This window comes from the organism of the source record quoted next, unplaced genomic scaffold, assembly GCF_019419815.1.
Source record: "Pyrus x bretschneideri cultivar Hongxiangsu unplaced genomic scaffold, Pyrus_bretschneideri_v1 Contig27, whole genome shotgun sequence".
Lineage (NCBI taxonomy): Eukaryota > Viridiplantae > Streptophyta > Magnoliopsida > Rosales > Rosaceae > Pyrus > Pyrus x bretschneideri.
The window spans coordinates 103,807-212,999 of record NW_025999579.1 but is presented as its reverse complement, the minus strand read 5'-3'; the positions used below and the strand labels follow the sequence as shown (position 1 = coordinate 212,999).

Sequence of the window (109,193 nt, the reverse complement as noted above, 5' to 3'; positions counted from 1 at the left end):
CCCCATTCCTTCCTATTTATCTTTGAAACGTACGGACACACCCACACACTCCTCGAACCTCCACAGATCGAAGAATCCAACCACATTTTCAGACTCGTGAGGCTTGTAGGAGTCCAACCATACCCATTTCAAGTAAGAATACCTTCGTTTTCACGTCGAACTCAAGATGCCCGATTTTGGTACTGTTCATGCACACGTAATTTCTCACGTTTTAGGGAATTTCAAGCTTGTAGGAAGCTTGGTGAGGTCCCTAGGAGGCTCGGGGTGGTTCGTTTGAAGGTTTTGGACGTTGGGATCACGAGTTTCGAAGTTGGCCGGAGTTGGGGTGATTTTCCAGGTGAGATTTAGTGGTTTTTAGCACTTGAAAGTGGTATGATTGTGTTCCTCTCGTTGTAAGCTTCATTTTGGTACCAATTTCGTGAAATTTGGTTGAAAAACGAAGGAGATATCGAAGTTTGAAATTTTCCCAGTTTTCCGGCGCCGGCGACGGCGCCGGAATATTCCGTCAAATCTGACGGAATATTCCTGACGCCGTTGACGGTTACCGTTAGGAATAACGAAATATTCCTAACGGCGTCAGTTGATGCTGTCAGCGTGCCAGGCACGTGCCTGTGCGTGGTCGGCGCGTGCGACGGTGAAAAATTATTTTAAAAATATGAGGATGTTCCTGAGGTTGAGTAGATCACGTTGGTGTATTCATACACCCCATTTGAGCAATGTATGAGAAGTTATTTCTAAAGGTTGGTTATGTGCTTTAAAATTAACGTTTTTATAGTTGTTTCGCATATAGGTGAGACGTATCCCGAGGACGAGCGTGGTCACTCGAGGCAGGGGGGCTACGACCCTTCCACTTATCAGTGAGTGGGCTTTTGGTTTTCCGTATATACCTATATGCTTATACGTTTCCCAGAAAATGAAATTAAAATGTTTCTGCATTATATTGCTATGTTTATTGTTGCCGTTCGTTCATGCATTATTAGTTATATATATATATATATATATATATATATATATATATATATATGCATGTGAATTGATGCTGCGGACGCACAGGTAAGTGCCAGGTGAGTATGACTTTATATTTACATTCAGTAGTGACTTTAGAGACTTAGAGAGCTCGTAACATGCACCCCCGGTGTCAGTGCTCCCGCCCAGAGTTGGGCACAGTCCTTCACGTGATGTTCACCTCCCGCACCACACGCTCAGCTTAGATCCAAGTTAGGTGCACAGTCCTGTCGTACAGACCACTTTAGGTGGTTCTGACTCGTAGGTGACCCGCGATTATTCGCCCAGCCTTCACGTGATCGTAGCACTAGAGCGTATTTATATTACACCCAGGCCTGTCGTACAGACCACTTTAGGTGGTTCCGACTCATGTGCAGGTATAGATAGTGAGATTGAGATTTGAGCTCTAGATTCAGCCGTACAGGTCACGTTAGGTGACTCCGGCTGACAGTTTATATGATTTGGATGTGATATTACCTGAGCACTTACATTTTATTTGAGGTCTTGGTATGGCATATCCTTGAGCATTTACATAATAATTCGAGGCATATTCATGGCACGTTTTTCGAGCATAGTATATTTATATATTCTATTTTCTGGGAGGTATACAGGTTTTACGGCGAGGGGTTAGAACTTATTTATTAAATTGGTTTTCGAAAAGCTTTGTTTTTGCCCACTCACGCTTTTGTTTTGCGCCCCTCCAGGTTCTAGTTGGCTAGCACGTTTGGTGGTTTCCCCAAGGGCTTTTCCGGCATATCTGACAGACGATCACCAGCGTAGGACCACCTTCGGGTGTACTATTATTGTGTCGTTTTCTTTTGGACTGCTTAGGCTTATTGCTCTGAACTCGTGTCTCACTTACGCTAGCACTTGTTCTATTACCTTATGTATGCTAGTTTTTATTTATTCGTACTATTTACATTACTATTTTATAAGTTTCCGCACTGTGCACATGGTTACGTCACTTCCACGTGACGGCCAGCATGCCCTGATCTCGATCGGGGTGTGTCATTACGCTTAGATTAAAATAACGTTTATAAGAATTAGCATATTAACAAAATTTATGGAATTATGCTACGTTCGATGGGATGCACATGTATGCGTATTATTATTGATGCCTTAATTGGATTTACGGTCATGAATAGTATTGCACTGACTAGAATTATTGAATTATCGATTTACCATTATATGAATATAATTACATTATTTGCTCATCGTGTGCTACACTGGTGTTTGTACCTGTCCCGGATAGGGCCAGGCTTCACGTGTATGTTCACATTGCATCGTACCTCACTTTGAATCCATTGTAGGTGCCAATCATGTCCTAGACTGCTATGGGCAATTAGGACTCATATGTGACGCGCATAGCACCAGTCTTCACATAATTGTAGTACTAAAGTGTAAATCATTATTACACACAGTCTTATTCATGTTAGAATACCTCTGCATGAACTCGTGTGTCAGCATATGTCGACGAGCACCCTATATTATATGTTTGTTCATTCAAGTTATGGTGATTACCTGTGACATCCCACATCGCCTAGGGGAGTGATCCTTAAATGTATATTCTCATCCCTACCTAGCACGAGGCCTTTTGGGAGCTCACTGGCTTCGGGTTTCGTAGGAACTTCAAAGTTAAGTGAGAAGAAAGCTAGAGCAATCCCATGATGGGTGACCCACTAGGAAGTTGCTCGTGAGTTCCCAAAAACAAAACCGTGAGGGAATGGTAAGCCCAAAGTGGACAATATCGTGCTACGGTGGTGGAGCGGGCCGGGGAAGTGATCTGCCCCAGGCCGGGATGTGACAATTTGGTATCAGAGCCTAACCCTGGCCGCGTGTGTGCCGACGAGGACGTCGGGCCCTTAAGGGGGGTGGATTGTGACATCCCACATCGCCTAGGGGAGTGATCCTTAAATGTATATTCTCATCCCTACCTAGCACGAGGCCTTTTGGGAGCTCACTGGCTTCGGGTTTCGTAGGAACTTCGAAGTTAAGCGAGAAGAAGGCTAGAGCAATCCCATAATGGGTGACCCACTGGGAAGTTGCTTGTGAGTTCCCAAAAACAAAACTATGAGGAAATGGTAAGCCCAAAGCGGACAATATCGTGCTACAGTGGTGGAGCGGGCCGGGGAAGTGATCCGCCCCAGGCCGGGATGTGACATTACCGATGGTCATGTGTTTTATATGCTGAATATCGTGAATTGTTGCATTATGGTGATATTATTGTTTATGATAAACGTTTTCATAGTATATGTAATATATATATATATATATATTTGGAAACTATATTTGTTTTACGGCAACGGGTTATTACATTTTCGAAAATGTTTTACAAGCTTTATTTTTAGGCCTCTCCAGGTTTTAGTGGCTGAGCTTTCGTGTTGATGAGGATTCTTGACAAATCTTGGTTTAGGAGTTTACCTTTGATGGTAGAATTTTGATTCTACTTTACTATACTTTACTTATACTCCGACATCACGTGTGAAATAGGTTCATTCCTGCTCACATGCGCACGCTTGAATTCAGGCACTTTTAGGTTTAAATTTATTTATATTTTCCACCTCACAACACTATATGGCTTCGTCACCTTTCTGGTGTCGGGCAGCACAGCTCGATTCAGAGTCCAAGTGGACATTCTGGGTTGGGGTTTGTCACCCAAAACATTGCTAAATTGGGTTCCACCCTCAAGAATATCAATGGAATGTCTAACCTTAATTTTCAAAACTTCACGATGAGGCGAAGGTGAAAATAAATAGATTGGACGACGATTTTTGGACAAATTTGCAAAATGGACTAAAAATGTGAGTGTGAACCCACGTTTTCTGTCAAAAATGAAATTTTTTTATTTTCACGAAACATTTTCCATGAGCATAATGGAAAAGTTTGTAAGGCATGTGGAAGTGGATTTACGATGTATTGAGCAACAAATGTTTATTTAGTAGAATATTTAAGATGAAAACTAAAAAAATAAGTGAAAAATATAGTAGTGAGACCCAAAAATAGGGTTCTACCCTCAAGAATCTTAATGGAAAGTCTTACCTTAATTTTCACAACTTCACGGTGAGGCAAAGGTGAAAATAAATAGATTGAATGATGATTTAAATACGATTAGGCGAGGATTGGTAGCGTGGTACTGATCTTTCCCAATTCCATTTTTTTATTTATTTTCTGCTTTTTTGTTTATTCGTTTGAGTTTTTTCTTCGTACATTACTTTATCTGAGTAACCACTATTAAATTCAAATATCTTTAAATTTAGGTTTTAAATCGTTGATTACAAGTGTTTAAATATGTACGATAATAGATTTTGCATGAAAAAAATATATTTTGAAGAATATGAGTTTGATAGTTTGTTGGTATGGTAAGAGAACTAAAACAAACATAAACTAAAAACTAAAACTAAAAAACTAAAAAGAAAAAATTGAAAAGATGGGTTTGGTACAAAGATAGTGATTTTTACAAGCAACTGTTGCTAACTCACTAGCGATTAAGACAATCGGTACCAAAGTACTGATCGTATCATTTTCTATTTCATTTGTTTATTTGGAAGCAAGTTTATGATTGGCTAAATAGCCAAAATGGTCCCAAAGATTTGCATAACACATCACTTTGGTCCCTGAGATTTCAAATCAATAGAAGTGGTCCCTAAGATTGTCTACCATCCATCATTTTGGTCCTTCCTTTAAAAACTCATTTAAGTGTCTCAGAGCTCTTGGCCTGAAGTTTAGGCAATTTTCAAAGCTGCATAACTCAATCGTTTCTTAACCAAATTCGACCCATAATACATCAAAATGAAGATAGAAAAGTGTAGAATAAGATTATACCTATTTGGAAGCCCAACGGTTGTTGGATATGGTCGGAAAATAGCCTCAAAGTTGACTAGTCCGAGGGAAAACTAGAAAACTAGCCAGAAACTGGGTAAACTTTAAACATTCATAACTTCCTTAATACTCAATGAAATCAAGTGATTCAAAAACAAAAATCATACTTCTAGACGGGAAAAAGAGAATGGTACCTTTTTTTATGGCCAACTCACCGTGGTTTGGCCGAAAAAATGCTAAAAAGTGGCTAACTCGAGATCATGACATCTACTTTCGAGCAGTTTTCCGGCCAAACCAGGCAATTTAGTCGTCGAAAAAAGTACCATTCTCTTTTTCTCGTCGAGAAGTAGGATTTTCATTTTTGAATCACTTGATTTCGCTGAGTATTGAAGAAGTTATGAACGTTTAATGTTTACCAGTTTCCAGCGAATTTTCCAGTTTTCCCTCGGACCAGTCAATTTTGAGGGTATTTTTCGGCCATCTCTGTCAACAATTGGGCTTCCAAATAGGTATAATCTTATTCTACACTTTCCTATCTTCATTTTGATATATTATGGGTCGAATTTGGTTAAGAAATGATTGAGTTACGAAGCTTTGAAAATTGCCCAAACTTCTGGCCAAGAGCTCCGGGACACTTAACGGAATTTTTAACGGAATGACCAAAATGATGGATGGTGAACAATCTCAAGGACCACTTCTATTGATTTGAAATCTCAGGGACCACGCATTCACGGTTCTGTTTCTGGGAACTCACACGAGAACTTCCCAGTGGGACACCCATCCTGGGAATGCTCTCGCGTGAACTCGCTTAACTTCGGAGTCCTGATGGAATCCAAAGCCATTGAGCTCCCAAAAGGCCTCGTGCTAGGTAGATATGGGAATATACATATAAGGTTTACATGATTCATTCCCCTGAGCGATGTGGGATGTTACAAGTAGGGAGGCCCAAAACATTGTTAAAATGGGGTTCCACCCTCAAGAATATAACAAAAAGTATTACTATAATTTTCAAACTTCACGGTGAGGCGAAGGTGAATAGTTTGAACGACGATATATGTACAATTTGTAAAAACCAACAACAAACCGTGAGTGTTAACCCTTTTTTTATGCCAATATTATATTTTTGTGAAACATTTTCCATGAGCATTAAGGAAAATTTATAAGGGAGTTGGAAGTAGACTTAGGATTTTTTGAGCAACAAATGTATATTTAGTAGACTATTTAAGTCGAAAGCCCAAAATATTGTTAAAATTGGGTTGCACCCCCAAGAATATAACGGAAAGTATTACTATAATTTTCAAACATCACGGTGAGGCAAAGTTGGAAAGAAATAGTTTGAACGACGATTTATGTACGAATTTGTACAAACTAACTAAAAACTGTGAGCGTTAACCCACGTTTTTTTGTTCAAAAATAAATTTTTTTATTTTTGTGAAATATTTTCCACAAGTTTCAAGGAAAACTATATAAGGTGTTTGGAAGCGGGTTTATGATTTATTGAGCAACAAATGTATACTTAGTGGAATATTTAAGCCATAAACTGAAAGAAGTAAGTGAAAAATACTATAGTAAGGACCAAAACATTGTCAAATGGGGTTCCACCCTCAAGAATCTCAATGGAAAGTTTCACCTTAATTTTCAAAACCTCACATTCAGGTGAAGGTGAAAATAAATTGATTGAAAGGTGATTTATGTACGAATTTGCAAAACCAACTAAAAGCCATGGGTGTTAACTCTTGTTTTTTTGGTCAAAAATGAAAATTTTTATTTTTGCGAAATATTTTTTGCGAGCATTAAGGAAAACTTTATAAAGTGTTTGGAAGCGATTTTATGATTTATTGAGCAACAAATGTATACTTAGTAAATATTTGAGCCGAAAACTAAAAACAATAAGTGAAAAATAGAATTATGAGGACCAAAACATTGTCAAACGGGTTTCCACCCTCAAGAATCTCAATGGAAAATCTTACCTTAATTTTCAAAATTTCACAATGAGGCGAAGGTGAAAACAAATAGATTGAATGAATGACTTATGTACGAATTTGTAAAACTGACTAAAAATCGTGAGTGTTAACCCATGTTTTTTGGGTCAAAAATGCAAATTTTTATGTTTGCAAAATATTTTCCGCAAGCATTAAGGAAAACTTTATAAGGTGTTTGGAAGCAGTTGTATGATTTATTGAGCAACAAATGTATACTTAGTAGAATATTTAAGCCGAAAAATGAAGAAAAAAAATATGTGAAAAATACAAAAATGTGGACCAAAACATTGTCAAATGGGGTTCCACCCTCAACAATCTCGATGGAAAGTCTCACCTTAATTTTCAAAACTCCACATTGAGGTGAAGCTAAAAATAAATGGATTGAACGGAGATTTATGTACGAATTTGCAAAACCGACTAAAAGCAGTGAATGCTAACCCATGTTTTTTTGGTCAAAAATGAAAATTTTTATTTTTGCAAAATATTTTCTGCAAGCATTATGGAAAACTTTATAAGGTATTTGGATGTGGTTTTATGATTTATTGAGCAACAAATGTATACTTAGTAGAATATTTAAGTCGAAAACTGAAAAAATAAGTGAAATTTACAATAGTGAGGACCAAAACATTATCAAATTGGGTTCCACCCTCAAGATTCTCAACGGAAAGTCTTATCTTAATTTTCAAAATTTCACGGTTAGGCAAATATGAAAACAAATAGATTGAACGATGATTTATGTATGAATTTGTAAAATGACTAAAAATCGTGAGTGTTAACCCACGTTTTTTTGGTCAAAAATGCAAATTTTTATTTTTGAGTAATATTTTTTGCAAGCATTAAGGAAAACTTTGTAAGGTGTTTGGAAGTGGTTTGATGATTTATTGAGCAACAAATGTATACTTAGTAAAATATGTAAACCAAAAATTGGAAAAAAATAAGTGAAAAATACAATAGTGAAGACAAAAACATTGTCAAATGGGGTTCCACCGTCAAGAATCTCAATGAAAAGTCTTATCTTAATTTTCAAAATTTCACAGTGTGGCAAAGATGAAAACATATAGATTGAACAAAGATTTATGTACGAATTTGTAAAACGACTAAAAACCCATGCTTTTTTGATCAAAAATGCAAATTCTTTTTTTTTTTTTTGTGAAATATTTTCCGCGAGCATTATGGAAAACTTTGTAAGGTGTTTGGAATTGGTTTGATGATTTATTGAGCTACAAATGTATACTTAGTAGAATATTTAAACTGAAAACTGAAAAAATAAGTGAAAAATACAATAGTAAGGACCAAAACATTGTCAAATGGGGTTCCACCCTCCAGAATCTCAATGGAAAGTCTCACCTTAATTTTCAAAACTTCACATTGAGGTGAAGTTGAAAATAAATAGATTGAACGGTGATTTATGTACAAATTTGCAAAACCGACTAAAAGCCGTAAGTGTTAACCTACGTTTTTCAGTCAAAAATGAATTTTTTTTTATTTTTGCAAAATATATTCGTCGGGCATTAAGGAAAAATTTATATCGTATTTGGAAACGGTTTTATGATTTATTGAGCAACATGTATACTTAGTAGAATATTTAAGCAGAAAACTGAAAAAATAATTGAAAAATATAATAGTGAGGACCAAAACTGTGACATCCCTCATCGCCCAGGGGAGTGATCCTTATATGTATATTCCCATCCCTACCTAGCACGAGGCCTTTTGGGAGTTCACTGGCTTCGGGTTCCATGGGAACTCCGAAGTTAAGCGAGTAGCGCGCGAGAGCATTCCTATGATGGGTGACCCACTAGGAAGTTCTCATGTGAGTTCCCAGAAACAAAACCATGAGGGCATGGTCGGGGCCTAAAACGGACAATATCATGCTACGGTGGTGGAGCGGGCCCGGGAAATGATCTGCCTCGGGCAGGGATGTGACAATTTGGTATCAGAGCCTAACCCTGGCCGCGTATGTGCCGACGAAGACGTCGGGCCCCTAAGGGAGGTGGATTGTGACATCCCACGTCGCCCAGGGGAGTGATCCTTATATGTATATTCTCATCCCTACCTAGCACGAGGCCTTTTGGGAGCTTACTGGCTTCGGATTCCATGGGAACTCCGAAGTTAAGCGAGTAGCGCGCGAGAGCATTCCCATGATGGGTGACCTACCGGGAAGTTCTCGTGTGAGTTCCCAGAAAAAAAAAAAAAAAAAAAAAAAAACCGTGAGGGTGTGGTCGAGGCCCAAAGCGGATAATATCGTGCTACGGTGGTGGAGCGGGTCCGGGAAATGATCTGCCCTAGGCCGAGATATGAAAAAAACATTGTCAAATGGTTCCTAACGGAAAGTCTTATCTTAATTTTCAAAATTTCACGATGAGGTAAAGGTGAAAACAAATAGGTTGAACAATGATTTATGTACGAATTTGTAAAACCGACTAAAAATCGTGACACCCACGTTTTTTTGTTCAAAAATGAAAATTTTAATTTTTGTAAATATTTTCCGCGAGCATTAAGGAAAAGTTTTTAAGGTGTTTGGAAGTGGTTTTATGATTTATTGAGCGACAAATGTATTCTTAGTAGAATATTTAAGCCAAAAACTGAAAAAAATAAGTGAAATATAAAATAGTGAAGACCAAAACATTGTCAAGTGGGGTTCCACCCTCAAGAATCTCTATGGAAAGTCTCTCCTTAATTTTTAAAACTTCACATTGAGGCAAAGGTGAAAATAAATAGATTGAACGATAATTTTTGTACGAATTTGCAAATCAGACTAAAAACCTTGAGTGTTAACCCACGTTTTTTGGTCAAAAATAAAAAATTTTATTTTTGCAAAATATTTTCCGTGCGCATTAAGGAAAAATTTATAAGGTGTTTGGAAGCTGTTTTATGATTTATTAAGCAACAAATTTATATTTAGTAGAATATTTAAGCCGAAATTTGAAAAAAATAAGTGAAAAATACGATAGTGAGGACCAAAACATTGTCAAATGGGGTTCCACCCTCAAGAATCTCAACGGAAAGTCTTATCTTAATTTTCAAAATTTTGGCGAAGCTGAAAACATATAGATTGAACGAAGATTTATGTACGAATTTGTAAAATGACTAAAAATCGTGAATGTTAACCCATGTTTTTTTGGTCAAAAATGCAAATTTTTATTTTTACAAAATATTTTCCGCGAGCATTATGGAAAACTTTGTAAGGTGTTTGGAATTGGTTTGATGATTTATTGAGCTACAAATGTATACTTAGTAGAATATTTAAACCAAAAAATGAAAAAATAAGTGAAAAATACAATAGTGAGGACCAAAACATTGTCAAATGGGGTTCCACCCTCAAGAATCTCAACAGAAAGTCTTACCTTAATTTTCAAAATTACATGGTGATGCGATTTTGAAAACAGATAGATTGAATGATGATTTATGTATGAATTTATAAAACCGACAAAAAATCGTGAGTGTTAACCAACGTTTTTTTGGTCAAAAATGAAAAAATTTATTTTTGCAAAATACTTTCCGCGGCCATTAAGGAAAATTTTATAAGGTGTTTGAAAGCGGTTTTATGATTTTATTGAGCAATGAATGTATACTTAGTAGAATATTTCAGCGAAAACTGGAAATTTTTTTTTTTTTAATACAATAGTGAGGACCAAAACATTGTCAAATGGGGTTCCACCCTCAGGAATATTAATGGAAAGTCTTGCCTTCATTTTCAAAACTTCATATTGAGGTGAACATGAAAATAAATGGATTGAACGGTGATTTATTTACTAATTTGCAAAACCAACTAAAAATTGTGAGTGTTAACCTACATTTTTTGGTCAAAAATGAAAATTTTTATTTTTGCAAAATATTTTCCACGAGCATTAAGCAAAAATTTATAAGGTATTTGGAAGCGGTTTTATGATTTATTGAGCAACAAATTATACTTAGTAGAATATTTAAGCCGTAAATTGAAAAAATAAGTGAAGAATACAATAGTGAGGACCAAAACATTGTCAAATGGGGTTCTACCTTCAAGAATCTCAATGAAATGTCTCACTTTAATTTTTAAAACTTCACATTGAGGTGAACGTGAAAATAAATAGATTGAACGGTGATTTATGTACGAATTTGCAAAACCGACAAAATGTCGTGAGTGTTAACCCATGTTTTTTTGGTCCAAAATGAAATTTTTTTATTTTTGCGAAATATTTTTTGTGAGCTTTAAGGAAAACTTTATAAGGTGCTCGGAAGCAGTTTTACAATTTATTAAGGAACAATTGTTTACTTAATGGAATATTTAAGCCAAAAACTTAAAAAAATATGTGAAAGATACGATAGTGAGGACCAAAACGTTGTCAAATGGGGTTCCTGTAACATCCCACATCGCCTAGGGTAGTGGATCCTGTAAGCCTTATATGTATATTCCCATCGTTACCTAGCACGAGACCTTTTGGGAGCTCACTGGCTTCGGAGTTCATAAAGTTAAGCGAGTTCGTGCGAGAGCAATCCCAAGATGGGTGACCCACTGGGAAGTTCTCGTTTGAGTTCCCAGAAACAAAATTATGAGGGCGTGGTCGGGGCCTAAAGTGGACAATATCGTGCTACAGTGGAGTCGAGCCCGAGATATGGTGGGGGCCCGGGCTGGGATGTGACAATTTGGTATAAGTGCCAATCCCTGGCCAGAACTGTGCCGATGAGGACATCGAGCCCCTAAGAGAGGTGGATTGTAACATCCCACATCACCCAAGAGAGTGGATCATGTAAGCCTTATATGTATATTCCCATATCTAGCTAGCACGAGGCCTTTGGGGAGCTTATTGACTTCGGAGTTTATCGAAACACCGAAGTTAAATGAGTTCGCGAGAGAGCAATCACAAGATGGGTGACCCACTGGGAAGTTCTCGTGTGAGTTCCTAGAAACAAAACCGTGAGGGCGTGGTCAGGGCCAAAAGCGGACAATATCGTGCTACGGTGGAGTTGAGCCCAGGATGTGGTGGGGGCCCGGGCCGGGATATGACAGTTCCACTCTCAAGAATCTCAATGGAAAGTCTCACCTTAATTTTCAAAACTTCACATTGAAGCGAAGTTGGAAATAAATGAATTGAATAGTGATTTATGTACTAATTTGCAAAACCGACTAAAAGTTGTGAGTGTTAACTCACACTTTTTGTGAAAAAATACAGATTTTGAATTTTTACAAATTTTTTTGTTTACGCATTAAATAAAGTTTTATAAGTTCTTTAGAAGCAATTGGACAATTTATCGATACACACATGTATTCTTTATGCATTTTTTATGTGTCAAGTAAAAATATAAATAAACATTGTCGGATGGTGAGGGGATAGTCGAGTTTGAAAAATCACTAAAAGCCCCACACAAATTATTAAGAAGCTTATCGATCAACGAAAATGACACGAAAGTAGGCTTAAGTTCGTTACTTAGAAATTAGCTAAATCAATCTCAAATAGTGACTTATAAGTCACAGTTTTTGTGAAAATTTCAAATTTTGAACATTTGCAAATTTTTTGGTTTATGCATTAAAGAAAGTTTTGTAAGTTCTTTAGAAGTTGTTGGACAATTGTTGATACACATAAGTATTTTTTATGGGTGAAAAGAAATATAAAAAAATATAGTGGTGGAGACTAAAAGTGATAGTCGAGTTTGAAAAATCACTAAAAGCCATGCACAAATTATTGAGAAACTTATCGATCGAAGAAAATGAAACGAAGGTAGGTTTAAGTTCGTTACTTTAGAAATTAGCAAAATCGATCTTAGATCGTGACTTGTAGCTCACAGTTTTTGTTAAAAATTCAAATTTGAACATTTGCAAATTTTTTGGTTTGTGCATTAAATAAAATTTTGTAAGTTCTTTAGAAGTAGTTGGACAAGTTATTGATACACATAAGTATTTTTTATGTGTCAAGTAGAAATATAAATAAACATTGGCGGTGAGTGAAAGTGATAACCAAGTTTGAAACATCACTAAATACCATACACAATTATTGAGAAGCTTATCAATCGACGAAAATGACACAAAAATAGGTTTAAGTTTGTTACTTTAGAAATTTGCAAAATCAATCTCAAATTGTGACTTATAGTTCATGGTTTTTGTGAAAGTTACAAATTTTGAACATTTACAAATTTTTTGGTTTGGGCAATAAAGAAAGTTTTGTAAGTTCTTTAGAAAGAGTTGGACAAATTATTATACACATAAGTATTTTTTATGTGTCAAGTAGAAATATAAATAAACATTGGTGGAGAGTGAAAATCATAGCCAATTTTTAAAGACCACTAAATGCTCTTCACAAATTATTGAGAAGCTTACAGTCGACGGATATGACATGAAACTAGGCTTAAGTTCGTTACTTTAGAAATTAGCAAAATTGATATCATATCTTAATTTGTAGCTCACAGTTTTTTGAAAAATGCAAATTTTGAACATTTGCAAATTTTTGGGTTTATGCATTAAAGAAAGTTTATGAGCTCTTTAGAAGCAATTAGAATATTTATTAACACACCTAAGTAATTTTCATGAATTTTTAATGTGTAAAATAGAAAAATAAGTAGACATTGGCAGAGAGCAAAAGTGATATCCGACTTTTGAAAAGTCACCAAATGCCCTAAACAAATTCTTGAGAACCTTATCGATCAAGGAAAATGGTACGGAAGAGGCTTAAGTTCGTTACTTAGAAATTAGCAAAATCGATCTTAAATTGTGACTTATAGCTCACAATTTTTGTGAAAAATTACAAATTTTGAACATTTGCAAATTTTTTTGGTTTGCCCAATAAAGAAAGTTCTGTATGTTTTTCAGAAGCAGTTGGACTATTATTGATTCACATAAGTAAATTTTATGTGAATTAGCATAAGTAAAAGTATGTGATAGCCGAGCTTTAAAAATCACTAAAAATTTAAGTTTTTGTGAATTAGCAAAATTGATCTCAATTGTGACTTACAGCTCAAAGTTTTTAATTTCAAAATTTTGAACATTTGCAAATATTTTGGTTTATGAATAAAGAAAGTTTTGTAAGCTCTAGAAGCAGTTGGACACTTTCTTGATATACATAAGTATTTTTTAATGTGTCAAATAGAAATGTAAATAAACATTGATGGAGAGTGAAAATGATAGCTAAGTTTGAAAAATCACTAAAAGCCCATTCATAAATTATTGAGAAGCTTATCGATCAACGAAAATGAGACGAAAGTAAACTTAAGTTTGTTACTTTAGAAATTAGGAAAATCAATCTCAAACCGTGGCTTATAGCTCACAGTTTTTTTGGATAATTCAAATTTTGAACATTTCCAAATTTTTTTGGTTTACGCATTGATGAAGGTTTTATAAGTTCCTTAGAAGAATTGGACAAGTTATTGACACACACAATTTTTAATGTGTGAAATAGAAAAATAAATAAACTTTGGCGGAGATCAAAAGTTACATCTGTGTTTTGAAAAATCATAAATTGCCCTGCATAAATGATTGAGAAGCTTGTCAGTCGACGAAAATGGCACGAAATAAGGCTTAATTTCGTTAATTTAGAAATTAGCAAAAGTGATCTCGAATCATGACTTATAGCTCATAATTTTTGTGAAGAATGCAAATTTTGAACATTTGCAAATTTTTGGGTTTACGCATTAAAGAAAGTTTTATAAGCTCTTTAGAAGCTGTTGGACAAGTTATTAATACACAAAGTATTTTTTACGAATGTGTAACATATAAAAATAAATAAACATTGGGGTGAAAGTGATATCCGATTTTAGAAAAATCATTAAATGCCCAATAAAAATTATTGAGAAGCTTATCGACGACAAAAATGACACGAAAGTAAGCTTAAGTTTGTTACTTTAAAATTTAGCAAAATCGATCTCAAATCATGGCTTATAGCTCACAATTTTTGTGAAAAATGCCAATTTTGAACATTTACACTTTTTTGGGTTTACACAATAAAAAAAGTTTTATAAGCTCTCTAGAAGCATTTGGACAATTTATTAATACGCAAAAGTAAATTTTACGAATCTTTAATGTGTAAATTAAAAATAAAGAAACATTTGAGCAAAAATGATATCCGAGTTTAGAAAAATCACTAAATGTCCTACTCAAATAAATGAGAATCTTATCAATCGACGAAAATGACACAAATGTAGACTTAAGTTTTTTACTTTAGAAATTTGCATAATCGATCTCAAATCATGACTTAATGTGCATAATCGATCACAGTTTTTGTGGAATTTTCAAATTTTGAAGCAATTGGACAATTTATTAGTACAAAGTGGCATTTTTTGCGGATTTTTAATGTGCAAAATAGAAAAATAAAAAAAAAATATTGGCAGAGAGAGAAAATGATATCGGAGTTTTGAAAGCCAATAAATGTCTTATACAAATTATTGAGAAGTTTATCGATCAAAAAAATGACATGAATGTAGGCTTAAGTTGGAGAAATGAATTCTAAATGAGCAATGTTAGGTAGGCAAAATTTGCAAACCATGTGATATGTCACCAATAGCAAATAAACATGTTAACCAACAATTAAGTAATAATTCAATCATCAACTACCACGTCATATAGTTTATAAAATTTGATTTAAATAGTTGATTTTCCAAGCATTACCCATTCGAAAATGACCATGGGCACATAAATACAAACCACGCACCATTTTTTATTTCTCACACATACCTCTCAATTTCTAATCGTCGGATCGAATGAATTAAAAAAATCAAAATGCTAAAGATTAATAAGAGTCTGTAGAAGGTAAAAATAACTATATAAATAACACTATTTTTTTTTTTTTGGTTAAAAAATCCTCACTGTCGATACCTCGAATGTTCCAATAAACAAGCGTCGCCTGGATGTATGTACTAGTACTCGCCGATCTGTCCTAGCTGCATCGTTTCTTTTGAGATTTTGAAAGCACAGGAGAAAAATCTTCTTCGCCGATAGGCGAGTATACCCTATTTTCGGTTCGAGGACCAAAACCGGGCGGGCCATCCAGTTCATCCACATTTACATCGGGTGACTGATCAGATAACAGTTGCGCTGGTTGTGCAGAAAACGGGGGAAAACATCAAATTTTGTGACACGCTTGATTTAAATAGTAGGTTTCAGCCAATTTGAGCATCAAATTCTACTGGATCACGAAACTAATATAAGGCAGCATGACCATGGAGTCAGCAGGTTCATGACAGTGTTGCCACTACAGGACGACAAACGAAATATAAACAGACTGACCACCATTAACGCAAGCTTAGTCAGTAATTAAACAGACAGACACCAATTGAGGTCAAGTAGAGCTTGAATTATGTCCGCATAGAAACAAGTCCATGTTCTTGACCTTTTCCCACCAACTCCAACCCTTCTTCCCACTTGCAGTGCCAAAATCCTTCACATTGCTATTACCTCTCTTCAGCCTCCGATTGATCTTCCCTATTTGGAAGCAAACCTCCAAATTCACTTCATTCCCGTTAAACTTGCTTTTGTTGTTTATGCTCCTACTCTCTTCTCGTACAAGTTGAGAGGACCATTGGTCTCTCTTCACAAGTTGCTCATAGTACTGCTTGTTCCTCTTCTCCAACCCATAGATCTGGCCCTGCAGGTCCTCGATTTTACGGCTAAGCATGCACGCCCTCTGATCCTCCCTCACCTTCAGCAAACACCTAGCCAGCTCTCCAGCCTTCCTCCTCATGAACATGGACTCGGACGCGATGTCTTTGTTCTCTTCCACCAATGCACCCACTTTGTACCCCAACTTAGCATTCTCATTCAGTAGTATGAGCCTTTCGGACTCCAGCACCTCCAGCAAGCTCTTCTGCAACTTTATCTTCCTTGATGACTCATTGTATCGCCTCCCCATGGTGCTGGCCTCATCAAGTAAGATATCGCATTCCACATTCTTCATCACAACCTCCGCAACAATTGCATCCAAATCCAACACCATGTTATCATCCCGGGCAGCAGCAAGAGATAATTGTGGCTGATAGGAGAGGGAACTGCCCACGTCCGAATCCATCTGGCTTAATGTATCACCATCGGCATCTTGTTGGTCATGACAGTCGTCGTAGTAGTCATTAACAATGATTGAGGTTTGGGAGGAGTGTCCACGGCGATGATTGGTTTTGGCGATTGTATGAATGTAACGGTCAGATAATGTGACGTAGGCATTGTACAAGTCTTGAAGCAGAGAGTGCAGCTGAGGGCGTCGTTTGTAGTAAGCGTCGGCTCGTTCAGTGAAGGTGTCTCCAGTGTCTTGTTGGGCTGTGTGAGATGCCAGCATCTTCATCCTCTCTTCTATATCTGACATAATAACAACCAAGGCTCCGTTAATTTTATTTGAATTAGAATGCAGCCTTACCTTCCGCTCATATTTGTTCAACATATATGAGATAGTTAGCCTAGGATGCATGGACAGCCAATTTCCAAGGCAAAAAAAATTCACATTATATGCTGAACAAACAAATTAACCATGCAAATAAAAAAAAAATGGAGTTTAAAAGGGAAATAAAAGATGGAGACTGAGCAGAGCACCTAATTCGAAATGAGATTTTGAATTTCACAACAGCCAACAGGAGGTAAAGTAAAGACAGCAGCAGGACCACCAAATGACTAAAGGACCAATTTCCACCCGGGAGAACATATATGTCAGTCACTCCCCATCCATCAAGATATAAGATTCCCTCCCTCATTATTTCAAATTTGATTTTACTCTTGATACAAACTAAACACTCATGTGTAGCCCCCTTCTGCATAGAATCAAAGTTATCGTGGGGGCTTTATAATTAAATTCAATATCGTATGAGCTTAAAATAAAATAAAATGTTAGCACCAATTCATGCAGAATTATTGTTAAAAAAAAAACAAACAAAGAATATTGAAACAAACAGATGGAAGGAGATTCTCTCTTTTCTTGAATCCTATTTCTAATCCTAGCACGAGTTTGTATCATAGAGTATGAAAAATACGAAGGAAAAGGGGAAAAAGAAAGGTCACAGACTTCCTGCCTCGAGCAAATATCAAACAAAATCAATTACATACCACTGCAAGCCAATGCCCTTATAGCCTACTAGACTACTCACTACGACTCTATCAGATCGAGTTTTGAAATTCAAACACAAAGGAAGATGGATGGACAGATAGACAGACAAAGATGGAAAACTCCAGGCTACGTACGTTACCTAGTCACATGACGTCATCACATGTGCACTTGCACGAAAAACCTCCTAAAGCATTTCCATTCAATCATGCGTACGTTGTTCAATTCAATTACGCGTGCACCAAAACAAAGATAAAAGATTTATAGAAAATGACTGAAATAAAATGAGTCTGTAAGTGTTTCAATTCAATAATACAACATCATCATCTGAATATTTGTTCATGCGACATTGTATTATTAAACAGAAACACCAACTGACGATCTTTTCATGCAAGTTGCCCGCCGGTCCACGAGTAAAAGTTGAAGGGAGAAGCGAAATGATTCAAGTGAAAATGTTCCTACCGTCACGGACGGATAAGAGCCATGTGGGTTTCCGATTCATGGTGGACTTGTTGCTGCCGATAAAACTACTTGGACTTGGAGGAGCCGACGACACGACTGAAGAAGGAGGAGGATTTGATGAAGCTGCTGATGTTGTTGTTTGTTTCTTCACCGCTGTCGATCCCATCGGTATGTCTCAACTCTCCTATTAGGCTGCAATATCTTTATAAAAGTGATTAAATTATATAAAATTAATAAAAGAAAAGCAAAACATAAGCATAGCTTTGCTATTCATGAACAGTAAAGCATTATGCAAACAGAAAGAGCAGGAGTAGGGTTCCGTCTCTGAAACGCATTTAAGACGGAGACAGTACGTACACTTGCATCTAATCCCTCGGACTCGTGTTTCTGAGAGAAGAGAGCAGAAGCAGCTGCACCACACAAACTTAATTCTTTGACTTGTAGTACAAGACATTACAGCGCAGATCTCGAGGAGGGGGAGGACGAGCAATGAATTCGAAAAATAAAAATAATCTTCTTCTTTTTGGTTTCAAAAACGAGTATCAAACTGTTCATTTCGCATATGTATGTATGTATGTATGGTCATTGGTCACAATAACTCACAAGTATATCTGACATTCTAGACATGGCGCGTGGTTTTGGAACAGTGATCATTACTCAATTCCCCATGCACAATTTTCATGGAGAAAAGTCATATTTATTTATATAACCACTTCTATGAGAGTCATCCTAATTTCTATTCTTTCGTTCCTTCTCACACACACTCAAAAACAGACAGAATAACAACTAATAAATGAAAAGTTAACTAATTGAACAAATGCTGTTGTTTCATTGTTTGTTTGTTTGTTGGAATCTCAATCACGGGTTCCCTTCCAAATTCTAAATGTTTATCGAATTTATGAATTAAGAGGATCAAAGATAAAAATTAACAGAAAATTTATGAAAGATATAAAGAAGTGGAGCACCATCCTAAATTAATTGTTAAGGAGTCAAAAGTCAAACCTTAATCAAAACACTCTTGAGATATTAAACTATGGAGACTCGGACTGTGTACGGCATTCAAAATTTCAAATCATGATGGCTTTCATACTATGCAGTGGTGCATTCATAAATAAATTAAACACACGCATGGACAGAAAGAAGCCCAAGATTAAAAGAAAACAATGAACTGATATGCGTTGTGTATGTATACCAACAGGATGCTTTCCGGATTTTTTGATAAGTTTTTTTGTTAGATTCTGTTTGTATTTAATATTGAATAAAAATATTTAAAATGATTTCTGATCGCACGATGTATAATGAAAAAAATATGATTCACGGATCCTCGGTTATGATTCGTATGTATTTGTACATGTATATATAATAAATAAAGGAAATTAGAAAAGATTTGGACTAATGGTGTGTCGCGGATGATGGTATAAGAATGGCAAGTTGCAAGAAGAAAAGAAAGCATGAGAGAGATAGTTACCTGCAGGCAGAGGCAGAGGCAGAGGCAGAGGCAGATGCAGATGCAGATGCAGATGCAGATGCAGGCCCAAAGAGAGAAGAGTAACGTATGTGAGAATGTGGTGAGTGACTCTCAGTCTGAGTTCTTGACAAGCAAAGCAAAGCAATGCCTAAGCAAGGCTCCTAATAATACTTATTACTTACCTTCATTCTTGATTAATATCATAATATGGACGGAGACCAGAGAGAATTCAAGGAGAGTCGGTGCGCTTGACTGTATAACAAAGATTTCTCCCCCAAAAATCCGCAGCTACTCTCTCTTTTTGTCTTTCTTTAGCTTCACTTTGACCACTCCCATTCCGACACGTGTACTCTCCCATGTACTTCCTCTCCTTTCAAATTTGTATTTTCAAATCCTCTTTTCCTTGCTTCTTACAAGTTTAAACTCTACGAAGAGAAAGAGACTTCCATGGACACCTGTCGCTGTAGCGTTTTCAAACCACTAGTACAAAGTTATTTATCACACTTTCCGCGTGGCCTTGCATCAATGGTTAAAAACATTACGATGACGGTGACCTTTTTTCACCCAAGTCTTTCTCCCAATGTAACACACGTTTTACTCGGTGAAAAAATTCAGGCATGCTATTGTATCTTGCATTGTTCCATAACATCCATCCCATCTCATTTAAATCTAAATTCGTGGGTGTGGGTATGTCCACATATATTCTTAAGTCATTACTCATCTTTAAGACTACAATTGTGTCTCTAAATAATTCTCTACATTCTCTACGAAATTGAAAACATTAGTTTACAGCAAGAAAACAATTAAACCAGTGGGAAGGGCGGGGGTGAACCAAATACCAACATCAGACCTTCCTAATCGTTCTGTTTCCGCACCCGTCAATAGTCAAAAACAAGTCTAAACAATTAAAGTGGTGTACAACGCAGCACCATCTCTTCAAATTTCTTCGAGATGATTGTGGCGCTCCAGTCTTTCTTCTGTATTCTATCCTTCCACACATTATCTAGGCTGAGCATTTGACACGCACTTCTAGCATATCATGTAACAAGGCTACTCCCCATGAGCCCCGTATCTGCTTGCAACTTCTTCCCCTTCTAATAGCCTCTCCACTGCATCAGAAGGAAGGCCAATCATCTCAAATGTCTTCTCCCACACCTCGTGAGAAGTTTCAACATTATGCGATTCTTCTGAAGGATTCGTTGGGCGGCAATCTTGAGAAATAAAGGCACAAACAGGAAAATCATCCGTTTTCAACAATTCACAGTACTCGGGAACCTGGGGATCAGTGGCTGCAAACAGAGCACTCCTAGAACCTGCATACAATAAATCATTACAATATGATTTTCACATTCCCTCCCTTCCCTTCTTTTTGTTCAGTTTTCAAAGGAGCATTGCATTTATTGCATAGCAGTAAAACTCGGATCTGTTAAGTAGATCACCTAGGAGCAAGGTCAATAGTACCTGATAGGTTAAAAATTCATAATGTAATAAGTGATCAGGAAATAAGCTATCATAAAGACGAGGTTTCATCCAAACTTTACGAGTCTAGGATGATCCCAGGGCTGCTCAGAATAATCTTTGTTTCATTTTTTTATATTTACATTTTCAAATTTAGTAGGAAACATATATGCATCTTGCACATAAAAGAACAAGCCACATCTTCGTAGCACATATAGGTGTTTCAGTTTCTTAGACATTCCTATCGACAAAGAGCTTTTTTAGCATTATTGTTGTTCTTTAGTTTAAAAACTCGTAGGTGAGTTTAAGCGAGTTCTTAGGGTTTAACAAAGTGAATAGGAAACAGGATCATGACAAGAAGATGATGAGAAGAACCGACTTTTCTATTCTGTTCTGTCTTATCTTTTATAAACTTTATTTGGCCAACTAACAAGATCATGTGACTTTAATTATAGCCCAACTCTAGCTTTACTAATTGCAGTAAAATACAAAATGATATTAGCTACTCATCAAAGATTATATTTACAAACCTTTCTTCTGGGGTGTCTTCAGTATCTTATAAGTAAGAAGGTAAAATGGAAAATCAAATGTAATAGCAAGAATGACACACCTTCTTGAGCACTAAACATAAAATAAGGTACTAGATGATAAGCAGCCTGAACAATCTTGGATAGATCCCTTGCCTGCAATCAATTGAAACCCAAAATGATAAATAAAACTCAACATAATATATAGGTAGAGAAGCTTTGAATATAAAATCTTCAAGGCACATAAAACCAATAACATGCAAGACTGTTAATTAAACTTTCATATAGAAACCTTGAAGGCATATCCTTCTTCGAGGTAACAAAGAAGGGAGGCGGAAGGAAAGCATCAAGATACTTACAACATTAGTCTGGACAATTCCAGGTGAAACGCATACTACACTAATGCCAGATTCAGCAGGCAGACACTTATGTAGGACACTACTAAACATAATCTGCAATCCAAATACAACTAGGTTAGAGTAGTCGTCTTACAGCTCCAGAAATTATATACATACCACAGCAGTTAATTGACATTTCATTATGTGCAAGTGTCCAGCCTTGGATAATAAATGACCAGCTTTTACAAACGATTAGAGACATCAAAGCAGATGTTGAAACCATAAAAGGAAAGGAGGAATGCCAAAAAATACAAGCAGATGCTATAGTTATAGCACCCAATTATCAAGCACTTGATCAATGTACAGGACCAAGTAACTAAAAAGATCTAAATAAAGACAGAGACACTTGTATTCCACACAGAGTAGCTAACAGTTTACGGATCAAAAGGACCTAATTCCTTTCCACAGACACAGATAGGGAGGAAAGCTTGTAGCTCTTACAAGCTTGTTCCAGCTAAAATATGCAAAACAACAAACAATAAAGACTTCTAAGAGCACCTGTGCCAGCTTGCTGCTTGTGTAACCCACTAAGCTTGTAAATTTTCTTTTCCCAGAAACAACGTTCATGTCTTCTGTGTCAACAAAGCCAACATAATGCATCTATATAAAGAAAGACAGCATTCTCAGATTTATGTTATATAACAGTAAAACAAGAATATCAAACTGTGATATAAATTATAGTGCCAATATAAGAACTTAAGGATGCATCTACGGGTAGTTAGCATGTACGCCGACTAGTTTTTCTTTCCATGTGTGTGTAAATAGGTGTGTGAAAGTTATATGTATCGTATATACGTAAAAAAGCATAAGCATAGGCGTGTAAATTTTTACGCATGATGATCATAGAACTTACAACGGAATTCAAGTTAACAATTCGACTCGGAGAGCCTCTAATGAGGGAAGGCAATAGCAAGACAGATAGCAGTGCTGGAGCCAGATGGTTCACTTGCAAGTGTTCTTCGTAACCATCTTTTGAAAACTTTTGCGGCTCTGAACACACCAGAGGCAAGGTATTCCAGTAAATGAAAAATAAGATCTGAAGAGACGAAGCTTTGAAATTGTGTAAAAATGTCAATAAAAGGATCAACCTCCAATTGAAAATATCCCAGCATTGTTGATAAGAACATGAAGAGGGCCTAAACGTGCATTCCATGCTTGGGCAAATCTCACGACAGAATCCAAGGAAAGCAGATCAAGTTCCATTACCTATAAAGATTAAACAATATTATATATTTGCATACAATTAATGAAATCGAAGGTAGATAATTGGCGGTGGCCCTTGGGGTCTTCATAAGATACCTCAATATTGAGAGGAAGTCCCATTCCAGACCATTCATTCTGCCACTTCTGGATCAGCTCATTAGCTGCTTTCGTATTCCTCACCGCCATTACAACATGCGCCCCTGATTCCGCTAACTGCCTGTTCAGTTTTCATGTTCAAGCAAATCTAATTCAAACTTGAGAAATGAAATTGAGCAATGGGCACCAGGGTATCCAAAGTTCTCAGCAACCAAACAGAGGGACGGAGCCCCAAATCCCAATGCAATCTTGCAAATCGAGTTGATTCATTTATACTAAAATAAACAAGCTAACAAGAAACTGAATTCGTGAATGTTTGGAGAGTTGAAGGAAGGAGAAGTAGGAGACCTGGCGATTTCGCGGCCGATGCCGCTGGTGGATCCAGTGACAATGCAAGTGAGATCGTTGACGGGAGGCAAAGGCATGGGGTTTTGCAAGTGGCTGGCAGTGATTCTCTGGAACAGCATCTCGTAGACCACATACAACCACCCCCTCATCCACTGTATCCATCCCAATCCCTCCTTGCTATTCTTGGTCTTCACTTCCTCTTTCGGATTTGACGACGCCGCCGCAGCTGCCATCTCAGCCTCCTCTCTCTCTCTCTCTCTCTCTCTCTTTCTCTCCTGTGACGCGAGACAAAACAGTAGCTGGAGCCTCTGTGGCTGTACAGCATATAGTGGCAATGGTAGACTGGTAGTGGTTGTTGCGACTTGCGAGCGTGTGATTCTGGGAAATATTTTATTTTATCTTTTTCCCCTAATTTGTGGTGACTTTAAAAACTTGGAAAAGCTGGAATGGGGAGTAGTAAAGAATAATCTAGATGAAGACTGAAAGAGGCATAAGCCACCCCATGAGCCGCGAGGTTTAATTTGGCGTTGGGCCTGCCGTGCGAAATGGTAGAGGCTTTATTGTTGTGGATGAGCTAGCTAGAATCTCCCCTCGCCTGGATGGCTTTGCTTTAGAGTAGAGACCCTAGAGAGACTTGTAGCCCAAGGTTTTGGGTTAAAAGGGTTCATTTCTCATGCTACGCCAAATTCTGAAAAGTTGTTTTGTTGGGTGGGTTACAGCTTACAGGGCATCATCGTTCATCAATACCCAATAGAGAATAGACCACTAGTCTACTAGTGCCTGTTGGGACTCGGGACTCGGGAGGGAGGTGCTTTCAACCAGCTCATTAGTCATTGCACAAGGTCACTCAACTTGAATGAAATCCAAAAGACCTTCAACTTTTGTATTTTGTCTTTGGTGGCAGGTCTGGCAGGCAGGGGCCCATTTTTGATACTTGGAGATTCTTATTCCTCCTTGGGCCCAAAAACTCTTATTAGCCTGCCTCTTAATCTAAAATCCCACACAATCACAAATTCCACATTACTAATCAAAAATGGATTATTGATGTTCTACGCCACATTGCTAATCAAATACGAATTCTATTTCGGTACAGCCTTTTCTTTCTTTAAATCTAAAATAATCTATTCTACTCATTTCAAAATAAATAATCTCCACAAGTTTAGAAAGCAAAGACTTTTTCCTTATGTGGTAGAGAGGAGAGTCTCTAAGTACAGTATGGGAGGTGAGACAATGTCCTCAATTCTTTATAGATTTGAGCATACACTAGTTTGTTTTCAAAATTAGGCTTAATCTCGAATTAGTGCTGAGATACCAAAATTCTAAATTGGATGGATGCTGTCCTCACTCCTAAGTACCTAACCTATACATATTCCTACTCTTGCTTGATAATTACACTACCCAATTACATGCCTACATATAATCATATATCATCTATATGATGGAGTGGATACTGGATAGTCAAACAATCAATTAAACAAAATTGTAAACAAGGAGTTGAAGTATCCTTGTCTAATTAATACATAAAAGGAAGATGTATATTTTTCATCATCCAATTAATTAAATTAAACAAATCAACGTACAAAACTAAACATGAATGAGTGAGAGAATAATAAAAGATGCACGGGTTTATTATTTTTTTAAATATAATCCTCAAGAAAACACAAGCCTACCTGAAAAGATTCGACAACATATACAGATTATTAGTGTTTAAGCCAAAAGCCATAAAGGAATTTCTCAGCCGAGTCTACTCCCACAAAACTCTAATATAACAGCAATAGTAGTACTAATTAAAACAAAGTTAATCAACATATATAATAACCATACATATAAAACTAATGGTTTAGTACTCGATGAGCTTCTGCCAGCTGATAACTAATTAACAAATACATAAGAGATAAACAAGCTTAAGGTACAGACAAGAGAATCTCTCGGGGTATTCCTTGTGCATATAAAAGTATTGAACAAAAAAGAAGATAATTAAATACACACCAAAAGAAAGGAAAAAGGTTTATGATAATAGTACGAGTAGAAGCTAAATGCCAGCGCTAGCAATCTCCCTGAAACGGCGTTGATCAGATTCTAGCCTCTCGAGTCTGATGTCATTGTTGATCTTCTTGATGAAGGCCTCTGCTCGCTGGTTCAACTCTTCCTGAGTGATCGACTTTTCTCTTCTCAAAGACACCCTGTCGCTAAACGTGTCCGATTTCTTGAGCTCCCGTCGAGCCCATGTCACTGCATCGTCCTCGTCATCGTGATCATCATCCAAGTTACATTGATTCAATTGACGTTGTGGGACTTTGAATTTGGTATTTGTGATGGCCAATTGCCGGCCGGTTAGGCGAGGAGGCGTGTCCCAAGTGTCACTCTTTTTGAGGTGCTTACCGCTTGCCTTGCCTTGCCCATCCATGATGGTCTTCCATGTCGTGTCCAATGTCTTGGTGTCATCATCTGCCTCCACCTCCTCCTCCTCCTCCTCCTCCGTTGGCATTGAGTCACGGCAGCACTTTTCCGGTGAAGGCCCAGATCGCTGATGATCATCGTACTCAAAGCTAGTAGTACTAGTACTCAGAATAGTATTTGGAATTACACCTTCTTGTACTGTGTGAATGTCATGCCAACTGATCATCTCATTATTCAATGTGTACGGATGGTTGTCTAGAGATGATGAAGAGAATAGAGAAGTTGCATCATCTTCCGGATGACTTTGGATTAATCTGTCCTGCTGCTGCTGCGGCGGCTGGGTGGACAGCATCTGGGATTGGCTGCTGTTGTACTTGTTGTCGATGTTGTTGTCTGGACTGTAAATAAAATCGTGAGAGGGGTCAATGTCGTCAGTGGACTTGGCATTGTTTTTAGTAGTGTCGCCGGAGGCAACGGAAGAAGAAGAGAGAAGAAGAGGAAAGGTGGTGCTTGTGGTTGTGGTTTTGGCGTTGGAAAGCGGAGGAGGCAGCGATGGTGAGGATGATAAAGTTGAGGATGATGTAGATGTAAACAGGAGATAAGGAGCAGCAGTTTTTGAAAGAAGTCCGGATGTGAAGGACGATGGAAAGACTGAGGTTGAGCAGGTAAGGAATGATTGCTGCTTTGAAGAATACCACTGTCGACACTGTCCCTACACAAAGCAGCAACACCCTTGCCGCCCAGATTGCTGTTTCCAGTCTTCCTCTTTTGAACGCATCCGCCATCATCTTAATTTGTATCCTAATTATAATTAATTCCTAATCCAAAGAAGGATAAGTTTTGAGAGAAATTCAAATTCAAAATAAGAAGAAAGAAAGAAGCAGAGAATGTGTCAAAAACCACACGCTGTGCCTCTGCTCGACAAAAGGAGACCCAAAATAGCATATAAAACCGCCATTTTCGAAACAGTAGGGACTTGGGAAATTGGAGACTACTTTACTTAGGCTAGACACGGAGACTAGGAACTGAGAGAGAGAGAGAGAGACGAAAGGGTTCCTTAAAACAGCATAAAAATTTGCTGGAATAAATTTATACCTTAAGGCTCAAGACAAGAAGATGAATAAGTCTGCGTGGCACTTGATGAAAATATGTATATGAGCAGCCTTATAGCCTAGCTAGGATGGGATCACATGAAAATTTTGGATCACTCCATATCATATACATATATATAAACAAAGAAATTAAGAAAAAGAGAAATCAACAAGAAGAAAATGAAGAGGGAATGAAGGTGGGCTAATGGACTAGGATTAATTCATTCATATAGAGCTGCGAAGAATGGACAGAAAGTAGAGAAGAGAATGAATGCAGTTTGCATTTGCAGTTGCAGACGGATTTTGCATCTCATCGACTTCAATGGTGATGCAGAGATTAATGGGCTTTTTGTTTAGAGAGAAAGAAAGAAGGAAAGAAAGAAAGATAAGCAAGGACAAGGAGGACCAAGAGGCAGGGACAGGGAGGGGGTGCTTAAATGCACGAAAGGAAAGACCCCTTGTGCTTGTGAGAGGCGCTTAAACTTAAACTCCTCACAACTACTCCTCCTTGATCAAATCTCTGCCGTCCAATCTTCATATCCTCTTCCAAACTGTTCGACGTTTGCCACATTATTCTTTTTATTATTAAAGATTACCCTTTCTTTTCCTATTATGGTCATATATGGGCCAGCATCAGCACCAGCACCAGCACCATCACCAGATTAGAAAATTAGTTGATGCTACAAGTTCGAGCAAAGTTTTGGATTAATTAACTGAAATCTAATCTCCATTAGATCTCGGACCACTCTGCTTTGCTTTCGTCCGCGGCTCAATCCTACTTCTAAATAGAATTCATAATAAGTGCATACCACATAGTTGATTATCACTATCAAGTGTCAAATTTTAATAAGACGTGTTAATGATTTAACACACTGATATTATCTCACAACTTATCCACCTGCTAGCTCCACATGAGTTTGATGTCATCCTAAAAAGCCTTAATGGAATTAGGACTAACAGACATATGTGTGTGTGTGTTGCAATTTAATTTGTGAATTTTTCAGTCCGGAATTTTCTAACACTAAGAACTAACCCTGCAGCAAAAAGATCCCATATTTGCACATGCTATGCTAAGCTTGAGTCATGATCAATTGATCATGCACTGTAACTCTGTAACAACTTACACTGTAATTTTGTAAAGAACAGTTTCTGTACAAACTGTAAATAAATTAACCAATTAAGGAAGTAAACTTGGCTCAACAAAAGATCCCTCCCTAGCTCCTTCTCTATTCCTTAAGCCAAAATGGAATGGAAGCTGTATGTATATAGTTTTAAGTTGTTTTTGGAGGGGTTGGTTGAACTTGGTGGGTGGATGGATATTGGACAATCAGCAGCTGTTCTCCATTCCTAAATTTCCTCCACTACTTTTCAAACAAACAAATATTAACCAGCTTCTGTCTTTATATGTATATACAACTACAGGAGTAGATGATGATATTGAACATCGTGTTTCTGTTAACCCCGCTCAACTAATCAAAGTTTATAATTTCTTCTTGGATACCAAGCTAACTATTAGCTTAATTACCCTGGATAATTAATTAATTACTTAGATCTAGTAGAAGCTAGCTAGCTAGGTGCTCATCATCATTTAGTTACAAATTATTAAGGAAGGAAATATATATTACAAATATATCTCAAATCTTAATTTGTAGGAGGATGCATTGCATTTGCATGTGATGAAAGTGGCATAAGTTAACCAGGCTGATGACAAGCAGAAATGGACCCTCCCTTTCATTGGGGGCCATTGGGGGTCTCCTTCTGTCTGACCCCAGGGAACACCCACAGCCATGTACTAGCCACCACCTCCACGGAAAAGGGTTTTTTTCCGAATGCTTTCTATCAAATTCATCAAATTAAAGGATTCAGAGCCTTAAAATTTGATTAAATAGCTAAAGTTATTATATTTTTTTAGAGAACTCCGTGTGTTTGGATCCCTTTATTTGGTGGAAGGGATCTAGAGAGGATCTCTTTACCCTCACGAGAAATTTTTCATTATGACGAGAAACATGAGTGATACACCACGTGTTTTTATACAAGTGGTGGGAAATTTTATTTTTTAAGTTATTAAATTTTTAACATACATATCTCACTATTTATATAATGACACGTAATATATCACTCTCTGTATCGATCATATTAAAAAATCTTTCCGACCCCACCCCACCCACTGTGGTAGCCTGGTTCTGCTTTTCCACAATCTTTTCTCATTATACTACTTTATTTTCGAAATCTATATTATGAATATTCTGCGTTGAAACTGATAGCTCACTAGTCACTCACTAAGTACCAAAAACACTATGCCATGTCCCAACAAGTTCATTTGGAACCTACCTCTCTCCTCTAACCAACTGTAATTACAGCTTTAACCCAAATGAACTTGTGCCGTTGGTTTCGATTCGTCTTCAAATGTATCTGAGTCGTTTGTCGTGATTATCAAAAGTTGCACAGGCACTGGCAGGCTTCATGTCAGCCAAAACATTGCAACTAGCTACGTACATCATATCATTATCGGTCAGTGACGGATCCAGAATTTTAACATAGAATGGTTCTAATCAGTGTTTTAAAAATCGGCATAGGCAGCGCCTAAAGGCTAGGTGGTGAAGGCCCGTCTTGATTTTGGGCATATCGTTTCAAAAAATTGGTCTGGAGCTAGGCGGTCCTAGGCGGCTCTTTGGCGAAGGGCTAGGCAGCACCTAGGCGGTTCTAGGAGGTTTTTTGGAATATTTTTGGAATGTGAATGGAAAATCATGATCTTTAGCTCTAAAAGACTCTATCAATATACATGCTCTTTGGACCTCATTTCGAATATTTGGAGGATAATCCCTTTTATTTGTCTACCAAAATAAAAAATGAGTACAACTTCATAATGTATAATTCTTGTCGTGAATGCAAAACTATCAAAACTCTTGAGATTTACATAGATAAACACTATGTTGATCACTTGAGTGACAAGTCCTCACAACATGCACTAATAAATAAACCAGGCTCCCCAAGAAAAACTTGCATAACCCTAATTAGGGTTTTGGCATCAAAATGAAGAATGAAAGACGTTTGCAAACCTAGAGGCTAATCCCTAATGCCAAGAAAGATACAAGCCCAATAGGCAGTAGTAAGCAAGAAGGATAGCGATGAGGAGGGTGTTAAAAGTTTATTACTGGTTGGACGGAATCCCACTTAATTTAATTTTTTTCCTTTTTATTAAAGTCTCTAAATTGTTTTTTACTTTGGAATGATACAAAAGCCCGTAACGTGGAGTCTAGAGGATGTCCAATCACAATGAAATGCAGTCGACAATGCTTTTTAAATTATTTTTTTATTTACTTAGGCTCAAAACGGTGCGTTTTGGCCAAGTCATTTCAAGTCATTTTAAAACCAAAAAGTCATCTTCTTTCTCCTCCTGCAACAGAACGAGCAGTGCATCAGCAGCCATGGCTGCTGTTCTCCACCACCACAGCCCAGACTTGGGTGGTCCTTGGAGGTTTCAAGCCCCTTATGTGAGCTTCCGGGTGGTCCTGGGACCATCCAGGTCCCTTAGTAGATCCGCCCCTGTTAGCAGTGCTGATTGCCTAATTGCCACGAGGTGAGGGCTGAGGAGGAATGTTGAAGATAGCCAATGACTGATGAAGAACACAAGAATGTTGATTATGTTTGTGGTTTTATCGTAGGATAAGAATTATAGTTCCTTTTGTATTTTTATTAGGGATTAAGAATGCTTTATTATGTGTTTCATAATTAGGTCTTTATAAGCACGCATTTTAATTGTAATTCTGTATGAATTAAATCTAACAAGACGTAGCTGTTTGGTTGTGTAGTTGTCTTGACGCTTTGTTGTATTTTTATTTATTTTAATTAATCGAATAAGAATACAAGTTTATAATGCGTTTGTTCTTCTTTTTTTCGTTCTTTGATGGATATTAATTTTAACACCATCATTAGATATATGGTAGCAGAGCAAGCAAATAAAAGTAAAATAACGTCACTCGGAATGAGCTACAGTGTACATATTAGACTACTACTACGTAATTCTACTAGTGATTGATGGCATTACATTTACAATAGGGAGAGGGAAAAATCTTTCTACAGTGATGATCACAAACAGTACAGTATTGGCTTTGGCTTTGATTTTGGTTAACACATAAATCCACCCGTTGAGGGATCAACAACTGAAAGTTGAGTTGTTAATAATTATGCATCACTATCCCTCTTTGGTCAGGCCCAACATTGTTAGGTAAACAGTAATCCCCTCTTGGTGTATTTTGCGATCGATACATCGAAATCTCCATCGTGGGTTTCCTTTTCATTTGACATACGTACCTAGTTGCTTTGATGAGTCGGTGGCAAAGTTGAGCTCGATCGCTTTTTATTAGCATACAAGAATAAAACTCTTTGTACATAGTACTAGCTAGCTACCAATCAGCACATGCTTAAGTAATTATAAGTCAAAACATGATTGGGATATCTTACCAATTATGAATATAACAAAATTATAAGAATATTGCTCTCTTAATTTGAAGGATCTTTCACTTAAGGACATGCAGTTTTCAATTTTGGCAATTGAAGTCCTTCGTGGATAATCCGTTATATCAACAAACAACAACAAAAGTTGATGTATTCCTTCAAGCAATGAACACATGGAAGGCCATAATTGGTATGTTCGAGCGTAGTTAATGTTAGACTTAAATACTCTCATTCCGCAATTAAAAACAAATTTTTAAGTTTTTTTTAGCACTTTGTAGAGGATTTCATGGTAAAACGAGAGAGTTTTTAGTCCATTGTAATTATTAATTTAACGTATAAGGTGAAGGAAAGCTCTAAAAGGTCAACTTTAGATCGAGAGCATGAACACGGTATGCAAAATTATAAAAATAATAATTATGATGTTTAAAAAGAGTGAATAGAGTATTGCCTATATATATTTCAAATACGTCTTTGATTTCTTGTTCCATACTATTATATGAGTAGAGGTGTAACAATGATATTATTTGCAGTAACATTCTAGATATATAGATATGTACATCGAGGTGAAATTTGTTCCAAGATTACTTTTGTTTATAAATTGGCTTCTTGGGTGACCAAATTAATTACCACTGACCCCATATCATTATCCTCTACCATATATATAATACACAATTTACTGCATGCATATGCTTTTTAAACTGCTACTGCAGTTTAATTTTCCTTCGATTGCATCGGCAGCAACGGCAAGATTAATAAATAATTCCACTAGAATATAGTTCCATCTTCATGCGAGATATTGACGACCTATGAATTATGATACATGTAGCTATATATGTATAAGAAATTAATGAATTGAAGAAAAGTTTTTGTGATTGATGTCCATGCTCTCGACCTAGCTATCAAGTCGATTCACACGTGTGTATATATATCATCTTCTAACTTCTAAGAATTGAAACCACAATCTCCTTTCTTTATTAGTGATTAGGGATAAATGGACGCTGCTTGTAATTAGTTAAGATTAACAATTAAGCAAACAATGTAGTGAATATATAATGAATTGTATTGTTGATTGTTTCAAGTAGCTACCGCTTGATTAATGTTTATATAAAGAGATGGAGACATATGTTGGAGTCACACACACTGCTGGTAGGGGTTATACCCCTATATAAATAGCCTATGTATATTTATCTCCCCCACTAGAAACCAAACCAGAGAGGCAGAAAGGCAGAGAGAGAGAGAGGAGAAGTTTGAAGATGGGCGTTGGAAACTTTGAAGCTCTGCCGCTAGTGGTGGGTGTCCACCAAGCGGCGCCCTATCCCTTTTGTTTGAACTTTTTCCCTCGCCCTAGCTAATTGCCAAGTGGCCACTGCACAATGGAATTAGGGTTTTTATATGATATGATACATATATTTTCTTTCTTCTCTCTTTCTCTCATCAATCATCACTACTAGTACTATATTATATACCATACGACTACTACAAGGAAAGGTAAGGACGAAACTAAAGATTTGTATGAGCAGGGTATCCTCAAACAATAAAGTTATAATTAAAATCTCAAGAATTTATTGAACAAAACACTAATATATTAATCAATAAAGTTTTTCATACAATATATTATATTATTCATCGAATCGTTTTCATGTTTTAAAAACGTTACATAATAATATCATTACCAATATCATTAAATATCTCTTTATATAAAAATAATCATGTTATCATTCATCCACTGATCTCTAAATTAGAAAACTAAATTCTAAATTGAAATGTCAAAAACAAATTAATGAATTAAAGTCGTATAAAATACCTTGTGGAGTAAAATTCTTAGTGTTGAATTTTGATAATTGATTACTTGAACTCATACAGTCTATAAAATTCTTAGTGTTGAATTTTGATAATTGATTACTTGAACTCATACTGTCTATAACACTTCAAATTCAATTGACTTTTGGTTGAATAAAAGGGGAGGAAAAATCTGGAGAAGTTGAGGACTGTAATTGCTTTGCCGTACTTGATGGGATGAGTTTTGTGTGGATTAACGACCTAGGGTTAGAAAAACGGGTAGGCACAATTAAATTAATTGTTAATTAAATTGTCATCAGGTAGGGCATTTGGGATCCAAAACGGTAGACTAGTTTAGTTGCCTACCAATTTTTTTAATTGTAGTTTAATTAGGGCTGATTATTGAGAATTGGAACGCAAACATACATTTTTTTTTTAAATGAGTGGGAGCCCTCCTAGGTCTACACTAACTCCGTACTTGAGGAAAGGTCATTATATATGATTTGGAAGGGCCCTATGCAGCGATATAATATACATATATATATATATATATATATTAAGAATTTATATAACATTCAAAGAAAGAAGAATTGGAATTAGAATTGGAAGTGGAAGGATCTTTCATATCTAAATAATTTGAAATAAAGGGTGAATTAGTGGTCCCTCTCTCCTCCTAAAGAGAGCTGGAGTGGAAATGGCATACATTGACTTATCGGGCTCAGCGTGCTTTATACACATAGTTGTACTGATGGTGAGTCTTTAATTACATGATATATTGGTTGGTTGCTTGGGGTGAAAGACTAAGGACGACCAAAGCCACCAATTCCAATTTGCTGGGGTGGCACCTGCTTTGCTTCCAAGCCAAGCACCAATAAGTCACGTACTAATTATAACTGCTTTTTGCATTTTGCATATATACCAAATCAAATATTATATTGCATCTATGGCCATCATCTTTTCACGAATCATGATTCCTTTGCATGCTCCATACACATATTTATATACCATCACTTTTCACTTTCCTAGCTATAATATATATATATATATATATATATATATATATATATATAATATAACACATATCCCTAACTAATTACAAAAAAACAAAATGGTTATTAGACATGTCTTAAGTGTCTAAGTTGAGAGGCAAATTCAAATGGACATGGATTGTCTGCTCTTTTCATTTCATATTCTTCACATCCGTTCCTATATTTTGTAATCACGGTTAAGCCACGTCAACATTTTATATTAATTTTTTTATAAAAATAATAAGACAAAAAATAATAAAAATATAAAATATTGACGTGACTTAACCGTAACCACGAAAATAAGAAAAAATGGGAAGAATATAGGATAGGAAGGCAGACAATTCAGGTCCAATTCAAATAACGATACACTGACAAATTGCAATTCCTTCCAGAATGTTACTATTCTGCATGCAGAATTGAAGCTAATTAATATATAAAATTGTAAAGTAATTAGATGGTGGCAGAGAGAGTTGTTAGCTAGGGCAGGCAAGGACAAGAATCTAGGCCGGTTGTATGATTGAATCCGTACCAATTGGCTCTCCTCGATCGACAAGATAAAAAGAAAAGAAAAAACGCACAAACCTCACCTCACCTCGCCATCAGTGTTGGTTTACTTCCATGAGCACTGGCCTCTCGACTGCGGCATAAAAGCAGCTTATTCTCGGATGTTTTTCTTTTTTTCTTCTGTCTAAATGAAAAAAGATGTTTGTCCCAACTCCCAAATATTTCTAGGTAATATTTTCTTTCACATTTTAATTTCTATGTCCCTGCCTAGTAAAAAGAAAAAAATTTGGCCATTTCTATATTCTTGTCGAATGCTATATATATATGAAATTAATACTAAATAGCAATCTTTCAATTCAAGTTGCGATCACCAAACACACACACCCAATAGGAAAATGGGAGACGGCCACAGAGACACAGTGAGTTGTGTGAACTCGGACACAGAGAAATAGAAAAAGGCCCGAAATTAATTAAGATTAGGTGCTTAATTGTTCATCATGCAGTTGGTTATTTAATTAGTTTGAATGAATAAATTATGTACATATGTATATGTGAATACAAAATGTTAGAAAAACTATATTTACGGATCACATTTTGTGTCACATAACGCATATAACCAATATATCATTTACCATGTGCTATGTGTATGTTACTTTTCACATTAAATTATGCATCAATATGGTAAAAATATGATATTTCTAAAATTGTCATATGTATATATAGAGCTTAATATTAAGGCAGATCTCCATCAGGAAAAATGAAACATGAGACATAGACTCAGCCCCATCGATCCCCCTATTGCACATGATTTTGTTGGTTTGAGTTTGAAGATGACCCTTTGTAATTAATTAATTAATAATGTCATAGTCCCCTTTATAAAAGGTCCAATTAATTTTATATTTAGATGTATTATACATAGAGGTCACAGAATTAAAATTATGGACGACAAAAGCATGCATGTCTCAGTTTAATTGACAGATGGTTCGATCCATTCCTGATTAATTCATGATGAAGTGAATCCTGAGTAATTCATGATGAAGTGAATGGTTGTAATTAATATATATATTTATTGGATATTATACATGTACATTATGTATCATGCATGTATCAAATTAGATGAAGATGCTCCGATGGAGAGAGAGAGAGAGAGGGTCAACAGTTGACATGTCATTTCACTCTTATATATAAAATATATTGGAATATAATTATTGTATAGAAGAATACATATAATATTATGAAGGGAAGTTATATATCCATGATCTCTAGGAGCCAAATTGAAATTTTGGGTCAAATCCTTCCAATTAGATAACAACATATATATAACATCCAAGTTGATTATATATATATATATATATAACGTAGATGCAATGTAATTATTGATATATGTTCTTCTGACAGATTCCAATTAAATTAAAATGAACCAATTGATGCAACCAATGCATAAAAGACTTAGACACTTATTTTGAATCTTGTTGTACATGTAATTCTATAGTTAATTAGCATATAATCTGATGATCAACTGTTTGTATGTATGCATGCATAATTAAGGAGGTTAAAATGAAAGTCGAATTCGGATTTCTTTTGTATTTCATAGGATTTGCAACACAGTCCTGCAACTTAGTAACTTAGTAGCGTCGGCAAATTTGACCGTATAATTTGCATAATCTAATGAAAGCTATATGTGCCCTTATATGTCATTTACATAAAAGGCCTTCGTTTTTCTCACTGTATTATTATTTATAATATTCCTTGGATTGTGGGACTCCAATCTTCAAATCATGAATGATGAACGTCCAACTCCAACCAGATATTAATTTTAAAAGATTTTAACGAAAAGTTTTTCGTATTTTTTATTTTAATAAAAAATCATATTTTTACATTAAAATGTCAATCCTGATACTATTCATTTTACTTTTTATTTTATCATTATCATTAAAACTCAAAATTTTAAAGTTATTTTCATTATTTTTCCTTTAATTTTTTGTTCTTGTTTACTATTATGAGTTTGGGAAGAGATCCCATCCGGATCTCTCCCACCAAATCCTAGGGATCGGGAAATCCAGACCCTTGAAATTTGATTAAACGGTTACAAACAGGAAGCTCTCTAAAAGTTATAACAATTGTAACTGTTGGATCAAATTTCAAGAGTCTTAATCTCCGGATCCCTTGGATTTGGTAGGAGAAATCCGGATGGGATCTCTTCTCTATGAGTTACGTACATATCTTCCTTTTTTTTGTTTATTAATTCTTTTTCTGTCTCTGTCATTACAGAATATTAGATCGATAAAGACACGGGAGAAAAAGAAAATAAATCTTTTGATTGATTCAGATCCCATCTGATCTTCTCTTCTCTTCTGTTGCAGTGTATGAAGTGTAGAAGGATCGAACAAACAAGAAAAGAAAATAAATGTAGTCTTATTACAGAAGAAACTAGTTTTGGTTTTGAAGGTGATGGATGGACATGAGAACAAACGCAAATATATAGGTCAAACAACCTCATTCTTGCAACCAACTGGAAAACGAAATCTTGCAAGGAAAGAAACCAATTAAGTTAATGGCATATTCTGCAGACTCAGCCCGAACGTTTTCTTGCATATCATGTGATACAATTCTTTTTCCTTTGCACCATTTTTTCTTCTTCCATAATCCATAGCGTGCGACATTAGTACTCCCTAGAATAGGAATAGGAATAGGAAAGAAGAGCAAAATCTTCCATAATCCAGTTCAGTTATAAACTATGGCCTTAACTCAAAAAATCATCTTCTCCTGCAAAGCATGGATGATCACAAGTCATTTTCCATGTATTAATTATAAACATGTTTTTGCTGGGGTTTTTAAGGAGGAACTACTCAAATTCAAGTTATTTTCCGTCTCGCTTTCTTCAATTTTACTACTTCCTACCCAACTACAAAAATATAAGTAACAAAAAGAAACATGTTACTATAATTTTCTTACAATCAAAAGTTTGCCAGGGTGGGGGAGTGGCATACTTCTGCTTTGCATCATGAACATACAGCAAGCCAAATAGGTCTGTTGTACCGTTGATCTTTTTTGTGACTGTATCACATTCCATCGAAGGTGGTGGCCCCTTTGCTGGAGGTGAAGTAGTAAACTTATGATTCAAATCTAAAGAGCCCTGCAATAAACAAGGTAAATATTAACTAGTAAATGCCTTCGACTTGTCAAAAGTACCATTAAAATTACTCACAGAAGATAAGAGCATTACAAACACATTTGACAAAGCACACAAAAAGACATGAAAGAGTAGACATACAACAAATCACGGAAGCAGATAGCTCCTGATGGGTAGTGACTTTTCTCATTCGTGTCATCTTTTCGACACGTGAAATCAGTTATATAATAGGTTACTTGGTATGGACCTTATAAATTTTTCTTCCAGAAAACTTGGGCGAGGCCTAAGTACAATATGATAGGTATATATTAAAGGGTAGAGGCAAAAAGCAGCTTAATAATCTATGAAGTCAAATTATGGATCATATATGACAAATATTAGGCAAAAGTGAAAACCTTTTTTTGCTTCACCAGACCTAATTTCTCAATCTCATAAACTCCAAAGAAAGTGATATCGGCAACAAAGAATCTCGACTTTTTTGCTTTCATCTTTAAACCGCCAATTTTCTAAAAGCTCCCTTATCGGTCTAAGAATGAGCAAGACCCATAAGAACTCAATTAAGGGTCAGAAACAAAAAATTTGAGCATTTTCATCAAGATAACATAGCAAACATAACCAGATAAAAAATTCACCCCACGGGGTCTTGCCACTGTAGGAGCAGCTTCCGCCAGGTTAGTAAAAAAGCATTGCTTCCTCAAGAGAATTTCTCCTTGTTTTCTTAGGAGCTCCAGATGTGGCTCCACCCTTTACCATATTGTTGGAATGGATGCTCATATCTACTGGTTCAGGAGCTGGTTGTTTTGCATTCTTCGCAACCCACATTCTTCCGTCATACCTGTAAGTTCCCTAGAAAGTTAAGCGCAGAAGGAAATAATAACCAACATATTCTCCAAGTTCCACATGAAGCTCATAATTAGTTTAAGAAAACAACTTACTTGGCCCAAATAAATTTCTCAGTCCCACTTCTGTCAATATTTGGTGGCAATTCTTTTTCCCAATAACTGTTTGCCCTTTCATTACCCATGGCTACATGAAAGTGCATAGAGAGTTATTTAACTGGATAATGAATCAGAAGATAGTAGTCGGTTAGAAAAGATTAAAAACACACAGAGCAAAAATGTGAATACTGAACTGATGTTTAACAACTACTTTGGTTAAATGATTTCGAGGAAAAAGAGGGAAAAAATGGCACTAAGATGACAAATAATGATTCAGTATCAGCTACCATAGTCGTGTTCTTACATTCCATAAAAGCAACCTGTTCTGGCAGCCATGTATCCAAAGTTGTAGACCGTACCTATTTCCAAGATCAACCAGGCTACGCTATTATTCGAACATAGAGTTGCAATAGTATGAAAACATATGCTACTCAAACAGATGTATATAGAATATTACTTAACTTTGATAACAGTAGTCCAGTAGACCAGACCACATAAATAACTCGTAGCAGATTCAGGATATGCCAATCACCATTGTCATTCAAAACATTTTCGATTACTCAGAAGGTATACAATGGCCTCATTATTTATCTTTAACAATTTCAGAAACCAAGAATAATTCTCTAGTCATATGGCTGTTCAATTTCTTCAATGAGTACCAATCCATTTGAATTTGAGATGCCAGGAAAGGAAAGGAAAAAAAAAAAACCTTACCAGCACGAACAGCATATGAACTAGGAAATAGAGAAATGATAGGTAGAAAAATAAACCTTTGAAATATGCACCCCAAGACTCCGATGAATTCCTGAGCATTGCATGCAAATAAATATTCCCAGGCTGACACTAGCCCATCGCGGAGCTCTGAAAGAAATACATTGCAGCACGAAGATCACGTTAATATGGACATCAAATTGCCACAATCAGGACCAAACAATATGAAATATAGCCGAGAATAGCACTTGAAGACAGTAGTAAAAATATGCTACACAAAAGGAAAGAGAGGGATGTGAAATGCGTACTTGCTCCGGCAATCAGCACATTCCCTGTTTTGTGGCAGCTTAAGAAGACCTTCTAAAATCTGGGGGCACAAGTGACAACATGCAACATAACACAGTAACAATAATGGAAAATGTAAGAGCAGCACAAGAATGTGCAAGGAACAGAGGGGGGAAGAAATAGAGAAAATAAAGGATACCTTGAGGTGTTTGGCGTTGAGGTCTTTCGAAACAGAGGCTTTGTTGTTCATTGTTGATAGTGTGAGTGTGTGTGCTTGTGCTCCTACCTTCGCTAGTTTGTTGGTTTGGATGATACGGGACCTGAAACAACAACACAACAACACCTACACAGCAGCAGCAGCAGCAACAGCAACAACAGAGGCAAGTCGTTAAGGCTTGAGAGCGAAGGAAGGCAAGGCCCAAGCACGGAGAGAGAGAGAGAGAGAGAGAGAGAGAGAGAGAGAGAGAGGCTGGAATGAAGGTAGAGGCTCAACTAATTCCAAGGAAAAACGGTTGGCATTCCTCAAAGCATGCCTACAGTCATTTTCCATTTTCCATTCTTTTCTATTCTCTTCTATTCTCTTCTATTTCTGTCTGAGTTTTTTAACTTTTGACTCTCACAAGCCTCATATTTTCACCTCTCTCTCTCTCTCTCTCTCTCTCTCTCTCTCTCAATACTTGCAAAATGCAAAACATTCATTCAAGCGCAAACTGCAACTGAAAACTGCAAAATTATAATCAAAGCGCATAGCATAATTCTGGAAGAAACAAATTGGATGTATAACTAAAATATAAGCAAGCATTTCAATGTCACATTTAAAACCAACAAAAAATACATAATATATATAATAATAATAATCTGATAAATCCTGCTGCATAAATAAAACACTAGCAAGTAGCAATCAGCAATTGGATTAACCACAAGAGAGTTTTCATTAGGTGGAATTTCGAATCCTATTATTTGGGGTTGGGGGCAATCTCTTGGGGAGTCTTGGCCACGATGGACAGCGCGTGGAGGCCGGACTGGAGCTCGTCAGCCAAGGCATCGTAGACCATGCGGTGTCGTTTCACCAGGTTCTGCCCCTCGAATTTTGAGGACACGACCTTGAGGTTGAAGTGAGTTTCGCCATTGGCATTGGCCTTGTCTCTCATGGCGGCATGGCCAGCGTGCTGATGCGACACGTCTTCAATCTCCAAAACGCTCGCTTCCAACGCCGTCTGCAATTTCGTTCTCATTCTGCTCGCTCGTGTCAGCTGCGACACCACCGTCCCTGCTCCTCTCGATCCCATCTCTCTTTCTCCGCTCTCCAGCACCACCACACTCAGAATAGGTCAAATTCATATATTAATTATTTTCTTAGTTTTTCATTTTAAAAAAATAAATAGATAACGAATTGAAAAACTAAAAAGAAAAAAACTTGGTGCGGTGAAGGTGGATCGAACACCTGACCTTCAGATCTTCAGTCTGACGCTCTCCCAACTGAGCTATCCCCACAATCGTTGGCATTTCACTTAGGTATAGAATTATATTCATGCACTAGCTATTTGCTTTTCAACTTAACAGAATAAAAATTCAAATGACGTTTTTATTAATTAATTAATTAGAATTTGATAAACATTAGTTAATTGGTATGTATACATGGTTATGATGGTCCATTATTTATTGTAATATTTGACAACATATGCGCCAAATACAAAAGCCACAATCACGACAACTGCTGGCACAAGCTTCACTGCAACATCTTTTTCCATTTTCAATTTTGTAGAAACTATAATCCTTTAGCCCTTAAATTCGCAACTTGTTGGTTTATTAACATCATAATCACTACTTTGATCGTAATTAGTAATTGCAGTTGTTGCTGAATTTTTTTTGTCAATAGTATTGTTATTGTGTTTCATCTGCAGCTGCTACTACAACTTTTTCATGGTAATGATCATCATATGCAACCGGTATTATCATTGTAAGAACTCCTGCCTTGTCAAACTTAGCACGAATGTCATTTGAATTGCACTTGTCGCCATGGATTGTAACGATTCCCATACTATTCGTTTCATCCTTCAGGTGTTCATTTCTAAAGCATGATCTACATCGATTAGTACAGTAAGTACGAGAATTAGTTAACAAAATTAAGCAATATCAAATGATCATTCAAATCAACTTGTATCCAAGGGAATTAGATCCTCTCCGCATTCCCTCACTGGGAATCCTGTGGATCAATGAATATTAACCGTTTATCAAAGATTGTGCGGTCACGATTTTTTCATTTTTTATATTTTTTTATGCAAAACGAGGCTGCTTTACTTTTGAAAATATAAAAAATATTTAATTGTGACCGACGATTTTTGATGAACAGTTAATATTTAATGATCTCCCGGATCCCCAACGAGAAGATCCGGAGAGGATCTAATTCCGTATACTAAGTACGCATGAAATATAATTTACGCAAAATGAAAGGAAAAAGTAGGAGGAAGAAGCAAGCAAATGTTGGCGAGTGGTTAGAACAGTCAAAGGTGTCTAACTCTAATCTAAATAAATGAGAGAAGAAAGAAAAAAGAAAAGAAGAAAAAAAATGGGAAAGGGAGGCAAAATAAGACCTGGTACCGAGTGAACCAGCCAAACGCCTTTGCGATTGACGATTGATTTCGATTTGCGATTGAAGCATGAGCGGCGGCGGCGGCGGCAGAGGTAGAGGCAGAACAGCACCAATGACGAGCGGGAGCTTGACGACGACCATCACCCTTGAGAACGCGGGCGCATCGTCATCGCAATCGGAAGGTGTGGTGCTGAGGCTGAATCGGAAGAAGAAGCAGGTGTCGTGGAAGGAAGGGACGGTGGACAACGAGTTCATGCAGAAGAAGAGCTCCAAAAAGTGCTGCATCTTCCACAAGCAGAAGCCCTTCGACGAGGACGACAGCGACGATGACGAACACCATCACCGCCACGACCGCGATCACGGTCACGACCATCATCCCTCACCTTCTTCTTAAGGCCTTAACAGAAACGCCGTCTGATCAGTAATATTGTGGATCTGTGACGATGTTTTGTACTGCGCATTGGTGTTTGTTAGAAGGAGAAGGGGCTAATGAATTAGGTTTAGGTTTTGTGAGTGATAAAACAAAGAATTGTAATGCCCCAAAATCCCTGTGACATGTAGTAATTTGTCAATGTTGGTTTTCGTCAATTGAGAATTGACATATGATGCTGGTGAATTTCAGTAATGTTGTTTTTTAATCCAAAAACTTGTACAAATCTTGCATACAAGTGCAATCTGTTAGATTGTTTTCGCGGTTGAAAGTTCAAAAAGGGAAAGAAAAAAAAGTTCTCAACCAAATGTTTGCATCAAGTGTTTCTGATAACAATTGGTTAGCTTCCTCCTAAGCTCATTGAATTCAATTGTCTCCGCCCTCAAATGTGCAAACCACCGTCGGTCGGAGCCCGAGCATGAGGCCAGAGACAAGGGCTGGAGCCTGGAGTGGTGGGTGGAACCGTGGAGGCAAGGTCGCTTCTTACTGAGAGTGTCAATGTAAAGCCAGTGAGCACAAACCACCAATAGAAGATGCAACAGATGAAGTAGAAGAGAGCGTTGTGCTAACAAATTCAATCTACATTGCCAATAAGCAATAAACAATTCTGCTGTAATGCACAGCCTCACAAACATTATACAACGAGTAACATATCACATGACCCAATACAAGAAGCCAGATTCCTATTTTTCGATACAAATCACAAACCAACACATGACAGCAAACAAGAACAAAACAATAAATAATTTGGCCATATACCATCTACATTTCTCAAGCTGCGGCATGGCATCTACTGCTTCACACTTTATATGCTGTTATAAACATAGTTCTGCATGTCATATCTTATTCAATTTATTTTCCTTCTATCCTCTCCTTCTCAAGTATATTTCTCCCGCTCGAATTATAATACTGCACCAGCTCTAGAATATGTATGCCTTCAGTGGAATCTGTAGCTGAGAAATTTTCAGCCAACTGGATCGAGTGTAAGGAAACAAATTGATGATATCACAGTGCTAATGAATTTCTCTAATCAAGGGCAGTTTTCCAGCGGCCAGTTATTGGCTTTGGTAAGCCATCAAAGATTGGTCTGGCCATCGTTGCACTTGACAGAGCTTGAATGTCTTGTGTCAAGCTCCACCTTGAAGTTGGCCAAATTGATGCTGTGTTATTACTGTCTTGGTCTTTTAAGCTCGGTGTGCTTGATGACTTCTGAACCACAGCCATTTCGTCTGTCATGACAGTTATAGAATCCCCCATGCCCACCGGAATAGAGTTCAACCATCCTGACTCCGAATCAGATGGCAGCGATGCTCGGCTTGATGACTTCTGCCTCATGGCTAAACCATTTCCTGTTGAAGCTCTGGTCCCAGCACTGTTTTCCCCCTTCAACAACCTTTCAGGTGTGACAGCCCCATTATCAACTTCAGCTTTCTGACGCCTCCGGACTGATTTGTCATCAGATTTCTCACCCTGCCCATCTCCAAGTTCTGCTGCAAGGTAATCAGCCATTGCACCATTCTCCGACAACAGATCAATGGAAGAATGTCTGGACTTCTTAGGGTGACTTAGTGGGTCAGACAATGGTGAGACCGCACTTTGATCAAAGGATTCAGAACTTCGACTTCTGTAGACAGCCATCTCGGTGCCTTCTGCTTTTGCCTTCAAGTTTGGAGATGTTAGACCATAGTATTTCTGTAAAGTGCTCATTGCTGTAGTGGCCTTCTTCTCATTGGGAGGGTTTGAACCCACAGAAGAGCAGAATGGTTCTAGCATAATAGATTGGCCAAGACATGGGGTGGATTTTTCAAGGTCGTTTTCTCTGCAATAAGTTATACAGAAGATTAGCTTTATGTAAAGCGGCAGCTATATAGAGAGAGACTAAGAGGCACTCGAGCATCCATTCCGACTTGAAAGTTGGTAAAGGAAACGTCATAACTTAAGAAGAAATGCTTCAACCTTGTTATAGACGATAGAGCCTTAAGGAAGGAACCCTAAAATCAAGTTTTCAGGAATAATAAATCTACGCTTGCAATGGTATTCTCAACATAGAGACGTAACAAGTAGCATGTAAAAATGTAGGATTCCGATCAAGAGTCAAGAGTCAAGAGTCAAGAGTCATATTAAAAAGATGATATCTCTTCTCTTTCTTGTTATAAATTGTTGGAAATCGGAATGAGAGAAATGAGAAGATGTTACCTTGTGGTTGTGGTTGTGGTTGTGGCTGGAGAAGGAATAGAGGGAGGATGTCTTCCGGGCAAAGGTATTTTCAAGGTGTTCAAAGCGAACATTTGAAGATCCGTAGCAAACCCATTCATCCTTTTAATGTCACACACCTGTTTAGGGTTTACCATTTATCAATTCCATACCAATTTTTAGCAATTAAGACTAGTACTAAACGTAATTAGGAACAATGCGCAGGCAGGGCAGAAGCTAATTAAAAAAGGTATCTCAGAGAAAAATTGGAAACCTCGACGCCGTATTTGATGGCAACGCCGGCGAGTGTGTCCATCTTTGAGACTTGGTGCTCTATGTAATTCTTGCCGCCGCCGCCTCCTCCTCCATTATTCTCGGCCGACCTTGTATTGGAAGGAGACATAATTGATATGCCTCTTCTTCTCAGATCTCTCGTCCCTTGGCAGCTGTGGCCGAGTGCCGACTGCCTCAAATCCAATCCAAATCCAATCTCTTGGCTGGGACTTCGGGGGTAGAGATTTTTTCAGAAAGCCAACCGACACGAAACCAGATCCATACAGCAATACAAGAGAAAGAATAACAATAATATTAAATTGTAAAGAAAAATGGAGTCCACAAAAAAGTCAAATACTTGGCCTTTTTCTTCTTCTTGTATGGTGATGGTGAATTGGTGATGGTGATTGTGATGCTGGAGAAGAAGCATCAGGCAGACAGTTGTTATTTGATTTTTTAAACATTAACAGGAAACCAACTATGAATAATAAAAATAAAATAACAATATTGTATTTTCTTTTGACGCGGAATGACAGAGCTGAGTTGAGTTGAGTTGAGGGAGGACTTGAGGAGGACAGCGGACAAGAGAGAGAGGGAGAAGCCGAACCGACTACCGACACATCTCTCAGCCTCAGCAGCAGTAACACTCAATCATCTTTTTCATTTTATTTTTATGCCTAATATTAGATTATTAGTAAATCACCTATCTGGTCTTCTTTCATTTTCTATTTCTCCTTCATTCCAGCAATTCTTGGTTTTCATTGGTTTAATGGGGCACTCCTCTCGAGCAGATTTATGTGGTGATACGGTAGATGAAAAATAATTTTTATTGAAAAAAAAAAAAAAACTAGGATTTAAATCTTGTGGTGAAGTCTTCTAATATTTTAAGCTTAAATTGAAAATTTTGTCAATTTTCGTTAATTGTTAGCATATTAGGCTCGCATGTGAGACTAAAAAGATAAAATTAGTCTTACATGTAATATCACGCATTAACAATTAAAAGAGGGTTCTATTTTAGCCTAGGGTAATATTAGGCGACTAAATTTAGAGACAAAATTAACAAACTAAATTATGTGTCATTAATAAAAATGAACATGTTTATTAACGGTTAAAGAATAAACCAACTCTCACCTTCTATATCGTTTAGTTTTCAAAAAATTTCTTCAAATTTATTCTCCCTAATCTCCAAATTTATCACATGTTAGTAATTAACAAATAATTAGATAAAATTTTCAATTTTACACATAAATCTTAACAAATTTCACCACGTAACATAATTTTTTTTTTTTCTCGTAATCGTCTTATATAGCATTTTGTATCGTACGATAAAGTCACGCGAAGGAACAACTCTCCAAGTCCCACCTCCGGGCCCCACCCTCCTTCTCATAGCCGTACAGTAGTCGTATGCGTATATGTATTTGCATTCCCACCTCGACTTGCCTCCCCCTACATACATTTGGAGTTATTTTTTTATTTTATTTCCTAGTTGCCCTTTTGAGGGATTGTTGTATTATTTCCCGCCCTTTTTTTAATTTTTATTTTATTTTTATCCATTTTGAGAAGAGTACAACGGGGCATGAGGAGGAGGAGAAAAAGAGGGACAATGTTGCACTATTTGATTTATGCACGTGATAAATAATAAGATTCTCTCATCTCTTTTTATATTTTCATCCCCTTTTCTTCTATTCTCTTACACTTTGTTTTTTACATTTTTATTTCTATAAAAAAATCAATACAAGATGTTGACGTACATTAATCGTAACCGTTCAAGTCAGAGAGAAGAAATGAGAAGAGAGAATCATTATCCGTGATATAGACCTACCTTACTCGACTCAACTTCATCACAATAAGTTAGTAATTCATCCTAATATATATATATATATATATATATATATATATATATATATATATATAAAGTGCCGATTTAGTTCCTGAACTATTAGCTCAATGAAAATTAGGCCCGTGAATGGTTTTTTCAGTAAAATAAGTCCTTAAATTTATTAAAAATTGCTACTTTCATCCCTACTAACTATTATATTCAAAGTTATTTTATTTAATTTTTCGTCAATTAAGTCACTTGACACACTTTAGAGTGTAATATTATTCTTTTCTCGCCTATAAACCCTTAACATTTAAAATAGATTGCGAATCTAACGTCTTATTTACCTTCCAAAGTTAACTCCACACACTATTTCTTTATTAAAAGGGTAAAAAGACTTATATCATCATTCCACATTAAAAGGGTCATCCATTATGTAGTAGCAACGGCATGTTTACTTAACAAAAATTGGAAAAGAAATGAATGGGAAAAGCTTAAAAGTAGGATAAGTAAGAAAAGAGAATCTAAACAACCAATCCCTCCTAGTCAATCCGATTCCTTATTTTTTGGTATTTGTTTATGGATTTTATGAAAAACTTGCACTTTTCTAATCTTTACGTGTAAGTAAACACATGAGAAAGTTAAAAGAATAAAATGATTTCCATACCCATATTTTTGTAACCGCAATGAACTCATGAATCAAAATGATTTCAATTCCTGTTTCTTGTAAGTAAACATGCCCTAAAATCAATTGGAAATGTTGCTATAATCTTGTCTTCTCCATTTTAATATTAATCAAGCTACTATTTATACAGACCATGAAACCAAAATGAAATGATATATATGAGGATCAATCATTGGCATGGAAAATATATTTTGCAGAAGAGATGGCTGTCAGGTAAATTTATATGCAAAGTTTTATACAGTCTAGAGAGAGAGAGAGTTTGTATAGTATTTGAAGTTGGAAGAATGCAAACAAAGCAAAAGGTTGTGTGGTAATGCACAAGAGAGAAAGCTGGATTAGGTTTTTTATTAAAATTACACAAACACCCTTACTTAACAGGTGCTTAGCGGGTATGTAGGTAGACTCAAAATGACCAGTAGAACAACATGTGATTAACAGGTCCATCCGTTAACGACCCAACCCGTTAATCATCCACCCAAATGTTGATTTTAATGGGTGGGTTGGGTCAAGTTGGCTCCAAAATGCCACCCCTACTCCAAGGTATCAGACACAATGTGATTTTTGGCTACTAAATTCTTGATACACGGTCAAATAACACGGCCATGGCAACACCAATCTCCATTTCTACTCACTACATACTGGCGGTCAAGTTCATCACCACTAAAGGGATTCACAATTACGGCCATAAACTCCGTGGTTAGGGCGCCTAATCACAATTTGGGTGGGGGTGGGGTGGGCGTGACAATAACAAAAATATAGAATCAGAGATACAATATCAAAACCATTTCACAGCTACACTACAATATAAGCCAATTAAGAAAGAAAGACAATGCCTCATTACAGACACATTACACGACACACGACACATAAAAAATTAACACGGATCATGCACATAAACTTCTCATAAATAGATGATGAATCTATAAAAGAATTCACAACAATGAAAAATAACGATGGACATTTACCTATGATTATCAGGACAAAATATTTAGAGAAAAACAATTGTCACTAACTGTTAATGTGTAAGATCTTTCTCTTTGTTCAACAATTGGTTGCATATCCAATCTGCCAACTGTACCTACCAAAAAGAGACAAAGCAACCATTTAATTGAAAACTTAATAAAATTGTAATATCAGAGCGAGAGAGATAGAGAGAGAGGGAGAGATAACATTTAGAGCACATAATTCAAAACTAAACACGACGCCACATGGCAAACTAGAAAAAAAAGAGCACTAAGGCTCATTTGGTGTCTAGGATTGAATATTTCACAGTATTCAATATATTTTGAAGGAAGATATGGAAAAACTGTGTCCAATTAAAAAGTAGATGGATCCAATCCCCCCAAATGAAAGGACTAGAAGGGACAAGTTTCCTTCATGTCTAATCTTCCACTTCTAATACCCTAAAAATGAAAAATCATACACCAACCTTCAATATACCTTGAATTTTATGAGCTATCCATTCCAATTCAATCGGAGACAACAAGCAATGCCAAAAGTCTTAGAACTTATAACATAAAGCTATGTTAAAGACTTGCTTCATAAACTAAATGAATCATGCACATAAATGCTGCTGGAAATATAGTCAAACATGCACTCGAAATAATCCAACCAAGGATCCATATTGATTTCCTCAAGTTTCAGTATACTAAAACAAAAGAACCTCGTTTATGTATGGATTGGCTTAAAAAACTTGGTCACACAGAAACACTCTTACGATCCAATACTAATACAAACAAGACAGCCTAGATTTGAATGGAAAAGAAAAATAAACATTAAAATCTGATTTGAATGGATAGAAATACTCATACTATCCAATACTGATACAAACAAAACAGCCTAGATTTTTGTATGGTCCAACTCTTTTGAATGGATGGAACACAATACAAAAATCTCATCAGCACACAACTTCAGGTGATTCTGATAGCAACAAGAGAATTAGGAGTATTACAATTTAACTAATAATGCAAACAAGTATGCTCCTATCAAAAATCTGATGCATCCAACGATTCAAGAGTCTGACAAACCTAAGAATTCGCAAGTCATAACTGCCATAATTAGAAAATTGGAAAACAAGCAGAATAACCACTTCCCCAATAGCTTATAGTCAACTTACTGCTTAGAATTTGTATCTCATAACTTCCACATTTAGGAAGTGGAATATGAGCAGAATAACTACTGTCCCACTAACTTATAGCCAAATTACTGCATGAAATTTATAAAGCACTCCGACCCACCTATACATCCAACCCCATCGCTTCTCCACTTTTTGAGAGTAACCTTCAAAAGCTGGATACATAAAATAGAAAAAACTCAGAACAACTTGATCTTCTGAAATAAATCAGGAAGGATGAGTCACATATTCTCAAATCTAGAGACTAAGGTCACTGCTACAGATCCATAATCATACATAATTGGGATGGTGATCTATGACTACCCTGACCAGGGACACCAGATTAAGACACAAGAAAAGAACGGAAGGTTCACTCCTGGGCAGAGTAGGTTTATCCCAAGAGTTAGACAACATTACCCTAGAACACTGCAGATGGTGATCTTAGCCTTTACACATAATAAACCTAGTATGTCGTGGCATTGGTGCTTATGCACCTCGTAGATCTCTCACCTATAAACAAATATCATACCGTCTAGGATTTCAAACATTATCCTAGAGATGCCGTTAAAGTCACCTCCTACAACCATCTCATGAGATATGGTTGATATCAGCCATATCACAGTATGGCGATCGGATACACCAAAATACCAATAATTATGAGTATCAACCAACGCAGCTGCATTTATGTGTGTTATACACTATGGTTTAGTATTATTATTTAGATATGCATTCCCAATTCACATCTGTATATTTCCAGAGTTCTTCAGGTATGCATTATAGACTTTTACTAGTTCAAAGAAGGTAATTTATAAGATTGTTGAGGCTTGTTGGAAGTTTTATATGAATGGAGGTCTACTGGTTGCATGTTACTTCTGAAGAAACCAGAATGACCCATTGCTTACGACAGTTTCTTCCTTGTACCTAACACTATACCAGTCGTTTCATCCCACATTGATTAGCTACAAATAACTCATGCAAAACAATGTTTCTAAGGTACAATCCAGTTGCAAGTTTGCCACATAGAAGGCTTACGATAAGTATTATCAAATAAAGACTTCAAATTTACATGATTTTTCATGAAAATATGAGTTAAACCAGTGATGCAAAAATAAAGGAGCTAATGATCATTGTTTGTCAAGGATATAAATAACAAAGTTTGACAGGCACATTCAAGCTTGTTAGGTTAGAATAACCAAATGGAAGGCAAAGATATATAAATGTGTTAGGTAAGTAACAAGTGCAATACCAATTGTGCTCAATCAAGATCTTCTTGCCTAGGCTCCTCCGATCCAGAGTTATGCCTTCCCCTATTCCCTGAGTTCGACTCCTCATTGTTTCCACTCCCAGTATTGCTAGTCTCGGCCGGACCACCAAGTGCCCCGAAAAAGCGTGGTAGGGAAATGGTAAACCTCCGCTCCACCGTTCGCGGACTTGGACTCGGATTGTCTAGAGCTGGCGTGCCAATTCCTAACCCAAACCCACTAACACTCCCACCACCGCCCATAGAAATATTAGTCCCACCAGGAGCCACAGATTGACTGGTTTGATTGCCATTTCCGGAGTCCCCACGGATCCTCTGCTCGTATTCAGGATCATCAGTGGGCAACTCGTGGCGACAGACAGGACATGAGTTATGCAATTCCAGCCAAGGCAGAATACAATCCGAGTGGTATAAGTGCTTACAGGGCATCTGTTTGGCCTCCTCACCGAGCTCAAATGAGTCCTTACACACCGCGCACTGTGATGAATCCGAAGCCAACAACTCCTCTGAAATTTTCACAACCGGCAAGGCTACGATGGCGGATTTAGAGGCGGGTGGGGTGCCGTACCTGTTTGGATCGTTCTCGGCTAATTGTTGGATCAATTGCTCGATGCCCGGGCCAAAGAAGTAATCGCCGAGATTAAGATTGGTAGGAGCACGAAAACCTGATGGGTCCCCGCCGCCGCCGCCGCCAGGGCTGCCATCGATCACGAACTGGACATTGGCACCATTTGCCCTTAGGGTTTGCAAGTAGTTCTGGAGGAAGACGAACGGGTTGAAGGCGTCGGGGTCGTGAAAGGGTGAGGAGCGTGAGGGTGCGCCACCGAAGAGGGAGGAGAGATCATCGGCGTGATTGGCAGGGGCGGGAGCGGGAGCGGGACCAGAGGCGGAGGAGGAGAAGAGGAGGGGAAATCCGCTGGAGGCGAAGGGAGGGGCGTCGGAGGAGGGGAAGGAGAAGAAAGGATTGGGGGGGAAAGAGTTAGGGTTGGGGGTTTCCATCTCTTCGAGGAAGCCGCCGCTGCAAAGCGGGCAAACGAGATCGGAGGTAGGTGAGGGGGTGAGGGAAACCGTACGGTCGCACTGGTGGCAGAAGTAAAGCTGAGGGGCGATCGGACCGCCAACACTGCCGGAGTGGCCGCCCGAGGACGACATGACTCTTGGGTTGAGAAAGGAGAGGGAGAGATTTGACAGAGGATGGGCGAGGCGATTTATACGGAGGACGAGACGAGGGACGCCTGAAACTCAAGGCTCAAGCCTCAAGGGAAGGGAGTTTTTACTTTTGGGGAGAGAGAGAGAGAGAAGAGAGACAGAGACAGAGAGATTAAAGTTGTAATGAGTGGATGAAATATGGCGTTTAGGCGAGTGCGCGCCGATGTACGACCACTCGACGGATGTGGATGACTAGGAGTGGACTCTTCTTGTCCTACTACTAATACACCACAACACTATCTTTTATTTTTCTTTTCTAATTTAATTCCTTATTTTTCATCCTATTTAAAATGGTTTTTTCTTTTTACTCTTTTAATCCTAACCCTATTCCTATATTTATGGGTTTAGATTTTTTCCTTTTAATGAATATATTTGGTTTTTTCTCTTTTTTTTATTTATTAAATGTAAATTCTATAAAGGCTTATTTGGAGGTTGCAAATGTTCTTTTCCCCTTTCTCTTTTTCCCAAAGTTTTATTTCAAGGTTGCAAATGTGCTCAGGACAAAGACAAAAAATGTTTTTGGGACAAGATGGAAGACTTGAGGTGGATTTTGGTGTGGGGGTGTATGGAATGTGTGGGGTGTGAGTGTAGCTTTGGTTAGTAAGCAGGGCGTATGGAATGTGTGTCTTGGATTGATCTAAAACCTGATGCCTACCAAGAGTTGAGCTCAACTACACAAAAGCTCCTGGTCATTACCACCATTTCCAAAATTTCTTTCTAATAATTCAACCCATTCTCACATCATGAATAGTTATGAAAGTTTCCATTTCTCTTTACACGTAGCAAGGATAATCATAAAATCAATATTGAAAACCAACATTTCGAAACATCATAAAATCATCAATCATATTCGACCAACATTTCGAAACATTATTCAGATTCAAACCACCTTCATAATAACGTAATAACAAACAGACATACAGAAGCAATATTCAAACTAAATAATAGAAGGTTTCCCAGAACCCCTACCTTGATTCCAAGGTAAAAGAGCAACTCAACCTGATTGTGTAACATCGAACAGCTTGCTTCACCTCTTACGTTCCTAGGTACAAGTACAAGCTATCACTATAGCACGTATAACAAGTAAACCCTATGCTAGGTACCTAGGATTTATTGCTCACTTCAGAAATCCTTACATGAGCAATGACATGAAATTAGGCTTATACAAATCACTTTAAACTAGTTTGAAAACACTTTAGCCTCTAACTATATAAAAGCTTTACTCGATTTGGTCTATGATCTGAGGGATGAAATCATATAGTACACATATATAATATAATCGTTTCTGACTTTAAAGAAATGCTTTATTGTCTAACATGGCTTAAACCGAATTTGACTAATAATGTTTAACTTGATAATATGATAAATCGCACTTGTATCTAGATAATTCAAGCCCAGCCATGGAACAATATCATTACCTCCCCACGGGCCACAGCCGTGGAACAATAAAATACTGGACTACTAGCTCTCAAGGAGAAACCAACGAATTCCACCCAATTAAACAGCATGTAGGAATTCCAAGGAGAAGGAAGAGAGGTCAATTTCTACTTGTCTAAGATTTTATCGTTTGAATAATAGTAAGTGGGTGAGAATATGGAAGCAGGTACCAATGAAATTAAGCAGGTCTTTACAGAGGTGATGATGCCTGGCCTTTTTCCACTTCAATCCAACTGGATCCTGGCACTTTCTGCACATCCCTAACCTCCATTAGTTTCCTAAGCATCCCAACGTCATCCCAATTGCTCAATCCAGCAAAAATGTTTGACAGTAGCACATACGTCGATGGATCCCTTCTGTTTATATCTAATGCATGCTCTGCCGCCCGCTTTCCAGTTTCTGTATCATCATGAATCTGGCAAGCACCAAGAAGAGTTTGCCAAACCAGAACACCCGGCTTAAAGGGCATGCTCAGGATTAATTCCTCAGCTTCCTTAATGCATCCTGCTCGGCCTAGAAGATTCACCATGCATGCATAATGGTCTTCTCCTGGGGAGATTCCGTGGTCCTGAGTCATGGAGGCAAAATACTTCCATCCTTCATCAATAAACCTGCCCTGGCTACATGCGTAGAGTACACATATGAAGGTGATGTAATTTGGCTCAATACCGGCTTCCTCCAGCCTCATCTTATCAAAAATCTCAAGAGCTTCCCTAGCTTGCCCGTTTTGTGCGCACCCCATGATCATTGTGGTCCATGACACCACAGACGGATCCTTCATGGACTGAAAAACACTCCTTGCACCCTCCATCCATCCACATTTTGCATACATGTCTAGCAGAGCATTATCCACGCACACATCAACATCAGTACTGGTTTCAAGTTTAATTCTCAAGCCATGGAATTTCTGCCCTTCATCCAAGGAAGCCAAATTGGCACAGGCATTCAGGGCAGTTGCAAGCGTGAACTTGTTAGGCATTATACCCACTTTCTTCATTTGATCAATAACCTCAAGCGCTTTCCTTGGCTCCCCACATTGAAGACACCCAGCAGCCATTTGGGTCCATGAGCACACATCTTTTGAAGGCATTTCATCAAAGGCTTTGAAGCCCTCCATTAACTTCTGATTCTTAATGTACATATCAGCCAACGAATTCCCCACGCAAATCTCAGCCCCATAGCCATACCTGACAAGCTGTGCATGAACTTGCTCGCCCATTTTAAGATCAGTGAGAGCAGCCAACCCAGTGAGAACACTCGAAAATGTGTAGCTGTCGGGTTTCACTCCCTCGAGATTCATGCGACACCAGAATATCGGTATTTCCAAATAAGAATACTGCAAGTAGCCAGCCATCACAGCATTCCAAGACACTATATCTTTATTGGGGCAATTCTCAAAAACTTCCAAAGCATTTTTTAATTCCCCATGTCTTACTAAAACAGTCAAAAACGCATTACTGAGAAAAACATTCCACTCAAATCCTAGCCTAACGATGAATGCAAAGACTTGGTAAGCTTGAGTCAGGTTCCCATACAAGGAACAGGCGTGGAGGGCGCTAACCAAGGTAAACTCATTGGGCTTGGTGGTGCCGTCCCGGTGCATACGACCAAACAGAGACAGGGCTTTCTTAGGAGAGTCATGTTGGACAAAGCCCGTAATGACCGCAGACCACGACACAACATTCTTGTGAGGCATTTCATCAAACAGTTGGAGAGCATTAATAAGATCACCGCATTTTGCGTACACGTTGAGTAGATGGTTTTGAAGAAAAGGAGAGAAGGGCAGAAGGCCTCGGATGAGTTTAGCATGGAGTGCTCTGCCATGGGGTAAGTTAGAGGTCTGGGCACATGAACGCAAGAAACCGGAGTAAGTCTGTTCCCCAGTGGCCAAGTTGTGTGTGGATTTTGATACGATAAGCGTAAATGTATGTACAAGAAAAGCGCGAGCACCTGGGCGGGGGCGGGGACGGAGCATCTATCTATAGAAAACATGAAGCGCGAGTACCCAAGTTGCTTACTTTTTATCCAACCTGACTGCTTTGGTTTTTGGTTTTTAACCTCTCTGTTTTTCTTTAGGAATAATTTTAATTCTCTCTTTTCGTTGTCGAATTTTAATTTGCACCAAAAAAAAAAATTTAACTTTTCAAATTATGAAACGTATAGGTCGTTTCCTCTGCGGAAATTAATTATGATTCTATGAAATCCCTCAACCACAGCGAGCCACTTGACCCGAAGAAAAGAAAAAAAAAAAAAATGCCGTGGCTCATCTAATCTTCATATTCTCTCTTAAAAAAGTACTACCGATATTATGATAACGCGCTAAATTTAACAATTTATAGTACGACTTAAATGAAAACTGCTCAAATGTTACATTGTAAAATCTCTCAACGATACAATGAACAAAACCGTTGTAATTCAGAGGCAAAAAGACGGCCTTCCAATTAAGGGTTCCGGATGAGATCAGTAACTTCAGTGCCACAAACCAAGTCTAAGAAAAGAAAATTACGCTTTTACTATCTCTGAAAACTATATCTCAAGACTCCAATCTCTCCGCCTTTCATCTACCCATGTTCCTTCACTATTGTCCTTTCCTTCCTTCCTTGTAGCCGCAAGAGAGCCGGGCTTACCACCTATTATTTGGTGGTTTCACTTTGTAAATACGAACAATCCAATTCGATGTTGTGAATGCCTCTTCCAGGTATTCAAGTTTGATATCCTTATTTCCAATTTCAACCCCCCGTGCACGATCATACCTGTCAATCAAAACGACGACAATCAGCTATTTGGCATAGGTAGCACATGCTAAGGCACTGCAAGCACATAAGCATACAGATGTGCTTATGCAATAATGTACTCTCCATTTTCACCCAATAATGTACTAGGCTTCAACTAGTAGTGTAAACCCGAGCCAACAGAAAATTACCAGTCTACTGCAGCGTTTAATGCAATATAAAACTTAGGAAGAGCACCTAGTATTATCAATCTTGGCATATTATGGCCATTCTCTCAATAAGGATGCACAGGCTCCGGTTTCTAGGTTTTCTATTTGTCAATCAGTTTAGACAATTGTTGGTAGTGTCTCATACTCCACATGCTGCGCTTTTGCATTACACTTGTGCATTTGTTTGCACGGAAGCATGCACACCTATAGTTGGCACGTGAAACTTACCCAGGTGGTTTGCCATACTCTGTCGTCAGCTCTCCAAATCGATAGTAAGACAGCTTGTACCTAATCACCATAAAAATGGAAAAAACAAATCATTCCTGTACAGAACTAGACATAATACATAAGGAAACACAAATGGTATAATAATTTTCAAATGGATAATTCATCGAAGGGTCTCTGACTAATTTTGAGTGAGATAGCACCCAAATACCCCGCACATTCGAACCAGTGGTCCAGCAGAAATGAAACTCAATTTTCTTTATGATATACAGTCCACGTATATCAATCAATAGGCCTTAAGGATTGCAAACCAAAACATCATCAAGCCAATTAGCTCTTTAACTATTTTCAAGCCAATATATGGTGTTATTTTATGACTAAAAGTTTGAGAGAATTCATTCATAAAAGAACAATCATAATCATAAGCTCAGTGTAACAAGCATAGGTTTTCCATTTTGCCTACTTTAAATCATCATACCGATTTTCAGACACACAAATTGTTCTGGATTATGGAACCCCTTTGGACACATGTGTTTTTTCTTTTACTATGTTTGTGAAATGAAGTAAGGTGTCGTCCCACTAGGGAAAAAGATGAAATCATTAGCCCTGTTAAAAAATCTCATATGTACATACACATAACATAAGTTTGCACATCTTAGCTGTGTTATGAAACTTACATGAGACAGTTCAACATCTTGGGAGCTGCACCTTTGTCAACACGATATTCACCATTAACAAGGTAATCAGGTTCCTTAATCACAGGAAATACTCCACCCCCAATTCTCACCATCCACAGAAATCTGGCATGAAGAAATTTGTGTTACTATATAGTGAAAGCAGAAAAATAACTAACAAGAGTATTACTTTCAATTAAATTGAACAAAATGGTTCTGAAGAAGCATCAGAAACATGGATCAAAACAACAGACAACACTGTCATAAAATGCTTTACCAAATAGCAAGTGATGTTTCAAAAGTTTAAATAAATTCTTATGAACTTACTTGTTGATATCATCAGAAGAATAACCAGTAACACCACCAAATACAACTAAGACATAGTCGACGTCAAGCGATCTCATTATGTCATATGCCTCATCTTCATAAGATGACATTGCACGCCCAACTGTAGCAATGTGCGTATTGTTCCAGGTGTTATTGTCCACTATAACAGTTCTGTTTCCCATTGCAGTGATTTGGTACCCATAATCCCACCATGACATCACTTTAGCATCTGGAGGAGTATTCTGACGAAGCCAAAAGTATGCCTCACGGTAATCATCAAATATGACCCTGTTCCCATGGGCACCCCTCGCAGCCAGAACAATTGAGGGAGATGAGTATGCCTCTGACGTGACCCAGGTACAGTGAGTTGCATACTTACTAAGCAAGTAGAATGCACCAAAGAGTAAGACAAGAGCACCATTTTTTTGAAAAGGCTGAGATTGATCAATTGAACCCTACTTGTCACACAAATGTAAGCAAGATACTGCTTGTTATATACTGTGATTAAAAAATAAAACAAAAAAGGGTACTTGATATATAACACCAAAATATCTCGAAAGAAAATCACATGGGTGGTTCTAAACGCCACACACACGATCACAATCTTCTAGCCACCATTAAGAACCAAAATCCATACTCACTTACCATGGATCCAAATCAGACAGCAGATATTTATTCAGAAAATTAATTTTCTTTCTAGAGACTCAAATATCAGCCATTGCATTTGGTTTAAATACACGGTGAGTATGGACTCTGTATTCAACAGTGAGCAAGAGATCAAAACTGCAAGTATATTTTTGTGTGTATGTATGCATATAAAGGAGTAAAGATGTCACCTTTGAAGAACCCTTTGTGCTGCTGGCGCCTTTGGTGGAACCAGTTTGGGAAACCTTGTCCTTTGCCCTTGCCAACTGTGTCAAATTCTTTATAGTCGCGGAGACAGCAATGGCACTAATAAGACAAACTGCAGGTGTGGCAACAAGAATCAACCGAACCATGACACCAGCAAAGTACATGCTTGTAAGACCATACATTACCACAAATATGGTGGCATCTGACAAACGCTTGAAGCAGAAGTAGAGACCGGCAGGGAAAAGGAAGAGCAAGATATGAAAATCGAACATAAAAGATGACCAAGCCGTCGGTTGGTGCTCAGAGACAGATGCAATAATAGGAATGTGATCCTTGGCATATGTTGGGTCTAGCAAGGAATAAAACCGCCCTGTCCATGGAGAGATATAGCCAGATGCAGTGCCGACTCCCAAGGCAACACCACCAACGCCTACAGCGCAGGTGACAGTGATCCTTAAAAAGGCTTGAAACATCTTAGAGTCACTTAGTAGGTGCTTGACATAATCTAAGAAGTAAAATACCTGCCAACCCCATCCCCCGTGTCACCAAACAAAGATGAAAAATGAAGTAAGCACCAAGAAATGAATTGACAAAAAGGCACAGATAAACTGAGTTAATGTATGGAATGGAAAAGCAACCTAAGGAAAACAACCAACCAACCTGCATCAAGAAGAAGACGCCCATGGCAGCCATGTGCTCCCCAGACTGAACGTGCTGAAAGCCGACAAAGCGAATTTGCATAGCGAGCAACATTCCAAGAATATAAGTGCAATTGTAGGCGACATACAACCTCATGGAATATCGCCCGGTGATCAAAAGCACCAAAACGTAAAGGGGAATCAAGTTGATTATAAAGATATAACCTCCCCAGGCCGAGACCATGTAGAAGTAGCCCAATGCGGAGCCCAACGCCCAAGCGAGCGAGCCAGTATTGACGGCCTTGACGAACAAGTAAAACGTCAGCAACAGGGCGAAAATGGCGACACCCTCATTGTCGTAGGAGCCGGCCACCGATCTGGAGATGTAGCCGGGGCAAATGGCGATCAATGCGGCGGCGACAAGGCCGGCGCCGGTGTCCCAAATCTCTTTACCGAAGAAATATGCTACGAGGGTGGTGTTGGAGGCGAAAAATGGAGCGGTCATGACGCAGACTTCGCGAATGTGTACGGCGAAGCTGAGGAATCGGAGGGCCCAGTAGATGATGGCGGCGGTGACCATGAGGCCAGGGTAGAGGGTGCCGCCGATGATCCGACCCAAGGGGTACCAACTCTCAGAGTCGAACCAGTTCCAGAATTCGTAGAAGCCCTTCTCGGTGAGGTAGAGGGTAGTACGGTAATTGAAATAGGGATCGAACTCATGGATCATGGACTCGTAGCGGAGGACGCTGAAGAGGCGGGTGATGAAGGCGAGGACGTAGACCAAGCAGAGGATGGAGACTCGGATCAGGAGCTCCTGCTGCTTGGTCTTCAGTTTCAGGGTTTTGAACGAGAAGTTGCCGAGGAGACCTGACATAGATGTGGCTTGGGGCGAAGATGGCGAAGGAGATTGGCCGGTTTTCGTGGTGGCAGTGCCGTTGAGGGGCTCCGTTTTTCCGACCATGATGTTTGTGTTTCCTTTGAGAAAGAAATGAACTGGAGCGAACTGAATTTCAGGGGTTTTCACTTGTCAGTTGCAATTCACTAGGAGTGACATTTTAAGGACGACACGAGCACGACAGGCAAGGATCAAGGATTACGAAGGGGATCTGCTCCTGCGATTACGAGTGCGATCACTCGCCTTAGGGACGACACGAGCACGACAGACAAGGATCAAGGATCAAGGATCAAGGATCAGGAAGGGGATCTGCTCCTGCGATTACGAGTGCCATCACTCGCCGCGACACAACCAGTTTAGGAGACTCTCCCGCAGGTCAAACATTAACAGTGTTGGACTTGGATATTTTGGGCTTTTACTTTATATGGGCTAGCTGGGCCCTCTAATTGGGTTTTCCTTTTTACCATGATGTCTTGTCCCTCGGAGAGTAGGTATCTGCCTTGCTATAGCGATTAGCGAGGGAAAGATTATCTCTCTGGAGAGACGAAGTAAGAAGTTCCAAGTTGGAGAGGTTAGGGCAAACATCGAATTCTCGATTTCTAACTCGTTAATCAGAATTGAGAGATTCAGGGAGAAGGAAAGATGTTCTTCCATATAGTGCTGGAGAGGAACATGCAGCTTCATCCTCGCCACTTTGGCCGCAATCTCCGTGAAAATCTCGTTTCCAAGCTCATGAAAGATGTCGAAGGCACTTGCAGGTTGTCCTCTCTCTCTCTCTCTCTCTCTCTCTCTCTCTTCGGCTTTATTTTTTCTTGTATAATTTGCTTTATGCTGTTGGGTTATGCAATACACGTCAGAACACGAAAACAAACCAAAAGTTGCTTCTTGTCGATCCTTTACCGCATTCTTTCTCCTATCCAATTCAATATTGACATTCAAGTGCTTTACTTAGTGTCTTTCAAACCACATATATGGCAGATTGGCCATCACGGGTTGGGATGGATCTAGTAGTTGATATGAATACTCTTTGTGCAGTGGTCAACATGGATTTGTGGTTGCAATTACGGGCATAGAAAACATTGGGAAAGGGATGATTCGTGATGGGACAGGCTTCGTCTCATTCCCCATCAAGTACCAGTGTGTTGTTTTCAGACCATTCAAAGGAGAGATCTTAGAAGCTGTTGTTACCATGGTCAACAAGGTATGCTTTTCCTCTTTCACCTATTAACGTTTTATCATCAGTGTTCTTACTTTGCATTTGCAAGCTCTTGTATTCTGTATAATACTAACTGCAGAAAATGTAATGTCATCTCCAAATTTTATAGATGGGATTCTTTGCTGAGGCTGGTCCTGTTCAAATCTTTGTTTCGAACCACGTAAGCATCTCTTCCCCCTTTGATTACTCGGAGCAGTGATAAACATTATCCATATCTTGTTAGAAAACTTTGTTTTCCATAATATAATTTTTTGCCTTGTACAAAGTTGTAAACTTTTGCAAGGACTTGGGTTGTATTGTTGCTATGGTATTCTTTTACCTTTGCCGTCCATTTCCCCCCTTCCTTCTAAATAACAAGTTCTACTCAACTTTTTAAATCAAATGTCAGTCTAAAGAATGATATACTTTTAAGTTAGTCAATCTTGTATCTTTCTTTAAAACATAATCTATGTATGTTGTATTTTGGCTTTGTCACCCAACCGGTGATGGCCAGCACGCCTCGAGTTCGGTCCTCATTGGAAACTGGCGTTGGGGTGTGTCATAAGTAGTGGTCTACTAGTCTTTTACACAAAGGAATAATTCTCATAAGCAATAATTCTATGAGATTTGTACTTTCTCAACTTCTTTGGATCAGGTTTCTGGTTTTTGGAGTTTAAAGAGTTCTTGTTTCTTTTGCTGTCTCAGTTAATGGGTTAAACTAACATGTCATTATGTTTTCCATATACAGTGTATGCTAATTTCCTCATCTTGTTTTGTAGTTGATACCGGATGACATGGAGTTCCAGACTGGGGATATGCCAAACTATACAACATCAGATGGATCAGTATGCTTCAGTTTCAATTGATTCTCAGCTGTTTCTTTTAGCTTAGATTTATATGGTTAAACATTGATTTCTTGTTATTTTGCAGGTTAAGATTCAGAAAGACAGCGAAGTGCGATTAAAGATAATTGGAACCCGAGTAGATGCTACTGAAATTGTATATGCTCAATCTGTTTACTCTTCTCTCCGTGACTTTTATGTTTTGCCATTTTCCTTGTACTGTCCAAGTGATTCAGCTTTAGTTATGGACGAAAAGGGTAGGGTGAGGATGATTTAGAGGCGTAAAGTAGCAGTGTCATCCTAGCCTTCTAGGAATGGTCCTGTTTAATGTTCCTTTGATTAGTCACCGTGTCATATTTTGAATTTTCAACACTAAATCATACTGAATGTGGAGTGGTGGGATGATCATCATGATCCAACCCTACATTCTGATGAATTTCCTACTTGTTTGATCCTGGTTACCCGCCATAGTCAGTTTTTGACGCATTTAGTTTCTTAGAGCCTGGCTGAAGCTACTTCTATACAAACGAGCTAGAATCGTTTTGTCCTTCATTTAATGTAGCGTTCGTTTGCTTATGATACTAGTTTTTCCCTCAAATTTTGCAGTTCTGCATTGGCACCATAAAGGACGATTTCTTGGGTGTGATAAACGATCCTACGACTGCTTAATGAAGGTAGGATATCGTGGGCATGGACATTTGCCCGTTTGCCTTGTGGCATTCGAACTGTTGCAGACCCGAGTAGCGTGGAATTTGTGTGTTTAACTGGGGGAACGTTTAGACTTGCCTTGTAATCCTAGAACAGATAAAACCATTCTTGAACTTGTGTACATTTTAATCTTATTTACTACTCACAACAGTCTACTAATTCATGTTTTATTGTTTTGTGATCGGTCGATTTGTACATAGTATTTCGTCTAAATTGCATAGATCGTCCTTGTGGTCCAGAGTAAGTCTCAGACTTGGTGAAGTTCGTTGCTACTTAGTACTACGGTCTAGTAATATTCCTCTTCACTTATAAGTGAGAAGTCTTAGGTTTAAATCTTGTCAAAGGCGAATTTGAACTATATAATTGCTAGTTAATTGTGAATCTTATTTCACTTCCACCCCCCTTGTGTGTTGTTTGTCCAAAAAAAAAAAAAAAAAAAAAAAAAAAAACAAGATTTCTATCGAAGCCTTGTCATTTGAGGTTCATGTGTAGGGTAACAGTCCTTTCACGCGTAAATCGAAGTAACTCGTGAACACTAGAAGTTTGGCGATCCAGGAGTTGGCTTCTAAAGTGGTTAGAAGCATTATCTATGCATCAGAGGTTTCTTCTACCATTTTTTACATCCCAATGCGGTTGTAAGGTCTGGCCAAAACACATGAGAGTGGTTCTTTGCATGCTCAAATTTTGTTCCTCGGCACCCATTAATTTTATTTAACAGAAAAGACATTTTATATCCAGACATAAAATTATCGCAAAAGGCTTAGTAATTTCTTAAGGAAGACAATTATTTTCTTTGGACACTCATAGGGTCTTGCAAACAAAACGGATGCATTTTGCCACTGTTCACAAAAAAATTGAAGAGAAAGCATTCATAATTATAGAAGAAAAATGGATGTTCCAAAAAAAAAAAAACTAACAAGTAAAAGAAGGGTTTCTTTACTCTTGGGGGTGCTCTTGGCCCAGTAAATATTTTTTTATCTGGTGTTCATCGGTGGTGGTATACAATCGGTTTGTGTTAGTAATTTAGTGCCAATAACAATCTCTAATAAAGTCAACAATCATGAGAGTCAAAGGGTATTGCTATCCGTAAACTCAGTTTTAACTCCCATACACCCTTGTTAATTTCATCCATTAATCTTCTTCAATTCATTCGATCCGAGGATCGAAAATTGAGCGGGGTGTGTAAGAAGTAAAAATGAGCGTGTGAATTGCACTAATCTAAAAATCATTATCAAGGAAAGAAACAAACGTTGTAACCAGAAAAGAACAAATAAAAGTTAGATTGAAGACCCTTCCCTCTGTCCTCTTTGTTTTTCTAATCTGATTGGACAGTAAAAAGTTGCATTACAACATTGTTGTTAGCTCGGCAGTCGGCATTCAGCCTTTAAGTTACGAAATGAATTCCCTGAGCATAATCTGTCTACAGCAACAATATTCATATTCTGGACTCCCTTCAAATCACTTATGTATGAAAAAACAATCGCAAAAACCAAATTAATGGGGGAAGAAATCTCGGAGCATTCAAATGCTCCACCGCAGTTAAGTTATATTCAGTGAAAAATTGAAGACAATCATCTTGTTTTTGACATCTTGCCATAGAATATTATAGGTGTGATTGCAAATGAACTGCCGTTGTCAAGCTGCTAATTCACAAGGCCCCTCTGTTTGAAGACGTCAAGCATGGCTACCCCAATTTTCGCGGGAGACTCCACCACTGTAACATCAGCTTCCCTTAGTGTCTTGATTTTGTCTTGTGCGGTACCCTTCCCCCCCGACACAATAGCTGCAAAACCAGATGTGAGCAATCATAACATATCGGAAACCACACACTCATCCTTAGACAATGAGACAGAGAGGGTAAGAATTATCTACCTCCAGCATGACCCATACGACGACCAGGAGGTGCAGTTAATCCAGCAATAAATGCAACAACAGGCTTCTCAGTTCCACTTTCCTGTTTAATTGGTCAGAGAATCAGTTGGAGCAACCCATATCCAGACAACAAATATAGACACCAGTACTTACTGTTACTGAAGCTAACTTTGAGAATCTACGAGCAGTAAAATCATGTATGGCTCAACAGGTCCTTAGATGTTCAGACACCAGAAAAAACCTATGAATTATGGTATACAAGCAAAAATTTGTGAGATTCCTACCTTAATCAATGCAGCAGCATCCTCTTCCGCAGTCCCACCAATCTCTCCTATAAGAATGATGCCTAAAACACGCACATTCTGGAATTAATTTCAAATTACTTGTCCTCTACTTCAAGATATGTTTTATTGTATACTTCACCAACATCCTCACAGATGACAAAGGTAAGAAATGAATACATACACTTTACATCAAAGAAAAAGTTGGTTAACGCAGTGTTTAAGCAACATACACAATGTCAGCCAGCCAAAAATAGTAGAATGGACAAGCATCCAGTCAAAGTAGTTGGAACATGACGCTTATCATAAAGCCCCTAAAAAGGGTTGAAAAATGGGAGCATAAGAACACTTTCTATTTGACTCGACAAATTATAGTCGGTCAATGTCAATCCAGGGATGTTGTCTAGCCCACTATGCTCATTGTACTGATGTAATTTCCAGCAGTGGTGAACTGACCTGATTTTTAACATCGAACATATACTCCAATGTTGAACCTTAAAACTGAACTAACGCTGACAGAGTATTGTTTTACCTCATCAAAGCTGGATAACTGTTTGACTTAGACAATATGGGTGTCTGTGAGACAGAGATGGGAAACAGGTGGGTCCGAATACAATCAATTATTTTATGGACGCTCATAGCATAAATATGAACCTATGCATGCAATGTAAACAAATACACATGAGCAGATGAAGGGATGCATATCCTTCCATTCAATCTGCAATTTGATCAACTGCAACATGAAAAGAAAAACTAATTCAAACTCCTAACCTTCTGTTTGAGGATCTTGTAGGAATCTGTCAATGCAATCAACAAAGTTTGTACCGTTAAATGGATCCCCCCCAATACCAACACAGGTCGATTGTCCAAGGCCAACAGCAGTTGTTTGGAAAACCTGCAGGGTAAAAGGAAAAAAATTAGTTAGATTTATAAGGAACAGAACTGGTGCCCACAAGATCCAAACATCAAACAAGAAAAGCTGAAGATTGAATGATAATAAGAGTATCCAATCTACTGAAAGGACCAAATTAATATGAAAATTGTATGTTGGAGAGTAAAAATTGTAGAGGCTATTCGGATAGTTCTCCCAGTCTCCCTGGATTAAAATTAGTACTCACTGCTTCATAGGTCAAGGTACCAGATCGAGAAACAATTCCTATACGCCCAGGTTTATGAATGTAGCCAGGCATAATTCCGATTTTGCATTCACCAGGCTTAATAATTCCAGGGCAATTTGGCCCAATGAGCCGAGTTTTAGATTGCCTGTTAATAGCAGCCTTGACACGCACCTGAAATTCATAAATATTAGCTTCAATAACACACTCGCACGAATCACAGAAGACCAGATTCAAGATTAATAACTAGGCTTTCAGTGAACTAGTGAACTGAAAATAATTATCCAAGCCCTGATCAAGTTCAATGAAGTCCGTATTCCAAGCCATATGATAGTCCATGAAGGATAAACTCAATAAATATGGTTAGGGGTTCTTTACAAGTCCCAAAAGATGAGACTACTGGCGCATCATCCCAAGTAAAAACATGGTGACCTTATTTTTCCTATTTAAAGATATTGGTGAAATTAACACTACCATATCATGTTGTGGGATCCCCTCTGTAATGCACACAACAAGATCCAGCTCTGCTTCCACTGCCTCAAGAATAGCAGCAGCAGCAAATGGTGGGGGGACATATATGACTGAGGCGTTAGCCTTTGTTTCAGCTTTTGCTTCTGCAACTGAGTTGAAAACAGGAAGTCCCAAATGCTCAGTCCCACCCTTCTTCGGTGTTACACCACCCACCTGTTTCAGCACAATCGTATACAAATATAATCAACGAAAGAAAGAAAGAAAGGAAGAATAAAATGGATCACTCTTTAAGTTTTTTTTTATAGTATATTTCAGAAAGAAAGCTTGTTATAGAAAATTAACCTTGAAACTAAACTTAGTCAATTAGTTGCAAGCACTCCTATCTTTCTTTAATATATTGCATTAGCGTTGCCGCATTAGGAAACCCACATCGCCAGTTTACATGTCAACATGAACACAATTCCCAATTATTTTTACCGATTTGAAACTTCGCTTTCGATATTCACTAGTAAGAGACAAACAAGTTTAAGCACATGAGCAAATGAATCTAAATACATAAACAAAGCAACACGAGAATCAAAAGAAAATCCCAAAAGTGTAAAACAGCAAACTAATCTCAGGTGGCGCCAGTAATTTGATAATTGATTTCGAAGCTTTCGGCTTTGTGTAAATCACTAGCAGAAATTTCAAGAAAAATTGCATACACATCTAAGGCCCGGCCTGTATGAATGCGTTTGAGAAAAACCTAGAATTTTCAATAAAGCAAACGAAAATCGGAAACAGATGAGTGCACATATAGAGACCAATTTGGAGAAGGGAGAGAGAGTGAGAGGGGAATGCAAGTGATAGATACCATTTTGGTGCCATATTCGATGGCTTGTTCGGTGTGGAAAGTGCCGTTCTTGCCGGTGATGCCTTGGCATATGACGCGAGTGTTTTTGTCAACGAAAACAGCGGGGGGCGGTGGCGGAGCCGGGGAGTAATGGCGGCGCTGAAGTAAGGACGTTGACGGAGATGCTCTGCGCGATGCGATCGAACCGATCAGCTTGGCTACGGCTTGACGACCCATCACCGTGATTGGCTTTCAAACTCTCTCTGATAGTCGTCTGAATTGTGCTTCAATTCAAGGCTTCAATTCAAGCTTAGATTCGCGATCAAAGAAATAGTCTCTAATCTCAGATTCTTGCGCTGTGGGGGTGGGGCGCTGTGGTTTAACATGGGCTGTGCTGGGCCGGGCTTGCTTTTCAAAAGCTTTGTGGTTGTTCTTTCTTTAAACCTCCTAAACCTCCTATTTAAGGGGCAGACATTTGTCTGTTAGTTTTGACTTTTTTTTTATATCTTTTTTAGTATATCGATATTTTTATACTAAGGGGGAGGAGTTCAGCTAAGCTACACAATAGACAAACTAATTTAATATCGAATTAGTCATTCATGAGATCAAGCCTAAAACCTCTTACTTCCAAGTGAAAGGAATATCATCAAACAGTAGTACTAAATGGCTTGTTAGTTTTGACTTAAACATGTGACACTTAGTAGTATATTCGGACCTCGAACGCGTCACATCTTCCACATAAAACTCGCACGCAACAAATTTCCCACATAAAACTTGCACACAACAAATCTCCCGTTACGTAATGTCTAGGTTTAATAAGAAAAACGGCTAAATTAGCATAACAAGATGGCATGGTATATTTGGAAACTCGATCCTCCTTCCTTGTCCTTTGAGTTGGATAATTAAACAATAATTTGTACACGTCTCAAACAATTCCTATATTAAAAGCCAACAAACACACGACGATGAAAGCAATGCTCATTCTATTCCAGCTACATGTAAACAATGTATCAACATAATCACAACTAAAAGAATTATCGAACACAAACCATTTTCATACTTCTGCGAAGGAAAAAAAAAAAACAAAAAAACTCCCTAAATTTAGATCCACATCTCCAATTAGTTGGGACCTCTCCTCCAAAAGAAAAAATACAGATAGGAGGAAGGAACCAAGTTAAAAAAGCATTATTCGGCGTGGATGGTTCAAGCTTACAGCAGCAACTAGGCTAGGCCAATGTTATGATGGTGTCTGCACTTCCCCTTCACAGAACCTCCACGAACCGTCTTCTTGCCTTCTTAGAACATACCAAATTTTATAGGTGCTGCAATCACTCCAACAGAAAAGAAATCAAATACAAGCCCCGATAATCATCACCCTCCCCCACCCCACCCCACCACATACAGTAATAGAAACCACAAAAATAATCATAACCCCTTCAATCAACTCACCTGTAATAACTTGGGTTCTTTTGCTCAGATTCATTAACAAGTTCAGCCGCTTCCTCTACGACAGCCTCAACCTCTGCGGTTTCTCCTCCAACTTCATCTGATAAAATCTCAGCATGTACGACAGACAGTTGTAGCAAGACAAACTTCCAATAACAAGACCTTGCTTTTGCAGCATCAGCCAAAGCCTGCCACTGTGAACCATGCATGCAATCGTAACCACCCAAACCCATACCGTAAAGCAGTAAAACTTGCAAGAATCATCAAGGAAAAGAACATGTAAAAGGAAGTAAGCTTAAATACACCTGAACAAGCATTGAGTCATCAAGGATTTCAGAGAGGCTGTGAACTTCATGAGTGGGCCCCAGAGCTTCAGCTTTAATTGCTTGCCATTGCTTCACAAGGTCTTTAGCTTCTTCAATAGACATAAGTCTCCGGAACACAGCTGTTGAAGAGGACAAATACGGAATCTGCCGATTTCCAGCATCTGAGAAGGTCCCCACCGGCTTCATAAAAGTCACCAAAAGCTTCTTAAATCTGCCAGCTAGTCCATTCCCCTTGATATAAGCAGGGACAAGATTAGAATCCGCAGATGGATTTGTTGTCCAAGCAATAGAACTTGTGTGCATATTTCGCTTACTGGAGGCCTGTTTAGAAGCACTTCTCATCACATTTCCCTTCAATCCTGTTAATCTTAAGGTAGCAAAAACAATGCACCCCAGTACTCCAACTAAAGTGATCCTTCCAACCAAAACTCCTCTCGCAAACCAACCATCCCAAACTTTACTGCGGTCCATGCCAAGATTCCTTTCCAATTGAACAGATGATGCAATGGCACTGGTTCCACTGCCAGTCTTGCCCAATATCAAGGGACTTCGCATATCAGTTGGAGCCAACTGCTTAACAGCTGTTCCAAGATATTGAGAAGAGTTCATATGGGAAAAACATTTATCAAAATCTCTCCGTTCTGAAACAAAAGTAGCGGACATTGGTCTTTGACTTATGATAGGCAAATTCTGTGGAGCTACTTTGCTTTTCTTGCTCAGAGGAGTTCTCTTGTCACCACCAAAAAAGTTGGCCTGCAAAGACATACATACACACATACATAAACTGTCTGGTAAAATAAAACTAAAATCCTTAATCAATCCATCGTTGTGAATCTCACCAACGATGGAGGGCAATTTCGTGAGTCTGGAAACACAGCAAGGACAGCATCCTTCAGCCACATTTCCTGATTAAGTTCAGCAGGCAGTCCGACATGAGAAAGTACTGGCCTTGAAAACAAACATAAAGTTTGTACTGAAATAAGTAGAGTGTGAAATGGCACAATATAGAACACAATGCATTTTCATGATAAACCATCTATTCCACAGGCTAAAAACAGCTTTTACTTTTCCTGAAACAAATGACATGAGACAGAGAAAGTAAAGGAAAATTGATTAAGAGCTAGAGTGGCCCCTGGTTACTAGTGTATGCTTTTTTGGACCATTGATGTGCATGCCACTAATTAAAAGGAGTTGATACATAAATAGACCACATTGATCACAATATACGCTGTGTAAATAGGGAGACAACAACAACCCATAAGAGATATACCAATGATTGTGTTGCACCACAAGTATCCTTAACTTCCTTCCCTACGATTGAATTTCGTGCAGCAGAACTTGAGTTCAACTCCAGCTTCTGAAGCTTTTCAACAACGGCAGCCTCATCACCCTGGAAACCAAGTTAATATTTCGTAGAGAAAACAGAAAGGAGAAAAAGGAAAACAAATTCAGTCTATGCAAGATATCCAAAAGAACTTTGTGAAACAGTGCAGGACATAAAACTAGAAGGAAAGTGAAAAATGTACCTGACCAAGAAGGAACAAGCAAAAAGCTTCCTCAAGTTTCAGATCAGCACCCTCTGATGCAATCAGGCAGTCACATACAGATTTTGCTTTCTCAATCTGCACAACCATATGATAAATACTGAAATTAACAAAATGGAACAGACAACAACACCCTCAAGAGAATTTGAAGGGAACCATTCCATCAGCCTTCTCATTCAAAACTAATTATTTCAAAGCAACTAACCTAGGAGAATAATGAACTTACCAATTCCTTTTGCTTGCTTGAAAAACCCAGTGCAATATGAGCTAATAACACCACATAGAAACAATTAAAATCAATTACAACCCGTTGATTCTGTGATTCAAGTGATTTCTTGTTCTTCCTTGTAATAGCTAAGTCATCCCATGGAAGAAGATCAACTATCTCTGAAGCTGTTAGTCTATTCAGGGCTTGGGTCAAGAAGCATGGCCAGTCTTGGACCCGGCATGAAGTTTCCACATCAAGTCCCTGCCTGACCAATTCACGCAAGGCTGCAATTGCTCCTCGTCTTCTTTCCGCATTCTCAGGTGAGTGAGACATGCCAAGCAATTCCAATGTACAAGCAGGTGCAAGCTCCTCCAAAGATTCTTCTATCTATTAAACATGACCAACTTATGATTTACACAGCAGCATAAGCAAGTATACTTTTTGGGCAAGTACAAGCATGGAATAAAGTTAAATGTTTTCAAACAGAAATTTGTCATAATTTACAAATTTCAAACAGCAGGTCCATGATCCATCTCAACATTTGATCCACTATACTTTTGGATTATTAGTAGATATCTGGTCACTACTTTGCAACCCAAAAACAAGAGTCCCATTCCAGAGTGACAAACCAGATAACAAAATATTGACAGAATAGAAGACGAGAGTATTACCTGAGACAACAATGCTATTTTACCAAGAGACTTTCTACTCCTTAGAAGACACTGAGCGCGAGCTAGAGCTTCAAATCCTTGGGACACCTTGTTCTTCTCAAAACCAACCTTTGCAGTTGCACACTTCAAGAAAGCACCTAAGATGAGAAAGGGAAGCATAACAATGCAGAAACGGATGATACAATATCCTGACCTCTTTGCTGATATGCCTTACCTCTGCTAATGCCATAGAAAGAAGAAGATCATGAATATACTGCTTAGCATCTGGATGCTGAACAGCCACGCGGCCAACATCTTGCACAAGCTTAATTTCCCCAACCTATAATGGAGAAATCCAATATCATACACCCGTGTCTTGCAAAACAAAATCCTTTTTCGTTTATAATTAGACCAAAACAAAAAGTTGTTGTACAAAATTACAAATAAGAAGAAAACAGTTCCAGTTAATAAAGTATCTACAAGAATCCACAATGAAAAGCACTGTGCCAAATGGAGTTTCACCAACATAGTTCGGTAACTAATATCTGAAAAAAGAATTCAATTCCTCTTCAGTTAAATCAGTGATTAACAGTATTTATTTTTCTTTAAAGGGAAGAAAAGGAACAAAGAAGCAACATTATATTACAAATTAAGAAGAGTGCACAAAGACAAAGCTTTACCTCTTGAAGAAGGCAAAGAGCACCCGGCAACCACGCCCAAGGGATTCGTAGGGAAGATTTAGGTGGGATCTCTTCCTTAATATTGCCAGCGTATTCTGGTTCAAAAAGAAGCTTATCTCTCACATCCGTTAAGAGACCCTGGCAACAAACGCGTAAGAGAAAAGAAATTAAACTATATAATACATAGCACAACTTAATTAAAAAAAATATAGCAAAGAATAAAAATCCAGGTGTGTACCAGGCGAGATCGGACTGTATCCAAAGTGTAGCCTTCTTCAATTTCGGCACTCTTCAATTCCATCACTGATTTAACAACCTCATCTTTCTCAGCCTTAGCAGGAACGCCAATAAGCTGCAAAGTCATTTGTATGGCATTTAGTAAATGGTGACCTATAATGAAGTTCCGAAAATAGGGAAATCATAACACAAGAAACAAATTTCTTAATCACTAAAACACTAGACAGACACTTGATTATGGCACTGCCAGGCTGCTACGCTGCTAGGATGGCTAACGTAAGGATAGCAGAGTGATTTGAAGGTCCTTGATGGCAATGTTCAACATTTAACTTGTATATATGTCGCTATTGCAGGATCTCTCTCAACCGCAAAGAAAATACATGTAAAAATCACAATTTGACAAACACAGAGCCCATTCAAATTAAAGACGAAAGAAGCGACCTGGTAACAGGTGACGGGGATTTCAACGGTGGTGTGACGAGGAGCAGTCTCGACACCAATGTGGGTGTCGAGTGCGTTGAGAGTCCAGCGCCCGGTGAGGTTATCACCCAAGAGGCTCCTCTTGTAAACCCGAACAATTCCGATTCCAGAGGCGCTTCTTTCTCTGGAGGTGGAGAAACCCCAAACGCAGAGCTTGTGATCTTCCTTGTGATTATCGATTCGGCAAAGGCAACAAGAAGACGGAATGCTTGGCAAGGCGTGAGACAGAGCACCAACCATGGCTTCCTAATTGACTGTCACTAATGAAGAAACTTGGAATTTTTCACATCGGAAATGAAGGAATGGTAAAAGGATGGAGGGTTTCTGTGCTGAACAAGAAAGAAAGAAAAAAAGCGCAAAACACACTCATTACTCCTCCCTTGCGGATTTGGACCGACAACGAGACATTTTAATTAACATTTGGATTACTCTGCCCTTTTCTGCTTTCTGTTAAAGGATGCAAATTTTGCGTATTTTGTTGTGGTTTTCTTTTTTCATACCATCGTGAATTGTGGTGTATTTTGGTTGAACGGGTTTTGTGTTTATGTGTTGAGTGGTTATGTACAAACCTATATTTCGTTTCCGAAACCCCTTTTTTTTCTAGACACTTAATTTACTCTCATACATTTAGTTGAACTCCAAAATAGTTTACTAAATGGTTTAGAAGATCCTTGTTTTATTTTTAAAATTTTTCATTTTCTTTGACACCATTTTCTTTGTATTAATTATAAAAAGAAAAATTTTATTTAAACCCAAATAACCTCATTCTACACACAACTTAAATTTTAAATGTGAATGGTCTTTTTTATCTTATTGTATAATTACTATTAAGTACAAGATAAATAAACAATAAACCTAAAAATTATTAATAAACCTACACTCAATAGTCAAATATTTGTCATCATGCAACCTTTTGTGAATTTGGGTTCATTAAGCATTATGAGAAGATTAAGAAGACAATATGACCACTTTTTGGGCATCCAGGTATCCAATTTTCCTCTTCCACCTCCTCCATATGGTGATGCCTTGCTTGAAGAGTCTTCAAGCACTTGACAAAGATGGAAGACTGACACCTCTAGGGAGGGCCATGGCTCATTACCCTATGAGTCCTTGTCACTCTAGGATGCTCACTGTTATTCAAGTCTTGATTAAGAAGAAGAGTTTCAGAGATAATTTAGTGCTAGCATGCGCAGTTGCAGCTGTTGCTGCTTTGAGTTTGTCAAATCCTTTCGTTAGGCAGTTTGAAGATAGCCACAAAGAAAGCCACGACTTAAATGAGGACGGGAACATTACAGTTATACACAAGCTAGAGAAGTTGGGGAGGAATAAACTAAAAGAACAGTGAAAATATTCCGTGAAATTTTTTCTAATCCCAGCAATGAAACTCTATCTGTCACTTTTGCTTTGTAATGCTATGAACTTGGAAGATCCTAGTGGAATTGGAATTTATCGAGAGCAACTTTGTAGGGAAAAGAACATATGCTTTGATTTTGGGTTTTTATTTTAAATGGGTGTAGAAACAAATTTGCATATTGAATTGAGTTTGTTAGGGTAATTTAGGTAGTAAATTTGGGTTTAAAGAGATATTAATAATTTAATTACAAATAATTAGGGTGTAGAAAGTAAGTTTGATGTGGAAAGAGGTTATATGGATTCAAATAAAATTTCCCTTATAAAAATTTAACAGCCCTGAAGTTTATTAATCACTTGGTTACCACATTATTTATTTATTTTTTTCAAAGTCCCATGGATGTTCAAAGAAAATGATTTTTTTTCTTTTTCATAAGTCAGTAAAACCTTTGTAGTAATTTTATATATGATTGTAATACTATGTTTGGATGAAGAAAATAAACATGGAATTTTGATAGAAGCATAATTTATAAATTGATATAAACCAATTTCGTTGTTTGGATTCATAAACATAGAAATGCAGAAGTTTCACGTGAAAAAAACTTAGAAGTTTGAACCTCCAATTTCCAAGTTTAAATTTTATGTAAATAAGTATCATTTTCAAATTTTTATGAGTGAGTTCAAAAATTAAAATTTTCGTATTCAAGTTCTATAGTGCTTTAAGGTCAGCCAAACAAGAAAATTTATAAATTTTAAAAAATAAAATTTAATCATTTTAAAACTTTTTGGTAATCTTAAACACACGAAACTTGCTTTCATTAAAAAAAATAAAAAAAATTAAAAAAAAAACACACGAAACTTTGTGCACAAATTACAACTCATTAGATCGAATGCATAGGCAGGCATTAGTCGGATAGGCCCGTTCGTGTGATATAATTGGTCGATGTTTTGTGAGCGATGAAGCTCGTATTATTTTGGGTAGGCCGCTCAGTAAATTTGGATGTCTGGATAAACTTGTTTGGCACCATACGAAGAACGGGGGTGTATTTTGTCAAGTCAGGTTATTGGATTGCTCAAGAACTTAATCGCGATGCGGAGCTAGGGCGGAAAGGTGTTGGGGAGTCGAGTGTAGGGCAAAATAAGGATAAGGTGTGGTCTTCTATTTGGCGTTTGGAGGTTCCACAAAAACTCCGAACTTTATTTGGAGGTGCTGCAAAAATATACTAGCGGTTCGTGTTAATCTTAACCGTCAAAGAATTCGACTCAATACTACATGCCCAAATTGTGAGGTTGCGGTAGAACACAAGAGCATTTATTTTTCCATTGCCCATACGCTCGAGTGTTTTGGTTTGGGAGTCCATTCCAACTAGACTCTACTTTGGTTAAGGGAGATAATTTTTTGGAAAAATGGAAGTGGTTATCCAATCGGTATGAGAATGTTGAAGAAAATGGGAAAATAATGAGATGGGTGGTGTGTGGATTATGGAGACTTTGGAAATGTAGGAATAGTGTGGTTTTTGAAAAGAATGTTGTTCAACTAATTGAAGCTGTTAGGATGTTACGACAACAATGAAGAGAGTTAAAAGATAGCCAAGGGGAACAAGGTTCATGACTGAAGGTGGGGCATCGGCAGGCTAGGTTGCAAAGGGTATTGCCATCGTGTCGGCAGCAGCCTCCGTTTCGTACAATTAAAATTGATTGTGATGGAGCTTGGGTTTGAGAAACAGGATGGGGAGGATATGGTTGGGTGGCACGAGATTTTGCTGGAATTTTCAAGGCGGCAGAAGGTGCGGGTAACATTCTTTGTGAGTCTAGTCTTATGGCGAAGGTGGAGGTAGTATGGGTAGGACAGGTGGCATGCATGGATAAGAGGTTTGAGGTTGTCTAGGTGGAATCGAATTCAAAGGAACTTGTGGATATGAACAACGGAATCACTCAACCAAACGTTGTAATTGAAGGTATTCTATTTGATATTAAGTGTATACAAATGCAACTGAGATCAATAGATTTTATTTTTGCTTCTTGAGTTTGTAATCGGGTAGTACATCTGTGGGTCTTTTGTCTTGCACGAGAGGATTTATTAAAATCTTTCTTTCGAAAAAAAAAAAAAAAAAAAACAAACAAACAAAAAAAAAATCTAGGAGAATACTTGGGTCGGGTCGGTTGGGTGCAATAGACATTTTAGAGAGAGGTTCAAAACCCTACAGAGACAGGAGGTAGAGTTGGTGGTCTCCGGTCCGGTGGAATCAAAATGGTGCGGACCTCGTCATCGAAGAAGCGGAAACACGAAGATGATGGAGGGGCAGGGGCAGAGGCAGAGGCAGAACCTGAGGTGGCGCAGCGGAAGAGGCTCAAAGCCCTCGCCTTCTCCAACAACCAGCTCTCGGAGATCCCTGCAAAGCCCCGCGCGCCTCTCACACCTTCAAACGGTGTCCTTAAGCAGCATGGCAAGGACATTGTAAAGAAATCTCAGCGGAAGAACAAGTTCCTCTTCTCCTTCCCTGGCCTCCTTGCCCCCATTGGAGGTGGTAAGATCGGCGACCTCAAGGATTTGGACACCAAGAACCCCGTCCTCTACCTCCAATTCCCTCAGGTCGGGCGGTGACCTCTACTACTTTCATTCCCAATTTTCTTTCTCTCACTTGTCTCAGTTGTTTCTGTTTCCACTTTTCAGGGTCAGATGAAGTTGTTTGGGACTCTTGTGTTCCCCAAGAACAGGTATCTGACAATGCAGTTCCCCAAGGGTGGAAAGAGTGTCATGTGCGAGGACTACTTCGATAATATGGTTGGTGCCTTTTTATAACTCTGTACAAGTACAACTTTGTCTACCGCATTGATTTTCAAGTTGCTGCTTTGGTATATATATGCATATATATCACTTTGTTCATAGGCTTGGTTGATGACCAATGCAATTACTATAAAATATCTTATGAATTTGACCAAGGAGGATTGACCTGCTTGCATGGTTGACGATATAATCATTTCAATTTTTTCAAATTTCTAGAAATAAGAAAGAGAAAAAAGAGGGTTAATGGGAGTTGATAGTTTCATATCAGCCATTTGTTGGTAGAGAATGAGGCAGCAGATTGCAAAGCTGATATGCTTGAAAACTTGTATTCTAAACGTTGTAACTCCTAAGGCAAATGTGTACATAATGATTTTAGAGTTATTGTCTTATACAACTTCCACCTGGAATCTTCTTGTTTTGTAATTCCTTTAAGGACCCCTTTCCAACAAATTTCCTCTCCTTTGATTTGGAGAACAATATGTTTCTAAGCTTCTCAGTTCTCAGGATTTCCCATGTGCCACTACCCCGTTATATACACTTATATTATTGTTTGTCTAAGGTCGGGTGCTTGTTGTATGAAACTGAGGTTCAGAAAGCATGTTTTACACATCTATATCAGGTTTATCAGCAGTAGCTTTTCATGTCCCAGATTGTATTTTCCGATGCTTGGTGGATTGGGACAAAAGATCAGAATCCCGAGGAAGCCCAACTTGATTTTCCTAAGGAATTGACTGAGGTTGGTTTCTATTCACTTAGGTTATACATGTTGTAGGGTGTGCATATCGTTGTTTTCTGATGATCGACTCTCGGAATTTGTTGGTTTCAGGGACAACACTCTGAGTTCGACTTTCAAGGTGGTGCAGGTTCAACATCTGCCAAAAAGCAAAGTGATAGTAAAAATGAAACTACATATGTTGAAGAGTATTCCCCACATAACAAGGTTGAAGATAATTTATCAGATGAGGAAAACAATGAATTAATGAAGGCAACGGCAGTTCGACATTCAGCAAGAACTGCAGGAAAAAAGTTCAAGTACTGGCATTGCCTTTTATTGTACTCATTAGATATTCTCATAAAGAAATCAGCAGTTGCATAAGTTAAATACGTGCAAAACAAAGTGTGCAACCTATGATACATATATAGGTATACATATTTGTACAGGAAAACAGACACACAGACATACCTTATCATGTGCTGAGGCCATCTCTGAAGGATAGTAATGAAACCAACATTTTATTTTTCATTTGAGCAACATGTCCATATTTTCCTTTTCAGGCCTTTCTAATTAACATTCCTCTGAGTAGTATAGTTTTATCATTCCAAGGAAAAAAGAAAACAATTAAACATGTTGCAAATAGTTACAAAAGGCCCTTATGTCCAATGTCCTTTCACATGTAGCTTGTGGAAGACATGAATGCGTTCTTTACTTTTCAGCCGATGGTCTATCATGGAATGTTGTGTAGTCTCTATGAATACTGTGTAAACTATTAGACAATTGTCTTCATGATATTTTGTGATACCTTCTGTTACATACTTACGTAGCATATATAAGTAACCATTTTGATATTTTTCTTTTTATTGAATATTAATAAAAGAAATGAGCACCTACTGCCCTGTGATGTGCCCATATCTTGCTTCAACTCTTGTTCTGTCACTTTGTTCAGGTTTGGAGAAGCTTCTTCTGGAGATGATTCTGTTGAAAGTGATACCCCCTCAGCTGAAGGAGAAGATAAAAAAGTTGGAAGACTTGATTCTTCATCCGGGAAGCACAGTAGTGGAAATATCCTAATTTTTACTGTCTTAATTTTGTAAACTCCAGCATTTTAATTTATATATCGTAATTTGAACTTAGGTTTACCATGCTCCTTGTATCAAACTTCCATCTCAGCTTGCTATATTTCAACTGATTCCCTTAACTGGTAGATACAGACTGACAATCTCAGCTTTGGAGATGCAGACATTGATAATGAGGATCCTATGAAAGGAGCTCAAACTCCCAAGCAAAATGAAGATTCCTCTCTGTCCGAAGCTAAATCAAAGAAAGAGTCACATTCTGCCTTTGCTGGGACTACATCTAAAGAGGACTCTCATAGCAATCATGGTTCGCTCATTCAAACTACTATATCTACATTGTTTAAGAAAGTGGAGAAGAAGGTAACCCTTTTTTTTTTTTTTTTTACACTTTTATGCTTAAGATTATGATTTGCCAGTACTTGTTATGTAGCTAGGGTATGTTTCAGACTACCATGAAGCATGTAACTGAAAACCAAAATGAAACAGCTAATCAGAGTGGACTTGATGATTCTTGGCATGTCAAAAAGAGAACATTGCATCATGCATTGCCATTTTCCTTCCCTTTATCAGAATTTTCCTTCTTTTTCCTCTTAATGCTTACAATGCTCTGAAATTTTTCAATGTGTTGCAGAAAGTGGACTCCAGCATGCAAAGTCAAGTACAGCTTCCCTCTTCACAGGTTCATAAAACACCAAAAGGCCCAAGGAAACCTGCATCTCCCAAAGGTTGTTAATTCTTCCAAATTACGCTTTTATGAAAATATTGGGATTTGAGTACTCAGAATAGTGAGTGATGTTGATGTTTTCCAGATTCTGGCCAGAAGCCGCACCAAACGGATTCAAGGAAGAAGGTTAATCTGGTTACATTTTGTTCTTAATGCTCCTTCCCCCTTCTCCCTGCCCTTTCAAACTACAATTCTAGCTGATTTTATCCTTGTCTTGGACATGACTGCTTTCCATCAGAGTGTTGTAGCTGACATAGTTTGTTGTTGTTGCAGGATGCAGGACCCAGGAAAAAGGCAAAAACTGCCAAGGAAAAGGATGCGGGTCTCTCTCTCTCTCTCTCTCTCTCTCTCTCTCTCTCTGTGTGCACATTATGGTAGCTAATAAATATAAACTTGTCAGTATACTTGAGGAGATAAATTATTTGATGAAGAGGTGATTACATGTTTATGAACTTATCAGTATGCTTAGGAGTTAGGAGGAGGGAGATTCATATAACCATTTTAGTCAGGTTTGGTAAGAGTGGTATAGATTGCAGTTTAGTCTACCGATTGTGTGTTTATGAACTTATGAAATGCGGAGTTCTTGACGTCCTATCTGGGAATAGTAACTGTTTGTTATCTGATGAGGTGCATGATCTTTTTCCGTCTTTTATTGCTCAATTAACTTTTAGTGATGGTGGGGTTGTTGAGTGCTGCCCAAAACTACAACTTCACCTTGTTCAGTGCTGCATACAGGAGTAATTGTTTTCATTAGTTGGGAGTTCTCATGATAATGTGAGCGGTGATAAAGGTTGAGTTAAACAGCTGTTGTTTCCTTCAGGCCTCTCTGCTCACATCTTCATCATTGTTTGCTCGTTAGCAACACTATGTCAGATTAGAGTGGCATCGGATGTGATATGGTTTTGAGTGTATAATTTGATCTAGTTTATTAAATATTTATGGAATTGCAACTTTTTTTTATTTTATTATTATACATCTCCCAGATAGTTACCTTTTTCTATTTTTATTATTTGTTTGAAAATTCTTCTTCATAACAGTTTCTCTTATGCATGCATCTACGTGTGGGAAAGTTAGCACTTATAAGTGACGTCTGTGTTTCTGTAGGAGGCAAAAGCCTGGCAAAGAAGAAAAAAAATGAGGTACGTTTGTGTCTGGGGTGATTCTTTTTGTACGATGGCCATTATTGTTTCCCTTTTATTTTGTGTGGATTTTTAGTTAATAATTGTTATCAAAGCTTTTACTCTAAATTAAAATGTATTTCTCAGTGTAATAATAAGATTGTGTATTTTTGTGCTTCCTTTTGAGATGGGGGTGGAGATGGAAAGATTGAAAAGAAGAGGGAAGTGGTTTATCAGAGGGCATCTCTAGCCATGATGAGGTGGATAGTGCTCTTCCAATGCAATCTAACCAGCCAGAAAGGAGTTTTTTAGAGCATTATCTTATCTTATATAGAAGCATGTTTGATGCGCTTTAATTTGGTAAAATATATTATATATTTTGGGGGCCTGTTTAGTATCCAACTTAAAAAACTTTGCTCCCTTTTGTATAAGCTGGGCAAGGACCTGGTCACTTAAACATTATGATCTTTTTGAAAAACATGATTATCCAATTACAATACTAGAGATTTGCTCTCTTAACTTGTTAATGCTCGATTACCTTTTATGTCGTAAGATTGTTGTTTAAGTAATTATTACATTCTACTTTCTGAAGTGTTGAGGTGTGCATAAACATGTAGGTTGAAGAGGATGATATTGAAGAAAGCACCTCACAATCGCAGGTAATTCCTACTTTTATTTAAAATTTTAAATAGTGTTATGGATATGGATTTTTTGATTTTTTTGGTGCAATTCCTTGAAATTAAGATGCGTGATTGGTGATGGCATATCTGGTGCCTTGGTATTTTGGGCGCTGATCATCGAAATTGCCATGATTTTTTTTAAACTGATAATGATTTTGGATGCAGTGCTCTAGTAATAACATTTCCTTGTTGACTGGAAATAGGCCTTAATTACTGTGGAAAATAATGATTTCTTGAGTTTATGCTTTGTGTAGGATACGGATCTTAGTGATGAAGATTGGGCTGCTTGAGGTCAGTGATCTCACAAATTGACACATTGCCATGTATTGCTATTTTCACTCACATCAAACATTATTGTTCGGTTGTAGCGTCGTGACATTTAAGTAAAAGTGTTCTTGATGATTTGGATAGGCCTTGCCTTGTATTGGAGAAAAGTTGAAGCATCGGCTTCTGGACGTGGGTCCAATTCCGAGTTGTGGTTCAGGAACTAAAATTAAGGGATCATTGCTCCATGTAATCATAAGTTGAGCATTAAAGTAAACTGTACAAGGCATTTGAAAGCGGTTTTTACCATTTACTGAGCTACAAATATATTTAGTATAAAAAAAAATGAGTTGATCCATGGTGCACATTTACCAGTTGACGAGAATTGTCGCAGCGGCGCTATATATGTGGTCCACCAACCAGGATTAAGTTTTTAGATAGTTAGGAGATAATATTTGATTGTTCCATAAGCAAATTCGACGCAAACCTTCCTTCCAAAGACTTGTACAGATGATTCGTATATATACATACACATATGATATCATGCATAGGGGGAGGCTGGGGATGGCGATGAACTTAATTAGTGAGCTTTACCAGCTATGAATGCATCAACTCTAGTGTTTTGCGAGCTTGACAAAAACTTCATGCAAATTGGCGGCTGAACCCCGGCAAGAGCGAGTATTGAAGCGGGCAGAGTCCAAGTGCCGTCCCCGCAAATCAAACCTGAAGCTACGGCAGGGACAAAAGCGTCTGCCTTGGCTTTGTTTACCCTTCCCCACAAATACACTATCAAGCTCCCAATGCACATGTCGATCGCAAAATACGACCCTATATAGAAAGGGATTGCCATTGCCATTGGTAGTGGAACAAAGCGTCCCCTCTTTTTACCAAGGCAATCCTTGAGCACGTTTATGGCAATGGCCGCCCCAAAGAAGATGCCACAAAGCATGAGACAGTTCTTGGGTAGAGATTTTACACCTTCTACCCCCAAGATAGCCATGTTACGGAACACAGCAGCATACGGAGCTGGATACGCACTTTCAGGTATTCCGAGGTCACTGAAGGCCTTGAAGAAGAGCCAAAACACACAAGGAGAAACTACACAACCCATTGCTGTCCCAACGACTTGGCTCACAAACATGGACTGGGGGGAAGCCAAGGTTAGGTAGCCGGTCTTGAAATCCTGGGTTAGATCAGAGGCTGTCGACACAATGTTCATCATAACTCCACATGCTGCTAGTCCAGCAAGAACACTACCATGTGCAGAACCGGCCCATGCCCCAATCGTGAAGATGGCCACCGTACCGTAAGTGGATGCCAAGGACCAGTCAGTGAGGCCACAACCGTATGCATTACAGAAAGCCAACGTGGGTGCAAAGAGGTAGATAACCAATATATGGTACCACTTGAGTTGGGGAAATATGTGCGGCACAGTGGCAATTGAGATTGCAGCAAACACAACATACCCTCCAACAGCTATCCACGCTGGGATTTGGTCTTTAAGAAACAGCTGGGTCCGCCGCTGGTCATCATAAGATAGCTCTGAGCTCACATCTGGAGAGCCATGATGTTTCTTAACAGGGAGGATGCCGCTCGCATCTTTGCTTCGGAGTTGAGATTGCAAAGCAACGAGGGTTCGACTTAGCACCTTCACAAAGTTGTATAGCCCATCACCAAGGATCAGGGCAATGGCAATGAAGACCTATTTAAACAAGTACATGATAAGTTCCATTGACACACATCCTTACATATATGCATTGGAAGAATATTATTATTAATTAAGGTTTTTTCTTGAGCTGGAAGATTGATCACCTTGTAACCTTGAAGGCCATTCATGCTTTTTGGGCTGAGCTCTTTATCGTACCAATCACCACTCCTGGTTTCTATGAGAGGCCACATTAATCCCCAGGAAAGAATGCCTCCAAGAAGAACTGATATGTTCACAATGTGGGGGCAAATCATCCCCACTCCAACATATGTTGCCGAGAAATCAAAGAAGAACCTGCGAATTCAATTCCAATTCAGGAGCACATATGATTAATAACCAGAACTGAACATTTATTCATATCATCGCACGCAAATAAGAAAACCAATTAAGGATGGGGCAGGGGTGGTATATAAGTATTACTTGTTCTGATATGCTTTGAGGCCGAGTGAAGGGAAGCTTGCAAATCCACAATTGTCTCCGGCAGTATAGAACCACTGAAAGAAACCCCACAAAAAGCTGAAGGAGAAGAACTTGCCCAACTCCCTTACTTGTTTCCTAATTAAAAGAGTAGAATAGTCATTAGAATTTAGAGAGACACAACTTTCACCTAATGTTATGTTGATTTTGAAGACGTATGTATTAGTCATAAAATGTACGGGTGTGTATATAGGAATGAGGTTTGATGGTGCCTTACTTGGCTAGCTTGACTCCTTCGGGAGTGTGGAAACTGTTGATAAGGTGAGCAGTTGCAGTGCCACTTGGATATGTCAATTTGAAGTCTATGATCATGATCTGAAATTACCAACCATATATGTCAATGAACATGTATACATTAAACTTTGATATACACCGCCCGGCAATGCCCCTTTCTCTATTTGCGAACCATACATAATGGATTCTTTCTTATGACAGGAAATGGAATGCATTGAGTGGGTGGGTGTGCGTGTGTGTGTGTCTAGTAGCTAGTGTACCTTTCGGAGAGGAACGACTGAGAAGAGGCCCAGAAAGCTAACAACAAAGAGAAAGCCAATGATCCAGAGTAATCCTGGATCTTTTGTGTCACTGCTGTCTTTGGATTGCTGGGCAATGCGTTCACTCATTCCAAACAGATAGCTCCCAAACCCTCCTGTGGTCAGTTTGTACATAACATATCAATACATAATCAACCGGAAGGAATTTAACACTAGGAATATATAGCAGGATGCATCCTAGTACGCAACACAGCCACACAATCCATGACTCCTCTGTGTCCAACCTTTCTGGCCACAGCGCAAAGTTGTAGCATCCCTTAATACTGGCAGCACACTGAATTCAACAATGGAAGATTTTCAGTCCTCTAGCAGGATGGATCCAGTTTTAACAGTGGCTTATTAGCTAGCTCTTCATTATTTTTTAGAAGAAACGATATAATCTTATTAAAAAGAGAAGATTTACAAGACTCGGGGTGTGGCGTCAAATATAGGTAAACAATCTCCATGACCAATCTCAACAAACCCCTGACACAGCCACCAGTATAAAGAACAACTAGCTGATCTGTTTGAAAATCTTCGCCTGTGTATCCTCATGGGGTTGAGTTGCCTAACCTTTGACAACTAATCAGATTCCCCCTTTTTCTTGATCTCTTCTGGTAAAAAAGGTCTTACTATTTAACTACATATACATCAAATAGTAATCAAGTAAACTTATGACGCCCAAACTGCTTAATCCCCGAAAGAAAAAAGAAAAACAAATGAAACAAATACTTGTACTCTGTTTATATATCAGGGATGTACTTATGTCATGAACATGGTTGTCTGGTTCGTTTTAATAATTTTCCTGTTTCCTAATAGAAAAAACACTCAGGTTCTTCCAAGAAGATTAGCCAGCATGACAGTCAAAGAAGCAAATATATAATTGAAAATCAACAAAATAATGGAAGTATTAGTTTAAGATGTTGGGCACGGTAGTTTCTCTCGGTCTCATCTCATCCTTAAGATGGACGGACGGATGGATGGATGGCAGAGGATCTAGTTCTGAATTGAATATTAATCTGATGAGAGAATTAACTAGCAAATTAAGAATAATGAAAGAATAGCGCACCGCTGAAGGCGATCCCGGAGGAGGCAACGACGCAGGTCTGGATGACGGTGTTCTCCTGCCTGGTGAAGGGCTGGTTGAGGAGGCCGCACCTGTCGAGGAACTTGGTCCAAGTCCTGACAAAGAAGAAGCCCAAGAGACCCGCAGAGACGTTGAGAGAGGGGATAATACCGGTGGTGAGGTTGAGCTTCATGACGATGACGCTGAAGAGGATGCTGAGGACGAAGCTTATGAAGAAGGCTCTGAACGTGAGCTGCTCCCGCCATGACGGCACTGGTTGGTTCTCGAACAACTTCTCCACCGACAGTAATTCTTCCTTTGCCGTGTCATCGTCATCGTCTTCCACCACCACGTACTTGTTCTTCTTCTTGTTCGTTGTCATAGTCTGGTGCTGGGAATCCAGCTCCGCATCTCCTGATGATGGTGATGAATTTATGTTATGATGATGACGGTCGTTATCATCTTCTTCAAGTTGATACGGCCTCTGAGTGTCTAGAACCCCCATCTTACTATACTAATACTATTGTACAATTGTTATGTATTGGAATCCTGCCCGCCTGCCCGCCCGCCCGTGGTGGTTGTAGTACTAGTAGTGTGGAATATATAATACTACTGACTACTGAGAGAGTCCATGAAAGGAGGAGCCTGCAATTTAAAAAGAAATAAAGGACTGAAATTTTATGATATTCAAAGAAAAGTTAAAAAGGAGGAGTGAAAAACAGAGTAAAAGAAAGGGAATGGTTTTTCCAAGGAAACGAAAGAGACATGGATACGTCTGTGACTCGTGTGTGTGTGGTCGTGGAGTGCGGAAGAGATAGAAATGTCGAAATATACAGATTAAGCTACAGTCTCACTTGACAGGTGGACGAGTTACAGGTTAGGCGTGCAGCGAGAGTGACCCCATCATTCGGATTTTTCTCCAGCAAAAAGATTTTCTCTTGATCTTTTTTACTAAAATATACTGATCGAGTGATTCGAATTTTTAAAATTTGATCTAACGGTTAAAATTATTATAACCTTTAAAAATGGTCTCTATTTTTAACATTTAATCAAATTTCAAAAGTCTGAATAATTTAATCTGCAAATTTTAGTAGAAGAAATTCGAAGATAATCTCTTCTCTTTCTACTTGGGTTGAGAAAGAAACTGCGAGGCTTCCCTTTTAGTAGGGAACCAGGGGTTACTGGCCACCTCAGGTCAACTTAGGCCCTGTTTGGCAGATTGGATAAAGGATCGGATATGACTAGTTATACAGACACAGGTGTTTGGCGTTCACGCGTACTAAATAAGCGCCGGATTAATTTAACCGGTCTGCTTATTTAACACGGTATACGCCGGATTAATAAAACCAACCAAAAGACTCAGATTATTAGTCGACCCTTCTCTCTCGCCTTTTCTCAGCATCGTCGTCCTCCCCGTCACCTTCTCTTACCATCGCGGTCCTCCTCGTCGCTTTCTCTCACCGTCGTTTTCTATCATCATCGCTTTCTCTCGCCATCTCTGCTCTCCTAGTCCTTGTCGCCTTCCTCGTCGTCGTCTCTTTGTGGCCTTCCTCATCACCTACTCACCGTCCTCCCCTGCAACTGGGTCTTGCAAATAAACATGGTGTGGCAGAGAGATGATTTCAATTTGGGATTCTTCCGCGATTAGCTATTTGAATTTATTTCGGATTCTTCTGCAGTCGGGGAAGAAGAAGAAAGGAGAGAGAGAGGGAGGGAGTTTGAGGGGTGTAGCGGAGAGATCTGGGAACAAAAGTGATGGTTTCTGTTTTTTTTTTTTTTTTTTTTTTAAGTTTAATTTAATTTTAAGTTTGATTCCTCCTATCCGGTATAAAACCAGACACAGTATAAATAATACGGTCATTAGTCTGATACTGCACCAAACGCCCGACTAATTTAGTCAGTACTATCCGGTGGCTATTTATCCTATCCGACAGAAATAGTCAGTACAGTCCGAGCTACCAATCGAGGCCTTATAATACTAATCATTCCTATCCTGAATACATCATACATTAATACATTCTCTGTAATTAATTATCAAGTATTAAATAAATACCAGCCTTAGAGGTGGGAAAGGAAAGGGATTAGCGAGCAAGTTGAACCACCAACACCTCAAAATCTACGTCCTCATCTATCATATGGACACGGTTTTCAAAGCTTCAACTTTCAAAACTACCTATTTAGAATTACGATCTAATAATATTCTTCTTCATTTATAAATAAGATGTCTTAGGTTTGATTCTAGTCAAAGACACATTTAAATCACATTATTGCTACCTCATCTTCTTCCTCTTTAATGTAGATAATATTGTTTGTTCCAAATTAAATCTATATATATATATATATAAACTTTCATCAAGGAATAGGACATGGACATCAAACTCATAAATTTCTAACTTAGAAATGTCAAGGAAACTTTTTAAAGTAGGACTCTAATCTATAGAGAGTCTTCTTAGTATTTTTCTTTCTTATTTCATCATACCACAACTGCTTGTAAATTATTTAGGGCTGATTTAGAGTTGTAGTACTTTTATAAAAGGTAGCTTATTAAAAAAATTTGGAACATCAAATGCTGTCAATGACAGTAGAAAAGCAGAATCAGAGTTTACCATGCTTCTAAAAACATGTTTCTTTAGAGCATAGTGAACAGCATTTTCAAATAGCAAGTATACCCCCGCATATTTTACAAAATATTTTACAAAATTACAATTTTTGGCCTGACATTATTTTCTTTGGCAATTATTACATTTAATACCATATCATTTTTAATCATTTAATATATTTACATCAGTTTTATATAAAAGTTAACTTTACAAAAAAAAAATTAACAACTTTATTTTACAACTGTTTATTCTTAAAGCAAATTAGTTTTTTTTTTTTTTTAAAGCATATGGAAGGGTTTTGTAAATAACACCTCCCAATAAGAGTTTTGCAAATCTCACCGACATACTTTTGTAATGCTCATGGATGGTTTTTCTAAGGATGGTGCTCTTCACACACATTTTTTTATCTTCTACATTCTTCACAATTTTCAATTGTCAAATTGAATGAATTGAAGAAAATCAAATGATAAAAATTAACAAAGATTGAATGAGGGGTGAGAGGTAAAAAGGGTGTGAATAATACCCTCTTTATTTAACGTCTCTATGCTACATTTGTAGTTCAGTTTTTTATAGCTTGACATAAATCCCTTGAATTTTATAAAACTCTCTTTAAAACATGCCCCAAAGGTTAATAATAATAATAATAATAATAATAGGAAACCAAGGGAAATTATAACAGAAGAGTTAAAAATCCCCTTTCCTTTTTTCAAATTAAGCACAGGCACTCATGTTTTAAACTGCCGTTTGACATAATCCCTTGTTTCAAATTAAACTGCCGGAGTAGTCAGAGCCGGGGATGAAAGGGTGGGGATCATCTCCATCTTGTTTTCTTCTTATCCTTAGAATTAATCTATTAATATATTTATCTTTTTTCTTGTTTAATTTTTCTATAGCTCATACACCTTTGCAGAATATAAGCTCTGATATTCTGGGATTCACGGGCTGCAAATTCAGTTCGGGAAGAAGATAATGCATCTTCTCCTTCTTTTTTCTTTTTTTCCTTTTTAGGTTTTTTAATCATATAAAATAATTTTTTTAATTATTTTAACATTTTTAATCCATGACAAATTTAAATAAACTTGTAAGACCTAGTTATGTGTCACATCAGCAGATAACAAAAATTTTGACAGATATGTGACAAAAAGACTTGATTTGTGACATTCATTTTCAGGGATTATATTTCAATTTCAATGACTATCTTAATAGGATAAATCAATTTCAAGAATCATTTATGCTAAAAACCTTACATAATATAATCGAACGATAATATATATATATATATATATATATATGTATGTATGTATTCATTATTCATTGAACACATTACTTGAGAATACAAAAGTTGCATTGTTTGAGTAGTTTATGAGAAAGTTCAAAAGTTTTGAATCAAAATCAAAGAAAATTTAATGGTTCTTATCAGAGATATAAATTATCAACCGACATCAGTAATGATTTAAATTCAATATTTTAATTTTTATACTCCACAAGATTTGTTCATTGAATCATTTTATACATTAACTGTTTAATGACGAAATTAATATCTACTAATTTATTATGCATCAATGGAATGAATATATTTTTGTATTGAAAAAGATGGATATAACCGTTAATTGATGGGAAATCCATTACCCAATGAGTATTGTTATGAATAATCCCTAATCGTTAATTTGCGGATAAATATGATTAATTTCCGTAGTTGTGAAGATGAATATAGCATTTTTCGTTCTCAAATTGAACCATTGTTATTCCTAAGTGTTGAATACTAGACAGATTAGCAAACAACACGAAATAATTGGCAGATATGGCCACCCAGACCCAGAGTGCTATAGAAAAAGGTATGTAGGCTAAAAATTATATTTGTTATTGATACATGAATGTGGAAAAATGGAAGAGAATGCAAATGGAAGAGAATGCTTATGGAAGAGAATGCAAATGGAAGAGAATGCTTATTTTTTCATTATTTTTCTCTACAAGATTACAAGGATATATATACATGATACAAATGTGTAGGTAGGACAAGGTAGCCGTCCTAGTGTGTAGGTAGGACAAGGTAGGACGGTTGTAGAGGACAAGGTAGCCGTCCTAGTGTGTAGGTAGGACGGCTAGTGTGTAGGTAGGACAAGGTAGGACGGCTGTAGAACGGCTTGACGGCTGTAGGACGGCTTGACGGCTTGACGGCTTGACGGCTGTAGGACGGCTTATTCTTCCAATAATAATATTATATACAATTACACAAGGACTCCAACCATATTCCTTATTTGTCTAACAAGTGCCGCTTTATTTAGTTTTGGTTCTACAAATAAAATTATGTGGCTAAAATTACGGGTCCATGTCATTATACTTAGGAATAGAGAATAGTTTAGGAAAAGATCCTAGTTGGGCGCGGTATACCATACACATGAGTGTACCGATTAAAAAAGAAAAATAAATCCAACCAGTGAGATTGAGAAACAGATCATACATCGTCTGCAAGATCGCAAACACGCAGTGACAGTTATGGACTTCTAATTTTGGGGTCTCAACTCTCAACTTAATATAAAAGATTCAAAAAAAATTTAAATGGAAACAGCGCGCACAACACTCAAACAATTATTTGACATGTAGTCATATGACCAGCTATGCTGCAAAGCTTTTTAGGGAGCATGTCAACAAATGCCAAGCGAATCCTACCGAGTTTTGTAGATGCTTGCTGCCGAGTGATCCATCGAGTGAGCATTTTACCAAATATTGGTGGGCACTCTTGGGTCCCCTACGAGACATTCGAAGGATCTCTTAAGGACATTTCCAAGCTGTTTTTTTGGCTTCTAGTGTATCATGGACCACCCTGGACCCTACCTAATGGACCCAATCCATCATGGAAAGGGATTTTTTCTGGATCCCTTTCATCTAATCCTTATTATTAAACAATCTGGACCTTTAAAATTTAATACAATGATTACAAACATAGGCCTAATCTAGAAGTTATAATAACTTTAGCCGTTTGATCAAATTTCAAAGGTTCGAATCGTTTGATGAGGAGCATTAAATAGAAGGGATCATGAGGATCCCTTTCCATGCATCATGATCATTTTGCTTGTACACGAAGTTGGCATTGGTTAGATTATTTTGTATATTTATTTCCTTACGTGGGGCAACAAATTTTACATTTACCTTTCTACGCTTGTCACATTATTGGGAATGAAATTTTTTGGTGACAATTTTTCTAACATGAGCTTGTCTTCTCCAACTATAATATGACATGATTCCTCTCTGTTGGCTGCTGGTGCTGCTTTGTTTTAGGACTATATGTTGGCTGTCTGGCTTCCACTTGTCAAATTAATGTGCATCTTGATATACATATTTGTCTTTTTTATTTTTATTTTTGTCCTAACCTTGTTGTGTTGTTCAAAATGTTTAACAGGTTGAATCCTTTTGTTTAATTTGGTAATTTAAAAGAAACGATGAGCATTTTGGGTAGAGGCGTCAAAATCACATCATTGACAAAAGATCTGGTGATGTTATGAATAATCCATTTTGGATTAAGAAACCTCATTTGCTTAGTTTAAGAGTTATCCTAATTTGAAAAAAAAATTATTGTTTTTGTAAATAAGAGGATGAAATTGTCACTTAGTACTATGGTCAAATAGTATTCCGGTCAAATAGTATTCCGTTTTACTTGTAAATGTGAGGTATTAGGTTAGATTCTTGTCAAGGAGGATTTGAACCATATTGCTAGCCACTGTGAGACTTACCACTCCCCCACTAACATTAGTGTAGATAATATTGTTTGTTGAAAAGAAACAAAAAAGAAAAAGAAAAAGGATGGCAGTGCCATTGCCATTGCCATTGTCGTGTTAGGTGAGGGTCCTTATCTTATCCCGTCGGGATGGCCATTGGGCAAGGACGATAGGAGGGTGGAGGAATATTGGCTATTGAATAGACAAAGCTGGCATGGTTAGTCTGTCATTAGGAAATTAAATTAAATTAAATTCCTTCCAATCAAATCACTAATAAACTCTCAAAAACTCCAATGAAATGGTGCCAAGCGAATTACCTCATCCTCCTTCCACCACCCTATTCCGAACAGGCAGTCTGGTGTTAAGGGCAGTCTTGGACTCACATGGATATGGTGGAGGCAGTTGTAGCACAGCACAGACAGCAGCATACACTCTCTTTATTGTAATTTATAATTAGTTTGTTGTGAAACCTAGACAAAGACACACAAGTACACAACTAGACAAGTAACAAACCTAATGGAAAAGGGCAAGGAATAGCCCTCCTCCTCCTTTTAGGGGTTTATCCAAATTGTCTTGTTGTTGAATTGAGTTGAATGTCCTTTGTCTTGACCTTGAGCCACAGCCACCCTTTGTTGACTTTATTGCGTTGGAATTTGAAGGTTTCCAAGCGATACTAGTTTTTCCTTTTGCCATTTTCCAAGATGGGCCTGGGCCTAGGCAGGCAACTGGCAATTGCCATGAAATTGCGACGTGTTCTAGAAGGATGTTTCATTCAAAATAGGGTTACAAGGTTCTTCGATATGTAGTCAACAACGCCATATAATATTATGTATGAGCAGAATCTTTGAAACTTCCTTGTGGTGGGTGCTTGATGCTTGAATATAATATAATATAACAAGTGCAATTCTTCTATTCTAATATAATATAATATTGATGCTATTGAATTGCCAGATACAATTATAAAGACACTGATAAATTAGCACATGAAGCACCATCTTTTAAGGAGAGGAGGCAGATCTATACACGCTTACAACATCTTTCAGAGTTAAGAAAGTTTAGAAAGTGGAAATGAATGAGAAATTTGCAGATCAATTTGTTGCCAGTAGCAGTCCGTACATGATGCACTCATATGATTATGATAGTGATACAACACCAGAAAGGCAAAGGCAGGCATCTTCTCTATCTGAACCTATCAGCTTATGCCATAGTCCTTCTGCACACTCATCTTCCTCCTTCAACACCACCTCCACCTGTGCGTCCCCCTCTCTCTTCGCCTCTCTACTGTGTGTGTGCTTGTTTTGCAACTGCAGTTAATGTATATATTTTTGCGAGTACAGATGGAGATGATTCGAGGAAAGGCCTCAACAAAAAATTAGGGAAGAAAAGTAGCAGTTTCGCATACAGGATACGCGACCACGGTGAGAGTCAGTCGGTCTTATTAATTCATCTACTCTTCCTGTCCTCCTAATACAACCTAATTAAGCTATAGAATCAATCATAGATGATATATATATATATATATATTTATTTATTTATTTATACTTGCATATGTGAATAAATTGGAATTCGAATTGCAGTGAAACTCGGGCACAAGCTGTCAGAAACAGTGAAGGGCAAGTTGAGTTTGGGGGCAAGAATCATTCAAGAGGGTGGGAGGGCCAATATTTTTAAACAGATATTCGGTGTCAGCCAAGGAGAAGAGCTTTTGAAGGCCTCCCAATGCTACCTATCTACCACCGCCGGTCCCATTCCTGGCCTCCTTTTCATTTCTACCCAAAAGCTTGCTTTTTGCAGCGAAAGACCCATCACTCTCCCTTCTTCTCCTTCTGCTCCTGCTGCTGCTGGACAACTGCAACTCCTCAGAACGCATTACAAAGTTCAGATACCAATAAGGAAGATCAAAACAGCGAACCAAAGCGAGAATGTCAACAAACCACAACAGAAGTACATTGAAATAGTTACCCACGATGATTTCGACTTCTGGTTCATGGGATTCTTGCGCTACGAGAAAGCTTTCAGAAATCTTCACAAGGCCCTTTCCATTGCCAACCACAACCAGTCCCACAACTAGAAAATGCAGGCAGCACATTAGCAATTAGCAAGACGTGTTTTGTAATTTGGAGATGAGCAAATTAACGAGAGCTAGCTCATCTCCGGTAATTAGCTTCTACATGTGTTTTTATTTTCCTCAAGGTTTTAGTTTTACCCTTTTTTTGCTTGGGTTTCTAATATCAATAATGTCAATTTCATGCGCTGTTCTTCGAACTGGTTGGGGTTGCTTAATTTTCTATGAAGCATTTGTTTTAAAACATTGGGGATTAGCTGTCCGCGTACCATATACGACATTAATTCACCATACAAACGTCATAACTGATGCTGTTAGTTCTCTTTCGCCGTCATCTAAATATCACATCTTAAATTATTTGAATATTATTTAGCCATCTACATGTGCTGAACAAATCGATGACTATCATAACAAATAGGCTTGTGAACACGAAAGTTCCTTGAAACAAGAAACAAGAATAACGTGTACAAAATAATATTTTTGGGTTTAATGATTTTGGGGTTACGATCTCTCTCAAATTTGGTCATCTGATTCTATCTTCGTAGGGTATAGGTTTGTGGATGAGTTGTTGATCCAAAGGGCCGTCGGGGCTTGATTTAAGGATGAACAGTTGATGAACGGATGAACACTTTCTTCAAGGGCCGTCGGGGCTTGATCTTGAATAATGATTGTGTGGATTTCTTCAAGGGCTTTTGGGCTTGATCTTGAAGGTTGATGGATGAGTGGATCTTCAAGGGCTTTTGGGCTTAATCTTGAAGAACGATTGGATGTGTGGATTTGTTGAGGTTGTTGATCCAAAGGGCCGTCGGGGCTTGATCTTGAGTTGGTGGAAGTTCTTCAAGGGCCGTTGGGGCTTGATCTTGAGTTGGTGGAAGTTCTTCAAGGGCCGTTGGGGCTTGATCTTGGGATGAACGGATGAACACTTTCTTCAAGGGCCGTCGGGGCTTGATCTTGAGTTGGTGGAAGTTCTTCAAGGGCCGTTGGGGCTTGATCTTGAGGGAGGATTTGACGAAGAACGAAGAGTGCTTTCTTGATCCTTCGGGATTTTCTTGAGAGCTTTAGAACTCTAAGGCTTCAAGGTTTTGGTGTGTGGAGAAATGTATTTGTGAATTGGTTGATGCTTGATACCTTGATGGAGAAGCCTATTTATAGGCTTTGAGAATGAATCACCACCACAAAATATTTTTTTCCTTTCCAAGCACCATTGCCTAATTTTCCCACTTAATGCAATATTGAAATTGAAGTGGTGTAACTTATGGCCTAATTTCCCACTTAATACCATTTTAAACTTGAAGTGGTGTAACTTATGGCCTAATTTCCCACTTAACACCATTTTAAACTTGAAATGTGTATGCTTTGTCATTGCCCAAATGAGAAAAACTTGCTTTGATCCGTAATGGATTGAAGTTTGTTTGCCTTGTCATTGCCCAACATGAGAAGAAAAACTTGTTTTGATCCTCAATGGATTGAAATGTACTTGTCTTGTCATTGCCCAAAATGAGAAGAAAAACTTGTTTAATCCTTCAAGGGTATTTCTTCCTATTTTGTTGAGTCACACGCCATGTGTACAATTTGTACAACACGTGGCGTATGCCATGTATGCCTTGACACGTCAAAACTTTAATGCATTGGTGAACATTTGTTTTTTTTTTTTTTACTGAAATTTCGATGTCTACAAGGCTAAATTGGATTAATGGCCTTTGTGGTAATAGAGTAATATAAGGATAGATTCTGTGGTGAAAAAATTCAAATTTAAACACTTGTGGTGAAATCCGTTAGAATTCAAATCTAAAATTAACATTTCTGTACTCTCCGTTAACATTCCCACACACGCCTCCCACCTTGGCTTTTTCCCGGATAGCTTATCACCCACTTGGGTTCTGCCTCTGCCCGCCTGCTTCTCTGCATCCCATCTCTCTCTCTCCTTTTCTCTCCAGACTTCCAGCCTGCCCTTCCACTTCTAGTGTCCTCCTGTTTTGTGTAGTCACGATTAAGCCACGTTAATATTTTATATTATTTTTTTATATATATAATAAGACAAAAATAAATAATAATATAAAATATTAACGTGACTTAACCATAACCACACAAAACAGTTCGGTACAAAACAATCAAACCCCAAACAAAGATTACATGCAATCCTCAACAAGGAGGTCCAAGATGAAATTAGGGGGATTTAACAATCACGGAAACAAATTTCTGAAACAAATCTCAGAAACAAACCATTGATTTATGCTCCTTTTTTCATGTTTCTTGGCTTTTGTTTTGCTTGATATATAGGTGTGCGATTCTCAACGAATTAGTCGAACCATCGATTGGTTTTTGTTGGCTGGTTGGTTTTGGGATTGGATTTCAGTTCTTCCATCTGGAAAAAAGACGGGGTGGGTTAACAGAAATGTTGACGAAATGAGTTTTTTTTTAGTGCTGCATATATATATATATATAAATAAAATAAAAAAATAAAAATCTAGTTTCTCTTATGGGCAAAAGAGCTTTGAATGGATTCGAAGCATAGAGCAAAGAATTCAAAGCCTGAATGAGTTTTTTTTTGTTTCTTTTGGTTATAAAGGCTGAATGAGTTAACAGAAAATTGACGGAAATGTTAATTGGACTTGAATTCTAACGGAATCTACTATAAGGATTAAATCCGAATTTTTTCGAGACTATCATTACCTTGTTATCACGGGGATTATTAATCCAATATAGCCTAACAAATAATTTCTTTGTGATACATGTAGTCGTGGAAATTGAGACACTGGAGTACCCACGGCACTCCAGAATATGTTGTTTAACAGTGTTACAAAAAGAAATTGAGACACTGTAGTACCCACGGCACTGGCAGGCAAGCAGGCACGACATGCAGTGGACTTGGGCGACAATACAAGTTTCTCGTTTTCCGGTGGGCCTGCAACATTCCCTGAGTTCAGTAGACAACCAATTTGGATCTGATTTTGCGGTGATTTTTCGCACCCTTTGCCGTGTGAGGAGACAGAAACAAGGGTTTGTCTTGATAAGTTTTGACAGGGAGATACTGGGAACCTTTGGGGCGGTTTTCACGGTGGACGATGGAGATGATACGTGTACTCGCACGGAGAATAAAATGAAAGATTTGGAAAGATACGGGCACATGCACTCACAGACACTCCTAGGGTTGGAAAAAAAGAAACCCAAAATTCGAAATCGAACCGAAAAAATTCCTAAACCAAATAAAAAAAATCTCAAAAATTTCGGCACCCTATCTTGAACCGATCCAAAAATTTTCTTCTCAATCTTTCTCAAACATGTCTGAGTGCATCGATGGTGGGGATGAACTGATGAAGCCCTCACTCTCTCATTTTACCCCGAACCGATCCCGAATATTTGAGATTGTAACAGTCATCAGATTTGGTTGAGATTTAATCTCAACCGTTGAATCCAAATAAAACTCACTCTCTCTCGACCTCACCTCACCCTATTCTCTCATCCTTCACCGATTTCTCTCGTCCTCCTTATTTGCCGTCTTCGAATCCTGCCACATCACACAAGTGACTCACCTCTCTTTCTCGACTGACCTCTCTTTCTTTCTTTCTTCGACTTCTCATCCCTCGCTAAAAAACACGTTGCAGGAATGGCAACAGCTAAACTGATAACATCGTTGATCTTGACCAAGAGTTTGGCTTTGTTTGAAGGGCTCAGACCTTCAAGCCTTAAGTTCACTCAGTCTCATACTCTCTATGTCTCTCCTTCTCGAATTCGAAGCTCAACAGCCACCCACCCTCTCACAATCTCACTTCGAAGAAATCTCTCCGCTTTGGCCACCATCACATCTCACATCCTTATCCCCACCACCGATTCTCTCCAGTCTATGTGTGTGGGGTTTTGAATTAAGGTTAGGGTTTCGAATTGGGGACTTGGGTTAGGAGGAGGATGCAGATCCATTTGACTATCTCCTCACTCTATCTCTCTCGACCATCAATGTTCACCGATTCACCGTCACTGTCCTTTTAATTTCAATTTGAGTTTTTAATGCAAGTTTAGATGATTTCAATTTCAATCTAGATGATTTTGATTTTAATGCAGGTTCGATTTTGGAAATCTCAAAATTTCAGTTCGAGATCGGTCGTCGTATTCCCGCCCCCAAAATTTTCGGTTCGAACATACCAAACCAGCCCTACACTCCAACTGCCAACTGATAGACGACTCCCAACTGTTGATGTGTGCTATTTGCCTTCTAAAGTCGGAGAGCGTAATGATGAAAGCATTGCTGAATGCAGATTCATCAATTGTTCGACGCAAAACTGCTAAAGGTGCTTTTGGTTACTGATGAAAGCTTCGCATATCCTGATCATCCTCACAGACTTTGTGTTGCATATTTCGTTATTTTAACAAGGATCATCCAATTTCAACACAATTAAGCACAATAATCGACCAAAAATTCAGAAATAGTAAAACTAAATTTTAACCAAAAGATAGACTACTACCCAATGTATCATAAGGAGAATCCATCAAACATGGTCAGACATGACAAGGTAAAAACAAAATCAAAAACTTCCCCAGCATCAAAAGTATATAAAATGACACAAAATCCCCTTAAAATTCCCTACGAAGCTTGATTCTCCTCCTTGTTCTTCTCCTCTGCAGCGGCTTCAAATGTTTCCCCAGCCACAAGCTCGGGAACCTCATCATCATCGTCCTCTTGTGCAGCAGCTCCACCAGCACCAGGTGCTTGCTTCTGGAACTGCTCAGCCAACTTCTTCAAATTGTCCAAGTTATCTGGCCCTGAAAATAATCAAAGGTGTGAAAAAGAATTTGACAACTGTCAACTGATTCACATAAGCAAGAACAAAATAAAAAGGTTTGCAAACACACTTACCCAAGTGGCTGATAATACTGGGAAGAATATCTTGCAACTCTACAATAAAGATCATATGTCAAGTTACATGAAAATATGTCTAAAATCTAAAAAAAGACAATCAAAGGTATAAACAACAGCAAAATTGGCCGTCAAAAGCCAAATGCATCATGATGTCAACGCACAGCCACACACGAATGTAAATATGTTTGATATTTTAAAACTCAAGCAGTGTGTTGTTTTGCCAGATGGTCTGATATTCTAAACAAATTTCAAACTCAAAAAAACTCAAAAGAAATAGTAGCATACTCTTTGTTTGAGGAGAGCCACTAACAACCCAAGTGTTGGCAGCAATTGAAGCTTGAACTGAAACGTACAAGGAAAATCATCAACTATTAGTGGGAAAAAACTTGAAACAAACTGATAATATACAGGACCAGAGTTTTGTAGGGCTGGCTTCACCTTTGGGGTTTATGAACTGGATAACTACATCATCCTTAAATATGTTAACTTCCTCGATAGCAGGAATAGCATTCACCCCTATTCTCTTAAGGGTGCTCTGAAGCCTTTTGTCATCTGTGGTGGTTGTCTTGTGAACAGCCTTCTTCTTCCTGAAGTTAAGAGCATAAATTAATAAGCGAAATCACATACAGACAACAGGAAGATAATGCAACAGAAGCGAGATAACTACAAAACCACTGATGACTATGTTTTATACTGAAACTATTAAACCACTGATGACTATGTTTTATACTGAAACTATTGCCAAACAGGCAGTAATTTTTATTATAAAGTGATTGCACTAAGAAGTCAATCAAACGCCAGATGAAGATCCTCTTAAGAAAAGCAAAACATAGTAAAACAACAATTTACTGAACATACCATCAGGGTAACCGCATCACATAAATCATCAACCACAAGAATATCCAACACATACTCATTAAAGCTAGCACTTGAAGATTCGGACTCTGAATTAGATTGGTGGACAAGAAGAATTTCAAAGTGAGAGTTTAACTCACCTCCTCACGCTGCCCTTTCCACCAGTGCGAACCGCACCAGCCATCTTCATAAGCTTCTCCCTATTCATCTGCATAAAGTAAGTGTATAATGAGATGAAGTCATGAGTTTTAATTGAGACATGCAACAAAAAGTTTCAAGAGACAAAACATTGCATCTTTAATTACATTATTGTTAATCTAAGTTTTAAGCAGTAAAACCTCCAGCTCACAAAGCCTTTTGTTTTACAAGTGTCAAATAATGAACTTTTCATTTCCACTTTCGGTTATCTTGTTTCTTCAATCTCATATTGTATTAAGAAAGATAAGCATGAATTATAGAAACTTCAATAAAAACGCTCTATGAGGTGACAACATGCAACCAAAGAAAAGACCCATCAATTATACAACTTGGCACACTGAATAATTGAGTTCAAAACGTCTTCCAAATCCTATAAACATTAAAAAAAATCTTCAAAGTTCAGTTTATCTTCTTTAAAAGATGAGAGAACAAGTTAACCATGTTAGGAGACATATAATGAAATGGGAATAAGCAAGCGGTTTAAAGGCTTAAGGCAACAATGACAAGAAAGCAAGAGAATTTATAAGTATATATATAGACCTATACGACTGAATACAAACAAGACTACCAAATTTGACAAAGTAATACTGGTGACACTGTCGAAGTAAAACCCCGTTCACGTTCAGAATTCATAATTGGGCACTATCACACCCATTCGCCCGAAGACGCTTCTACTTATACAGTGACACCAATGACGACATATGCGTGCAATAAGTGCACAGCTGTGGCAGATGCATTCGGAATCCCACCGAGTAAATATTTCAAACGTACTCTTTTGGCTGCCCACACGATCAAAACTAGAAATCCAAAACTACAAAATTTGCACCAGAAATGATTGATTTAGCTTTACCCACCAACGAACAAGCTTCAACGACGCAAACAGCAGCAAATTACAAACAAAAACAAACACAATACAAAGGGTGCACTGCTCAATAAACCATCCTCAATCACTTGATTAGCCAGCAAACAAGCACAAGAGGAATCAAAACAAAAGACCTATTCCAGTAAACAAAACAGAAACAGAAACAGATTCCATCAACAAAATAAAAGGATTGACGACAAGAGAGAGCGAGTGAGAAAGTCTTCACCTTGGCGTTGGGGGATTTGGGGGTTTTGGCCTCCCTAGGGTTTGTGCGTTCGGGATAAGAAGATAAAAAGATTACGAATCCAAAGCCTTCACCTCAGACGGCGCTATGGTTAGGTTTTCTCTCTCGCTATAAAAGCCCTCTCTCGCCTCCCCTCAACATCCGACGGTCACCAACCCACCTCTCTTGCCACGTGGTGCGTTCCTGATAGGGTTTGATTATCACCTCGTTTTCTGATGGGATGTACACTCGAGCCCGCGTCGGTTAAATGAAAAAGAAAAAGAAAATAAACCCAAAGGTTTATATACATTCTTTTCCAAATGATGCACGAATTTAAATTTAGACTTATTTTAGATTTTCCTTTGAGATGCAAATAAGGTCTACAAGTGGATTTGAGTCTATGTATTCTTTTGAACTAATCTCCATCATTGTTATTCTAAATTTCTTAATTTTTATAGAAACCAGACCAATAATAATTTTATTTTTTATGCCATTTGAGATTCCTAAACAATTTGAACTTGATGCCATCTATCTCGCTTACAAGTTGAACTTGACCTCATATATCTCGCTTTATTTCAAAATTTATTCATATCGTCTTTAAAAAGTTTTTTTTTTTCCAACTAGTTACTCAATTGCCATTAATTAGTGGTACTCATCTTCACACCTAAGTAAAAGAGTCTTATGTTCGAGTTTCATGGCTAATAACTTTGATACCAATTTATCTCATTACTCCTTAGAGTCAACGTATCGTTGTATTCCTAAAAATATTTGCTTAAATTACATTATAATTTTTTTTAAGATGCATAAACATTTACTATACCATAGGAAAGACACGCATAAAATTTATCTTTTTTATTTATAAATGATAGAATATTTACAAAAATACTTTATAATTAGTTGTCGATCCACCCACCTAAGTCACAAGAATCACAAACTTATTGTCGAACTCAATACAAATATTGTCATCACACGTGTGAACAAATACCTATCTATACAAATATATAGTCAATAAGTAAGTACATTATAAATTGTATTTTGTTTCTTGAATTAATACTTATTCTAGTGGAATAATGTTTTAATAATGTTTGTGAGTTTTCTTAACAATGTGTAACGTGCCTTCTTAGTCAAGTTTATGTTAAAAGAGGTCATGAGTTCAAAACCGATGAAATCATAAGGAATTTTTTTTACAGAGTGTTGTTCTCTTGCTCACTCTGAATGATCAAGGATTTGTGATCACCTCCTTTAAATTTAATAATAAGGTTCAAAAGCACATTCATTTTTCTTCACCATTCATAATCTAAAGGTGAATGACTATGCCTGCCCATCTTATATGAATGAATTAAGTTGTCGAATAAGTTCATATTTTTTTTGCAAGTTGTCGAATAAATTCATATTTTTTTTGTCAACGAATAAATTATTATTATTATTTTTTGCATTGCAGGGCCACTGTATCAATTCAATCAGTTGATCGGGAATTAGGGACTAGGATTCTCTTCCATCATCTTTCCATTCCTTCCTCTCATATTCTTTTATTTTGTCTTTCTCTTACTATAAAAAATTAATATAAGATGTTAACGTAGCTTAACCGTGACCGTTCAAATAGGAGGGGAGGGGAAAAAAGAGGGGAGATAATCCTACTCCGGGAATTAGATCATCTCCGAATTCCCTCTCTGGGGATCCCCGAAATCAATTAATAACAACCGTTAATCAAATATTGTGCGGCCACAATTTTTTTCTTTTTTATATCTAAAGGAATTAGATCCTCTTTGGATTCCCTGTGACATCCCACATCGCCCAGGGGAGTGATCCATATATGTATATTCTCATCCTTACCTAACACGAGGTCTTTTGGGAACTCACTGGCTTCGGGTTCCGTAGGAACTCCGAAGTTAAGCGAGAAGGGGGCTAGAGCAATCCCATGATGGGTGACCCACTGGGAAGTTGTTTGTGAGTTTCCAAAAAACAAAATCGTGAGGGAATGGTAAGCCCAAAGCAGACAATATCGTGCAACGGTGGACGTCGGGCCTCTAAGGGGGGTGGATTGTGACATCCCATATCACCCAGGGGAGTGATCCTTATATGAATATTCTCATCCCTACCTAGCACGAGGCCTTGGGAGCTCATTGACTTCGGTTCCGTAGGAACTCCGAAGTTAAGCGAGAAGGGGGCTAGAGCAATCTCATGATGGGTGACCCACTGGGAAGTTGTTCATGAGTTCTCAAAAACAAAACCGTGAGGGAATGGTAAGCCCAAAGCAGACATGGTAGTAGAGCAGGCCGGGGAAGTGATTCGCCCCGGGCTGGGATATGACAAATTGGTATTAGAGCCAATCCCTGGCCGGAAGTGTGCCGACGAGGGCATCAGGCCCCTAAGGAGGGTGGATTGTGACATCCCACATTGCACAGGAGAGTAATCCTTATACGTATATTCTCATCCTTACCTAGCACGAGGCCTTTTGGGAGCTCACTGGCTTCGGGTTCCGTAGGAACTCCGAAGTTAAGCGAGAAGAGGGCTAGAGCAATCCCATGATGGGTAACCCCCACTTGGAAGTTGCTCGTGAGTTCCCAAAAAACAAAACCGTGAGGGAATGGTAAGCTCAAAGTGGACAATATCGTGCTACGGTGGAACGGACCCGGAAAGTGATCTGCCCTGGTCCGGGATGTGACATTCCCTCACTGAGGATAATGAGAATCAATTAATAATAACCGTTCATCAAAAATCATGCGGCCACAACTTTTTTCTTTTATATATTTTTCAGGCAAAACGAGACTACTTTAATTTTGAAAATAAAAGAAATATTCAATTGCGACTGCATGATCTTTGATGAGCGGTTAATATTAATTGATCATCCGGATCCCTAGTGAAGAGATCCGGAGAGGATCTAATTCCGGTTGATCGAATCTGTCACAATCACTAGTACACTTGTATCCTCTTCTCCTCAAACTTTGACACATTTTGAATCTGCCACCTTCTTGATTCTGCACGTCATTGTCATCGGACAAAAAAATATCAATTTGACAGACAAATGATTTGCTTCCAACTTCTAAAATGAAAAAACAGCATGAAAGAAAATAGTCGCGACAAGCTTTTGAATAAGATGATGAAAAACAAATATCCATAATACAAAAAGAAATAAATTATATTCACACATCGAAAATTACGTCTTTCACACTTTTTTAATTTTTTAAAATATTTTCTATCAAGTGTTAATCAGGTGTAGAATATCAAAAAAATATTTAAAATAAGAAAGTATGAAAAAAGTAATTTGGGATGTGAATATAATCTCTCTACAACAAATAAACTTGTAATCTACAAAGGATAATCAGGAACTTCTTGATATAATTTTTCCCTCATAAAACTGAACAAGATATACCAAAGTTAAACGAGATAGAAGACCACACCTGAACAAGATATACTAGAAATGCTTTATTATTAAGGGTTAAACCTGTGATTTCCCCTACATAACCTTCAATCGAATAATACACTAGTAAAAACGAAGTCAACGTTCCTAACCAAATTGAGATTCTCTTAACATTGCGTGGGTGCTCCTGCCCAACATTAACATTAAAAAGAAAAACCTATCATGTCCTCATCCCTTGTGTTAAAAGGGTTTGTGCACACCATGGGCCAGAAAGATGATTCCCCACCGCAGAGGGAATAGTGGGCAACACGTAAGAACCTTCCTTTGGGGGACACCACAAGGATATTTCTCACGGTATTTTTTTACAGAAATTTTGATATTCTTATGAGAAACTGATGTCACTGGAAAAGGCCTAACAACATTGATCTTATCAAGTCTTCTAATCACATACCAGACATCTCTTCATGTGTAAGGATGTTACTGACAAATTAACGGAATAAAAATGAAGCTTACTTGTACACAGTATCTCCACTAGCAACTCCATATGGAACAAATTTGGAACATACCTTTTAAGAAGATCAATATGTTCTTTGACTTCTCCTGAAAAGGAAAAAAAAAAAATGGTCAAGTCATGAAACACCTAGTTTAGATAATGCAACAAAAAAAAAAAGCAAGAGTTTAACTCATTGACACACACTTCTTTTAACAATATCCAAGCTACTCATAAGTCATAATTATCTTGTGCACAATTTGTGATTAGGGACCAGTTTAAAGACTTGAATATCCCGTGAACTATAGTAACCACATCATCTATGCAAGCAGAGATTTGATGGCACAGTGATGCGCTTGCAATCCTTATCAGCGTAACCAATTATCTGCTTGACCTATAGGCTCCATGTTAGTGGGAGACAGAATTAAGTTCAAATAATGTAACAGGTAAAAAGTACAAAAAAAGGGATTGCACATTTAAGTTCTCATAAACAATATCTACTTGGACAAAAGAAACATCATTATATTTCCTGGTGTCATATCATGCAGAATTGATCGATAGTATGAGCTTTCTTAAGATAAATGAACACACACACACACACGCACACACACCAGAGGAAAAATACCAGAGTTTTGATGCAGTAAATCTAGTTGATCTCATCATGAACCTTGAAATAAACACTTCACTTGACAAAATTTAAAATTGCCCCAAGTCAATCAATTCAACAGCCTTTAGAAAAGAAAGTTATGACTATGCAAGTTTAAGAAAACAGTAAAGAACTAAATTTAAAGTATGCCAATGCCAATTTACAAGAATAATTGAAAAGTTCTAAAATAACATACCTTTTGTGGTTCCAGAGAAAAAGTAACATTTTCATCCTCAAAAGGTGTTTCTGTAGTCTTAGGGATGTTTTGGTTTACAACTTTGTAGTAGTCTGACTAATCTGTTATACAATCCAATGCAATCTTATCACCTTCCAAGTGCGAGAAGTCTAGAATTCTTTTTGCAGGCTTATAACATGATGTTGATTGGCTGTTTATGGTCTCATGCTCGGCGTCACAATTGGGCATTGATCTCCTTGGTGTCAATAGTGCAGGTGTTTGTACCTGAAACTGTCAGCAGATGAGGTGAGCTTTACATGAGGGCTTTCAGATACACTTGAAGCAATAGAGCATTGTGGGTGGTTCAGGTGTACTGAGTGGTTGATAATACGAAATTCAAAACATGATTCCTTCTACTTCCCATTTTTAGATATCTAGCTCCGATTTACTCTTAAAATTGGAAGATTGAATAGTAAATACTTTATTCTGCCCATTTTTGTTGTTCCTAACACCATCAGATGGCGTGGGGGATGGAGATGCTAAGAGCTGGGCCTTTTCTGTTTGAGCAACAATAACACGCTGTCTTTGGCTAAAAGGCTCTACCAAAATGGCATCTAGAACATCACAAGCCTTTATCTCAAAAATAAAAATGCATGAGTTCATTTCTTTTATCTTTTAACACCCAAATATTACATAGAATATTACCTATCCGATTAATCAAATACACTAATACAGGATGCAAAGAGGTATGCCCAAGTGGAGGAAACATAATCAATTTGTTGAAATAAACTTAATCTTTTCTTTGTACATTTATACAAAATGGGCTGTCATCTGAAAATTACTCAATCAAACTTTCTGGCATGCAACTGTTTCATCTTCTACGTGTCACTAAATAACTAATCCCGATCCTACAAAGCAGAATCACTAAGTTGAAGCCAGCTCAATCTGATCACTAACATTTCATATACCACAAGACTATCATATGTCACTCAAATCAAGCTAAATTAACATTTTTAGGCATTATTCATGTCCTACACGGTTGAGATCCACATCTTCTGTTTTATATAGTCAAGTTTCATTTGCTAAAACATACTTATTAGAACCAATCAAGGAGCTTGCAGCAGTCTTTCATATTGAAGAAGGAAAAGTGGGGAAAATATTCTGAGAAAGAGTAGGCATACCTCAGGATGCAGGGCGAAGAAATGAATAAGCCTAAAATTAAAAACTTGGCGCAGAGCCATAAAGTCAGGTACTTGAGAGTGAGTTTCTACAACATCAACTAGCAAGGTGATATTCATATCTGGATTGGTGCATAGAGTTTTCTAGTCCTGCGCCAAAATACTATCTATCTTTATGGTTTCCGGAAGTACAAATTTCAGTTAAGTAAGATGCATGTGCAAGAACTTTCTGAAAAAAGGAAAGGAAAAGAAGAACACTTGGTTATAAGTGGAAAAGCAACACCCACCACCGCTAGGCGCCAACCAGCATATGAAAGAAATGCACTATCAAACAGGAATATTGTGAAGGGTTAGGCATTATCTTTGTGCCATGACTTTCACCTGAGCAAAAACATTTTGAAAAGTAGGCGACCTTTTACTCAGAAGAAGCAATCTCAAGGAACAATTCATATGAGCAAACAATTCCGCTATAATCCTATATCTACACATTTACAAAAAAATATAGACTAATTTTAAACAGAATTGTTTTTATAAAGGAAAGGTAATGAGAAAATAGTATAAGGTGTGGAGAAATAAGGGATGGTTTACTTACTTGAGTGGAAGCTGGGGTTGGCAATCAGCCTCCTGGATTGGGATTGGGATATTGGGATATTGGGATATTGGGATTGGAACTGGGATTAGGATTTGCAGGAGTGGGAGTGACAAGGCTTGATCATATTTTCCGATGTCTGACTTGTAATCTTACTTTCATCGCCGGCTGTTAGGGTTTTTGCTGATTTATTCAAATCTACTGCGGCCATTATGATTCGTTAACACCAACACCCAATAACAAATAAATAGAAAATAGAAAGCAGGCAATTTACGAACAACTTATCAAATCAACTATTTACTAAATCAATAGATCCTGCTGCCCTAAAATTCAAAGTAATAAGTAAATAGAAAAATCCAAGTATCGAATCAAACTCACAAAAGAAAAATGGACTTTCTTTTCCGATTAGGGTTTCTCTCTCTCTCTCTCTCTCTCTGTTTACTAAATAAATAGCTCCTGCTGCTCTAAAATTCAAAATAATCAGTAAATCGAAAAATCCAAGTATCGAATCAAACCCACAAAAGAAAAATGGATGGATTTTCTTTTCCGATTAGGGTTTCTCTCCCTCCCCAGAGGGAAGCATTTGATTTGCGGACCGTTGCAATTTTCTGCACTTTTTGAATGTTCGATTTTTTTTGAAAGACGGAAATACCCTCCACCCATCCTTGTGAGTTGTGACCATTAGACCCGTTGTTTCTTGAGCCTTCTTTGTAGCAATAAGGTTATCTCCAACTGACTAGTCAAAAGATCAAAAGGTTAAAAATAATTCGGAATGACACGAAAATCGTCTTCAATTGAGGGATAGGGCAAATAGCTTGTGGGGCCTATCGGACCAAAACCTATAAATCAGGCCAGCGGGCTGGCCATTTCTAGCTAGCCCTCCAACGTTAGAATGTTAAGCATGACTTTGTGGCCGGTGCAACAATACCACGCTTTCTTCGTTATTGTGGCAAGTGGCACTTAAAATATGTCCGAAAACCTTATTTTAATATGGTAGTTTAATTTAATTAACTATATTAATTCAATTAAAATAATAAATTATTGAGGGGTTTATGTTTGGCCTATGACCTTTTGGCCCCCTCAGTTGGAGATGAATTTTTTGCCAAATGACTATGTTTGGCCTATGGCCCCCTTGGTTGGAGATGGTATAAAATATGGTATGACATTATTCATTAAAATATAATTTCTTACAAGGCTATAGGGCTAAACATGGTTATTTGCCCCTAATTCGATTGGAGATGGCCTAGGAAGCCTTGGACAGATAGTGGCCTTAATCAAAACAAATCAAAATAGCTCAGGTCAGGCCCCACTCTCACTCATGATTGGTGCTACTTATCTGTAGTTG

At 37.9% G+C, this 109,193-nt stretch overlaps 16 protein-coding genes, 1 long non-coding RNA gene, 1 other non-coding gene and 1 pseudogene across 41 annotated transcripts; 4 read left to right on the top strand and 15 right to left on the bottom strand.

Annotated features, from left to right (window-relative positions):
• Positions 1 to 15,826: 15,826 nt before the first annotated feature.
• Positions 15,827 to 20,052, bottom strand: LOC103940624 (kinase-interacting family protein-like). Of its 6 annotated transcripts, none has more exons than XM_048587707.1 (3): positions 19,907 to 20,052; positions 18,257 to 18,457; positions 15,827 to 17,058 (listed from the first exon to the last, which is right to left on the bottom strand). In XM_048587707.1, exons 2-3 carry the CDS (start codon positions 18,420 to 18,422, stop codon positions 16,049 to 16,051), a joined length of 1,176 nt encoding a protein of 391 aa, XP_048443664.1. In that variant the 5' UTR covers positions 18,423 to 18,457; positions 19,907 to 20,052; the 3' UTR covers positions 15,827 to 16,048. The 6 variants fall into 6 exon arrangements, with proteins under 6 accessions (XP_048443664.1, XP_048443665.1, XP_048443662.1 ...); XM_048587708.1 differs by having other exon boundaries at positions 18,257 to 18,448; positions 19,907 to 20,038; XM_048587705.1 differs by having other exon boundaries at positions 19,725 to 20,003.
• A 346-nt stretch (positions 20,053 to 20,398) lies between these two features.
• LOC125478907 (dehydrogenase/reductase SDR family member FEY-like) lies at positions 20,399 to 24,359 on the bottom strand. The gene is made up of 8 exons (XM_048587711.1): positions 23,755 to 24,359; positions 23,407 to 23,527; positions 23,196 to 23,313; positions 22,961 to 23,097; positions 22,606 to 22,707; positions 22,069 to 22,161; positions 21,793 to 21,865; positions 20,399 to 21,037 (listed from the first exon to the last, which is right to left on the bottom strand). The coding sequence occupies exons 1-8, from the start codon at positions 23,985 to 23,987 to the stop codon at positions 20,775 to 20,777; spliced, it is 1,140 nt and encodes a 379-aa protein (XP_048443668.1). The 5' UTR covers positions 23,988 to 24,359; the 3' UTR covers positions 20,399 to 20,774.
• Positions 24,360 to 25,786: 1,427 nt separating this feature from the next.
• Positions 25,787 to 26,506, bottom strand: LOC125478954. Its single transcript, XM_048587878.1, has one exon. It carries the CDS (start codon positions 26,504 to 26,506, stop codon positions 25,787 to 25,789), a length of 720 nt encoding a protein of 239 aa, XP_048443835.1.
• Positions 26,507 to 37,541: 11,035 nt separating this feature from the next.
• Positions 37,542 to 40,690, bottom strand: LOC125467991 (annotated as a pseudogene).
• A 146-nt stretch (positions 40,691 to 40,836) lies between these two features.
• On the bottom strand, positions 40,837 to 41,385 carry LOC125478850 (sufE-like protein 1, chloroplastic/mitochondrial). The gene has a single exon (XM_048587532.1). It carries the CDS (start codon positions 41,368 to 41,370, stop codon positions 41,038 to 41,040), a length of 333 nt encoding a protein of 110 aa, XP_048443489.1. The 5' UTR covers positions 41,371 to 41,385; the 3' UTR covers positions 40,837 to 41,037.
• A 117-nt stretch (positions 41,386 to 41,502) lies between these two features.
• On the bottom strand, positions 41,503 to 41,575 carry TRNAF-GAA. The gene has a single exon. It is a non-coding gene; the product is annotated as a tRNA-Phe (tRNA).
• Positions 41,576 to 42,559: 984 nt separating this feature from the next.
• LOC103946854 (protein phosphatase 1 regulatory subunit INH3) lies at positions 42,560 to 43,312 on the top strand. The gene has a single exon (XM_048587729.1). It carries the CDS (start codon positions 42,742 to 42,744, stop codon positions 43,066 to 43,068), a length of 327 nt encoding a protein of 108 aa, XP_048443686.1. The 5' UTR covers positions 42,560 to 42,741; the 3' UTR covers positions 43,069 to 43,312.
• Positions 43,313 to 43,664: 352 nt separating this feature from the next.
• LOC125478909 lies at positions 43,665 to 46,241 on the bottom strand. The gene is made up of 3 exons (XM_048587728.1): positions 45,572 to 46,241; positions 45,301 to 45,437; positions 43,665 to 44,923 (listed from the first exon to the last, which is right to left on the bottom strand). Exons 1-3 carry the CDS (start codon positions 45,698 to 45,700, stop codon positions 44,131 to 44,133), a joined length of 1,059 nt encoding a protein of 352 aa, XP_048443685.1. The 5' UTR covers positions 45,701 to 46,241; the 3' UTR covers positions 43,665 to 44,130.
• A 2,720-nt stretch (positions 46,242 to 48,961) lies between these two features.
• On the bottom strand, positions 48,962 to 52,671 carry LOC125478918 (E3 ubiquitin-protein ligase RING1-like). Of its 2 annotated transcripts, none has more exons than XM_048587749.1 (2): positions 51,434 to 52,671; positions 48,962 to 49,152 (listed from the first exon to the last, which is right to left on the bottom strand). In XM_048587749.1, exon 1 carries the CDS (start codon positions 52,598 to 52,600, stop codon positions 51,443 to 51,445), a length of 1,158 nt encoding a protein of 385 aa, XP_048443706.1. In that variant the 5' UTR covers positions 52,601 to 52,671; the 3' UTR covers positions 48,962 to 49,152; positions 51,434 to 51,442. The 2 variants fall into 2 exon arrangements, with proteins under 2 accessions (XP_048443706.1, XP_048443707.1); XM_048587750.1 differs by having other exon boundaries at positions 48,962 to 49,146.
• Positions 52,672 to 54,069: 1,398 nt separating this feature from the next.
• Positions 54,070 to 56,277, bottom strand: LOC125478917 (pentatricopeptide repeat-containing protein At2g13600-like). Its single transcript, XM_048587748.1, has one exon. It carries the CDS (start codon positions 56,067 to 56,069, stop codon positions 54,285 to 54,287), a length of 1,785 nt encoding a protein of 594 aa, XP_048443705.1. The 5' UTR covers positions 56,070 to 56,277; the 3' UTR covers positions 54,070 to 54,284.
• A 123-nt stretch (positions 56,278 to 56,400) lies between these two features.
• On the bottom strand, positions 56,401 to 60,938 carry LOC125478916 (dolichyl-diphosphooligosaccharide--protein glycosyltransferase subunit STT3B). Its single transcript, XM_048587747.1, has 6 exons — positions 59,774 to 60,938; positions 59,098 to 59,634; positions 58,262 to 58,716; positions 57,938 to 58,060; positions 57,264 to 57,323; positions 56,401 to 56,847 (listed from the first exon to the last, which is right to left on the bottom strand). Exons 1-6 carry the CDS (start codon positions 60,710 to 60,712, stop codon positions 56,718 to 56,720), a joined length of 2,244 nt encoding a protein of 747 aa, XP_048443704.1. The 5' UTR covers positions 60,713 to 60,938; the 3' UTR covers positions 56,401 to 56,717.
• A 213-nt stretch (positions 60,939 to 61,151) lies between these two features.
• LOC125478920 (DNA-directed RNA polymerase II subunit RPB7) lies at positions 61,152 to 63,574 on the top strand. The gene is made up of 6 exons (XM_048587752.1): positions 61,152 to 61,404; positions 61,682 to 61,847; positions 61,972 to 62,022; positions 62,621 to 62,686; positions 62,772 to 62,840; positions 63,290 to 63,574. The coding sequence occupies exons 1-6, from the start codon at positions 61,289 to 61,291 to the stop codon at positions 63,350 to 63,352; spliced, it is 531 nt and encodes a 176-aa protein (XP_048443709.1). The 5' UTR covers positions 61,152 to 61,288; the 3' UTR covers positions 63,353 to 63,574.
• A 1,193-nt stretch (positions 63,575 to 64,767) lies between these two features.
• Positions 64,768 to 68,240, bottom strand: LOC125478919 (succinate--CoA ligase [ADP-forming] subunit alpha-2, mitochondrial-like). The gene is made up of 7 exons (XM_048587751.1): positions 67,984 to 68,240; positions 67,134 to 67,343; positions 66,663 to 66,833; positions 66,316 to 66,439; positions 65,548 to 65,609; positions 65,264 to 65,345; positions 64,768 to 65,174 (listed from the first exon to the last, which is right to left on the bottom strand). The coding sequence occupies exons 1-7, from the start codon at positions 68,197 to 68,199 to the stop codon at positions 65,035 to 65,037; spliced, it is 1,005 nt and encodes a 334-aa protein (XP_048443708.1). The 5' UTR covers positions 68,200 to 68,240; the 3' UTR covers positions 64,768 to 65,034.
• Positions 68,241 to 68,928: 688 nt separating this feature from the next.
• LOC125478915 (plastid division protein CDP1, chloroplastic-like) lies at positions 68,929 to 74,056 on the bottom strand. Its single transcript, XM_048587746.1, has 12 exons — positions 73,495 to 74,056; positions 73,055 to 73,168; positions 72,817 to 72,954; positions 72,372 to 72,476; positions 72,158 to 72,280; positions 71,505 to 71,873; positions 71,261 to 71,356; positions 71,005 to 71,124; positions 70,574 to 70,639; positions 69,714 to 70,487; positions 69,412 to 69,602; positions 68,929 to 69,284 (listed from the first exon to the last, which is right to left on the bottom strand). The coding sequence occupies exons 1-12, from the start codon at positions 73,771 to 73,773 to the stop codon at positions 69,200 to 69,202; spliced, it is 2,460 nt and encodes an 819-aa protein (XP_048443703.1). The 5' UTR covers positions 73,774 to 74,056; the 3' UTR covers positions 68,929 to 69,199.
• A 2,954-nt stretch (positions 74,057 to 77,010) lies between these two features.
• On the top strand, positions 77,011 to 82,605 carry LOC125468302 (DNA-binding protein RHL1-like). 12 transcript variants are annotated; one of them, XR_007259678.1, is made up of 14 exons: positions 77,011 to 77,476; positions 77,558 to 77,668; positions 78,321 to 78,407; positions 78,498 to 78,703; positions 79,336 to 79,451; positions 79,599 to 79,825; positions 80,097 to 80,190; positions 80,275 to 80,324; positions 80,463 to 80,511; positions 81,294 to 81,328; positions 81,495 to 81,567; positions 81,925 to 81,966; positions 82,242 to 82,278; positions 82,356 to 82,605. XR_007259678.1 is itself a non-coding variant. In XM_048587742.1 (13 exons), exons 1-12 carry the CDS (start codon positions 77,135 to 77,137, stop codon positions 82,275 to 82,277), a joined length of 1,395 nt encoding a protein of 464 aa, XP_048443699.1. In that variant the 5' UTR covers positions 77,011 to 77,134; the 3' UTR covers position 82,278; positions 82,356 to 82,605. The 12 variants fall into 12 exon arrangements, 7 of the variants coding, with proteins under 7 accessions (XP_048443699.1, XP_048443698.1, XP_048443697.1 ...); XR_007259679.1 differs by having other exon boundaries at positions 82,350 to 82,605; XR_007259680.1 differs by having other exon boundaries at positions 82,399 to 82,499.
• Positions 82,606 to 82,695: 90 nt separating this feature from the next.
• Positions 82,696 to 86,540, bottom strand: LOC125478914 (probable metal-nicotianamine transporter YSL7). The gene is made up of 6 exons (XM_048587737.1): positions 86,039 to 86,540; positions 84,931 to 85,085; positions 84,654 to 84,751; positions 84,380 to 84,514; positions 84,064 to 84,253; positions 82,696 to 83,953 (listed from the first exon to the last, which is right to left on the bottom strand). The coding sequence occupies exons 1-6, from the start codon at positions 86,538 to 86,540 to the stop codon at positions 82,832 to 82,834; spliced, it is 2,202 nt and encodes a 733-aa protein (XP_048443694.1). The 3' UTR covers positions 82,696 to 82,831.
• A 6,528-nt stretch (positions 86,541 to 93,068) lies between these two features.
• LOC125478857 (putative GEM-like protein 8) lies at positions 93,069 to 94,616 on the top strand. Of its 2 annotated transcripts, XM_048587558.1 has the most exons (4): positions 93,069 to 93,211; positions 93,303 to 93,603; positions 93,689 to 93,769; positions 93,929 to 94,616. In XM_048587558.1, the coding sequence occupies exons 2-4, from the start codon at positions 93,420 to 93,422 to the stop codon at positions 94,420 to 94,422; spliced, it is 759 nt and encodes a 252-aa protein (XP_048443515.1). In that variant the 5' UTR covers positions 93,069 to 93,211; positions 93,303 to 93,419; the 3' UTR covers positions 94,423 to 94,616. The 2 variants fall into 2 exon arrangements, with proteins under 2 accessions (XP_048443515.1, XP_048443514.1); XM_048587557.1 differs by having other exon boundaries at positions 93,186 to 93,603.
• A 4,214-nt stretch (positions 94,617 to 98,830) lies between these two features.
• LOC125479032 (nascent polypeptide-associated complex subunit beta-like) lies at positions 98,831 to 101,566 on the bottom strand. Its single transcript, XM_048588038.1, has 6 exons — positions 101,413 to 101,566; positions 100,267 to 100,334; positions 99,710 to 99,858; positions 99,557 to 99,613; positions 99,269 to 99,307; positions 98,831 to 99,174 (listed from the first exon to the last, which is right to left on the bottom strand). Exons 2-6 carry the CDS (start codon positions 100,332 to 100,334, stop codon positions 98,996 to 98,998), a joined length of 492 nt encoding a protein of 163 aa, XP_048443995.1. The 5' UTR covers positions 101,413 to 101,566; the 3' UTR covers positions 98,831 to 98,995.
• A 3,256-nt stretch (positions 101,567 to 104,822) lies between these two features.
• On the bottom strand, positions 104,823 to 108,497 carry LOC125478871. Of its 6 annotated transcripts, none has more exons than XR_007259642.1 (4): positions 107,852 to 108,497; positions 107,547 to 107,640; positions 106,103 to 106,372; positions 104,823 to 105,370 (listed from the first exon to the last, which is right to left on the bottom strand). It is a non-coding gene; the product is annotated as an uncharacterized LOC125478871 (long non-coding RNA). The 6 variants fall into 6 exon arrangements; XR_007259643.1 differs by having other exon boundaries at positions 106,103 to 106,366; XR_007259639.1 differs by lacking the exon at positions 107,547 to 107,640 and having other exon boundaries at positions 107,852 to 108,493.
• Between the last annotated feature and the right edge of the window lie 696 nt (positions 108,498 to 109,193).

Coding starts and splice junctions, on each gene's coding strand:
- LOC125478920 (XM_048587752.1), top strand. CDS start 61,289: ATGTTCTTCCATATAGTGCTGGAGAGGAACATGCAGCTTCATCCTCGC. Junction 62,023..62,620: donor AAATCTTTGTTTCGAACCAC/GTAAGCATCTCT, acceptor CTTGTTTTGTAG/TTGATACCGGATGACATGGA. Junction 62,841..63,289: donor GAGTAGATGCTACTGAAATT/GTATATGCTCAA, acceptor CAAATTTTGCAG/TTCTGCATTGGCACCATAAA.
- LOC125478915 (XM_048587746.1), bottom strand. CDS start 73,773: ATGGTTGGTGCTCTGTCTCACGCCTTGCCAAGCATTCCGTCTTCTTGT. Junction 71,874..72,157: donor AAATAGCATTGTTGTCTCAG/GTAATACTCTCG, acceptor CATGTTTAATAG/ATAGAAGAATCTTTGGAGGA. Junction 71,357..71,504: donor CAAGCAAGCAAAAGGAATTG/GTAAGTTCATTA, acceptor ATGGTTGTGCAG/ATTGAGAAAGCAAAATCTGT.
- LOC125478907 (XM_048587711.1), bottom strand. CDS start 23,987: ATGGCAGCTGCGGCGGCGTCGTCAAATCCGAAAGAGGAAGTGAAGACC. Junction 23,314..23,406: donor GACTTCCTCTCAATATTGAG/GTATCTTATGAA, acceptor TAATCTTTATAG/GTAATGGAACTTGATCTGCT. Junction 22,708..22,960: donor TTGTTAACTTGAATTCCGTT/GTAAGTTCTATG, acceptor TTCTTTATATAG/ATGCATTATGTTGGCTTTGT.
- LOC125478850 (XM_048587532.1), bottom strand. CDS start 41,370: ATGGGATCGAGAGGAGCAGGGACGGTGGTGTCGCAGCTGACACGAGCG.
- LOC125478917 (XM_048587748.1), bottom strand. CDS start 56,069: ATGCTCCGTCCCCGCCCCCGCCCAGGTGCTCGCGCTTTTCTTGTACAT.
- LOC125478919 (XM_048587751.1), bottom strand. CDS start 68,199: ATGGGTCGTCAAGCCGTAGCCAAGCTGATCGGTTCGATCGCATCGCGC. Junction 67,344..67,983: donor TCGAATATGGCACCAAAATG/GTATCTATCACT, acceptor GTGCTGAAACAG/GTGGGTGGTGTAACACCGAA. Junction 66,440..66,662: donor GTACCTTGACCTATGAAGCA/GTGAGTACTAAT, acceptor TTTACCCTGCAG/GTTTTCCAAACAACTGCTGT.
- LOC125478918 (XM_048587749.1), bottom strand. CDS start 52,600: ATGTCGTCCTCGGGCGGCCACTCCGGCAGTGTTGGCGGTCCGATCGCC.
- LOC125478909 (XM_048587728.1), bottom strand. CDS start 45,700: ATGTCTCCTTCCAATACAAGGTCGGCCGAGAATAATGGAGGAGGAGGC. Junction 45,438..45,571: donor CCATCAAATACGGCGTCGAG/GTTTCCAATTTT, acceptor AACCCTAAACAG/GTGTGTGACATTAAAAGGAT. Junction 44,924..45,300: donor ACCACAACCACAACCACAAG/GTAACATCTTCT, acceptor AACTTATTGCAG/AGAAAACGACCTTGAAAAAT.
- LOC125478857 (XM_048587558.1), top strand. CDS start 93,420: ATGAATGAGAAATTTGCAGATCAATTTGTTGCCAGTAGCAGTCCGTAC. Junction 93,604..93,688: donor CTTCAACACCACCTCCACCT/GTGCGTCCCCCT, acceptor TTGCGAGTACAG/ATGGAGATGATTCGAGGAAA. Junction 93,770..93,928: donor ATACAGGATACGCGACCACG/GTGAGAGTCAGT, acceptor TTCGAATTGCAG/TGAAACTCGGGCACAAGCTG.
- LOC125478916 (XM_048587747.1), bottom strand. CDS start 60,712: ATGGTCGGAAAAACGGAGCCCCTCAACGGCACTGCCACCACGAAAACC. Junction 59,635..59,773: donor GCGTCTTCTTCTTGATGCAG/GTTGGTTGGTTG, acceptor TGGGGTTGGCAG/GTATTTTACTTCTTAGATTA. Junction 58,061..58,261: donor TCTTCTGATGATATCAACAA/GTAAGTTCATAA, acceptor TCTTCATGCCAG/ATTTCTGTGGATGGTGAGAA.
- LOC103940624 (XM_048587707.1), bottom strand. CDS start 18,422: ATGGGATCGACAGCGGTGAAGAAACAAACAACAACATCAGCAGCTTCA. Junction 17,059..18,256: donor GCTCTTATCCGTCCGTGACG/GTAGGAACATTT, acceptor TTATTATGTCAG/ATATAGAAGAGAGGATGAAG.
- LOC103946854 (XM_048587729.1), top strand. CDS start 42,742: ATGAGCGGCGGCGGCGGCGGCAGAGGTAGAGGCAGAACAGCACCAATG.
- LOC125478914 (XM_048587737.1), bottom strand. CDS start 86,540: ATGGGGGTTCTAGACACTCAGAGGCCGTATCAACTTGAAGAAGATGAT. Junction 84,515..84,653: donor GAAGGAGTCAAGCTAGCCAA/GTAAGGCACCAT, acceptor TCTTTTAATTAG/GAAACAAGTAAGGGAGTTGG. Junction 84,254..84,379: donor CTCAAAGCATATCAGAACAA/GTAATACTTATA, acceptor TTGAATTCGCAG/GTTCTTCTTTGATTTCTCGG.
- LOC125479032 (XM_048588038.1), bottom strand. CDS start 100,334: ATGAATAGGGAGAAGCTTATGAAGATGGCTGGTGCGGTTCGCACTGGT. Junction 99,859..100,266: donor GGAAAGGGCAGCGTGAGGAG/GTGAGTTAAACT, acceptor TCTTAACTTCAG/GAAGAAGAAGGCTGTTCACA. Junction 99,308..99,556: donor TGGCTCTCCTCAAACAAAGA/GTATGCTACTAT, acceptor TCTTTATTGTAG/AGTTGCAAGATATTCTTCCC.
- LOC125468302 (XM_048587742.1), top strand. CDS start 77,135: ATGGTGCGGACCTCGTCATCGAAGAAGCGGAAACACGAAGATGATGGA. Junction 80,512..81,293: donor TGCCAAGGAAAAGGATGCGG/GTCTCTCTCTCT, acceptor GTGTTTCTGTAG/GAGGCAAAAGCCTGGCAAAG. Junction 81,329..81,924: donor CAAAGAAGAAAAAAAATGAG/GTACGTTTGTGT, acceptor ATAAACATGTAG/GTTGAAGAGGATGATATTGA.
- LOC125478954 (XM_048587878.1), bottom strand. CDS start 26,506: ATGCTGTCCACCCAGCCGCCGCAGCAGCAGCAGGACAGATTAATCCAA.